General features: G+C 46.2%; 2 protein-coding genes and 1 long non-coding RNA gene across 7 annotated transcripts; all 3 read right to left on the bottom strand.

The window, feature by feature from the left end:
* Nucleotides 1-34,155: 34,155 nt before the first annotated feature.
* Nucleotides 34,156-86,784, bottom strand: LOC112896988 (synaptotagmin-5-like). Of its 5 annotated transcripts, none has more exons than XM_025965142.1 (13): nt 86,524-86,784; nt 76,134-76,238; nt 75,999-76,049; nt 75,755-75,875; nt 70,554-70,675; nt 67,471-67,572; nt 67,308-67,382; nt 67,094-67,173; nt 66,864-67,014; nt 66,567-66,797; nt 35,167-35,439; nt 34,978-35,091; nt 34,156-34,407 (listed from the first exon to the last, which is right to left on the bottom strand). In XM_025965142.1, exons 1-13 carry the CDS (start codon nt 86,626-86,628, stop codon nt 34,249-34,251), a joined length of 1,689 nt encoding a protein of 562 aa, XP_025820927.1. In that variant the 5' UTR covers nt 86,629-86,784; the 3' UTR covers nt 34,156-34,248. The 5 variants fall into 5 exon arrangements, 3 of the variants coding, with proteins under 3 accessions (XP_025820927.1, XP_025820924.1, XP_025820925.1); XM_025965139.1 differs by lacking the exon at nt 86,524-86,784 and adding an exon at nt 80,212-80,250; XM_025965140.1 differs by lacking the exon at nt 86,524-86,784 and adding an exon at nt 80,215-80,234.
* A 2,459-nt stretch (nt 86,785-89,243) lies between these two features.
* On the bottom strand, nt 89,244-91,897 carry LOC112897254. Its single transcript, XR_003229625.1, has 2 exons — nt 91,406-91,897; nt 89,244-89,983 (listed from the first exon to the last, which is right to left on the bottom strand). It is a non-coding gene; the product is annotated as an uncharacterized LOC112897254 (long non-coding RNA).
* A 40,645-nt stretch (nt 91,898-132,542) lies between these two features.
* Nucleotides 132,543-137,162, bottom strand: LOC112897450 (pentatricopeptide repeat-containing protein At4g19440, chloroplastic-like). Its single transcript, XM_025965742.1, has 4 exons — nt 134,283-137,162; nt 133,855-133,954; nt 133,132-133,360; nt 132,543-133,011 (listed from the first exon to the last, which is right to left on the bottom strand). The coding sequence occupies exon 1, from the start codon at nt 136,968-136,970 to the stop codon at nt 134,568-134,570; it is 2,403 nt and encodes an 800-aa protein (XP_025821527.1). The 5' UTR covers nt 136,971-137,162; the 3' UTR covers nt 132,543-133,011; nt 133,132-133,360; nt 133,855-133,954; nt 134,283-134,567.
* Between the last annotated feature and the right edge of the window lie 6,603 nt (nt 137,163-143,765).

Genomic DNA, 143,765 nt, shown 5'->3' with positions numbered 1-143,765 from the left:
CTCTCGAGAGCCAACCCCGAATACGACCCAATCGCTGCTTATGAGTCCGTGCTCCCCTGCATTGGGACACAGAGGAGTGGGACTTCCGTTATCATCAGAGGATGATGAAGTCTCTGACTGATGGCGAGATCTCGCACTCCTCCTCGAGCCGAGATGGAGGAAGATGAAGACGACACGTCTTGGGGGGAGGACCTTTCTTCCTCGGAGGAAAGAGCCGATTCCTTCTCCTCCGAAGAAGATCCGATGGCAGGTACCTTCCTTCTTGGCAGGTCATCGGACATTCTTCCGACAGCAGCACAGGAGCCGAAGGCGACGATAGCTTCACCAGCAACGATGGCGGGGACGACGACGACAGCGGCAGCGACACCGACGACAGTGGCTCAAGCATTGCTCCGTCGCCCAAGCGCCGCAAGACTTCCGGATGTACTGGTGGTAGACTGTAGTGTCCCACTAGGCCATCTTTGGAGCAGTTAACTCCTCTTTTGTATTTGCTATCTCGCTGTGAATAAAGTCTACTTTTGTACCAGCAATTCTTTTTGTGCGTAATTGTCTATTTGAGAGCCGATGGCAACGCATTGGCTTCAGAGTAATCGGTCCGGATTTGAAATAGCCCTTCAATTTACTTTACCCTTCCGCTGGCCTTCCTCCTGACACAAATCTCCAAGGAACCTGGGATCCAGATCAACTCCGATCCCCTTTTCTCACAAACCCTAGCCGCAAGGTCCTTCCGGTCCTTGAGACACATATCCGATCTTGCGCCGCCAAACCAAATCCGCCCTCCAAGATCCCGATTCCAAAATCCCCGATGGCGGAGTCCTCGCGCACCGCCGCCGATGTCTTTGGTCTGAAGGTGAACTCCGACCCCCATTAATTTTAACATAGCATCTGCAAGTTTTACTGCACGGTTAATTAATTCCTCCTTCGGCAATCTTGTTTTTTCTTGGGGCTTTTTCAGGCTTCCGATATCTTCTTGCCACACCCTTCTTCCCCCAATTCTTTCTGCCTTGGGCCTCGTTCCTATGAGAAACCCATAGATTTGATCTCTTGTGAAGCCAATCGGATCCCCTTTGTGAGTCAGGATATAGACCTAGAATCTTGGTCGGATAGCCTCCGCGCTTGGCCAAATCCACCTGAAAACTGGATAGTTTGGTACAACAGAGTAGCGAGCGCTTACCAGCCCTTATGGGAATCCATCGGGATAGCCGATGCTCTGTCTCTGTCTCTCTCCCCCCTTGAAAAAGACGAGAACCTTCTGAAGACCATCGGCTATTTCTGGTCTGACGCCTTGAATTGTTTTCTCTTCGGACACAGCCCATTAGCACCAACATTGCTAGATGTTATGATGATTACCGGCTTGGACATATCATCAACCTGCCCCTCTGCTTACAGCCTCCCTGTGGTCCCTTATAAACTGTCATCCAAAACCGAGTGCACTAACTGGAGCACATACCTGAGCCAACACCAGAAAAGCAAGGGCCCTGTATCGGAGAAGGAGCACACAGCCTTTCTGAACCTATGGCTCGAACATTTCCTCTTCTGTGGCCCTTCCCTCGCTCCAACCAAAAACTACCTCTCCTTGGCTTATGAGCTGGCAAGGGGTCAATCTGTTGGCCTTGGTAGGCTATTTCTCGGGAACTTTACAGATATCTCCATTTGATGACTTCTAGCCTTCTTTCTCAGAAGAAAATCAGGACCGGTGGCCCATGGTGGTTTATCCAGTTGTGGGCTCGTCTTTATTTCCAAAGTTCTGACCCTGATTTTTCCTTCCTTAGTCGGCAATTCCTTCCCTGATCTGAGTGGGAGACAGATTAGGTGTACTAGTTTCGGGCAGGCCTTGTATAGTCTCCCTGGCGGGAAACTGAACCCTCTAGATGCTTCCCGATGGTTCCGGATCTTCTACAAAGGCCTTGACAACCCAAACTTCCTTCCTTATGCCGATTCCGAGCTCTTTGAGAACCCGGCTACCTTCCGACTGGCCGACATTGCCTATGATGCCGACACCAGGCGCCTTTACTCTATCATGGTTCGGCCCTGTCTCCTCCCAGTTGGCATGAGCACCTCCAACCGGATCCTCAAGCCTGGTTATGAGTTTTACTAGCCGGTCGTAGCAGCCCGGCAGTTCGGTCTTGCGCAGGTGCCTCCCCACTTCCTTCTTCACCTGTTGACATCAAGCAGGGTGGACCTTCCTGACGCCTTAACCACCCAGAGGTGCTACAGTCTGTTCACAGACCTTCCCTTGTCTGTTCCCACCAATCTTTCCTTTACTTCTTCGGCCGTCGACTTTGAGGGATGGTGGTCGATGTGGAAAACTCACGTTTTCCGAAGAGCTCTGGGCCCGATGCTGCAGCAAATCCATCCCGAGTATGATGTCCCAGCTGGAGAGGTACCGCCTTTGATTGGTATTTCCTCTTTTAACCTTTACTGGACCCCTTTCTGACCCCATTTTCTGCTTCTGCAGCAAGAAGACGGCCCAGAGCCGATGAACGATGATGGATCGCCCTTCTGTTTTCTGGCGATTGCTCCTGTGGTTCTCTTCGGTAAGAATGCGCCCCCTCCCTCAAAAAGCGTGATGCAGATTCAGCCGAGCACTGCTAAGCTGACCCCCAAGCGAAAACGGCTTTTGGAAACTGTTGCCCCCGTGCTCGTGCCAAAACGAGGAAAATTCTGGTCAGAAAGGTCCGGAGAGAAACCACACCGTCTTCTCCTGTTCCGTCATCTCCAGTCATCGCCCAGGTTTGGCCCCTCCTTTCGCTTTGCAATCGGGCCTTTGTTCATGTCCCCTTTAACGGCACTCTCTTTTCTTGCAGCCTGCCGTTGTAGAAGTCTCCAGCGGGGAGGAGCCCCCATGCCAGAAAGGTTCATCTTAAGAGGCGCCAGAGGACGTGAATGCGCCTATCAAGGCCCTGATTGCTCTTCGTGATCCGGGCGCAACAACCTTGGAGGATCCTTCTGCGTCAGCTGTTATCCCATCTGCCTCACGAAGCCCGCAGGCGCCGATCGTGACTCCATCCTCCGCTGGCCCCTGTTTGGAAGGACCCTCTACCGCTTCGGCTACTGCCAATCCCCCTGCACGAGAAGTACGTCCCGCGAAGCCGATTGCCATCTCATCGGCCATCCCTCTCACGGAGCCGACTGTTGCCCCGTCGGCTGTTGCCTCTTCTTCTGAGGGCGCGGTTCAAGCGGCCTCTGCTGCTATCGTTCGTCCTTCGGAAAGGGTGCACCCCCGGGAGCCGATCGTCCCTTCGTTGGCCATCGCTACTTCCTTCTCAGGACAGGTATGACCTTCCCTTTTCCTTTGCAATTGCTTTGGTCTTCTCCTGCAATACCTCGCTCACCCTCTTTCCCCTAGAACCTATATCTTTCAGAACTCCTTGCGTTTGATCCTGCCACGATTGGGTCGACCATATTGGAAGCCGATGACTCTTCCTCGGGTCTGTCCAGCACCGCCGATCGGCTCCTCCGCGTGAAGGAGCTTCTGTTGGGTCCGATCTCCGCGCTGATTCAAGACTCCAGTGCAGTTAAAAAGATCCTTGACGAGGTCAGTTCCCAGCTCCCGGTGAGTCTCCAGGCCAAGCTCTTGCCGGCCGGATACCTTTCTTCCTTCCAAGCAAAAGTGGTAGAAGCTCGCCGTAGGATCGAGACTCGGCGTTCCCAATCACTCTTAAGGACCATCATCGCTGAGATGTGTCAGTCGATCAACAAGAAGAAGGCCGCACTCGACGCGAAGGTTGACACATCCGCTTCTGCCCATCGGCTTCGGCTTTTAGAGAAAGAACTGGAAGACCTTGAAGCCAAAGTCCGGGCCACCAAGCAGCGCATCCAGGAGGAGAAGGATCTCATTGCAGGTTCTGAGCAGGAGGCAGAAGCTTTGACTTCAGAGCTGAAGGCGGACTTGGCCGAGCTGAGCAACTTGAGCAAACAAGTAGTGCCGGGGGCGAACGAAGATGATGAAGCGGTACTTGCTGAGGTCGACCGTATCCGTCTAGATGCTATCGCTGCTATAGACGCCTTTCTTCAATAGTCCTGTTTAGGGTAAACTTTGTATCTTTATGTAGTGAACCCATGTAGTGAACCTAAAGTCGATGGTGGCACATCGGCTGTTCGATAATTTGTGATGCTTTGACTGCCATAAGCAAAAGCTTCTAAAGTCGATGGCAACGCATCGGCTGTTCTAATCCTTTCTATTATTGTACTGGCCGATCAGCGCTTATCGGCCCTTTTCCCGTTTTCCTGTCTTGCCAATGCTAACGTCGTCGACTCAACTTTCACCCCCTTCTTAACCTGTTGGTTGCATCGGCTTCTTGCCTGATGGGTGCCATCGGCTTTACTGTTCGTCGGCCCACATACTTGGGAAATATTTCTTTAGGTGTTGGCCGTTGACCGCTACCGGAAACTTGACGCCGTCCAATTCTTCAAGCATGTATGCGTTCCCGGGTAGAACCTGGTCAACCCTGTACGGTCCATGCCAATTTGGGGACCACTTGCCATAGGTTGCATCTTTGGTTCCCAACGGTAATACCGCTTCCCAAACCAAGTCTCCTACCTGGAATTCCTTTGGTTTGACCTTTTTATTATATGCACGGGCTACTTTAGCCTTATTCTCCTTAATCTTCTCTAGTGACCATAGCCTGAGTTCCGTGAGGTCCTCCACATTATCACTCATCAGAGTAGCGTACTCTTCAGCGGATAAATCATTCTGGAACTCTATGCGTCTGGATCCAGCTGTAACCTCCCACGGTAACACGGCTTCCTGTCCATAGACCAAATGGTAAGGGGAAGTTTTTGTCGCCCCGTGACAAGATATGCGGTATGCCCATAATGCTTCCGACAAGACTTCGTGCCAGCGTCTGGGATATTCGTCGATCTTCCTCTTAATCAATTTAATAAGGCTCTGGTTGGATGCTTCGGCTTGCCCATTCGCCTGGGCGTAATAAGGGGATGACCTAATCAGCTTGATACCCATATCGGTAGCAAACTTCTTGAACTCTTCTGAAATAAAGACCGAGCCACCATCTGTCGTTATAGTCTGTGGAATCCCGAATCTGTGAATAACGTGTTCTTTGACGAACTGAATCACATCTTTGGATGCTACTGACTTCATTGGGACAGCTTCTACCCATTTGGTAAAATAATCTGTGATAGCTAAAATGAACTGATGACCCTTGCTAGACGGAGGATTGATTTTGCCGATCATATCCATGCCCCAGCCTCTGAACGGCCACGGCTTAACAATGGGATTCATTACTGACGCTGGCACTATCTGGATTTTTCCGAATCTCTGGCATGCCTGACACCCTTTATAATACTTAAAACAATCTTCAAGCATAGTGGGCCAGTAGTATCCTGTCCGTCTGATTAGCCACTTCATCTTGTGCGCTGACTGATGAGTCCCGCACGTTCCTTCGTGAACTTCATGCAGGAGCCGATTGGACTCGGTCGGCCCTAGACATTTGAGCAGCAGCCCCTCCAAGGTTCTGTAAAACATATCATCTCCTATCAGGACGTACCTCATGGCTTTATACCGTATCTTCCTGGGTGCCCCCCGAGCCGAATCCTTCAAGTAGTTGAAGATATCGGCTCTCCAATCTCCCTGGTCCAGGAAGTATACCTGATGTCTGGGCCCATCGGCTTTGTATCCTGAAGCCAGCTGCGCGAGATCATTGGCCTCTGCATTCTGAGCTCTAGGTATCCAATAAAAATTTATATACCTGAACTGGGCTATCAGTTCCTGGCATTGCACCCATAATGGGAATAATAACTCACTTTCACACCTGTAGTCCTCGGTGAGTTGGGAAATTACCAATTTGGAGTCTCCGAAGACTTCTACAGCTTCGGCTCCAGCTTCCAGAAGCAATTCCATGCCTTTACGCACCGCCTCATACTCTGCAAGGTTATTAGTACAAGTGGCCGGTAACCTAATCGAGAAAGAGTATGTTGCCCCCCGAGGTGATACCAGCAGGATGCCGATTCCACATCCATCTCCACAGACGGATCCATCGAAATACATGGCCCAGGCTCGTACGGAAAGCGTTGCTATGTTGGTATTAACTCTCTCAGCAATAAGATCAGCCAGTGCTTGCCCTTTAACTGCCTTCGCGGGTTGATATCGGATGTCGAATTCTGATAATGCAAACATCCATTTGCCCAATCGGCCTTTCAACACAGGAGCCGATAGCATATGCTTTATAACATCCGATTTGCAGATGATGATTACCTCAGCCGATAGCAGGATGTGACGAAGCTTGGTGCATGTAAAAAACAAACAAAGGCAAAGTTTTTCCATGTCAGAGTACCTCGTCTCGGCGTCCAACATCCTTCTGCTGAGATAAAATACCACCCGTTCCTTGTCGTCGTATAACTGCACTATCACCGAAGCGATAGAGGTGTCACCGACCGATAAATATATGTAAAATGGCCTGTCTTGTCGTGGTGGCACCAACACAGGTGGTCTCGACAAATAGTCTTTGATTTCTTCGAATGCCCGTTGTTGTTCTGCCCCCCAGCGGAACTCTTCACTGGTTTTGATTTTTACCAGTTCCATGAAGGGTTCAATTCGCCCAGATAGGTTAGAGATAAACCTCCTGACAAAGTTAATTTTGCCAATAAGTTGTTGGAGTTCCTTCTTGTTAGTGGGCGGCACCATAGTACGCACGGCCTCCTGACTTTTTAGGCCGATCTCTATTCCTCTTTCATGGACCAAGAAACCCAAGAACTGCCCAGCTGTTACACCAAAAGCGCATTTTTTCGGATTCATCCTGAGCCCGAATCTTCTGGTTCGTTCCAAAACTTGCCGTAGATCGTCTAGGTGCCCTTCGACCGATGCTGACTTGACCACGACATCATCGATGTAGATCTCTACCAGATTGCCGATTAGGTCATGGAAGATGTGGTTCATGGCACGCTGATACGTTGCTCCGGCATTTTTCAATCCGAAGGTCATAACCACGTACTCGAGCAGCCCCACCGCTCCGGGTACTCTGAACGCCGTTTTGTGTATGTCTTCAGGGGCCATGAAAATCTGATTGTACCCAGCATTACCATCCATAAAGCTCAAAATCTTGTGGCCGGCAGCCGCATTGATTAATATTTATGCAACAGGCATCGGATATTCATCCTTCGGAGTGGCCCTATTAAGATCTCTGAAGTCCACACAAACCCGCCACCGGCCATCTTTCTTTTGCACGGGTACGACACTTGAAATCCACTCAGCATATCTGCAAGCCCTGATAAATCCGGCTTCTATCATTTTCTCTATTTCCTTTTTTACTTCGATCAAGACATCGGCTTTCATCTGACGTATCCGCTGTTGGAACGGTCGAAATCCACTTTTGAGAGGGAGCCGATGCTCCACTATGCTCCTATCGAGCCCAGGCATTTCCGTATAATCCCAGGCGAAGCAATCGGCATATTCTTTCAATAGGGTTATCATCGGCTCTCGAAATGACGGATGCAATTTCTTACTAATGAACGTTGGCCGCGACTTATCCCCGGGACCAATATCGATCTCTTCAAGTTCGTCAGCCGATGTGAAGCCATATCCTAACTTCCCGTCCTCTGTTAGATCAATGCTGCAAATAGGAAAAGAAGATAACGAAACGATCTCCAGCCGATCGGTGGTATTGGCCGATACACATATTTCACTACTTTCCAAATGTTTAAGAAAAGAATCAGGCCGGCTGTCAAAGCTGGCCATCTCACAACAGCTACGTAAAGCGCCTATCAAAAATTCACTTTTTGGAGGCCGATTGCGCGAATCGGCCTCAATGGGTACATTATTGTGACTTCCTTCATACAACTCCTCTACTCTGTAAGGCCAGTGGATAAGACCAGCCTTACTCCGTTTTTTGTAGCCTCGATGCGGTCACACCCTTCTAAGCTTATCCCTGAAATCGGTTCTTGGTCCTCCGCATCCCAGATGCTCATGGCAGCATGCGAAATCTCGATTGAGTCGTCTGCCTGGACTACCTCTACTTCGTCTCCATCCCACTGGATCAAGCATTGATGCATTGTTGAGGGTATACAGTAGTTGGTGTGAATCCAGTCCCTGCCGAGTAGGATGTTATAGGTGCTTTTGCTGTTGACGACGAAGAAGGAAGTCGGGACGGTCTTGCTCCCGACGGTGAGATCTACACTGAGGACACCCTGAGCTTCTGAAGTCTGCCCATTAAAGTCACTTAACGTGACATTAGTCTTGATCAAATCCCCGGTGGATCGCCCCAATCGGCGCAGAACTGAATATGGCATAATATTGACCGCCGCTCCCGTATCCACCAGCATTTTATTAACGGGCTGACCATTGATATACCCTTTGAGATATAATGCCTTCAAGTGCTTGTAATTCTTGGCTTGCGGCTTCTCGAATATCACCGGCCGTGGTCCCAGATCAAGCTGGGCTACGGATGGCTCCTCGTAAGCCTGAGCGTGGAATTCTGCAGGAAGCACAAAAACCATGTGTGCGTCAGCCGATACCCTCTTATCGGCTTTTGTCGGCTTGGGCCGCCATTCTTTCCTCGAAGCGCGCGGCTTCTTTTCCTGCTCATAATGAACTTGTTCTGCCAGATCCGGTCGCGCTTTTCTCAATGTTTCGATGTATTTGGCCTCGGCCTCCTCCAAGCTCCGTAGCCTTTGAACCCGACGCTTCTGTGAACGATTTAGTCCATCCGGGCACCACCGTGGGCGATGATACCTATCCCCCTCTTCATCTTCCCCTCATGGTAATTGAACCCGCCGTTGTTGAGTTGGCGCAGGTCCTAATCTCCCAAAAACTGATTCCCTTGCCTCTGTCTTCATAGGTGCACATTCTGGGCAGTCCCTAACAGTAGGCAATCGGCTCATACCGGAATCCCAACAGTACCTGAAGAATGGGCAGTACCAATGATCACGAGCATCCTCATGCTTCTTCAAACGCTTTCCGGTGCGATGCTCATATTCTTCGTCTTCAAATTCCCGCTGGAGGCGCTGCTGGTACTGATACTCATATTTCCTGAGAAGGTCAGAGGAAGTTGGACGTTGATTCCTTACATACCTTACTCGTTCTTCCGTGACATATTCTTTTTCCTCTTTTTGGGGCCGATTGCTGGAACCAGCCTTCACATTTTTGGCCTGATGTCGCGATGCTACCCCTGCCATGTTGAAGCCGAGCGCGAAGTTCAACTGCCGCCTTGCAGACCGATCATTTTGTTCTACCATGTTTACACCAGGAAAAGGCTGAGTATCTACCTTCATGGTGGTCTTCCCCAAGATCAATCGGCCCTGTTCAATAGCCGATTGTATTTGCCGACGGAGTTCCTTGCAGTCACTCGTGCCATGGGTAAAGGAATCATGCCACTTACAATATAATCTCCCTTTTAACTCCTGTGCCGAGGGAAGCTTATGTCCCTCTGGAAACTTCAACTGTTTTTCTTTCAGTAATAAGTCGAAAATTTGTTCGACCTTACTCACGTCAAAGTCAAACCCTTTTGCCGGACCAGTTTGCTTCAGCCATTTACAAGGCACGGGATTTGCACCACGAGCCCACTCAGCAACCGATACCTCCAGTTCCTCTTCGGAATCATCGGCTTCTTCCGTTTCGGCTACTGCCACTTGACGCTTAAATTTGTCTTGATATAACTCAGGATGGCGCTGCTCATACGTCGATAGTTTCTGTACCAGATGCGCCAAAGAGGTGAATTCCAGTTGAAAAGCCAGATCCCTGATCGGCTTTAATAATCCTACTGATGCTAATTCGACAGCTTCTTTTTCTAAGATCCGTGTTGAATAACACCTATTCTTCATCTCCCTGAAGCGTTGGATGAATTCTGCCACGGTTTCCCCACGCTTCTGTCGGAGCTGCGCCAGATCGGCAATTCCTGCTTCCGCAGCTTCTGTGTGATACTGAATATGGAATTGTTCTTCCAGCTGCTTCCAGGTAAGGATGGAGTTGGGACCTAACGAAGTATACCATCCGAAAGCCGGTCCCGTAAGCGATTTGCGAGAAGAACCTTACTCGCAGCGGATCTGATACAGAAATCATGCCCAATTGTGCTAAGTATCGGCTCACATGCTCGATAGAGCTAGATCCTTCTGCCCCACTGAATTTAGTAAACTCGGGGAGCCGATACTTGGGTGGTAATGGGATTAAATCATAGTCTCCTGGATACGGCTTAGTATAGCCGATCGCTCTCCTTTTTGGTAACATGCCGAACTGATCCCTTAGGATATTGCTGATTTGTTCCGCTGTCTGTAACCCAGGGGCCGAGTGCATACTGTCATGACTCGGCCCGGTAGCATAAGTTGCTAGCCACGCTTGTTTATCTGCGTCAGCTCCGGAAGTCCCTCCAACTGTCTTCTGTACAGGATGTACCGGATTATTACTGTCCGGTATATACATACATACATAACCATGTGGGATCTCCTTAGGTGGCTCGCTGAAAAACTGGTGATCCATGGGATCACCACCTTCTTTATAAACTACATAAGCTGGAGCACCATGGGATTCTGCAGCTGCAAGTGTATATGGTAGTGGTGGTCTGGTTTGGAACGGCAATTCTCCTCTATGACTTCCCAAGGTAGGTCCAGTTGGGGAATGTTGATGCTTCATAATCTCCTTGACCACACGCAGAGCCACACGCTCAAAAGCATTGACCAAACTTTCCGAATGTCGGTACAATGAATGAGCCACCGCATAGTTCACTTCCTGCCGCAGCGCTCTAGTACGATCTTCAGACGGAATGGATAAATCCACCCCATCAAGGGCACCTTCAGGTGAAAATCCCTTCCACCTGACACCATGGTTGCGAGTCCTTTCGAAAGAACCGATGAGATCGGCTTCAAACTGAGTCTTGATTTCGTCGTACCTCTGCTTGTGTTCAGCAGAGAGCTCGTCGTAAGTGATCGGATCTTCCCTTGCCATCTTGTTGATCACCGGTAGCGGAGTCGACGAAGACGACGAGGTCGATGAAGATGATGCCGATGACGATGACGAAGTCGATGAAGAATGTCCCACTGGGCGTGCCAGAATGTGTTGTCGATCGAAACCCACCGGCGAGCAGCGACAGGCAACACGAGGAGCCGGGAGGCTTCCGGGACGGCTGGTGGGCCCCGGTTCCTCGGTCAACGGCCCAGCGATCTGGCGCACACCCTGGCTTGGAGTTGCTAGGCGTGCCACCTGATCCTGTACCTGATCAGGAAGGTGTGATTTGTGAAGTTCCTGTAAGCACAGACACTTGTAAAAATTAGTCCGAGCCGTGATCGGCTCATCACTCCTCCCCGGTATCGGCCATAAGGGGCCGATTGCATCATTACCGGATCGGATCTTTGGGTCAGACAACGTATGTATATAATAATGGGATAAAAACTTGCTTTAAAAAATATTAATCTAATCCAATCTACGACAGCTAAGCCCTCACTACACAATCGGAACGTCCTACACGTGATTGAGCCTAACGAATACGCAAAACATCAGAACCAATACCCAAACAGAGACCCTAAGAACAGCTAAAGAGCCGACTCCTTAAGGAACCCTCTACGCAGACTAAGATCCGATACTAACGTATTGCCGGAACTTTCAACTCGTTTGCAAGGCCTAATCATGCACATATCGAGCTAAATCCCTAACAAGTAGGAACTAGCCATAACAGGTTGGATCTATCAATAAAAATAAAGCAAGACGCGATCATTGCATCCATGAACGGGTGCAATGATCGCGAAACACGCAAGAACAATGAACAGAGCAAGATCATGATATAAGAATAACATTACTCTATGCGCGCTATGATAACTAATGCTACTCGCCATCTACAAGGCTTCAGAACGAGCAACATATAAAGCAACAAGCAAGAGCAATGCGCCCCCGATCACGCGAAGCGTGATCAGGGGGCAACATGGCACTTACCCGATGAAGAACCCTGGAACAGGGGAGGCGATGCGCCGTGAGTTGTTGATGAATGAATCTCTCTTCTTGTTTATTCATGGTACATATTTATAGTCCGTAGACTTGTTCTCCTTAACTAACCCTAACCAAACACGACACGAATCCTAACTGCCTAAGCCTGAATTTACACGGCTTTACTGGCCCCAGACACCCGTACGGGACCCAATCTGTAATCCTACCATCACCTTTCCCTAGGCCCATTTTGCTCCTTGGCCCACTTTTGGCCCGTCCAGAATATGGCGATAACAGCGAGGTACCTTGTTTTGATCCTGAGTTAGGTGGTTTATTGGGACTTTACTCAACAGACCACGGGGTTACACCGTTTGAACTGCAGTTGAGTTCTTACTGCCTTCCGAGAAAGGATCAGCACACTTGAGCCGGTGTAATTCAGGTTGGTTCTCCCACAAGAGGATTCATATAAGTGTTGATGGTCTTGCTGCACGGCTGGACGCGGTGGAGGCTCATTTTCCTCACCATGCTCCACCCCCCATCGTCCCTGTTGACGGCGGCCTTGCCCACAACGACACAGAGGACGAGTTCGATGACGACAAGGTTGATGCAAAGTAGCGCCGTCGTCTTCTACATCATCATCAAGGTATGGGAGGTAATGGTAGACGCTGTCCTCATGCTCCTGTGCAGGATAATGATCCTTATGCTAAGATTAAATTTTCTATTCCACCGTTTTATGGATCTTATGATGCTAAGATTTACTTGGATTGGGAGATGATGGTAGAACAGAAATTTAGCTCCCATCTTGTTCCTGAGCATCATAGAGTTAGACAAGCCACTAGTGAGTTTAAAGATTTTGCAATCATTTGGTGGAATGAACTTGTCAATGCACGTAATGCCCCACAGACATGGACTGCGTTAAAAGAAGAGATGCGCGCTAGGTTTGTTCCTCCATCATATAGACGTGATCTTTGTAAGAAATTACAACGCTTTGATCAGGGTGACATATATGTCCAAGAGTACTACCAAGAGTTGCATAAGGGTATGCTTCGTTGTGGGGTAGTTGAGGATCAGGAAGACCAGATTGTTAAGTTTTATGGGGGCTTGCGGCGTTAGATCCAGGACATAGTTGATTATAAGGAATATCATTCTATACAACGTTTGTTTCAACTTGCTATGTTTGCAGAAAAACAACTGCAGGGTCACCAACAGCAGTGGTGGAACAACACCTTCACGCCATGGCAGCTTCCGGCGCCAGCCAAAGTGGCACCCTCCTTGAGCGTACGTGCGGACACACCTTCCTCCACCGGTGTTGTACACAGCACCGCACCTTCAACATCAAAGGAACATGACAGCAGCAAGTCTCAGTCGCCTCCTAGTGTTGCAGCAAAGGCTAACAGCTCCACTGGTCGCACATCCGACATCAAGTGCCACCGCTGCTAGGGGTTTGGCCATATGCAGTGAGATTGCCCTAGCAAACGGACCATCATTGCTACTACTGACGGTGGGTATGTTAGTGCTTCTGATATTGAAGATAAAAATATTATTGCAGCTAACATTTCAGGTTCCAATGATGGTGCTGAGGAGGTTCTTGGTACATCTGCGACCAACAACTATAGGACCTTAATTGTGCACCGAGCTTTGAGTGCCATGGTGGGAGAGGATGACAAACGCCAACATCACAACCTTTTCAACATGTTTCTTGTCATCAAGGACTACCATGTGCATACGATCATTGACGGAGGTAGCTGCAACAATTTGGTGAATGTTGAGGTGGTCAAGAAGCTTTGCTTGACCACGCGGGAGCATCCACATCCTTATCACATTCAATGGTTTAACAACAATGGTAAGGTAAAGGTAACAAAAACAGCAAGGATACATTTTTCAATTGGATCTTACCATGACTTTGCTGATTTTGATGTGGTGCCTATGGATGCTTGCTCTCTTTTGTTGGGACGTCCTTGGAAGTTTGATACTGATGCTATTCACTATGGTAGATCTAATAAGTATACTCTCATGCATAAGAGCAAGAAAATTGTGTTGCTGCCAATGACTCCCACTGAAATTGTGCAATTTGAGAATGAGAAAAAGAATAGTGCTAAACAAAAGGGTGTTTTCAATTCTGAAAATCAGCAACCTATTAAGTTAAACAATCCTATTTTGTTTGCAACTAAATCTAATCTTGATGAGTTATCTGCCTCTGCTGGACCTTGCTATGCTTTAGTGTGCAAACATGCTTTATATTCCATTGAGGTCGCGTCCATTGCTTTGCCACCTGCTGTTGCTAACCTTTTGCAGGAGTATATGGATGTCTTCCCAACGGAGCTACCCCCCGGATTACCTCCTGTGCGAGGCATTGAGCACAAGATTGATTTGATTCCAGGGGTGAGCTTGCCAAACCGTGCCGCCTACAGGACCAACCCCGATGAGACTTAGGAAATTCAGCGACAAGTCCAAGACCTTCTAGACCGCGGGTACATTCATGAGAGCCTTAGTCCTTGTTCTGTTCTGGTTCTTTTGGTTCCTAAGAAAGATGGCACTTGGCACATGTGTGTTGATTGTCGAGCCATCAATAAAATTACCATTCGATATCGCTATCCTATTCCTCATTTGGATGACATGCTTGATGAGCTGATTGGTTCTGTTATTTTCTCCAAGATTGATTTAAGTAGTGGATATCATTAGATTCATATGGCTTTAGGGGATGAATGGAAAACTGCCTTTAAAACTAAGTTCGGTCTATATGAATGGTTAGTGATGCTTTTTGGTTTAACTAATGCACCCAGCACGTTCATGAGATTGATGAACGAGGTTTTACGTGCTTTCATTGGTAAATTTATGGTGGTTTATTTTGATGATATCCTTATTTACAGCAAGTCCTATGATGCACATCTTGAACATTTGCGTGCTGTTTTTAATGTCTTGCGCGATGCACGTTTATTTGGTAACTTGAGAAGTGCACCTTTTGCACCGATCGTGTGTCTTTTCTTGGTTATGTTGTTACATCGCAGGGCATTGAGGTGGATGAGGCAAAGATTGTTGCCATCACAAGCTGGCCACTTCCGACTACGGTCACGCAGGTTTGAAGTTTTCTTGGTCTTGCAGGTTTTTACCAGCGTTTCGTGCGGTATTTTAGCACCATTGCAGCACCTCTCCACGGGTTGACAAAGAATGGAGTGCCATTTCAATGGGGACCAGCACAACAACAAGCTTTTGATGCTCTCAAATCGAAGCTCACACAAGCGCCATTGCTGCAACTTCCTAATTTTGAGAAGACCTTCGAGCTTGAGTGCGATGCAAGCGGGATTGGCATTGGAGGAGTGCTCATACAAGGAGGTAAACCTGTTGCTTTCTTTAGTGAAAAATTGCATGGTCCTTCGCTGAATTATTCTACATATGACAAAGAACTTTATGCTTTAGTGCAAGTCTTACAAACTTGGCAACATTCCCTATGGTCTAAAGAATTTGTCATACATTTGGATCATGAATCTTTGAAGTACCTTAAAGGGCAAGCTAATCTGAACAAACACAATGCTAAATGGATTGAGTTCATAGAGTCATTTCCTTACATCATTAAACATAAGAAAGGGAAAGACAATGTGATTGTCGATGCTTTATCTAGACATTTGTGACATTCAGGTAATTAGAAAGACAGACACTAGGTTTTAGTGTGAAAAATGAATGTTTGCTATGGTGTATGTGTATAGCATAAAGGAATGGGGGTATAATTGTAATTCTCTAAAGTATAGATCCTTAAGTATTAATTGGGTAAAATGGGAGATAGCATCAAAACCTAGGAAAAATATGACACTAGGTGTCAAACTTATAACACCATAGGAAAGAAAATGCAAAAGAAAGGTTAAATCCTAAGAAAAATAGATCTTTAAGTGATAGCAGGGGCCTAGATGTAATTAATGCAAAAATATGGGTCCTCTTATGCAAAATTAGTGAAGTATAAGAGTAACTTTCAGAGTTTACTTAAGGGCTAAAATGTAACAATACAAGTCATCATGACATTCCATGAAAACTTGCAAACATATCCAAAATTACTTCAAATCCACCTTGGTAAGGACAAAAGAATTCAAATTCTACCTTTACTCAAAAATTTAATATGTAAAGCTATAAACTTTGGATTTTTGAACTTGAACCTTAAAGCAATAGTGTAGAGTTTGAAAAACTCTACAACTTTCATGTTGGGCATTTCCTCATTAGATCTTTACATCAGTGGGAAATTTTAGTTTACCGAGAGGTCCCTGAAATTCTTGGAATTCACCAACAGGTCCCCGGACCCCTCCCCTCTCTTCTTCTTCCCCGAGCACGTGCCCTGCTCTGTTTCCTCTCCTGCCGCCGGCAGTGCTTCGCCTCTGGCCACCGCTCTGCCGCCGCCGCCGCGCCACCTCCTGCTGGAGCGACCTCCACGCGTCCATCTCTCCCTGCCCCAGCCCTGTTCCTCTCCCCTGCTGCCCTCACCCACGCGTGCCACGAATTCCCAAACCGCCCGCCGGCCGCCACGCCCTTGCCGTCGTTGCCAGCTCCTGCTGGTACCCTCAGCACCCCTCCCGGCCTTAACACACACTTCACGGCAGCCCAGTAATCTTGTTTACTCGCTACCGTTCTTCTTTCTGCAGCATTTCCTTTCCCTGAGCTCGATTCCTCACCGGACCTCCACCGCCCCCACTGCCCACCGTTGACAGCCGCCGCTGCCATCGCTCCGTTCCAATCCAGTGCTCCCACAACACCGCAGTGACCCACTGGTGCTCTACAGCCCATCCAATTTCACCATCCCGCATTCAAGCTTCGTCTTCCACAGCGCCGGCTAGCTTGAGTTCCGCCGCCGCTCGGCCTCATCGTCGACACAGCGCTACAGAGCCCCCCAGCCTCCATTAGGAGTACCAGCAGCACCACATCGTCCGGCAGAAGCTTCCCAGCAGTTCCTTCACCACCCTCCGGCATCCCAGCTACCGGAACGACCTCGCCGCCATCACTCCCTTCGCTGGTGAGCCTCTGTCTTCGTCGGACTCTATCCTGTGACCCTTCTCGACCCCAATCGATCCCACCTCTAGGTTTGCCACATCGCCCTGAAGCTCCTCGACTACTTCCTTACCGCCCCCGACCGCCGGAGCACCCTTCCCGCCGTTCATCTCCACCGCCAGCCGCACTGTCCCCGTCGAGCCATCGCTACAGCTCACCCTAACCCGATCCCGACCACCCCCAGATGCGCAAGACCTCAGTGATGCTTCCCCACCCCTCCACCCTCGCCGCCGGCGATCGCTGTTGCCGGATTTAGCCAGTCAACCATCGCGCCCCCTCTCTGACCCTAGCCAAGGACCACGGGTAGGAAGAATCAAAAGCCCGAGGGGCTGTCTGCAAAGAGTGTGACTCATAGGAATAGTGCCCTAAGGACCCCCTTGTGTAATTTTATTTGCAGACTTTGAAATTCCATATCTATTCAAGAAAAAAACATAAAAATGCAAACTAAAATTTGTTGGAATCCTCATTTTAAGGTCTACAACTTTCCTTATAGGATGAATTTCAGTTCCTGAATAGTTTGTGCTTTAATTTAAATGCTAAGTTTAGTTAGTTGTAGGCTAAAGAAATGTATAGTAAATAGTAGAAAAATGATAAAAATATGAAACCAATTGTGTTAATCTTGTTTTGACATATAGTACTTAGGAAAAATAATTAACCTACTATTTGTATAATATTTTCTTAATATGTGAGTTTAATTATGAATAATGCCTAGTTAACCTTGTATATTTAATATCTATGGATTTAAATGCTCAAAAATCATGAAAATATTTTAAGGTACTATTCTTAAATAGTGTAACCTGTCACTAAATTCTCACCCTAAGATCAGGTGTAAAACACCAAGAAAAATAAAACTTGCAATGATAATGTATTGCTCTTTTCTAAATAAAATAAGTCCATAATTAAATAATGACCTAGGGTTAATATAAGTAATTAGCAAGCAAATAGATAAAGTTATTAATAATTAGTTTAAATATTTGAAACCAACTCAACCTGTTACCTCATACCATTAGTTAAATATTTAGGGTAATCAACCCTGTTACTTAATGTAACTAGGTAAAATAGTTAATACCCGATAAATGACTGCCCAGTAGAAAGATAAATGATATGTGTAAAAAGTAAATCATACTTTCGTTGGATTGCAACTTTACCGTGAAGTAAAATAACAGAATATGCATTCCTTAACTTATAACTTTGCATAGCATGTAGACTCGACTACTCTCGCCGACGGTGACTACGAAGTAATCCCGGAACAAGGAGCGGAATCAGCTGAAGACCCCGGGAACGCTGTCGAAGGTCTAACTGCAGCTCCGAACCAAAGTTTGGGAAACTCTGACACTCCTGCCCCCAACCCCACTCAAGAAGGCAAGCTCCGGACATAACCCCTACTTTATTTACACTGCAACCTATATTATTTATATCTATCTATGCATTACGTTCACAGGATTTATATGAGAAACCCTAATTACATTTTCCTAAGAACCAATGTATTGAACACTAGCATTTGAGTCCGAATAGCTGCTCTGCTAATAGGACCGGTAGAAGTTGGGTGATTTCCTGTCACTCGCGCGATATAGGAATTGTAATGTTTATATTCCTGTAATCACTATAAGCATGACGGACGGGAATTATGTGAGGTATCATGGTTGAGGTGATACCCCGGCTGTGTTGATGAATTTGATAAGGTCGCAGTGTGTGGTAGCGGTGGTTAAGCGTTTGAAAGTACTAGCCACATGCCGCGAAATATGGTAAGCGGTAAGCCTAGTAACCAATCGGCCCGAGAAGTGGACATACCTCACACCACTCGTATTTTGGTTTTTCCTGTTACTCGATTCGACGTGTGGGAATACGTGTTGTAGGGCAACCAGGAGTACGGTCGTGTAGTCGCTCTACAGACGTACATCCTGCACATTGGATGTGCGTATGGTCCTGCAGTCGCTTGTGGTGGCTCTGATCCACGAGTCGGAATGAAAGGCAAACGGTTGCTTCGGAACAATCGTTGAATGTTCCAAGCGTGTGAGTTAGGTTTACCCTTGCAAGGCTGAAATTCGATTCAGGAATCGTTCGTTTCTCGCGGAGATTGAGACTGCTTGATCCCTTTACCACATAGAGTAAAAAGAGTAACTTTATCGTTATGAAAGATGATGATTGGCTAAAGATTATACCATGCTTGAATAGCTATAGGTGCTTATCTAGAATGGATAATCACATAGAACTTGAAAGCTAAAAGTTGAAATTAAGGACCTACTCTTTGTTGCTTTTCAGCTGAAAACTCAAACCAAAACCCAAAAAGCCTTCATAAGTCTAGTTACATGGCTAAGTATACCATGAACGAGTAAGCCTTGCTGAGTATTAGAATACTCAGTTTTGCCTTGTGAATTTTTACTCAGGTAATCCCCCGGACGACCCTGCTCTGCCTATGCCATGGTCTTACCCGCTGCCTGATGGTTGGTCCGTGGAGTGGGACCCGCCCCCGGCCAACGCAGATCCCTCCGAGTGATATCATGCCAGGGCTAGCTTGATATCTGAACTGATGATGTGTACAGTGCTCGTGCTTTAAACTCCGCTGCAAGACTTGAAACTTTAAACGGTTTTGTAATAATTTCCATTAGTTAGTAACTGATGTTACTTTTAAAATACTCATGTATTGTATCTGCCGGTGATGTAAAAATGTGATGGCATTTGTATCTCTGGACTCGCCTTCGTGCGAGGTACCTTGTTTGATCCTGTATTCGGTGATTTATCGGGACGTTACCCGACAGGCCAAGGGATTATACCGTTTGAAGCACGTTGGAGCCCTCAAGAATGGACTCGCGTACTTGAACCGGTGTAATTCAGGTTGGTTCTGCCACAGCTGGTATCAGAGCTAACAAGTGTACACTGGAGATATGAAGTGTCTTAAAAATACTTTTGGTATAAAATTTGACCAACAGAGAATTTTGCAAAACTACGATGGGTTCGTTAAGGCTTGTGCTTTGTGCTTAGTACGTAAAGCCCTAGGGTGATATTTAAGGGAATTAGAGGTGGCTATAGTATATATATAACTCTAACTTCCAGCATTACTTTTCTGTCGAAACTTAAATTTATGTATAACCCAACTTTACATTTTGTAACGACATCTTCGATAATGAGGTAAGAAGGTAAGGATCCTCAGCTAACTGGGGAGTTAGCCTTCCCGTCGGAGATGCGAACCGAACGTTGTTTCTCAAGCAGTGGCCTACTTGAGATGCTGCCAATATATCAACTTAGGTTGGTTATATTGGGAGTAAATGGTTCGGCGTAGGGTATGGCGATCGCTGTTCATACCCCCGCATTTTGCAGTATCCCCGTGAATACGTTGTTTTGATAACGTATGCTAACGTTGTCTATACGGCAGTAATGGTACAGATGCTGTTTCTATAGTGAACAGTAATGATTGGGAACACTTTCATGACATGCTGGCATGAAAGGTTCATTGGATATATATTGTGATTTCCTACAGGTACACTAACCACGATCACGAAATTAGGACGGATAGGACTTATCGACTAGTTATTAGTGAGAGACGTACGTATTATGCCACTAAAACTAACCCCGTAAGTCCAAAGATATTCGGCAATTGTTTTGGTTGTGAGGTCGAATAGTACGTGCATGCATAATTCATTAACAAACAAAAAAGGAGTGCTTAATTTTGTTGCTTTTCTAAGGATAGGTAACATGTTAATTATCCTTAGCATAGTTTCAATAGAATCTTTTAGTCGAATACCTTAAGTATCTATCTGATTTTCAGCCTTGGCTGTCATAGAATCAATTGTCTCTTTCTATTTACCTTGTGAGTTCTCAGCAGGGTAAATATATCTCACCATTTGCATTCTTGTCGCAGATGGCCGCTCCTTCGAATGTCTATTGGGATCATGAAGGGCACCTTCACACTAATGCCTTGCATTGGGAAGGTTTTCCTCGTCTTCTATGGGAATCCTTAAGTCTGTTCCATTACACCGAGCCTCCTCAATATGACGGGGTGGAGTATCGAGAAGAAGGTGTTCCTCGATGCCGAGTTAGGATGATGATCCCTCAACATCCTTTCCGCTCCCAGTGGCATCCTATAGAAGTTGATGTGGTGGGGTATCGTCTTGTTGATACCATTGAGACTGCTGCTCTGGAGGCTATCAATATCTTCTGCAACCAGCATCCAATGGAGGTTGCTGCATATCCCATTGGTTTTTGTTCCCTGCTATAGACTCCAGTGATCCGGAATGGAACTTTCGGATAGACCATCTCGGTCACATGTTGGGAGATCTGGCTGAAGAAACAGTCCGCCGTGTCACCAGGTTCATGAATGTTCAGCATCATTATCAGATTTTGCTGCTTCGTGGCATGGGTCAGTTGACTAATGTGGCTCAAAATCACTATCGGAATGCTGACCGTCAAGTCACTCAGATAGTGGAACTTCCAGCCTTGGTGACTCAGAAGGATGAGATCATCGCAGCACGGGATGAGACCATCCTTCATCGAGAAGATCAGATCAACGAGAGTGATGCTATCATCACTCAGCGCAATACAATCATTGAGTTCCTCCAGGAACAAATTCATGATCTGATCCTTGAAGTGGACGATGCCCAAGCTCACATTGAAGAACTGCAGCAGCAACCGGTACCTCCCGTTGCACCCCTAGTACCTGGAGGTGGAGAAGAAGATCCGGAAGAAATTGAGGGAGTCTCCGATCTTGACTCCGAGCATGGAGATCCGGAGCCCAATCCTCAGCCAGATTACTCTTCATCTGGCAGTCAGTCTTCTGTAGGCAATTTCGACGATTTCTAGTTGTCAAATCGTCGACTCTCTGGATGTAACTTGTAAAAAGTGTAATAACTTAGGTAGTAAGTAGCTTGCTTAGATCTTGTGCCATTTGATGTAATATAGATGGCCTATGTATAGATCCTTAGAATGGGTGATGTTAAGGACAAGCAGAATCCGTGATGTAATATAAGCCTTGTGTTCTATCATCTTGTCCAATATCTTTATTTTCTGAAATGAGATGATTGAATGGAGTATATGCATTGCTTATCCGAGTGGTGTACCTTCTGAAATTGGGAGTAAAGCTATGTGGTTAATAATGGATATCTCCTTTGTTTCAGATGGTTGGAGCCACGCACGGAACCCCGGAAGGCTTCCGGGCAGATCAAGCTAGCGGGTCTCAACAACCGCTACCGCCACCTCCAAATCTAGCCGAGGTTATGGCTCGGCAGACCGAACTTCTCAATCTGTTGGTACAAGCACAGCAGAACTAATAGCACCAACAATCAAGAGGAGGTCATGATGAACCTTAGGTGGCAACTTACCAGGATTTCTTCAGTACCCAGCCCCCGCTGTTCAGTAAAGTGGAGGAGCCCCTTGATGCTGATGCTTGGCTTCGCACCATAGAATCCAAGTTCGCTCTTCTTACGATTCCATGTGCGGACTCTAGCAAGGCTCAATTCGCTGCCCAACAACTACGCGGAGCTGCTCGTATCTGGTGGGATAACTACTGTGCCATGCAAGCTGATGGCCACGTTATCTCCTGGGAAGAATTCCGGAATGCTTTCCGAGCACACCATATACCTGAAGGACTAATGGAGCGGAAACTGAATGAGTTCTTGGCACTTACCCAAGGCACCCGCACCGTACTACAATATGCACAGGCTTTTAATCACCTGTGTCAGTACGCGGGCTATCACGCGGATAGTGACACCAAGAAGCAGGACCGCTTCCGTCAGGGCTTGAGCACTAAGCTCAAAGAACGTCTGAACCTTATAAAGGCAAATGCTTTCAGCGAGCTGGTTAACATGGCCTTGACTCAGGAGGATTGTATCACGGCACACCGTGCTAAAAAGAAGTGCAGGATTTCCACTGGACCTGCGAGCGTAACCAGAACAAGGGCAAGAGGCCGATAATGCAAGTCCAGCAAGGGCGAATTAACTTCACCACCCTTGCAGAACTTCCGGATGGAGCTCCCATCATGTCGGGTACATTCTCTATTCACCACAAATCATTTGTTATGTTATTTGATTCAGGGGCAACTCATAGTTTTATTAGTAACAACTATGGTACCCGAATAGGACTTGATCTTTGCCCTACCCAGGGGTCATATATGATTTCTACCCCCGGAGGAAAGATCACTTCCAACCAAATGGTTAGAAGTGTGCCAATTCAGTTAGGTAGCAAAGAAATCAAAACTGATTTGGCGTTGCTAAATTTAGAGGGTATTGATGTGATACTTGGGACAAATTGGATGACTGAACATAGAGTACTACTAGACATCTCTTCCTGAGTTATCGAGTTTGATTCACCATATCATGGAGCCACTACCCTCTATCTGCCTCAGCAAGAGTATCTTCACTCTTGTACTTACGCTATCACAGATATCAAAGTAAAAGATATTCTTGTAGTCTATGAGTACCCCGATGTCTTTCCAGATGACTTACCTAGAATGCCACCAGACAGAGACATTGAGTTTATTATCGAACTTCAACCTGGCACCGCTCCTATTTCAAAGAAGCCGTATCGCATGCCTCCAAATGAATTGGCTGAACTGAAAATCCAACTTCAAGATCTTCTTGACAAGGGTTTCATACGTCCTAGTGCTTCACCTTGGGGTTGTCCTGCTCTCTTTGTAAAGAAGAAGGACAATAGCCTAAGGTTATGTGTCGATTATCGTCCACTCAATGCGGTCACTATCAAAAATAAGTACCCTCTTCCCCGCATTGACATATTATTCGATCAACTAGCTGGAGCTAAGGTCTTTTCTAAGATTGACTTACGCTCTGGTTATCATCAGATCAAAATCAAGCCTTGTGACATTCCAAAAATGGCTTTCTCGACCGGATATGGACTATATGAATATCTGGTTATGTCATTTGGGCTTACTAACGCGCTGGCATATTTCATGTATCTCATGAATTCAGTCTTTATGCCGGAACTCGACAAATTCGTCGTGGTCTTCATCGACGATATTCTAATATATTCCAAAACTAGAGAAGACCATGCTAATCATATACGTGTCGTTCTTCAACGGCTACGTGATCATCGCCTTTACGCCAAATTTTCAAAATGTGAATTTTGGCTAGATATTGTGAAATTTTTGGGACATACTATCTCTAGTAGAGGCATATCGGTTGATCCAACCAAAGTCCAGGAAGTTATGGACTGGAAGTCTCCGACTTCAGTTCATCAAATCCGAAATTTCCTTGGATTGGCGGGATACTATCGCCGATTCATTTCAGACTTCTCCAAGATAGCCAAACCCATGACTGAGCTACTTAAGAAAGAAGTTAAATTCCGATGGGACGATAAGTGTGATGAAGCGTTCCACACCTTGAGAAAACTTCTAACAACCGCTCCAGTGCTAGCTCAGCCAGATAACACCCAGCCTTTTGATGTCTATTGTGATGCCTCTGGAACTGGCCTTGGTTGTGTTCTGATGCAAAATAACCGGGTCATTGCTTATGCATCCCGAGCACTCCGAAATCACGAGCAAAACTACCCAACCCATGATCTTGAATTGGCAGCAGTTATTCATGCTCTCAAAATCTGGCGACATCATCTTATGGGTGCTAAGTGTAACATCTACACTGACATAAGAGCCTCAAATATATTTTTACCCAAGCTGACCTGAATATGAGGCAAAGGCGTTGGTTAGAACTGATCAAAGACTACGATCTTGAGGTACACTATCATCCTGGCAAAGCCAATGTGGTTGCGGATGCACTTAGCCGCAAGGCACATTGTCATTGCTTATCCATAGCAACTTTCGATGACACTCTCTGCAATTAGATGAGAAAACTCAATCTAGAGATCATCCCTCAAGGTAGTCTAAATCTATTATCTATCGAGTCTACTCTTCAAGATAGGATCATCATGTCGCAATTACATGTTGAAGGTATTAAAATTATCAAATCAAAACTATCTTAGGGAGAAGCCAAATATAAGTGTTTCCACACAGATCATCAAGGAGTTTTATGGTTCAACAATCGTATTATTGTACCCAAAGATCATCAACTTTGTAAACAAATCCTTGATGAAGCACATCTATCTAAATTCTCTATTCATCCTGGTAGTACCAAAATGTACCAAGATCTTCGACAAAGATTTTGGTGGACCCGAATGAAAAGAGAAATAGCTAAATATGTATCCTAGTGTGATACATGCCAGAGGGTCAAAGCCAGTCATCTAAAAGCATCTGGTACACTCCAACCACTACCCATTCCGTCATGGAAATGGGAAGACATTAGTATGGATTTCATTGTCGGTCTTCCTAACACGTCCCAAAAACATGACTCCATATGGGTAATTATTGATAGACTTACTAAAACGGCTCATTTTCTTCCTGTGCATACCACTTATTCTGCTAAGAAGTATGCCGAAGTCTATCTTGACCAAATTGTTCGGTTGCATGGTGTCCCTAAGACCATCATTTTTGATCGAGGGGCCTAATTTGTTGCACGCTTTTGGGAACAATTACAGTCTGCTCCTGGAACCAAGCAAAGTGCATGTAGTCAAACCCACCAAGTATGAAGCCGCTATCTTATAAAATTGTCAAGACTTGTAGTTGTTGAATGCTTACGTTGTCTGTTCCGCAGTCCTTCTGCTTCTCCTCCTGACCCCAAGCGCCAAAAGGTGGTCGGGGACCCCAAGAAACTGTTGGGACGGACCCGTCGACTACATCTGCAGGAGTTGTAACCATTGATGTGTCTAGCACCTCGCCATCGGCTGGTGTGACCCCGCCACCGGCAATGAGTACCGTGGTTATAATGGGCTATCCTGAAATTCCACTCAGGATCACTGGAATCTATTGCAGGAAATAAGCTAATAGGATGCTCGGCAACTTTCATGGGATGCTGGTTGCAGAAAATGTGGATGGCCTCCAGAGCTGCAGTCTCGATGGTGTCGATGAGATGATAACCAACCACATCGACCTCGATCGGTTGCCACTTAGAACGAAAAGGGTGCTGAGGAATAGTCATCTTGACTCTGCACCAGGGAACACCCTCCTCTCTATACTCCACTCCATCATACTGGGGAGGCTCGGTGTAGAAGAATAGACTAAGTGATTCCCATAAAAGACGGGGAAAACCCTCCCAGTGCAAGGCATTGGTATGGAGATGCATTGCATGATCCCAAAAGATTTTTGAAGGAGCCGCCATCTGAAACAAGAATTCAGATGGTGAGATTTAGAAGAATACTGAAAACCCAACTAAGACTACCACAAGAATCCTAGTGAAACCACACTAATATAGACAACACTCTATTTGTCCTTAAAAGAACAACACATTTAATGCACTCATTTTAATTATGGTTGGATTATGCATGCACGTACTATTCGACCTCACAACCAAAACAATTGCCGAATATCTTCGAACTTACGTGGTTAATTTCGGTGGCATAACACATACGTCTCTCACTAATAACTAGTCGATAAATCCTATCCATCTTAACCTCTTAATCATGGTTAGTGTACCTGCAGAAAACCGCATTTATATAACATGAACCTTTCATGGCAGCACGACATGAAAGCGTTCCCAAACAGTACTGTTCACTATAGAAACAGTATCCGTACAATTTCCGCCGTATGGACGACGTTAGCATACGTTACATCTATAACATATTCACGGGGGTACCGTATAAAACGGGGGTATGAACAGCGATCGCCATACCCTGTGCCAAACCATATACTCCCAATATATTCAACCTAAGTTGATATATTGGCAGCATCTCAAGTAGGCCATTGCTTGAGAAACAGCGTTTGGTTTGCATCACTGACGGGAAGGCCAATCTCCCTTAGTTGGCTGAGGATCCTTACCTTCTTAACTTATCATCGAATGTGTCGTTACAGAAAGTAAAGTTGGGTTGTGCATGAATTTAAGTTTTGACAGAAAGTAGTGCTGCAAGTTAGAACTGACTATACATATATATATAGTAGCAGCCACCTGATTACTCCCATATAATTCCCTAGGGCTTTACGACTTAAGCACCAACCTTAACGAATCCAACGCACTTTGCAACTTCTTTTGTTAAGCAAATTTTATTCCGAAAATATTTTTAAGAGTTGCTGCTATTGTAAGATTAAACCTACAGCTCTGATACCAGCTGTGGCAGAACTGCCTGAATTATTCCGGCTCAAGTGTACTAGTCATAGCTATCCAGGCGATACTAACTCAACGCACTTCAGACGGAACAAACCATTGGTCTGTCGGGTCTCCGCCCAATACAACCACGGTTCAACGAGATCGAAGCAAGTTTACCTCGCACGAAGGTGAGTTTACAATCACACAACAGCTCACCAACTTTAAATCCACAACATATTAAACATTATTACAAACCGTTTCAAACTTAAGGTAAACTTATACAAACATTGTTTAAAACGATAAGCTAAATAGCTTGTCCAGGTTCACAGCGGAAGGAAATTCACACACGACTACACACATCGCGAGGGTTGACACCAGGTTCAGCCCAAAGCATGGTGTCATTCTGGAGGGTCACTGCCAGCCGGGGACGGATCCCACTCCACGGACCAGCCAAACGGAACAGAAGTTGGCCATGCGGAACTATCCATGGGGTTCTCAAAGGTCATACCTGAAAAATAGACTAGCAAGACTGAGTATACTAATACTCAGCAAGATTTAAGCGAGATTGGGTATACTTAGCCCATAACAAGACCATGAGGGATTGTGAGGCTCTGATTTTCTTTTTGCTGAAAAGCAACAAAGAGTATATTCTGACTTTCATGTTTTAGCTTTCAGATTCTAGTTCATTACCATTCTAAGTAAGCACCTATGCTATACAAGCAAGGTGGAGATTAGCATTCATCAAGATTATTCCAACAATAGTTACTGTTCTTACTCTATGTGGCAGAAGGAATAAGCAGTCTCAATCTCCGCGAGAAACGGATGATTCTGAATCGAATTTCCAAACCTTGCAAGACAAACCTAACTCACACACTTGGAACATCCAACGATAGTTCCGAAGCAACCGTTTGCCTTTCATTCCGACTCGTGGAACAGGGCCACCACAAGCGACTGTAGGACCATACACACACCAATTGTGCAGGACATACGTCTGTAGCGCGACTACATGACCGTACTCCTGTCCGCTGCGCGGAATGTACTTCCGCACGTCGGTGCATGAGAAAAACCAAATTACTAGTGGTGGGAGGTATGTCCACTCCTCGGGCCGATTGGTTACTAGGCTTACCGCTTTACCATATTTCGCAGCATGTGGCTAGTACTTTCAAACGCTTAGCCACCACTACCACATACTGCGACCTTATCAACTTTTATCAACACAGATGGGGTAATCTTCCGAGTCATGATACTGCACATGACCCTGTCCGTTATCCTTATAGTGATTGCATAATAGTAAACATTCAACTCCTATATCACGCGAGTGACAGGAAATCACCCGACTTCTGCCGGTCCTATTAGCAAAGCATCTATCTGATAAGGACTCAGGCATAATACATAGGTTCCTAGTCTCAATGCATCTAGGGCTTCATTTCAACTCCTAGACTTAATACAAGATATAATATATACATATAGGATTGCATAAATGTAGTAATTTGAAATACTGGGTTATGCACCGGGGCTTGCCTTCTTGAGCGGGTCTGGGGGCAGGAGTATCAAAGATTTCCGAACTTTGGTTTGGAGCTTCAGTTAGAGTCTCGACGATGTTTACTAGGTCTTCAAAAAAGCCTTGCTCAGTTTCCGGGACTAGCTCGTAGTCTCCGTCGTCGAGTGTCGTTGACTCTACAAGATATGCAATGATTTAAATTAGATGGTTCTCGAGATAAGAGTTTTATTTCATGATAAAGTTACAATCCAATAGATTAATACACATAAATCCATAAAGCAAGAGGTTTAAATATAAACTTATTATTGGTATCCTAATTCAATTATCCTAATTAGTTGAATTAATTGAATTAGGTTAACAAGTTTGATTTTTTAATTTGAAATTCACAAAGGCTATGGTCTTGAATTTTTGTGGATAATCTTATTCCTAGTGGATAAGCTTATTATGAATTTTTCATAATTTTCTGAAAATAGACACTAGGGTATTTGAATTTAGATCAAATGTTAGGTTTAAATTCAAATCTTAGGTAAAAAAGTGCTATAAATTCTTGAAAAATTATTTATGAACTAACTATCAACATATCAACATATGATAAAATATCTAAGCATGAAAAGCTTAGGAACATGTTTGAATAAATTCAAATCCTTTCAAGCTTGATTTGTACAAAATTAAAGTAGCTGAAGCTAGGTTGCAATACTGATGCTGAAATTTTTACACAAGCTTGTATTCACCTTAAACAGACTACACACCAAAAATCACAAGAAAAAGAGCTAGCATGCAAAAGTTATGCACAAGATACTCTTTTGTTAAAGTTTAACATAAATCAAAAAGTATTTAGTTTCAAACCAGACTCTATTAACAAAAGTTGTAGAATTAGACTTCTAGATTCCAACAAAACTGGTTTGGCAATTTTTGAATTTTTCTACAAATTTCTATGGATTTTCAAAGTTGGCTAATTTAAATTAGAGAGGGGTACTCATTTTCTACAGATAGGCCCCTGGAAAGATTTGAATCGTTACAAATAGACCCTTGGTCGGGTTTTACAGAGGGGGCAGATCGACGGCGACCAAATCCAGCGAGGGGGCTCATCGGCGGTGAGGGGCAAGTGAGGGGAAATGTTCAGGGACTCACGGCGGTCTCGGGGGTGGCCGGTGTTGAGGAAGAGAAGGGCTAGGGCGGCTTAATCGACGGCGAACAGGGGCGGCGGCGGAGCTCCGAGGGGTGTCGTCTGCGTTCTGGTGGCTAGGTGCCGGAGGGCAGTGAAGAAGCTGCTGGGAAGCTTCTACGGGATGATGTGGTGCTACTAGTGCCCTTGGCTGGGGCTGAGGGGTGGTGTAGCGTCGGGTCGACGGCGAGGCCGAACGCGGCGGAGCTTGAGCTTGCCGGTGCTGTGGGGGACAATGCTCGGGTGCGGAAAAACGAAATTGGATGGGTCAGTGAGCTGCAGGGAGTCGCAGCGGTGCTCTAGGAGCACTGGATCGCGGGTGGGAGGCGGCGTGGGTGGCTGACGACGGCGGCCAGAGGCTGCGGCGGAGGTCCGGCGAGGTGTGGTGCTCGGGAGAGGAAATGGCAGTGGAAATGCAGACGCGTGAAAGCAAGAGGGAATGCGTGGGAAGCTCCAGGATGTGCTCGGGGTCCAGAAGAAGGCGTGGTCGCGCGGGAGCAGGAGCTGGCAAGCCGGCGAGAGTCGTGGTGGCTCGGGCGGCGGTGGTGCGACGTGGAGAGGCAGGAGCAGGCCAGCGCGAGGCCGGGAAGGCGGCGGGCAAGACGCAGGAGGGCACGTGGCACGACTTAGAGCGGCGCGAGGGCGGCCGGTGCGCGGCACATGGCCGGCGAGGGCGGCGGGGCGTCGGGCAGAGAAAACAGAGAGCCGAGGGCTGGAGGTAGATGAAGGAGGATCTATTTGCAATTTCCCAAAAGTGCAGGGAATTCACTATAAAGCCTAGATAACTTTTGAACCATAGCTCAAATGAAAATATGCTCAAAAGCAAAAGTGTAGGGTTTAGCAAGATCTACAACTTTGCTTTAAGGTTTAGTTACAAAAGAGCTAAGGATTTGAAACTAACATAAAACTTAGCAAAGTTTTAAACTTTAATTAAATCCTATTTAAAATCTACACCACACTTGCATCCTTTGGGTAGTTTCACCTATATTTGCGGTTTAAAAGCAAGTTCTTGACTTTTGCAAAACAACCTTCATATGTTTTGATTTTACCTCCCATTCTCACCCATTTAACACTAAAGGACCTACATTTTTCAGAATTACATAAATATCCTTTTTCCTTTTGCATTCAAATTTGAACACACATACACAAGATTAAACATGCACACTTTATACTAGAATCTAGTGTATTTATAATCCTAAATACCTGAATGTCACATCTATCTTATTATATCACACTTTTCAACATCTTAGGCAACATCCTCCTAAATTAATGATCCCACAAGCATTAAGTATTGGTTAAGGAATAAAACTTATGCTTGCCAACATGTGAGATGCGGAGTTATGATCAAGTTAATTTGTTCCATATGGTTATTTTTTGCAAGGAAAAAAGGCTTCATCAAAAGATACGAACATTATGAAATAACCTCAAGTGGGGGGAGAGAAGTGCAAACCAGCATTGATGACTTGCTTGAGCTTTTCCCTTGGTACCTAGAGTTGTGTTCACTTGTGGAGCCATGGAAGCACCTTGTTCTTCGGATTATGTCCTCCCCCACGCTCAGATTTTGCGACACTTGGTGTCAAAAATTGAGCGCCTGAGGTAGTAGTCCCCTTTGATCTTTCCTCATCAAAGCATGCAAGGGGGTCCTTAATCCAATTGTTTCAGCTCTTCGTTTATTTAAGTCTCAACCGGAAAGGTTAATACCAAAAATACCCGAAAGGAGCAAGTCCTAGAATTATATCCTGAAGCTCTTTTTAATTTATTGAAGAGCAAAGATTTTTTTCATTTTTTTTAAATTTGGATAGAATTGAAAAAGGGAAAAAGAAAGAAGTAAGAAAACTGAATAAAAATACGGGTTACCTCCTAGCAGTGCTTGTTTATGGTCAAAAGTTCGACCTTGGGAGCCTCTTTTTGACGTTGCTGCTAGTTTGGTGTTGTGGATCCCTCCATCACCAATCTTTAGATTAAGCTCATGATATCTAGTTGAAAGATTTGCACAACAAACCATGACAAGATTTGTAATATTTATGATAGACAAAGCCATCCACAACCATCCTTTTGAAATTTTTCTGATAGAGGGGCAAGAGATGGCTAGAATCATTGTGTGTGCTAATGACGGGAAGAGATGGAGTCTCCTCGAAGAAGCATGGATCTTGTGGCTCTTCCAAGATGAAATTTCCATGCTCGTCATTGTCTTCGTACCCGACATGGAGTTTGCTGCCTCAAGAGTATCCATAGAGCAGACATTTTCAAGATCATGCTCTAGCCTATAGTATTCATGAGGTGTATCATAATCTATGCCTTTGATATGAAAATCCTTGAATTGTTCCGGGTCAAGAAGAAGAGATTTTTCCTCGGAATCAAAAAATGGATCAAGGCATTGATATGATTCTTGGAGTTTCGATTAACTTGGAGAGATAGGAGCTTTGAACTCCTCCTCAGAAAACTCAAACTCGTCCTCCGAGAATTGGAACTCCATGTTGTGGAATGATGAATCCGCCTTTACTAGATTAGTGTCGGATAGGGCTGGAAACGAGCCGAGCCGAGCCAGGCTCGGCTCGGCTCGCCTTGGCTCGGTCATCCAGCGAGCCGAGCCTGGCTCAGCTCGGTAATTTCACGAGCTGGTGGAAGAGGCTCGGCTCGGCTCGTTATCGGCTCGCGAGCCGGCTCGAGCCAGCTCACGAGCCACAACTGGTTATTGCATTACAGATCAAGTTTTGAAGAAAACAGCAAAGTTTCAATAAGAAGCATTCATAACAGCAACTCAGCAAGGTTTTAACAGGACCACAGCAAGATTCTCTTAGTTACAGCAAGAAAAAAATGCATAAAGAGCATCATAAACAGCTACACGCAGGCTTTCATTGGTTTGGCCTCAGCTCGCGAGCCGGCTCGCGAGCCGGAGCGAGCCGGCTCGGCTCGGCTCGGCGTTTTAGCGAGCCGAGAAAAGAGGCTCGGCTCGGCTCGTTCTAAGCTCGCGAGCCGCCCCGAGCCGAGCCGAGCCGCTCCGAGCCCGAGCCGAGCTTCGAGCCGCGAGCTTTTTTTCCAGCCCTAGTGTCGGACAAGGATTCTTCCTCGGGATCGGGAGTCACTACCTCAGAATCTCTATAAGCATCACTTTCTTCCCTTAGTAATGATGAGAAATCACCATCCACTATCGATTCGTCATCATCAAACATGGACAAGAAGAAAGGTTGACGATCTTTGCTAAAGGACTTAGGATCCTAAAAATATTTTTCAATTTTATTCCAAAAATTCATTTAAATCTTTACATATAGCATAACAAATAAAAAAAGTGAAACTTCTACACTATGGTTATTGTGAACTTTAGATAAAAAATATGTCAAGTATATTTCAGTGTATACAAAGGTTAGGATTGTTGAAACCTCAAAGTATGACTTGAATTGTATTGTATGAAATATAGTCATAGGCATATGTAGGTTCATAATAATTTTTTGATAATTAAATGACCTTAAATAAAAAAGTTATCAACTACAAAGTTTTAGATCTAGTCATTCTCTACAATTTTGATATAAAGTTTGACTTCATCCGAGATTATATGAAAAAGTTATGATTTTTTGCGTGGAACCATTTAGGGGCAGGTCATGCCATCACCTACCCCTAAAAATATATTTTTAGGGGCAGGTGACGCCATCACCCACCCTAGAAATGCCATCTTTTCCAGGGAAAGGTGGTGGTGTCACCCGCACCTAGAAATACTATTTTTAGCTGCGGGTGATGCCATGACCTGCCCTTAAAAATGATGCCCATTTGTAGGGGTGGGTGATGCTGTAACTCGCCCCTAAAAATACTTTTCGAGGGGCGGGTTAGATGCTACAATACCGAGCTCTATTTATAGGAGCGGGTTACCTTTCGATCCGCCCATAGAGAAAATGGAGCTTGCTACAAATCGATTTTGTAGTAGTGGTATCTGAGCTGTTTTCTTAGCCCAAGCTACTATTGTACAGCTCTAGTATAGAGTTTAGTACCTGGACGCATGCATACAGTCACACTCACACTCACACACCCATGCACATAGCACACTCCTGTAGAAATATTATTGAGACACCGAGGCTCTACAAGGTAAAACTAGGTCTCCTTTCCTAACAGCTAGAAGTATTGCATTATCTCATCTAGAAGTACATACATGTCCCTATGAATGCGACCAACTATAGGACTTGAGGACCTCCCAGTGTTACAGCAGAGAAGATAATGCAAGACTCAGTTCATCAACACCACATTCAACACCTGAGTATTTGCTAAGGATCACTCTGCATAAATGAACATGTGACACCACATTCAACACATGAGTGTTTGCTAAGGATCACTCGACATAAATGAACATGTGACACCACATTCAACAACTAAGTATTTGCTAAGGATCACTCTACATAAATGAACATGTGTTGGATCTGTATTTCTAAAATGTAACAAACCTACCTTTTTTCATATATCACGGGTTTTCATGCATTTCCATCGCAAAGGAGAAACTTTAGAAGGTTGATCTTTTTATTCTGTTTCATCATGTCGCTCCAGGAAGTGTGGATTTGTGTACAGGAAGGTAAGGCATACTAGAGGATGAGATATTTATCTTCCTTTCCGTTTAAGGTACATTTAGGTTTCACTGATCTCGGTCCTGATCACGGTAGATTGGCTGTGCCGTCCACTTGAAGTGCAAGTTTAGCCTTCCAGATTTGGCACCTTGCAAGATGAAGGTATCCTGGAACTCACCTTCTAGTAAAACTCTTGTGAGTGTCAAGATGCACCTCCCTATGTAACCCTACAACATAAATTGGTAACATTAGCACATGACAATTACAAGATCAAGCAGCAAGTTCGAAGTTCGAAGTACAAAGAGCAATTATATTCCATCCAAGTAAAGGTAAGTCAGAAATTTCAGATTCAACGATACTATGAGAACCACGGAGTTCAGTTGAACACAGCAAATTAATGAGAAATCAGCAGAAGTAATAGATCCTGTACTAGTCTAATTGGTCACTCTATCTGAAAAAAATATAAAGGTCACTTGGCCATTTGTTGCATATTTGAAAGAATGCTTGAAGGATCAAACAAGGAAGAAAAAGTAAACTAGGTTAACAAGAGAGCTACACATTATAAAAATACATAAACAACAATGAAGATATAAAAATATTCTCTCCTATAGTGTTTCTCTGACTTGGAAAACCAGAATATTTATCTACTCTAGAATACTAAAAACAACACGCTTAAACATATATAAAATAAAGATGAACACGAGGAAATAAGTAGAAATATATCAAACCATAAAGAATATAATCAAGGTAGAGAGTTCAAATGATATAAACAATATGGAAGAAGAGATCGAATGTACCTTTCCAAATGTATCATGGTCCCATATTTCCACCATGAGCAAATCATGCAGTGCATCTTCTACCACAAAATCAAATGTTTGGTTCCATATTGGATTTAGCGTGTCTGTCACAACCTGCAACGATATTACACTGTGTCAGGGTAGTTAAATATGGCCAAACAGAACTCTCAGATTGCGAAAAATAATAACCCTTGTCTTCTTTTTGGTTTCTCCCTTCTTTAAGTACATGACGACAAATGGGTCAGCCTTGCCACCAATGTCCATTGGTGGCAGGTCCTCTGCAGATATAACCGTTACCGAAAGGACTCCTCTCATAATAATATTTTTCCTTTGGTTAACATCATATCCATTAGATTCAGTCTTGAGAACTTTCTCCAAAGAAGTCAGTTGAATCTGATTGGCAAAAGGATTGGAAACCCCTTCATGCTTCGCGTAAGGGTAGTAGAGAAGCTCCAGGTGAACCTGAGGAATAAGGAAACAAAGCAAAATCATTAGCTTCCCAGCCAGAAAAAATTTGAGAACACCACTATTACATTTTATCTAAGCTTATTCAAAGTTCAATAATTATATAAAACAAAGAAAGAGCATATATATTACTGAAGCTGTCACACATGGGATCTCAGGTGGGGCTGTATCTATATATACAGCTTAGACAGGTAGGCATTGCATGTGGTGTAGCTGGCATAGGCACCAGGGATGTTAAGAGAACTTTTTTTACAATTTTTACAGGATTGACATACATTTCGTTAGCTACATAGTTAGGTTCTATTTATCTTCAATTTGTCACAACTATATCCAACAATGTTGCTTCATCCCATGATCTCAGAACAGTATGGCCCAAGTTAGTCTGAGTATTTTAGCATACGGCACTGTAATCTTTGTCATGTTAGAGAAAAAACATTGAAATTTTAAGGGCTAGTTGCACTTGTTAGTGTGCTGGGAGCCTGGGACTATTAATATGAATTGGCCTCGACTCATGGCCGGACTGCTTTTGGCATTTTGATGGACTTGTTCACTTGGTTATTTAGGCCCCTAAACGATTAAAATGCATGTCTTTCCCCAAAACACCATACTGTATCTGCCTATTTTAGCATGTCGCTCGAGGCTTGAAATATTCCAGATGATAAAGGTTAGGTCGATGGTTGTGGTGTGGTATCAAGTTCTGGTGCTAGGTGGACTCCACAGATGGAGCTCCACACTAATGTGCAATAGGTGAGATAGCAGGAAGAACTAGCTAGTCACACTCCACCTAGAGGCTCTGACTGCTTGTTTTTGGTTCTTGCTTGCCTTCAAATAGATGATAGTGCCATGAATATATAGCCAGAAACCCATAAGGTAACTGAAGCAACCATAATAAGATACTTATCCTAACTACCCAACTAATGCATACATGCATGCTGCCAACTCCCTTGATCAGCTACCCTAAGGATACTTCGGTTGTCCTTACTGGGAGGCACGCCATCCTCCTTCAGGGGCTATACTGCCCAGCCACCCCTTGACGAAAGCTCGCTCTTGAGCTGTCATACTCAAACCTGGATGCGACATCTCTTAAGCACGAATGGTAGGCTGCTGAAGAAAATTGAGTAGTCTGATGCTGGTGAAGATACCAGCACCCATTAGCCACCATAATATGGTTGAGGTTGTCAAGCAGACAACGGCGACCATAGGTGAGCTCCTCTGATGGCAAAGTGAAGCAACAACCTGGAGTAGTATGAGTCGGACTTTCTGCTTGGTTGAGGCCATCTCTGCAAGAGAGTATGGAAGAATTTGCTGACCTACAAAACTGCAGAAGTAGCTCTGCAGGATTCCTTGGGCTTGTACTGAGGAAAATAGGTCAGGTGGGCATGCATGAAGTTTGCAGACAAGAGCCAGAAGCGATGGAACGATGCCAGCCCAATGAAAACGGCGGGACAGGCAACTAGAGCTATTTCTGTAGTGTTGTGTGGCCTAGCAGATCAGGGCCCCAGAGTTTCTTATCTTGCTCCACTAGCTCTCACGTACGCAACAGGTGGCAGCAGCGTAGTCCCTGATGCTGGAGTGATGACAAGCAGTGGTGTTGGTGTGGGTGCAATCGGTGCAGTGGCCAGCGCCGTGACAGTTGGTGGTGCTAACACAGATGAGTGTGGCAGCAACATCAGAGGTGAAGACATTGTCGCTATTGCTGGGAAGGATGTCATAGGTGCTGCTGGTGCAGTCACGCATGTCGAGGCTAAAGATGTAGGTGCGGCCGATGTTGTCTTCATGGTCAGTGCCAATGCTGCAGACCAATGCAGCAATGACATTAAAAGTGAAGATATTAGATATTGCCACCAGTGCTATTGGCGAGGCCACCCGTGGAGAAGATGCAGCGGGCATAAAGGCTGCTGGTAGACACAACGCCATCATTTTTGTAGGCCATATCGGTTGCCAACGCCACCATCTCCTACCAAAGCCCTTCACTGTGGAAAAGACAACATCCAACTTGGCCATGGCTGCCTTGGCAACGGCTGAGGAGACGAACCACCCATTGCAATAAATAAAGATGTCTATTGCTGGATGAGATGCGATCATTGTGGAAGGGAAAAAGAAAATCCTTACTCGTGGCTATTGTGGCGAACAGGGGTTGAGATGGACCCAATCTAGGCGCAAAGAAAAAAAATGATGATGACAATGGTCATAGGATCAAATGGCTTTGACCCATGAATACCCAATGACATGGATTGGGTTAGGGTAGATGAGATAGCTGGAAGATCTGTTTAGTCTCCCTCACTTTGGAGATCTGAGGCTCTTATTACTTTGTATTTTTCTTCTAGCTTACTTTAAAACAGATGATAGTGCCATGCATATATAGCCAGAAACCTACGAGAGATCTCAAGCAACTAACCAGCTAATAATAGCATACTTATCCTTACTACCTAACTAATCCAGAAATGCATGCTGTCAACTCCCTTGATCAGCAAGCCCTTGGATACTATAATTTGTTAAGTGTGTCAAAGCCCATATAATAGAGGTCCACATGGCCCACGAGGTTATCTATAGATTGTTATCTCCTCCAATGGAGAGATTACCTTGTCAAATCCGCAAGGTCCGTAACATGGAACCAGAGCAAGAATTGAGGCTCGCATTAGGGCTAATCTAATCCCTAATCGACCTAGAAACCATTTTTTTATATGACGGGCACCCTTCGCACGCATGGGCCATCGGCCCATCATTGCTTGTTGTGGGATGCTGCTCTGCCCACCCATCGTAGGACTGTTATATGGATAGCTTAGCCCAATACGATTGGACCGTTTTGGGCCGCCGGGCATCATGTTACACTAGGCCTAGAGGCTTTGTGCACTTCTAAGGGATTGATCATAGACAAGGTAATCCCACGACAGTCATATTTTTATAAAATATTATAGGGTTCTCTTGCCTATATATAGGTGCTTGTACAATAATCATGGAATCAATCAATTGTTATGCGCAATAGTCTCGCTTCCATGGTATCAAGCGACTGGCCATCGGTGCCCCTCCCCTGCGCGAGTATTCCTCATGCTGCGTCCACCCGATGGCCAGCTCTCCACTGCTCTCTCCAACTACCGCCACCAAGGACAAGCACACCACTGATTACACCAAATGCCTTGACAACAAGTGCACAAAGTAGGAGACTCACACCCACACATCCTAGGAGAAACACGCTACCACCCTTACCAGCACCGCCAAGGTCAAGCGTGAGACCGCTAGTGCCCTCAAGGCACGCGATGTCGTAGATGCGCGCGAGCTGCCTTGAATCACTTGCCTCGGACCATGCTACAGGTGCCCTAGAGGAGGAGGGCGACGATGCCGGGTCCCACATCCTCAATGCCAATCGGTCCTCGATCCATGATGCCATGATGCTCCATGAAGCTGCTTCCATCCTCAACCTCCATGCCTAGATCGTTACCGTGAAGAATACTCATTTTTTTCGTGTCGCTTCTCCTTAACATCAAAACTAGCAACTACACCCTCTAGTATTAGGCCTTCATCCACATGATGGGGAAGTACTCACTACAGGATCACATCCCATCGTACGGGCCTGCTCCCAACACCCCTGATTGGACCCGCATGGAGTTCATCGTCCGACCATGGCTCCTTGTCACCATCTTCGGTGACCTGGTCAGTCTGTGTTGGAGTGTGGCGCCACACACGAGCATCCTAGCTTGCCATCGAAACCTAATTCCTTGGCAACAGGGAAACTCGTGCCAAATTCCTCAACGCCAAATTTAGCAACTTCCACCAGGGGATCTCACTGTCACCGAGTAGTGTCAACTCTTCAAGGCAATGGTAGACTCCCTCGGTGAACTCGATGAGCCTGTCATAGGCCGCACTCTTATGCTCAATGTGATCCATACCCTCAACGAAACGTACACCTCAATTGGCATCCAACTAAAATGTGGGTGCACATTTCTTACCTTCCTTGAGATTCGCAATGACTTACTACTTGGAGAACTTGCCTAGCAAACAGGTCGCTCGCGCCAACTACAGCCCTCATCGTCTCTACTGCAAACTTATCATCCTCATGGGCTTCTTCTACTGTGTTGTAGACTTCCTCTCCGCCACAACAGCCACCACAATTTGTGGGCTCCGAGGGTGGGGGCGCAAAATGCAACAAGCATGGCAATAGGGGTGGTTGCTGCTTTGGATGATCGTCCTCAGGCCAGCAGCAGCTCCGATAGAACCGGTGCACTAAAGACAAGAAGCTCCGGGTTGGGATCTATTAGCCCAGTGCCTCTCGCTAGCAGACCCTGGACCAACTATAACCCTGTGGGTCGGCTACATTGACATGTGGCCTCGCCCACCTCCCCCGCTACCGACAGTTTGCCCTGCTGTCCTAGTGCAGGACTAGCAGGTGCTGCTGGCGCAGCAGTCGAAGGTCCTTCTCTCCCATGCAGAGTCAGTGATCCGAGCAGCCGCTGATCCTCTAAAGTATGGCTGCCAGCTAACTGTACTGGGACAAACAATCCCTAGCATCTTCGTTCAGCACGATGACTTTGCTACAGCCTCAGCTGAACAAGTGGTACTTCGACTATGGTGCCACCTCTTACATGACCTCTGATACCGGTATTCTTTCTCACACTTTTATCCCATGGTATCCTATTCCTTCCTACATTTCTTTGGTAACGATTCTTTACTCCGTGTTTACGTCCACTGGCACAACAAATCTCCCATAGCCTCTTCATCTTAATAATATCCTAGTTTCATATAGTCTTATTATGAATCTCATATATGTATGCCAGTTTACTACTAACAACAATTGTTCCATTGAAGTTGGTTATTCTATGAAGGATCTACAATCTCAGAACATGATCATTGATTGCAATAGCTCCGGCTCGCTATACCATCTTTACCTTCCACCCACCTTGCCGAGTACCCTCCTCGTCGCTTCATCCTCATCTTAAAAGGGTAAAGCTGAGCGTATCAAGCATTCCATTAACAATGTCATTCACTCTCGCTTTTATTTCAGGCCAGCATGCCCCCGTCTTATTGGGTCGAGGTACGACACACCACCACTTCACTCATTAACATTTAACCCACAAAGATGCTATAATTCAGATCACCACACTTCACTATATCATGCTCTGTCGTCGTACAATCATCTACGTATTTTGGTTGTAAATGTTATCCTAATCTGTTAGCCACTTTCGACCAATTGCTTTCCCCTCGCTCTACCTTGTACGACTTTCTTGGTTATTCCCCTGATCACAAAGGATACCGTTGCATTGGCACCTTCTCCAACAAAGTCATCATCTATCGGCACGTCGTCTTTGATGAATACACTTTTCCTTTTGCTGAGCAAAAACTCCACGTGGCTGCAGATTTTGATTTCCTTGAGGATCTAACTAACATTGTGCCTGATCCCATTGGACCGACATGCCTCTCTCCTTGCAGGTACTCCCCGCTCCTAGCACTACCCATCCAGAGGCCGTTCTGGAGCCGGCCGCACATCTCTTGCCATATGCGGCTGGACCTTCGTCCGCTTCTAATGCAGTACTACATACGGGACTAGCGGCATGGCCGACTTCTGCTGCTACACGGCCACGTGCAGCCTGGGCGGTCTTGATGCCTGGTACGACGCAGGTGCCCACCGCACCGCTCGTGTCTCACCAAGACATGGCGCCACCGAAGCGCATGCCGTCCTTTCCGGGGTCGAGTTCGCCTCCCCCGGTCATGCATTGCCTCGGCACCTCTTTATTAGCACTGCCTAGCAAGGATTTTTTTGGTTCATCCACACGTGTTGCCTACCCCGCACAGCAGCTATTGCGCCGGCTAGGCCACCAACGTTGCCCCGGGGTGCCGTTCCGCGTTCAACCTGTATCCTATGTCTACGAGTGCTAACTATGGATTCCAGCAACCGGCATTGTCCCACACCGCGTCACTGTCTTGGGTGCCAAAATTCTTCCATAGCACCCTTGCCGATAACAACTGGCGGACTGTTGCGGAAGCGAATCATGCAGCCCTGCTGCAGAACCACACCTGGGATCTCGTCTCCAGCAGTCCATTAGGAGACAATAGTGCGTGGTAGATCACGTGTAATAGGTTTACTCCATTAGGAGACAGGAAGGTTTTTGTACACCTCAACAAACAATCACCTAGACAAATAATAGAGAAACTACCAGAACCAAATACTCAGACTGGAACTACAACATAGTCCAAGCCCAGCTCTAGAGCCTTTTGGATCCAAGCAAGCACCAGATACTGAACTCCTTAATGAAAAAGTGTTTGGCGCTCACGAGTGGAGAGGCGCCATACAAGACACATTTGCTCCTATGTATCCATAATGTCCAAGACTCTAATATCACCACATTAGTTCTTGCAAGAAATCAGAAACATTAGAGTTTCCTGCAAAGGACCTTGGTTGGTACTCGGGGATTTCAACCTCATGACAAGTACTGAGGACAAGAACAATGGCAATATTAACAGGGCAATTTTGGGGAGGTTCCATGGACTGATCAATGATTTGGAATTGAGAGACTTGCCTCTGCATGGTCGGAAATTCACATGGAACCAACAAGATGCGCCGGCTTGTTAAATTGGACAGAGCGCTTTGCGCGTCCGAATGGGAACACCTCTTTCCTAATTGCCTCCTAAAAGTAACGCCACAGATGGGTTGGATCAGTGTCCACTCCTGTTAGGGCCGAATGATGTTCAGCCTAGTAAAGCTAGGTTTCACTTCGAGGCATTTTGGACCAAGCTTGAGGGTTTCCAGGAAGCAGTTGAATCCTTTTGATACACTGGAAATAAATTCAGAGCCGCGGTCAGAGGTCTCCAGAGTTGGAGTCAGAAAACTATTTGTCATGTTAACACTCAATTGGGGCTAGCCAGAGAAATTTTGCATCTATGGGAAATAGCTCAAGAAATGCTCCTATATTGGGATATCCAGGTGCTTCCAAGGACAAATCTCCTCAGCCTTATTCGTCCAAAACCATCTCTTTTGTTAAGCCTAGTCCATAACAAGAAAATTAGGAATACCAAGGCCTCCAAGATCATATTGCAGTGCCATCTCTTCCCAGGCAACCAAACAACAACGCCCATTAGCTTCTTTTCTCCTTTCGCACAAAAAGGCTCTTCTTATTTTGTCGATTGCCTTGATCACCCATTCAGGTACGTTTATAGCAATAAGCAAATAAACAAGGATGGAAGTTAATACAAAGCGAGCCATAATCGCCCAACATTGCAAGTTCATAAATGAAGCTTTCTATCCTGGAAGTTGATCTGCAATTTTTCAATTCTCAGTTATAGATCATATTTGCACAGCTTCTTGTTGAAGATCGGCATTAGCAATCCCATGTAAGAGCAAGGAAAATCAGATCTTGGACACAGAAGAGTCTCCTCAGTAACCTAGAAATTGGATTCTCCACAGCTAGATGGGATCACACATCTTTAGTGTCGTGTACCCAACAGCCATTGGCACCTCAACCAATGTGAACCCCATGGCAGGAGGAATATGGCTGGGGTGAGCACACTAGGCCGAGATAAAACGCTGAATGTTCCAAGCAATCAGAATCTCCTGGTTCATCCTCCAGAACCAGCGGTAACAATCTAATAGCAGCTCGGTAGTGCGCAACTCCCAGGAGTACGCCGGAATTCTTATAGATCAATGTTCATAAAGAATGCTAGTGTCGAGTGGCGGCATGCGCCTACCAAGACTGGTGTTTCAAAAGCATTCTGAACATGGTGGGACAGTTTGAGACGTAGGCATCGATGTGTTGGAACGTGTAGGGAAAACTTTACCATGAGCAGGGCACACTGGCTCATTATGCCTCGTGTTCAGGCAGCGGAAGCGACAGGTTTGGTAACAACATTGCGTCGTGCAGTGAGATATTGAGAAGCAGTTGAAATATTTACCCTGCAAATCCTCTGGGATCCTCCAAATAAGCCATCATGTTTTCAGCTTGGCATTTCTTCGTCACTCATGAAAATCCATCAGCACCTACCACCCATGTGCATCTGGACAAGGCCGCACCCTCAGGGCTCGGTATACCTCAAAGCAGATGGCTGGGCGATGGCTAGTTGCCGACCTGGCCTGCATCGCCCCATAGGGGCAGGCTGTGCCCAAAATGCAGAGCGTGCCGAACTGTTCTCTATCCGTGTAATGCTGGATAGCACCACATCCACATAGGAAGCCGAGCCGTCGCGCACAAAACATGCAACTCGTCGGAGCCGATAGAGGAGGGGCTTGCGTCATTTCAACATTGCATCTTCATCCTACCTGCCGGGCAGAATAGCCTAGCATTGGGCGAAAGGAGAGGAGAGAACAAGGTGGACAACAATTTAGGGGGGAAGAGAGGATGGTGTCCGCAAGGGCCGGAGTGCACGCTGGCATGGGGCGATGGCGAGGTTGAGCGCCAAGAGCAAGGGAGGGAGCGAGCAAGGGAGGGAGCGGAAGGGTCGGGAGCCATCTTCCTCTTGCTTCTTTTCTTGTGGGGTAGCGACCCATGCCTCATCCCTACATCATGTGTCCCTCTGTCTTACAAATTCACTATTTTACAGCCCACAACAATTCCATTATGACCACAAGACATCAAGCACTGCATCTGGCTACCAGAAGTACTGCTCAATCTATCCAGCAAACCAACAAAACTCGCGGCTACAAGTCTCGGCGCCTTTGACGACTCGAGTTGGTTATGAAAGCGATCTAGGGTTCCTCATCCTGCTCCCTCTTCTATTGATCGCATTCGATTCTCATCCGAGAAACCAGTGCTTTTGTTCGGTCTCCACATCCCAGTTCCTCCCATGTCCACCAAATCCCTGCGAACACAGCCCAAAACCACCATGCTAGCCAAAACCCTAGTTTCGCTTCGGAGGTGTTCTTGGTGGGGAGTATGGAGGGCGTGGAAGGCATGATGAGGAAGATGCAGCTAACAAAGGCGGAGAAGAAGGGGATTCAGATCGGCGGGAGGAATCAGGGGAAGGGGAAACTGGAGGAGGCGCAAGCGATTGGAAAATTGCTTTCGGACAAACTAGTCTCGATAGATGTCATGGAGGCAGCGCTGGCGCGGGTGTGGTGCCTGATCCGGGGGATGGATGTCAAGGTGCTGGGAGAAAATCACTTTCTCTTTACCTTCCACCAATCTTCAGGTAAAACAAAAGCCCTCGAGGAGGGGCCTTAGATGCTGTCACATGATCTGATGGTAGTGGCTGATTTTGATGGGTCAAAAACTTTGGAGGAGATTGAATTCACATCAATTCCAATCTAGGTTCGGGTCATGAAATTGCCTCTAGGGATGATGATGGATAGGGAGACAGTGATGATCCTGGGTGAGGAGATTGGTAGTTACATGGATGCGGATCTAGGGGATAATCACTCGGATGCAGGGTGTATCCTGAGGGTGAAAATAAGACTAAACATCACATAACCGCTCATGCGTGGGATTATGGTGAGCAGTGGTTGAAAAGATCGCTGGTGCCCTTTGATGTATGAGTTCTTGCCAGACTTTTGCTATGTGTGTGGTATTATTTGTCACACGGACAAGATATGTGCAACAAAGCTACCAAAGGGGGAAGTATCGTAGTTTGATAAGAAGTTGAGCTATATTCCATAGAAAATGAGAGGAGATAGGAGTTTTGGTGGAAGAGGATCGGATACAAGAGGTCCGTGGAGACCAAGCTTTCACAATGAAGGGGGCAGTAGATGGACCAACTTGGAGGAAGATTAGTCATAGCAATGAAGGGAGAGGAAGGGGAAGAGTGGAGGAAGAGAAGGTAACCAGCCCAATAAAGATTGCAGGGACGGCCTAGTTGGCCGCCTGTAACATTCCATGTTTGCACTTAGAGTGTTTAAATAGCAAAAATCGTGAATTTCAAAAACTTTTTGTGAATTATCTTGGTTTGAAATTGTTGTTGGATTTTACTTGATTGGATTTTCAAATTTGCTACTTCAACTGTGTGGGATTTGAATTTGAATAGACCAATCAAATTCAAATCCAAAAATCTATTCTCTTAAACACACCATGGGCCACCAGCTAGCACCGGCCCACCTCCCTTTTCCTTTCTTCCCGCGGAACACGGCCCCCGCAGGCCACGGCCCAACCCACCGACACCAGCTCACGCGCGACCCTTCACCTTCCCTTCCACCCGGGGCAGCTGACAGGCGGGACCCACTCGTCAGCTTTCCCTTCTTCCTCCGCTCGCTCCCTCTCCCGGCTCGCTCCATCCGCATCGCCGCTCGCCCCCGCCTCGCGACAACGGGCCATAACCGCCGCGCCCCTTCCTTTCCCCTTTCCTCTTTTGCCTGCGCTCCAGCCTCCCCTTCCGTCACCGGCCGGACCCGCTCACCCTGCTCCGCAACAGGGAGCCCTAACCGCCCACGCGCGCCCTCCTTTTTCCCCATGCCCCGGCCGCACGTGCCGCAAACCCTAATCTCGCGCCGCAACCGCCGGATGCGCGCCGCGTGGCCGTGGCATGGACGCCGGGCATCACCGCCGTCGGCGTCCGAGCCCGCACCACAAGCCCTAGGGCCGCCCCTTAAGAACCCCCACGGCCGTCGCCTGAAACCCTAGCCACCCGTGCCCTTCTTCCCTTCCGCCATCGCCACACCAGGAGAAGAGAGAGGAGAGAAGGAGGAGCAGAAGCCGCGCGAGGAGGAGGACGACGCGACGCCCCGGAGCTTCACCAGGCCAGCGCCCCGTACTATGACCCCGACACCGCCGCTCACCCTGCACGGCCCCGACCCGCCTGCACCAGCCCGCCACCGCGCCGAGAACCCTGCCAGTGAGCCCTCGGTGAGCGCCGCCGCCGCCCTCTCCCTTTTTTCCCCTGCTGCAAGCGAGGTGCCCTGCACCGCCGATGAGCCGTTTGTAGTAGACCCCTAGTACCCTACCCTTGTCGTGTGCAGGAGCCCGGTGTGCCGCCTAGCGAGCCGCAGCCGCCGTCGCCTTACGCCGCCGCGTCATGTCGCGGGCCCGGGATGCCGGTGCCCCGCGCACGGCACGGCCACGCCGCGCGCGTGCACACCTGCGCCTTGAGGCCGAGCCCTGCCCAGCCTTGCCGCGCCGCCATCAGGCCGGCCACGCCCCAGCCTCGCCATGCCCCCGCCACGGCCTCGCCGTGCGCGGCAACCCCGCGTCGCGGCCGCAACATCACGTTCGCGTCGCGGCCAACCCTTTGGGGTTTTTCCCCGAGCTCCTTGCGTGCGCCTGTGCGCACACACCCACGGCTTCCACACACGCACACACACACCGTTGCCTACCGCACCGGATCTGGCAGCCGCACCAGATCCGGTGTGAGATCGACACACGGGCCTGCCTGTCGGGGGAAGCGGAAGGCGCTGCCCCCTAGGCCCGCTCTGTCAGGGAGAGAGGGGGAGAAGAGAGTAGACCTTGGGCCGGCCTGTTCGGCCGAGCCGGCCCACTATGCTTAGCCAGGCCGTAAGCCTGGGCTGGCCTGCTGAGCCGCAAGCTGAGCCGACCCAAGAAGCCTAAGCCGAGCTTAGTTGGGCCTCGAGCCGGCCCATTACCTATTTTGGCCCAAAAACCGAGCCGACCCCTTTTTCCTTTCCTTTTCCTTTCCCAGCCTGACAGCGGGGTCCCACCTGTTAGCCTCGAGGTGAGGCTGACCTGTTGGACCTGTTGACCCCTTGACCCCTTGACACTTGACCGTTGACCGGTTAATGTTGACCGGTCAACGCTGACGTCATCAGGGCCCACTGCTGACGTCACCAAGCCCTGACCCCACCGGTGACGTCATGCTGACGTTAGCATGCCATGTGGCACGCTTTGGTGCTGCCACGTGTCACTGCTGACTAATTTTCTTTTCTAAAATCCTTTTATTAATTTTATAAATATGTTTATCCTTAGAAAATTCATAATAAATCGACCGGGCCTCCGAAAATTATGAAACTAGTTCCATAATTCCTCTAAAATCATAAACCACCTGTTAGAGTAGGTTTTGTGGTGATTTGGATCTTATTTGAAGAGTTTTGTGCATTTTTGCACTTTGGTCCCTACCCTTACTCATATTTACGAATAGGACCCGACTACGAGGAGTTGACCGACGGCCAGGACTACCCAGAAGCCCAGGAGGACTTCAAAGAGATGCTAGGTTCACACCCATCTACGATCTGAATACCCATTAGGCATTGCTTGATTAGATATGCTATCGCTATGTGTGTAATTTATATCAAGATGAACCTGCATAGCCTATTTTATGTACCCATACTCCTTGCAATCCTATCACACTTGTTTATTATAAGAAATGCCTTGTCAATCCTTGAATGTGTATGTGTGGGAATGGATGGATAGTCTTGGCGTGTGTGAAGTTATGCTATTCAGGAGTTGGTGTTTAGGGCTTTAGCCAGGAGTGGGCAAACCTAACTCGATCGTGGATCGAGGGCTTGGGGTGTGTATCTTGGCACACCCTACGGAGTACCTATGGTGGGTACAACTTTTTGGTTATGAGGTTAAGGTGTTGGAGGCACCCGTCAAGGGTGCAGTCGCGGACCACCGTCGTGAGACGCTTTCGAACGAAGATGCCCGCTTCGGCAGTTAAGGATCGAGTGAGAGTAACTATGACTTGTGGGAATTTGTTAAGCGTGCACACCACTTACCCATTATGAGGGTGGGCCCGATCCGGGGTTAGCAAGCGCGGTACCAAGCCGGTGGGAGGATCGAGTATCAGTGCAGGGGAAGGAGGTGCTAACCTCATGTTCCCCGAGACACATGGGAGGCTTCACAGTCCCGGGGCGACCTCTTGTGGGTGGGTGCGCCCAAGACCCGGGAAAGCCGGATGGTATCGTGGCTCCTAGTTCCGTTTCAGTAGACCGGTGTTTCGTCTATTAGTCGGCTGATCTCCGGCTAGTGTCGATTCAAGTGGGTCCAGGTGTACAACCCCTGCAGGGTGTAAACTATACGTATAGCCGCATCCTCGGTCATGGACATCCCTACTCCTCTGTTGCTCTTATTAGTTAGTGTTACTCATGACTTCTACCTCCCTCTAGAATAACTTCCTGCCAGGGGGCAGTTGAGATGCGAGGAGAGGGAGTTCTCGCATCGACTTGGTGGTTTGGAAGGTGTGCATTCACCGGGAGTCCGGAATGCCGGAAGGGCCGGAGTCGAGGATGGAAGAAGATGTGTATACTTATATATATATATTGCATGCATAGAAAACCCTAGCTTTACCTCTTGAACTTTGTTATACCCTTAGTATAGTCCACAACAAAGCTTGCATACGGATGGTGACGTGAACCTATCCCATACCTTGGGGATAGCCTGGTAGAATGTAAGATCCGATTCGGAGTTCGACCCCAACGATGACGGATGGTACGACTGAAGCCCGTGCTACGCTCAAGTCGCCTGTGGAGGAGGGTCCTGGAGATGAAGGACGGCCCGAAGACTAGCTACCGCTTTATGATTTCTTCCTGAACCGCTCTAGCCGAGAGGCTTGTAATAAATTCCGTACTACAAATCCTATGGATTTATGTAATAATTAAATCCATGTTTGATCTTAAGCAGAGTATGACTGTGATATTATGTCTGGAATGAGTTCTGTATGTGATAGCACTTGATCCAGGGACTATCACAATGATACAAGGAGTCAGATTCCTCGATTTGGAAATCTGGTTCGTTTCAGTTGGTATCAGAGCCATACTTGACCGTAGCACGAGCCTTAGATTTGGTCGGCAGACCTAGGGAAGTCTATACGATTCTATCCACTTACGATAATACCTTGGACTATCTTCGTCGATACCTTGACTCAGTTTTCCCTCCACTCTTGAGTTATTCTCTTACTTACGCTGACTCAGTCCTCACATTCCTACGCAGGATAGCAGCCACGATGACGACCACGATGGAGAGTGTGAGCCACGACATCAAGCTTTACGCGCAGTACCACCAGAGGGGTGTCCTCAAGTGGTTTGAGCGCGTGGTGGAGCACATCGGCATCAACCTGACCTGCGTCAAGCTCTCGCTGAAGACAACCTCCGCCCACCCATACCACTCCAAGACCGCCACACTCATCATCATGCCAGACCCCGCAGTACCCGACTTCGAGGGTAAGATGGTCTACACCTCTGGCGTACTCACCGAGACAGCCGTCCAGTCAGCAGCTCGGAAGATGACGATGGAGCTACTCGCCCAGTACTGGCAGACCAAGTTTGTGGACTCCTCTTTCTGCTTGTTACCTCAGGCAGTCCTGCCTAATGAGGATCCCGAGGCCGTCTACTTGGAGATGTACACTACCTCGGTTCAGGAGACCGGAGGGGACCAGCCCATGGTCCACACCACCAGGCCCTACCTTTACGACCTGGACCACCTGATGGTGAACCTTTCCCTAGAGAGCGAGCAGCTCCACCAGGGATTCTACGAGTGTGAGGCACATCGACATTCTAGAGCACGAGATTCAGGGATGGAACCGGATCTACACCGCAGCCCGGGTAGAGGCCCGCAGCAACCGGGTGTACTACGTGGAGTCGAACATGAGGCATGAGGCCGAAGCCCAGCTGAGGATGACCGCCAAAGCAAAGCTACTCTGGCAACAAGACCTACGGAGGGCAGAACCAAGGAGGAGGCAGCTACCACCTCCAGCAGCCGGCATCGAGGACCAACAGTGGCTCGACGTCGTTTGTTTGCTTCACTTGCAACAAACCGGGCCATAAGTCCTATGAGTGCCCCGAGAAGAAGATCCCTACTCCAGCTCACGCGCCTGGCTTTGTCGGCAGGCCCGCTCAAGCTCCGCGCTCCGCAGACCGTGGCCGCCTCACCCACCTGACTGAGGAGGAGGCCCGGGATGCTCCCGACATCGTGACAGGTGAGTACCTTATCAATGGCTCTAAGGCCTTGGTTTTATTTGACTCAGGAGCCACTTGCTCCTACATCTCTTCGAAGTGTGTTGCACAAAAATCCCTTCCGATGACCCCGAGAAGCCATCCCATCATCACTAGCTCTCCATTGGGAGATCATAGGTGCACACTAGCTTGTAAGGGGGTGAGAATCATGATTCAGGGACTGTCGTTCATAGCTGACTTGACAGTGTTGCCATCAGAGGGGAGAGATGTCATTTTGGGGATGGATTGGTTGACCGCACACAAGGGCGTCATATCTTGCTCGCCTAGGTTAGTGACACTGGAACACCCTAGTGGGAGGAAGATCGAGGTAGAACCGTTGAAGTCCCGAGATGTACCCCAGGTGTACAATTTGAACAACTTGGGAGAGAGAACACTAGAAGATGTGCCAATGGTCTGTGAGTATCCAGATGTGTTTCCCGAGGAGTTGCCGGGGCTACCACCAGACAGGGATGTCGAGTTCATAATCGACCTTGTGCCAGGAATGGCACCGATCGCGAAGCGACCCTACTGCATGTCCATAGAAGAGCTCACCGAGTTGAAGAAATAGATGAAGGACCTGCTAGATAAACAGTACATCAGGCCTAGTGCATCGCCATGGGGATCATTCGTGTTGTTCGTGAGAAAGAAGGATGGAACCATGAGGTTATGCATCGACTATCGATCGCTAAACGTCGTGACCATCAAGAACAAGTATCCGTTACCCAGAATCGATGATCTGCTTGACCAGTTGAGAAAGGCCAGATTCTTCAGCAAGATTGATCTGAGATCCGGGTACCATCAGATGAAGATCCGGGAGTGTGACATCCCGAAGACAGCCTTCGTGACCAGATATGGCCAGTACGAGTTCACCGTGGTATCCTTCGGACTAACCAATGCTCCCGCCTACTTTATGAACATGATGAACAAGGTGTTCATGGAAGAGTTGGACAAGTTCATCATAGTCTTCATCAACGACATCTTGATCTATTCCGAGTCCACCGAAGAACATGCTGAGCACCTAAGGGTGGTGCTTGAGAGGTTGAGGCAGAACCAGCTGTATGCCAAGTTCAGTGCGAGTTCTGGCTTGAGAAGGTTGCTTTCCTAGGCCATATGTTGACTGCAGATGGTGTTGCCATAGATCCCGAGAAGATCGAAGCAGTGTCAGAGTGGCAGCAGCCAAAGAATGTTGCCGATATCCGGAGCTTTTTGGGTTTAGCAGGATATTACCGACGATTCATTGAGAATTTCTCCAAGATTGCCAAGCCTATGACCGAGCTACTCAAGAACAACGTACCGTTCGTTTGGTCACCCAAGTGTGAAGCCAGCTTTCAAGAGCTCAAATCCCGACTCACTACTACCCCAGTCCTCACTCTCCCGGACATCTGGAAGGACTTCGTTGTCTACTGCAATGCTTCTCGTCAAGGCCTCGGTTGTGTGCTGATGCAAGATGGCAAAGTTGTTGCGTATGCCTCTTGGTAGTTGAGGAAGCACAAGGAAAACTACCCTACCCATGACCTTGAACTCGCAGCCATGGTACACACCTTGAAGATTTGGAGGCATAACCTAATTGGCAACAAGTGCGATATCTATACCGACCACAAGAGCCTGAAGTATTTCTTCACTCAGACAGAGCTGAATATGAGGTAGAGGAGATGGCTAGAGCTGATCAAAGACTACGACCTGAACATTCAGTGCCATCCCGGCAAGGCTAACGTCATAGCAGACGCTTTGAGCAGAAAGCACCATTGCAACAATCTGATGGTTCGTGACGAGCAACCCGAACTGTGCAATGAACTCGAAAGGCTAAAGTTAGAAATAGTGGAGCAAGGGCACCTGAACACATTGACAGTTAAGTACAATCCGGAGAATCAAATTAGGCAAACTCAACAACAATGCCCAAAACTCCAGAAGCTCAAGCGAGCAATGCGGGACAGAAAAACAACTGACTACAGGGTCGACAACCAAGGGACATTATGGCTGAAAGATCGCATATGTGTACCCCAGGATCAAGGGATCCGTACAGAGATACTAGATGAAGCGCATAACTCCAAGTACGCCATACACCCAGGGTGCACGAAGATGTACCAAGACCTGAAGGACCGTTTCTGGTGGAACGACATGAGAACGGACATAGATGAATTCATGGCTAAATGTGACATTTGTAGAAGGATTAAGGTTGAACATCAGCGCCCTGCCGGTCTGCTGAAACCACTAGATATTCCCGTATGGAAGTGAGATGACATTTGTATGGACTTCATAACAGGATTGCCCCGGACTCAGAAGGGCAATGACTTCATTTGGGTAATCGTTGATCGCTTGACCAAAGTGGGCACACTTCATCCCCGTCAAAACCACCTACACCGTGAGTCGACTGTTAGAACTGTACATAGAGAACATTCTGAAACTCCACGGGGCACCAAGAAGCATAGTATCAGATTGAGGCCCTCAATTCACCGCAAAATTTTGGCAGAGTTTGCACAAGTCCCTAGGGACTCAGCTAGATTACAGCACCGCCTTTCACCCCCAAACCGATGGCCAGACTGAGAGAGTGAACCAAATACTCGAGGATTTGCTGAGGGCATGTGTGTTAGCCTACGGAAGCGATTGGGAAAAGAGTTTGTCCTATGCGGAATTCACATACAACAACAGCCATCAGGCCAGTTTGCAAATGTCACCCTTCGAGGCACTTTATGGCAGAAAATGCAGAACACCGCTGATGTGGTCAGAAACCAGAGAGAGATCGTATTTTGGTCCTGACTCTATCGTTGAAGCTGAAGAGAATGTTGCCAAGGTTAGGGAAAACCTGAAGATAGCACAGAGTAGACAAAAGAGCTATGCTGATAAGAGAAGGAGAGACCTTTCGTTTGAAGTCGGAGATCACATGTACCTGAAGGTGTCACCGTTCCGAGGTACCAAGAGGTTCCATGTTAATGGGAAGCTAGCTCCGAGGTTTGTTGGACCGTACCCGATCATCCAAAGGATCGGTGAATTGGCATACAAGCTGAAGCTAGCAGAAGAACATGCTGGGATACATCCAGTTTTCCACGTTTCTCAGCTACGCAAATGCTTGCGGGTGCCAGAAGAGACAATACCTCCAGAGGCAGTGGACTTGCAAGAAACACTTGAGTATGTGGAGTATCCCGTGAAGATACTGGCTCAGGTAGATAAAGAGACCAGGAGGACCTCCATCCCCTACTGCAAGGTTCTTTGGAGTAATCACACAGAACGGGAAGCCACTTGGGAAAAAGAGTCCGATCTAAAAGAGAAGTACCCACACCTTTTCAAGGACTAGGTAAACCTCTAATCTCGGGGACGAGATTCTTGTGAGGGGGGAGTCTGTAACATTCCATGTTTGCACTTAGAGTGTTTAAATAGCAAAATCATGAATTTCAAAAACTTTTTACGAATTATCTTGGTTTAAAATTGTTTTTGGATTTTACTTCATTGGATTTTCAAACTTGCTGCTTCAACTGTGTGGGATTTGAATTTGAATAGACCAATCAAATTCAAATCCAAAAATCTATTCTCTTAAACACACCATGGGCCACCAGCTAGCACCGGCCCACCTCCCTTTTCCTTTCTTCCTGCGGAACTCGGCCCCCACAGGCCACGGCCCAGCCCACCGACACCAGCTCACGCGCGACCCTTCACCTTCCCTTCCACCCGAGGCAGCTGACAGGCGGGACCCACCCGTTAGCTTTCCCTTCTTCCTCCGCTCGCTCCCTCTCCCGGCTCGCTCCAACCGCGTCGCCGCTCGCCCCCGCCTCGCGACAACGGGCCGTAACCGCCGCGCCCCTTCCTTTCCCCTTTCATCTTTCGCCTGCGCTCCAGCCTCTGCTTCCATCACCGGCCGGACCCGCTCGCCCCGCTCCGCGATAGGGAGCACTAACCGCCCGCGCACCCTCCTTTTTCCCCCACGCCCCAGCCGCCCATGCCGCAAACCCTAATCCCACGCCGCAAACCCTAATCCCACGCCGCAGCCGCCGGATGCACGCCACGTGGCCGTGGCACGGACGCCGGGCATCGCTGCCCTCAGCGTCCGGGCCTGCGCCACAAGCCCTAGGGCTGCCCCATAAGAACCCCCACGGCCGCCACCTGAAACCCTAGCCACCCATGCCCTTCTTCCCTTCCGCCGTCGCCGCACCAGGAGAAGAGAGAGGAGAGAAGGAGGAGCAGAAGCCGCGCGAGGAGGAGGACGACACCATGCCCCGGAGCTTGACCAGGCCGGCGCCCCGTACGATGACCCCGATGCCGCCGCTCACCCTGCATGGCCCCGACCCGCCTGCACTAGCCCACCACCACGCCGAGAACCCCGCCAGCGAGCCCTCGGTGAGTGCCGCCGCCGCCCTCTCCCTTCTTTCCCCTGCTGCCGGCGAGGTGCCCTGCACCGCCGATGTGCCGTCCGTAGTAGACCCCTAGTACCCTACCCTTGTCTTGTGCAGGAGCCCGTCACGCCGCCTAGCAAGCCGCAGCCACCGTCGCCTTCCACCGCCGTGTTGTGTCGCGGGCCTGGGATGCCGGTGCCCCGCGCACGGCACGGCGACGCCGCCGCCCTGGAAAGCCAGGACCCGCGCGCGTGCACACCTGCGCCTTGAGGCCGAGCCCTGCCCAGTCTTGCCGCGCTGCTGTCAGGCCGGCCACGCCCCAGCCTCACCATGCCCCGCCATGGCCTCGCCGTGCGCGGCAACCTCGCGACATGGCCGCAATGTCGCGTTCGCTTCGCGGCCAACCCTTTGGGGTTTTTCCCCGAGCACCTTGTGCGCGCCTATGCGCACACACCCACGGCTTCCACACACGCACACGCACACCCTTGCCTACCGTACCGGATCTGGCAGCCGCACCAGATCCGGTGTGAGACCGACACGCGGGCCCCGCCTGTCGGGGGAAGAGGAAGGCGCTGTCCCCTGGGCCCTCTCTGTCAAGGAGAGACGGGGAGAAGAGAGTAGACCGTGGGCCGGCCTGTTAGGCCGAGCTGGCCCACTATGCATAGCCAGGCCGTAAGCCCGGGCCGGCCTGCTGAGCCGTAGGCCGAGCCGACCCAAGAAGCCTAAGCCGAGCCTAGTTGGGCCTCGAGCCGGCCCATCACCTCTTTTGGCCCAAAAACCGAGCCGACCCCTTTTTCCTTTCCTTTTCTTTTCCTGGCCTGACAGTGGGGTCCCACCTGTCATCCTCGGGGTGAGGCTGACCTCTTGGACCCGTTGACCCCTTGACCCCTTGACCGGTCAATGTTGATCGGTCAACGCTAACGTCAGCAGGGCCCACTACTGACGTCAGCAGGCCTTGACCCCACTGGTGACGTCATGCTAGCGACAGCATGCCACGTGGCATGCTCTGGTGCTGCCACGTGTCACGGGTGACTAATTTTCTTTTCCAAAATCTTTTTATTAATTTTAGAAATAGGTTTATCCTTAGAAAATTCATAATAAATCGACCGGACCTCTGAAAATTATGAAACTAGTTCCATAATTCCACTAAAATCATAAACCACCAGTTACAGTAGGTTTTGTGGTGATTTGGATCTTATTTGAAGAGTTTTGTGCATTTTTGCACTTTGGTCACTACTCTTACTCGAATTTACGAGTAGGACCCGACTACGAGGAGTTGACCGACGGCCAGGACTACACGGAAGCCTAGGAGACTTCGAAGAGAAGCCAGGTTCACGCCCATCTACGATTTGAATACCCATTAGGCATTGCTTGATTAGATATGCTATTGCTATGTGTGTAATTTATATCAAGATGAACCTGCATAGCCTATTTTATGTACCCATACTCCTTGCAATCCTATCACACTTGTTTATTATATGAAATGCCTTGTCAATCCTTGAATGTGTATGTGTGGGAATGGATGGATAGTCTTGGCGTGTGTGAAGTTATGCTATTCAGGAGTTGGTGTTTAGGGCTTTAGCCGGGAGTGGGCAAACCTAACTCGATCGTGGATCGAGGCTTGGGGTGTGTATCTTGGCACACCCTACGGAGTACCTGTGGCGGGTACAACTTTTTGGTTATGAGGTTAAGGTGTTGGAGGCACCCGTCAAGGGTGCAGTCGCGGACCACCGTGGTGGAGATGCTTTCGGACGAAGATGCCCGCTTCGGTAGTTAAGGACCGAGTGAGAGTAACTATGACTTGTGGGAATTTGTTAAGCGTGCACACCACTTACCCATTATGAGGGTGGGCTCAGTCCGGGGTTAGCAAGCGCGGTACCAAGCCGGTGGGAGGATCGAGTATTAGTGTAGGGGAAGGAGGTGCTAACCTCATGTTCCCCGAGACGCATGGGAGGCTTCACAATCCCGGGGTGACCTCTTGTGGGAGGGTGCGCCCAAGACCCGGGAAAGCCGGATGGTGTCGTGGTTCCTAGTTCCGTTTCAGTAGACGGGTGTAAACTATACGTATAGCCGCGTCCTCGATCATGGATCCCTACTCCTCTGTTGCTCTTATTAGTTAGTGTTACTCATGACTTCTACCTCCCTCTAGAATAACTTCCTACCAAGGGGCAGTTGAAATGCGAGGAGAGGGAGTTCTCGCATCGACTTGGTGGTTTGGAAGGTGTGCGTTGACCGGGAGTCCGGAATGCCGGAAAGGCTCGAGTCAAGGATGGAAGAAGATGTATATACTTATATATACATATATATATATATTTTGCATGCATAGGAAACCCCAGCTTTACCTCTTGAACTTTGTTATACCCTTAGTATAGTCCACAACAAAGCTTGCATACGAATGGTGATATGAACCTATCCCATACCTTGGGGATAGCCTGGTACGATGTAGGATCCGATCCAGAGTTCAACCCCAACGATGACGGATGGTACGACTGAAACCCGTGCTACGCTCGAGTCGCCTGTGGAGGAGGGTCCTGGAGATGAAGGATGGCCCGAAGACTAGCTACCGCTTTACGATTTCTTCCTGAACCGCTCTAGCCGAGAGGCTTGTAATAAATTCCGTACTACAAATCCTATGGATTTATGTAATAATTAAACCCATGTTTGATCTTAAGCAGAGTATGACTATGATATTATGTCTGGAATGAGTTCTGTATGTGATAGCACTTGATCCAGGGACTATCACAATGATACAGGGAGTCGGATTCCTCGATTTGGGAATCCGGTTCGTTTCACCGGTAGTGCGAAGAAGGTGTTGACTTGGGAGGAAAAAGGGGAAAACCTGTTGGAAGCAGTGAGGAAGGAGTGAAGGACGGGGAGAAAAAGAAAAAAGGGGATGCGGATGAAGCCCTAGTGTTGTGCCCGCAGGGATTTGAAACCCAAGCGATGGATGTGAAGAGTACCATACAAGGCATGCACGTCAATTGGGCTTATGCATCGACACTGCACTTAACAGAAAATGTGAATGAAGTGGGGGCAAAAGGGGAGATGAGGGTCTTTTTTAAGAGGATTCAAGGACACATGAAAAATCCGATAATGGCCAGGAAAAGCTGGGAAGGGTGGAAAACAAGTGGAGCTTGGAGAGGAAGGAGGAGGGGAATTGTAGGAAGCCAAAGCACAGCGGGGAAGATATTTCTGAACCTGTAACACCCAGTTAAAAAAAGAAAAAAAAGGTCAGAACCCATCTCCATCTCTCTCTTTCTATCTCTCCCCTCTTTCCAAGCCAGCCCAAGCTCTCTTCACCTCCCTCACTCTTTTCTCCCTCCTGCGCTCATCCCAAACCCCTGCTGGGCCCAGCTTTCCCTAGCCCGATCCGCCACCCTCCTCTCTCTCACTCCGGTCACCTACAGGTGAACCCCACTTGTCATCCCCCACCTCCAGCCGGTTCCCTCGCCCGGCCGTTGCCGCGCCCGCGCGCCCCTCCTTCCTTTACTCTGCCTTAAAGGCTCACGATGAACCCCTGCCATCACCCCACCTTGCGCCTCCTCCTCTACCGCCGGAAACTACCACCGCCATCATGGCCATGATGGCCGGCCACCACCAACACCGCCCCTTCCCCTGCCGGCTACTCCGCTCCCTCCCTTGGCCTATGAAAGCACCTAAGCCCCGCCGTGCTCCCACTCTCCCCTCTCGCTCTCCCTCACGCTCGCCTATGCCGTCATCGTTCTAGAGCACCATCGTTGTCGATCTCCTTCATCATCGCTCTTCCTCGACGACAAGCCACCGCTGAAACTTCGCGTGGTGGTAGGCATCGTCGCCAACCCTTCCTCCCTCTCTCTTGCGCCGTCTCGCCGCTGCGATTGCTCACCGGAGCAACCAAGCTGCACGCCGCTGTGGCTCGCAACTCTCTGGCCTCTGCACCACCGTTCTGAGCCCCTCATCAACTTCACCATGCTCCCTTCTCTCTTCTTGGCTTTTCCCCGTGCAAAACCGAGTCCCGGAGCACCAGATTCGGTGAACTCCGGTAACCCCGCTGCTGTGCGCCGCCACTCGCTGCCGTCACCTCACTCGAGCCGCCAGCCGCCTCCCAAGCCGCCTAGCCGAGCCACACACGAGCCGCCCCAGCCGCTTCACGCCATCAGATCTAGACCATAGTCTAGATTCGATTCAACTCGAGTCAGCTCCCTCTCTTACCGGTCAACCCTCAGCCTTTTGCAAAAGAGCCCCTCTATTTCTTAGATATCCAGCCGCCGTCCTGCTCAGTTCAAATATGTTTGCGAATAGGTCATTTTCTTTCTATTTTAGCCCCTGAGTTTTTCTAGAATAGAACCTGCTGCCCATCCCTCTCTATTTTCTAGTCTAAACCCTAGGTTTTTAGTTTAATTAGGTTTTAGACCCTGGTTTCTTCAGACCTAGCCCCTGGAAGTTCAAATCTCTTGCAAATAAGCCTCTTGAATGTTGTTGAAGCCATATCTTCTTCGTTTCGACTCCAATTTCATCGATTCTTGCGCTCACACGATCCTTGTAGCATGCTCTATAACTTTATCACCTTATCTTTATCTATTTATACTATTTTCTGTTCTGTTTCTTATTTTACGTATGCTTTTTCTTGTGTGATCATGTAGATGACGTGACTTTCGAGGAAGCACAAGAGCAGTAGTACGAGGAAGAGAACCAGCAATTTGGCGTGGAAGGCAAGTAGTATTTCTCCCCCCACATGCTCTGTTTTGTCCCAATAATAGCATGATAATTCACTTTACTTTATTCGTCAAATTGCATAACTTGACGGGATACCTAACTAAGGATTTACCTAGTCTTTTCACCCAAACCTTGAACACCAGGTTTAATCTTTTATTGGATAGAAATGCTTAGTTGCTTAACTTTAGGAATGGTGTTACCATAATATTTTGAGAATATTAATTATGGCTTTATTTGTTATACCTGGATAATTACAAGATCACTTTGTTTAAATGGAATATGGAGAGCCACCCAAGAAAATCGTACAACCACAATGTCATGTGACTCTAACCTTAGCTGATTAATTAGGCATGTGGTTAGCTGATAGCCTTACCGAAAGGGCAAGAAGGGGATCGGTGTAGGGGTATAGCGCGGTCCTTTTGGGGTAGTAGCCTTTGCTAAGGTACTGACCACTAGGGAGGGTTGTGGTCCACGCCGCTACTGAAACTCTAGCGGGCTATTTAGTTTTCTACGTATCTTTGTAAAGACTTCATAGTGAACCCCTCGCCACTCACCTCGGAAGTGTTTAAGGGCTTTGCAAACCCGGGCGACTCAGGGGAACATGAATTTTGGTGAAAGTGTACAACCTCTACAGAGTGTTTAAACTGATATATCAATCGTGCTCACGGTTACGAGTGACTTTGACCCTCACACGATAATCAAACTTAAATAATAAATTAATTCGTGGTTCCTTAGCTTTGTTATAATGCCGTTGTTCCTTTTTGCTTAAATGGGTTGGTATAAACTTATATTTAGATAAATAGGTGCTTGCTAATAAAATATGATCAACTAAAAATGCTAACCGCTATAAGCCCTTCAGCCTTTCCTTGATGGCCTTGCATCTTTCCCCCACGTGTTGAGTACCAACCATAAGAGTACTCAACCTTGCCTAACTGCTATTCAGAAGAGAATGTGGAAGTGGAACACTACAGCAACTTCGAGGAGTTCTAGGCATGCGTTCACCTGTCAATGGTTTGTGGAAGAAGTTTTGTTGCAGATCTCGTTTAGAATTTTGGTGAAACGCTTAAGACCTTCGTGTCTATTTTATTCGGAGTGTATTGATGTTATTTACTTTTTTATTTACCTTTCGAATATTGTCTTTTGATATATTCACTTATGACGTCTATCGTACGTAACTTGATTCTAGCATATATATGAGATGCATTCGGTTTTGCTTTCAAAATCAGGTGTGACAGAACCTAAGAAAGCGAGGCTGACGGATCAGCCTTGCAAGGATCAATGAAGCTAGTGGCTTGGAACTGCCGGGGGATGGGAAACCGATCGTCAGTTTGTGGACTTCTGGGGATGCAGAAGTTGGAGGGCGCGGATATTCTTTTCTTGTCATAGACAAAATTAGACGGGAGAAGAATGCAAAGGTTCCGGTTGATGCTCGGGCTTCCCTAACATGCTCGTGCAGAATTGTGAAGGGAGGGGGATTGCTGTGTTGTGGAGGAGGGGGGTTGATGTTAGTCTCCGGCATATGTCGAAGTATTAAATTTATATGGATGTAGCTGAATCAGATGGGTCAACGTGGCGATTCTCTGGCATCTATGGTGAATCCCATGATGACAAAAAGCACAAGACGTGGGAAGCTATGCGGGATTTGAATGGCCAGCATGGAGGTGGGCCGTGGCTGTGTGCGGGGGATTTCAACGAAGTTCTGTTCGCACATGAGAAGCGGGGGGAGATTGAAGGAGCAGGCTTGCATGGATTGGTTCAGAGTGGCATTGGAGAATTGTAACCTGAACGATCTCCGTTTTGAGGGGATTGCTATACGTGGCGGAACCGATTACATCCGGGACTGCAACCGATTACATCCGGGAGCGGTTGGACCGGGCAGTGGCGAATGATGAATGGAGGGGAAAATTCCCAGCAATGCGGGTGATAAATGGTGACCCACAACACTCAGATCACCAGACCGTTATCATACTGACGGAGTCGGAGCAACAGACAAGACGAGGGAGAGGAGGAATTTTTGGTTCGAGGCAAGCTGGTTGGGACAGGAGAATTGTAGAAATATGGAGCAGGTGTGGAAGGAGTCGTGGGAGAGGGAGATGGATCTGTGGTGGCCGCGCTGAAATCGGTAGCAGGAGGTTTAGAAATTGGAGCACTAATGTTTTGGGTGATCTGGAAAAGAGAATGAAGAAACTTAAGAAGGAGTTAGAGGGGTGCAGAAGGAGTTTGATAAGCCAGGGGCAAGTAGCTCAGGAGGCGATTCTCAGGTATAGGCTGGAGAGGGTGGAAGAACAAATTGATGTGTATTGGAAGCAAAGGGCTCATGTGAGATGGTTGCAAGAGGGAGATCGGAACACTGCTTTCTTCCATGCAGCTTGTTCGGAGAGGAGAAGGATGAATAGAATTGGGAGGTTAAAGAAGGAGGATGGAAGCTGAGTGGAGGGAAAAGAAGAGAAGAGAGGTTTTATAACTGATTATTTTTCTTCTCTTTTCAGGGCAGGTGCGCAAGGTAACACTCAGTAGGTCCTTAATACTGTTGAGGCAAAGGTTACTAGCGCGATGAATGAACTTCTCCTGGCGCCTTTCACAAGGGAGGAGTAGAAATTAGCTCTGGATGCTATTGGAGATCTCAAGGCACCGGGGCCAGACGGGATGCCTGCGCTGTTCTACAAAAAGTTCTGGTTGACAGTGGGGGACAAAGTTGTGGAGGTACTGCGGGTTCTTGATGGGGAAGAAATGCCAGCGGAGTGGAATGCCACTACTATTGTCTTGATCCCAAAAGTGCAGAAGCCGGAAAGTGTGAAAGAGCTACGTCCAAAAAGCCTGTGCAATGTGATTTATAAGTTGGTGCCTAAGGTCCTTGCTAACAGATTGAAGGTGGTGCTTCCAGATGTTATTTCTGATGCGCAAAGTGCCTTCGTCCCCGGTATAGACTGATCTCCGATAATATTCTGATAGCATATGAACTGACACATTATATGAGAGGGAACAGAAGGGGGAATACAAGTTATGCAGCTGTAAAACTCGACATGAGCAAGGCATACGATAGAGTGGAGTGGGGTTTCTTGCAACAGATGATGCAGAAATTGGGCTTCAATCATAGATGGGTGCAACTGATAATGACCTATGTAACAACGGTCACTTATAAAGTGTGGGTGAATGGGGAACTGTCTGAAATCTTTATTTTGGAGCGTGGTCTTCGGTAAGGAGACCCTTTGTCTCCCTATCTTTTTCTGCTGTGTGCAGAAGCTTTCTCTGGCTTGCTGAAGAGAGCTGAGGAGGAGGGCTAGATTGGTGGCGTGAAAATCTGCCATGGTGCACCAAGTGTTTCACATCTGCTGTTTGCCGATGATTCTTTAATTGCCTTTCGTGCAAACGGGGAGGAAGCACAGAACTTACAGAGTATACTCTCCGTGTATGAACTTTGTTCTGAGCAGATGATCAACAAGGGCAAGACTGTTGTCATGTTTAGTGGTAATGCTAGCCAGGGAAGCAAACAGGAGGTGATGCAGGCTCCAAATATTCCTAGAGAGACAACAAACGAGAGATATTTGGGGTTACCAGTTTTTATTGGTAAATCAAAGAAGAAGGCGTTTGAATACTTGAAAGACCGGATTTGGAAAAGGATACAAGGGTGGAAGGAGAAAACTTTGTCAAATGCTGGGAAAGAGGTGTTAATCAAAGCAGTTGCTCAAGGTATTCCAACTTATGCCATGGGCTGCTTCGAGATAACAAAAGAGCTATGCGATGATATCAGTGCCATGATTTGTCAATACTGGTGGAGTAGCCAGGATAAAGAGAAGAAGATGCATTGGATCAAATGGGAGAAATTGATGAGGCCGAAGTGTGAGGGAAGGTTGGGTTTCAAAAACATGCACTCTTTCAACTTGGCCATGCTAGCAAAACAGGGTTGGCGCCTTGTCCAAAATAAAGAATCGCTATGTGCATAGGTTTTAAGAGAAAAATACTTCCTGGGGGTGATGTTCTGAAAGCTGTTCCAAAATCTGGGATGTCATACTCCTGGAGAAGCATTCTCAAAGGCATTGACGTGTTGAAAAAAGGAATAATTTGGAGAGTGGGAAATGGCGAGTCTATTAGAATCTGGCAGGATCCGTGGATCCCAAAACAATGGACGAGGCTACCGGTGTTGCCAAGGGGAAGAAATTTGGTTCAAAAAGTGGAGGTTTTGATCAGTCCGGTGACTGGGGGGTGGGATGCACAACTTGTGGAGCAGACTTTCAGTGAAGAAGATGCGAGGCTGATCCTAGCATTACCAATACACACAGAGCTAGATGATTGCGTAGCTTGGCACTACGACAGGAAAGGAATTTTCTCAGTGAAATCGGCCTACAAAGTGCTTATGGAGGTGAAGAGAAGACACTCAGTAAGAGGTGTTCAGGAAAGCTCAGCTAGAGGTAATATGCAGGCAGAACATTGGAAGGGGCTGTGGGCTTTGAAATGTCCAGGAAAAGTCAGTCATTTCCTTTGGCGTTTGGCCCATAACAGCTTGGCAGTTCACATGAATCTGAAGAGCAGGGGTATGGAGCTGGATAGTAGATGTGTCATGTGCAACAGACTGGACGAGGACGGGGCTCATCTGTTTCTAAAGTGCAAGAATGTGAAGAAACTATGGAGGAAGATAGGATTGGAGGAAATCCGGGTGAGGCTGGTACAAACCCATTCAGTTGAGGAACTAATTTGCATGCTGTTGGAGATGGAGCAGAAGCAAAAGATGAGAGTGTGCATCCTGCTGTATCATTGGTGGAGAGAAAGAAACAATGTGAGGGAAGGGAGAGAGGGAGGAGCATGATTGAACTGGGCCTCTCGGTCCAACCTTATGCTGAGGAACTTCTGAAGGAACAGCATGAACAGGTGAACAAGAGCCAGAGGAGGGAAGAAGGATGGAACCGGCCAAATGATGGTGTTTTGAAGATAAATGTGGATGGCGCATTCAAACCTGACACTGGCCAGGGCGGGTGGGGAGCTGTTATCAGAAATTCAGGAGGTGTGGTGGTGAGAGCAAGCGCTGGTAATATAAGGCATGCGATGGATGCTTTCCACGCAGAGCTGTTGGCAGCCAGGGAGGGAGTTCGAATGGCTGTTGAGGCGGGAATGGGGCGAGTGACCCTGGAAATAGACTCCATGCTGGTGAAGCTTGCTATGCAGAATGACAGCTTCAGGCTATCTGCTCTAGGAAGAATTGTGTGGTAGATCAAGACGGTGGCAGCGTCCAGCTTCATTTCCGTTTCCTTTAATAATTGTTACCGGTCTTGTAATCGTGTCGCGCATGAATTACCAGCGCTTGGTTGTAATAGCTCAGCTGGTACCAACCTCTTTTGGGAGGGTGTACCGCCTGGCGTTGTGGAACTGGTGGCCGGTGATCTTACCGTGCCGACGGTCTAATGGAATGAAATAATTCTGCTCAAAAAAAAGGAAGTACTGCTCATAATTTTGTTGCCTGCTTAGGCCCAACCGCAAGAGAGAGAATCAGATAGAAAAAAGACAGAAAGGACGAAATGAGAGACTTATATTTTCTCTTTTTATGATGAAATATCCAATGATCTGGCAAGTTTAGAGAGCCAAAAAAATAACTTGCAAATTTAGAGAGGCAAGTGCTAAAAATGTACAATTTTAGCGAGTTACAATGCAATCTGTTATAAGAATTAAGCAAGCAAATAATTATTTAAACATATGAATGCTTAAAACCGGTTACTTCATCTTTTTAACCTTTACTTCATCTTTTTAACCTTGACTACAATTATGATTTTTGAGTTAGTCCACAAGCTGAAGGCAATCAATGCCCATTTCATTAATTACCATTCCGGTGAGTTTATGCATAAAATATTTGGCCGCTGTCCAACGGAAACCTCAAGAGGCACCACTGCCTAGCGAAGTTCTATGGCGAGACAATAATATTAAGGAGATAGAGGGGTCAAGAGAACTTGACCTAGGATAAGACAATAAAAAGGGGCATAAAGAGTGGAATGTACCTAGAGATTTTGTCCTTAGATAGGAGAGCTTGGAAATCAACTATCCACGTACGTGAAGCATGAATAGTCTTTTCACTAAAAATGCCATGCCAATTGGATTGGGCCTGTTATTGGGCTGAAATATTTTCTTTAGCTTAGCCCACCACCCAAATTTTTTTGTCGGTGGGAGATAAAGCTAGGATAAAGTTCGGTAGTGTGGTCTGGTTTTGGATATCATAAATATCAACCATTTTGAACTCCATTTACTATTAACTAGTTCAAAAATTTGTGGAATAGATGACAACGGACCGCCATAGCAATTACCATCTGAAATTGCAAAGTTTCGATTCTGATCAGAATCCTTATGAACGCATACCATCAATTGAAGGTGTATACAACATCGAACACATGTACGAAGTGTCAACTAAAGGATGTCATTTTTTATTTTTAATCTAGCTCAAAATGCCTAAGTGACCAAACTGTTTTGAGAATACATGACATGATAACACTTAGCCCAGTTTGAAGATGGCCTCGTAACAAAATATTCTCTCAATTCCAACTTATAAGCTATTTTGATTTTTTAGATACATAGTTTTTTTACTATGTGTATAGACATAACATCGATCTAGATCCACAGCAAAAGTTATTTATCTTGAAAAGCCAAAACGACCAATAATTTGCAACAAAGGGAGTAGTAAGAAAGCTGGCAGTAGCCTCAACAATATCAGCTATGATCTGTTTGCCCATCTAACAAGTTTTCAGGATAAGTGGCTAGTCAAAATATTGTTTGGCTGGATTTAGGAATACTTTCATCATTTCTCCAGTTTTAAAATGGAAAAGTGATAGTAGGAGCAGTGTCTTTTCTGCCTAACTAGTTATATACCTAATGATTATGTACGGCCATATGCGTGCACGCACCACCGCCGCCAGTGTGCTCGAAAGCTATAGAAAGTCCGCTGGTTGGTCAGGTGGTGAGGCGTCGCGTGTTTGGCTGCCCACAAGCCATAGCCTCCGTCCTACCCACTGCTTAGCATGCCCTCAATGGCACCATGTGAAGCTACTCCATGGCGAGTTATACGATCAGATAATAGTGATTTATATTCCCTGGACATTTAAATGGCTTTGGCTAAGCTTTGGGCTCATTTCCTCGTGATCTAAAGTAGGAACAGTGTGTCACTGAGTCTGATTTCTGGCTTTGGATTGCAATACTACACAGAGGTCCTAAAAATTTGCGCATCCCACCCCTCAACGACCCCACCCCACACCACACCCCTCAAATGTTCATCACTCACATATTAGTAACCTATATGAAAACAAGGAAAAAACATGCTAACTGCATCAACTGACCTGACCACGAGGTTTTTTGTCCCATTGAATTTCCAAATCCTTCACAAGATCTAACCATAAATCCTTCACTTTTCCTGGTTGTAGATCAGCTAAGTCTACTCGAGCACAACCAATGATCTCTGATGGTTGGAGCCCTTCATCATCATAAACTTTTACAGTCAGGTGTTGTGTAGACATGTCCTCCACTACAAATTCATAGTGCTCATTCCAGATGGGGTTCAAATCATTGTTCTGCAGAAGAATAAAGTCAGGATGCCCCATTCATCTACCTTAAATAAGACAAAGTGATCCACTTACAATTGTTTTGCTGTTCTTTGTTTTCTCACCCAATGGACGTATGTATAGCACAGCAAAAGGGTCCGACTTTCCCACAAGATCCTTGTTCTTGAGGTCCCTAGCTTCCACAAGTTTTACTTCTAATACCCCAACAGGTTTCAGCTCCAGGTCACTGAAAGAATGAACATACACTGAATGATCCGATCGATGACAAGCATACATACTACCAGATAAATTGTGATGTGAATTACCTATAATCTCCAGGTATAATGGGAACAATTATGCGATTTGGCCATGTCAGTGTATCCTCGATAGTATCACGTATGGTCCCCTGAATTGTTCATCAAATGTAATTGGCCGTGTTAGCGTATCCTTTAGTGTCATGTATTGTCCTTTGAATTGTTCAACAATGTAATGTGCAGAATTATATGCTAAAACCACAGCTGATGATGTATTAAAAAAAACCTCAATTGCATCAGAGATCCCTGGAATAGCTGTCATTTCACCGCCAATAACCTTGAGGGTAAATTCCACCTTGCTCTGCAGTTAGACTAATGCCAATCATACAATATACTAGCATCATTTCTAGGATTTTAAAGATCACTACAGCTGAAAGAAATTGCGGCACCTTCTCCCTTAAAGAACAACAAACAGCTCCAAAACAAGGGAAATCAGCCACCAGAGGTTTGAATACGAGCCGAAGTACTCCTGTGAATCCAATATTTTTCACCTAAACAAAGAAAAGTTCACAGACATATACTTGATACACTATATAATTAAACCATAATCAAAAACTATTTTTCTACACGACATCAAGCATATACCAACTGCGGCATCTCAGACAATTTTGACAAGATTTTTCCTTCAATGATCCTCAAATGGACAACAAATGTAATATGCAGATCAATTACAACAACAATAGCAATAATAATGACAACAAAGCCTTTTATTCCCAAGCATGTAGGGGTGTAGAGATGAAACCGAACAAGAGACACAAAGAAAAGAAAACACTATTTCTGATCAATTAGAGCACCAAATATGTTTTTAGTTCTTCAAATCACATCAGCATGAGTACAACTATTTCGTTCTTTTTTCTCATGAACTAAATACCATTGCATTAAGAAGAAATGAGTTTGTTACCAAAGACTTTACTGTTCGGTTTTACATTTGCACCTGTTAAATAAATAATTACCTCTACCTGTAATCAGCTAGCTTCTACTGGCTTAAAGGGCCACCAAGCCTTTGGCAGGACCGTGGCAGAAATAAGCACAACACGTAAAACTGTAAGCAACATAAAGGTGTGGTGAAGTTTGTATAGTCGCACAGATAATTTTGCCCTTGGCTGAAAAGCTCATCATAGACAATTTAGCCCTAGGTCAAAAATTCCTCAAATTTACACCTCATCACCATGGATTCACTAAAATATGAAACAAAGAGCACATAATTTTGAATAGAATTGGTGATATAAAAAATGCATTTTGTAATTTGTACCTCTTAATGCCTGCATCACTACATGGTGCTTCGCTTATATCTACCGTCACCGCAAACCTTGGCCATCTGCCGCATGTGCAGCTGCAGGCCTTGCTACGCAGCACGCGTGCAAATCTATCTCACATTGAATCCTTCACCAGTTGTCCATGGCCATGTCTCGCTGGGATGGTGAATCGATACTAGTCTGAATTCTGAATTTCTGATGGAACCCTATCCTAGATTGAGCCGTACGGCCGGCGGCCGGCATTCAGGGCCACAGTTTGGTCCTAGGCTAGGCCAAGCAGGCCAGCAGCAATGACATGGGCGGCCTACGAAACTAGGAAACAAAATAACAGTTCGTTGCTTTCTTTTTCCTGCATCTCTTCCACTCGCATGCAGCTCGGGCAGATGCATTCATGGCGGCTGGCTTGAAGCCACAGCCAGGACTGGATAGTTAGATGAAAAATCAGGGTATGGCGAGCGCACCTCGCCATACCGGGTCCTCCGCCCCTGTTTGGAACCGTGTTGGGGGCTCTTTTGGCGTAGAAAAGCAGAAAAACCCCACCGAACAGGCTGCGTCCACCGCGCATCACTGGAAATGAAGGGGGTTTAAACTGGTGCTGCCCAAAAACGCGAATGCGGCTCTGATGCTAATTCTCGCTTCTCCCTGCTGCACGTCTGGTGAACGCTGTTCCAAATAGGGCCAAAGTAAGGTGCAAGGACAGTGGTTCTGCTCGGCGGAGCAGATTGTTGACTTGTAACAATCTGGCTCGTACATTGTTACAATCCGGGGGTGAGAAGCTGCTTGTTTGTTTCAGCTTGCCAATTGTAAAAGACATCCACAATCCCAAGCTATTTTGCAAAATCTTGTTGAAAGCAATACTATCAAGAAGGGAAAAGGGAGACATGAACAATAGAACGACAAAAGATAAGGAAGGCACCTCCGGGAAGAGAATTAGGAGAGTTAGGGAAGATCTGCTTCATGTGTCAGGATGTTTCCTTGTCTGACATAATTCACGGGATCAATGATGGGATCTATACAAGAGCCCACGCAACTTTCACAATTAAGCAAGAAAATATTTTTTTATTGTCCACTTAAATTCGTTCATCCATTAGCAATCCTCTAATTTTCTTCCATCCACCCTAGTTAACTTCTAATAGCGAACTTCTAATAGCGATCAAGGCACCAGGACTACTATCACACTTTCGGAAACTACCTAGTCATCCGTGCAACCAACCTGGACACAAGGGTAGGAGAATAGTAGGGGCAAAGAAGGGTTGCCAAGCCAAAGCTAGTCAGGGTCTTGTGGGATGGTTGATGTATTGGACGGAAAACATATAATCACCAGCAAGAGGATGATTTGGTGGCAAAGACATGACATGGATAGGGCATCGTTTAACACTTGGCAGGCTAACCAGGTGGTCGTGTGGTTCTGATGATCTTGCAGCATTAAATTTAGCAGGGGCTCGAGGAGTTGCTCATCTCCTCGCCCTAGCTCCTACCTCCTAATTTTCTCAATCTAGTGGTCTGGTCCTGCTTTGTTTCCTTAGAAAGACATACAGTTGTTTCCTTAGAAAGACATACAGTTTTTAGTGTGTTTCAGGGCGTGCTACAGACCCTCAAACCTTGTAGCTTTTTTGTATTGGGGGGTCTTACCTCCCCTTTTTCTTCTACTTAATATATTGATGCGCAGTTCTCTTGCGCATTTAAGAAAAGAAGTATTAAATTTAACCTGTCAAAGTGGTACTATTTTGTTTATCATGGGATATTTTGATGGCAAAGACAGTTTCTCCTACAAATGATGTTATGTTTTAGCATTTAAGAACTTTTTACCTATGATTAAGGACGTCATTACAAAATAAATTATCATAGCGAATTACTTCCGATAGCAAACATACTTGTGTAATTTTTATGTCACAGATGAAATATTTTTAGAATTATTTGTAATCAAAAGAAAGATTATAGTTAGGATGCCAAAAAAACTAACATTGTAGGGTATCACTGTGAGTACATATGATCAAACATATATCACCATATATCATGTGAAGTAATCATAGAGAATGATATCGTTGAAGTAGACTCTATAGAAGTGGATAAAGAGCAAGTGAAGTCAATCATAGTACATAGACATAAATATAAATTTGTAATAAGTGAAGGGAAACAATAGTAAACATCCAAAAAAAAGACCATTACAATACACCTTAGTATATTTCAATTCATGCTATAACTGCAGTAAATACCTGTACAGGAAGAGAAATTCCAAGTGTCGTTTGGATGTCAAGTACTATATTGGGATTGCCATCCCATTGCAACTCGAGTTCCATGGTGATGGCAGAATCATCACTCTCCAAGATTTCAACTCCTGAAAAAAAAATCATCTGTCACTAATCGGAAAAGAAAAATGAGGATTCTCTCCGCCTGCATAAAATGGCAATACAAAGTACAGAAAAATATACAGACCGACTAGTAGAACAAATTATCTAACACAACCAGCCCGTCAGTGGGATCACAGAAAAAACATGTAGGATACAACAGTAACTCTCATGTATTGTTAATTTAGGGAAAACTAGGGGTGCCAATTGGTGACAAAGAGGTGTATAGGTACGTCAATGGCGGCTACACATGCCATTAGGACCCACATTCATGCAAAATGTACATGTCCTTATGCATAATTTACTTCAGTTTTTACTAAAAAATAAAGACAAAAAATTGAAAATCAACACATGATATAATCAAGTAATTCAGCAAAGATCAATCTAAGAGCATGCATTTTATATTTTCCTTTGCCACTTAAAACAAAAATAAGTATTTGAAATCAGGGAGAGCAATGAGTGTAGACAAATGTTGGTGCCAACTATATTTTGATCAATGTCTCCTATCCCCTGCAACAAACAACTGATTTCAGTAATTATCTCAAGAATATTCTCTTGCAAGATCAAATTTTTCGCAATTGTATTTCCCCGAGAGGTTATTTCATAAAAGATAGTAAAGATGATTTTAATATAAGGAGTCTAGACTAATTACTAAGTGTATTACTTTTCATTAATTGCTTCCTCTATTTCCTTCTTCCATAAAGGAAGCTATTTGCACAGGTTCATGTGCAGGTAAACTCAGATATGTGGCGATGTGATGGAAGTCGTGGCATGGCCGAAGAGCTAGGGGAGTGGAAGAAAGTAGGGTAAAACCAGTATTAGTATCACCACATGGAGAGACAGAAAGAGATGGCAAACATCACAAGCCCTTAGGGTTTGGTGACCTTTCATATGTATAGTCGGACACGAGATGGAGTACAAGTCAAGTCAGATACAACAACTATACATTACTAATATATACAAAATAATACTTGGCCTCTTACTGGTTGCAACTTCACCAAGAGTGGGGGAGGGACGTCCCCAACTCTAAGCTTCGTAGGGTATTTGTTAAGTGGAATGGACAATGAGTTCCCCAACTGTTTATTGAGATTATCTAAGATTAACTTTATAAAAAATAGATCTAGTGTGAGAAGTAAATCAGGAGAAGCTACTTTTTTCAGCTCCCAAATTCTTAGTTTATTTCAGAAAATCACTCCACAGAATTGGTATAGAATCACTTCTCTCAAAAAATATTTGGCAGAGCTTCTCCGGGATTCAGCCTAGAAGCTGTTCTGAGAGCTCTGCCAAACAGGACCTAATCATTGTCCCCATTATCTTAGGGCTAGCCGATCTACTGCCTGGTAAAGGCAGGTTCAACTTTGAATCCTTTTGGCTTCGACTTGAGGGATTTCAGGAGATGGTCCCTGAAGCTTGGAACTCAGTTGTGGTGCGGTTCTCTCTACAGGAAACTTTATCTTTGAAGCTTAAGGCTCTTACCAGAGCCCTACAGAGTTGGAATCAGAAGAAAATTGGTCACATCAAAACATAGCTCGCCCTAGCCAAGGAAATTATCTACATGTTCAAGATTGTGCAAGATAATTGGCTATTATCTAACAGTGAGTTGTGGCTGCTGCGTGCTTTTAAGAAACACTCACTTGCTTTGAGTTCCCTGCAATGAACGATGGCTCGAGTCAGATCAAGGATTGGATGGCTAAAGGATGGAGATGGTAACACCACCCACTTTCAAACTCAAGCACACCATAGGAAGAAAAAAGTTATATCAATGTTAATTTCAGAAGACCAGGTGCTCACTAGCCACGAGGACAAACCTAGTGAAATTTTCATGTTCTATGACAAACTCCTGGGCACTGCTGAACAGAAAGATATCTCTATCAACTTGGACAATTTGGAGCTTAACCAACATGATCTATCTAATCTCGAGTTGCCCTTCAGTGAGAAGGAGGTGTGGAACACTATCAAACACCTACCCTGTGACAAGGCACCGGGACCAAATGGCTTTACTTGTCGCTTCTATAAGATGTGCTGGACTATCATCAAGCCAGATGTGATGGCAGCCCTTGCAGCAGTACAATGTGGAAATTTCAGGAATTTGCATCTTCTCAACACAGCCCTTCCAACTCTCTTACCCAAGAAAGAGGACATTGTACTGGTCAAGGACTTTCGCCCTATCAGCCTCATTCACAGCTTAGCCAAACTAGTTACTAAACTAATAGCTAACCGGCTGGCAAGCAAGCTCAGTGGAATGGTGTCCGCTAATCAGAGTGCATTTGTTAAGGGCCGCTGTATTCATGACAACGAAATAGTCCAACAGACAGCCAAATTTCCTCATCACCAGAAGCATCCTCGGATCCTTTTGAAGCTTGACATATGTAAGGCCTTTGACTCCGTATCTTGGCCCTTTGTGTTGGAGATCCTACGAAGAAGGGGTTTTGGCCCTAGATGTCGGGATTTAATTAGCAAAATTCTTGGTTCATGATCTACTCGGGTACTCCTTAATGGCATCCCACGAGAGGTACTATTTCATCAATGTGGGTTAAAGCAAGGTGATCCCCTATCACCTATGCTCTTTATCTTGGTCATGGACTTGTTAAACTGCATGGTTGAGAAAGCCAATAGTGAGGGGCTAATACATCTGCTGGCTACGAGGAACATCCATCACCGAGTATCTTCTTATGCGGACGATGTGGTTATGTTTCTTCGCCCGGTTGCCACAGTCTTGCTTGTGGTTGAAGATTTGTTGCAGCTATTTGCGCTTGGGTACTGGCCTAAAGACAAATATACAGAACAATAGTGTATTGCCCATTCAGTACTCTGAGAATGATTTGATAGTAGTGCAAGCTCATCTCCCTTGTGAGATTCAGGAATTTCCTTGCAAATATCTAGGGATCCCTCTCTCCATCAGAAAATTGACCCGAGTACAATGCCAACCACTCATTGATAGAATTGCAGAGAAACTCCAAGGGTGGAAGGTAGATATATTGAACCAGGCGGGAAGGGCCACACTAGATCAACATGTTCTCACAGCTATGATGATTATGTTGCTACTGCCATGGACCTTTCCCCTTGGTGTTCAAGGCCATTGACAAAATCCGTCAAAATTTTCTATGGCGGGGGGTAGGAAAGAAGCTAACGGATGGCATTGCTTGATAGCATGGCCTAAGGTCAATAGGCTTAAGGAGCTTGGAGGTCTTGGTATTTTGAACCTGCAGCGCTTCAGTTGGGCTCTCAGAGTTAGATGGCTATGGCTAGGCAAAACAAAACCAGAGAGGCCATGGAGTGCTCTCCCAGCTCCAGTTCATACCTGTGCCAAGTCTCTTTTTGCTACTGCTATTCAATCAGAAGTTGGTAATGGAGCAAACACAAAATTTTGGACAGACAAATGGTTAAATGGATGTTCCATCAAGGTGCTGGTTCCTCTACTCTTCGCTTGTGTTCCCAAAAGGAGAGCCAGCAAGCGAAATGTCCAGGAAGCCTTGACCAACAACAGTGGCTTGAGGACATCTAGAGCCATTACTCAGTCGCAATTCTCTCTGAGTACTTGGACATTTGGGACTTGGTACGGGAGGTCAATTGGATGTTGAGGATGTTCATAAATGGTGCTTAGAGGCTTCAGGTTAGTTCACTACCAAATCAGCTGATGAGGCGTTCTTCAATGGGTCCATTTATTTTGAGCCGAGCAATCCGATATTGGGGACTTGGGCTCCAAGGAAATGCAAGTTTTTCCTGTGGCTAGTTGCCCATAATCGTTGTTGGACAGCAGACAGCCTTGCACGCCGGGGGCCTTTTCCATCCAGAACATTGTCCTCTTTGTGAGCCTGAAGAGGATAATCAATCACCTTCTCTCGGTGTGTGTATTTGCCTGGCAGTTTTGGCATCGGATATGAAGTTGTTTTGGATTTCATGATATCACGCCTCAATCCAACAGTGCTGATTTCTATTTGTGGTGGCAGCAGGCATGTCACAGAATGAGCATTGGTGCACGCGCGTGCTTACAACTTGGTCATGCTAGGAGCATGGACCATTTGCAAGGCGAGGAATGATGCTGTGTTCAATGGGGCTAGGGTCGATAGAGCCCTCCTGAGTGTGCGAGAGGAGGCTGAACTCTGGATGCTTGCAGGTGCCAAAGGGCTGAGTACAGTGGTCGCTATCGCGCTCCCTGACTAGGAGTTGGAATGATAGCCCAGTTGGTCATGATGTTAGCTGGTTATTGGTGCAAATGTAATTCTATAAATCCCCAGTGAATGGGGGTTGGTGGTGTGTTTTTGGGTGCATATGTGTTGTATGGCTGTTTTGGCCTAACTCTTCCTCTCTTAATGTAATGATATGCAGCATATTTGAGAAAAAAAATACTTAGCCTAACTGATTGATACTATACCATCTCCAGGTTTGATTGACAAACAATACCCGGTGCCTAGCCATCGAACTAATTCCTTTGCAGATTGGTGGAGGAAGTCAGCAAGGAAAGTACAAAAGCAACACAGAAAAGGCCTTCAACTCTCTTGTCATTCTTGGAGCATGGATCCTTTGGAAGCACAGAAACTCTTGTGTGTTTGATGGATCTGCTCCAAGCATCTAGACTGCTCTACAAGTCTTCAAAGATGAATCTCACTTGTGGCTAGTAGGGGGAGCTAAGGGCCTTGCTAGTCTGGGGCTAGGAAGGGTTACCTAGGTGTGTTTTAGTGTGGTCTTTTGCTCCTAGGTCAGGTCCTTTCTATACTGGTCAATCATCACGCTGATACAAGGTGGTGACATGGATTTTGTAATTAGATCATTCTCTTCTTAATACAATGATACACAGCTCTCCTGCGTATTCGAGAAAAAACAAACAATAACTGATCTATGCCAATGTATATTTACTATTGATTAAGAAAATAGAGGTCAGTCTATCTGCTTTAGTTTAGTGCTTACAGTTAAAAAAATAATTACAGAGTATAGAACAAAGAACATAATTTGTACAATAGTACATATAAGAAAGCTCCACAATAGTACTAAAAATGAAGGCCACTGATAAAAATTTAAATAAATAATGAAAAAAATCCAAAGTTCTGCGAAGACCAAAGAGGCCATACCAATAAACTGAGGGGCAACGGTACCAAGTGTCAACTTTGAGAAATGTAGGGAGGCCAAAATGAATGACTTGTACTGCTCAAAAACAGGCTCCACAGAAGTTTTTATCAGTTCTGATGCAGCCTACAAAAACCACATTTGTCTTCATTATTACGTCCATAATCGATAACCAAATTCATCAGGTGTAAAAGAATTCAGTTAACATCAAGTGTGTGGAATACTGAAAGATCCTGTAAATGTTGGTACCTCATTGACAAATGGCCAGATTTTTACAAACTCCTGATTCAGCCATTTCAGCTGTACAAAATAAAAACCAAGAGTATCAATATCTTTAGTATTCAAGAACATAAAGGTCTGCGGCAAGAATAAGCAAAAACTCAACTTCTGCTTTTGTGTGAATGAAACCCATGATGGATAGAACTCAGGTGGGATGAGTTTCCTCAGATCTTGTACAATCAACTTTGAGAAAGATGCAACTATAGCAGCCTGTGGAAATAAATTAAATCAGATACAAAAAATAGATAGCAGGTTCTACAACATGTAAGTGGATGCCTTTAGTAGCATTTTCTAGGAAGATGCCTCTGTAAAGAAACAACCATTATTCTAGGTTTCTAATATAAAATTCCTACATCATTAGTATTAACTGAGTAGTAGCAATGGGTAAAAAGTCCTAAAAGGTAAATAATAATTAATAACATTGATTGCATGGCTGAAAAACGCAGCCATTTGAGGCATTGCGCGGCACATAATGTAAAAACTTAATGTAGCGGTGGAAAAGAAAATATAGGCACGAGGATTTAGCAAGAGTAAATTAATAGTAATATTAAAAAAATATGTAAAGGTAACATAAAATGGCTGGTAGACATAGCATGATTTGTGTCACTAACTTTGTAGTTGTAGGTGTCAAAAAATTCAAGGCAAGAATGAAGCCACTAAGAAAGAGGCATCTGAAGCTTTTTTTTTTCTTTTAGACCGGCAATAAAAGATCCATCTAAAACAGATCTATCACACAATAACAGACATAAGTCACATCTCAACATTCAGATGTCCCCAAGCTTCAATATATATCCTTTCTAAAAAAACTTTGATATATATAGAAAAGGTGGGTATTACGCAGTGGTAGAGCAACTCTACTTGTGGAATGGAGGTCACAGCTTGAATTAGCCTCCTTACGAACCCGGACCCCACTTTGTGTGGGAGCTTTCGGCACTAGATACACAATTTTTTCTGTTATATTTTCTATGCTCGTGCGTTGTTATGGGTACATCCTCCTTAAGGTAATCCACGCTTGCCTTCGTCTTTCACCTTCCTCAACTCGATGGGTACTTCCTCCTTGATAGTGTAATCCATGCTTGCATGCCTATGTCTAAGTCAGCTTGCTATTTACAAGAGTAAGATAAGGCGACCTCAGTTACATGTCAGAGGAGACTTCAATCCCAACACGAGCTCTATCCGCTTTCAGTTCCGCATTCCATGAGAAGTATAATGAACCAAAATCAACGATGGACCAAGAAATTGATCCGCACTTTAGAAATAGATAGAGATATAATCAATGAACATATGCAGCATGGAGGTATATTTCATGATCAATCCTTTACAAAATCTCATATTGCAGACAATAAATGATTGGACTCATTCTCTAGCCAGATGGCTCTCGTCTCCTCCACTCCGATCTCCCCCCCACCCCCAACCCGCGTCCCGGCGCCTCCCTCACCACCAGCCCCATGCCAGCATCCACTCCGGGCCCGGCGGCCACCCCCAAGGTCGCGATTGCCTGCCGGTCAGCAGCCCTCTCTCCCCTAGTGCAAGGTGTTTCTCCCTTTAGAACGGTTCCTTCCACCCCTTTCCACGCCATCGCTGGCCATTCCAAGGCTCAGAGGTGGAGTGTCGATTCCCCTCCCTCCAGGAAGTCTGTTGCAGCGCTCCTCCGTCGTTCATGGAGGTCCTCCTCTCGGGCGTTCATCTGGCGACGGCCTCGCAAGAGTCTGTTGTTGCACACAAGATGGCCTCGGTTGTTGCCGGTGACATCTCTGCACGAGCGACGCCCCGTATTGTTCTACTGGAAGAGGTGTGCAGCCACATGAAGGTGGCGCGGGCTCCCGATGCTGATGGCTGGTCGAAGATGGAAAGTTGTCGTGAGCGCCAAGAGCGTAGGCGTCAATTGCATCGTCCCTGTCGACCAATCCCAGCGGACCTCCGGGTGAAATGCTTCAACTGTTTCTCGCTTGACCACTGCGCAGCGGTCGAAGACATGCTGCTTCCGCTGCGGTGCCTTAGGGTATCGCTCCTCCGACTGTTTGTAGCAAGCCGATGGCTCGCGCTCCGTTGTGGCCCAACCCCAACGTCTGGTGTGGCAGCCAAAGTCTTCTCTGGCCAGAAATGATGCTCCTCCGGTGATCTTGGCGCCCCACAAGGACGTGCCGGGGGGCTCACATGGCCGGAAGCGGCGGTGCAGGACGAGGAAGAAAGGCAAGATGACTGGTCCCCTGGATTTCCGTGGTGATGGTGATGGTAGTCCTATCCCTACGGTGTCCAGCGGGGATGATCGCACAGACTTCGAGGCTGCTTATTCTCACCCTCGCTGAATCCTTGATCATTCGACCTCCATCTCACAGAGGGAAGACAGTCTGGCCCGTGCTTTAGTCATCACCGTGCTCAATGGCAGTTCTGCTTCCATCCTGGACAACATTGCTAGTTGATTTGAGATCGAGGTTTCATCGATGTCCCTGCAGTGTTTTGGGGATGCGAGGTTCCTCTTGATCTTGCTGAACATAGAGCTGGTGGAGAGGGTGTACAATGGCAGATGAGCCTTCATCTCCATGTCTCTCCAGCTTAATGTCATGTGTTGGACGCACTTCCTGAATTCCACGGTGGCATCCTTGCCATCTCCTGTCGAGGTGGACATCAACAGCATCCCAGCCCACGCTTGGGAACTGGCAATGGCGGAGCTAATCCTTAGTGATCAATGCTGGATTGGCGGTGTTCATCCTGGTACCACTGATCGTCATGACGTGTTCAAGGTGGTGGCCTGGTATTCGTGCCCCTCCCGCATCCCACTGGAGTTGGACCTTGAGATTGTGGAGCCGCCAATGGAGGATGAGGACCCTCACCCTGCAAAGCATACGCTGGTCTATCCGGTTACATTGTCGGTCACCCCTGTTGGTCTGCTGTTGAGGCCGGCGGACCCCCCGTCCCCACCTTCGGTCAACGAGGAGTGACGGCATCTTCGGCAGTGCTCGGGCTCCCCTCCGACTGTTCCAGCACCGTTGGGCGCTCCTCGGGCTCCAGTGCATGAGCGGCTGGAGCCGCAGCCTGGGGCTGATGGCCACGTGGAGCCACGAGATTCCATTTCCCCTCCTCGGAGGCCCCCCTGTGTGCTGCTTCGGCTTCTGTCAACAACATTCATGGCTAGGGGCCATCCCATCTCCCGAAGGGATCTCCCCACCGTCCTCTTCGAGGGAGGAGGGATGCGTGAGCCCTGTCTGTGAGGCGGCTTCGCCGCATGATTGCTTGCCCAATGAGGTGGCCAGGTGCGTTGCCGACGCATCTGCCTAGGCGACCAGTCGTTGCGTGCTCGAGGTCCTTCCAGAAAAGGTGTGGCTTGAGGGTGAATGCCCTGTCGGGTTGACTGAAGGTGAAGATGGCCCGGTTGGCCTTATGGGCTGGACTGCCAGTGGCGCGGCTTGAGGTTGAGGGCCCTGTTGGGCCGACAGAAGGCGAAGGTCGGCTGGTAGGCTCTACGGGCGAAGTAGATGTTGGGGCCATGTTTCTTGATGACCAGGCAGAGGACCACCGGTTCAGCTGTGGGCCAACAACACATGCACCTAGGGGGAGAGACCGGTGCGTGGTCTCCTACGTTGGAAACAATGTGGGCTAACTCTAATTCTAATTATGCGGATATGCCTCTCACTAGAAAACCTATACATGTTCTGAAAGTTAGTTTGCTGTGAAACTTCCGCTTTAAGATTCGTGCAGGACGGAGAACGAATGACTAAGATTCCTGCGGCCGGGAGAGAGGAGTGGACTGCTTCAACTGCGGGGTGACACGTGTCGCGACAGGGTTGGTCGAACGGGTGGGGGTTTAATTGATTTGCTACCTTCAAATGCATTTTTCTCTTAATCCGTGAGTCCGTTTACAATTCTGTTTGAAGCATCGTGTTGTTTAGAATTAATGCAACAAAATAAAGTCCCATATGTATATATCTTTTAATTTTCTAGAAATCAACATTTAGAATATATGCATTCAACATTTTTTATATACAGCTTCAACATCTCAACATAAAATGTTTAATTAGTTTATTGGAATTGTTGAACTAAGTGTAAATGATTGTTGAATCTTGTATATTAAAATATTGAACTTTTTAATATAATATTCCACATATAGTAGGTCACAAGATATGTAGAAAAAAAATTATTGGTATAGATTAAAAAATAAATAAAAAAGAGATAGCATACTTACCACCTTCGCTACGCTGTGCTGTCCGTGCGTGGGCTGCTGCCCGCTCTCGCTCCTTGCTCTGCTGAGGTGTCAGTTTGCACGTGGGCTGATGGTGGAGCAGGTGGGCCATCGTGGGCCGTGCGACATATCGCTTAACCATCTTCCCTAAGACATATAGGGATGCCCGCCTCTCACATCATTGCCGTCCGCCATCGGCAGCCGTCGCCCTCCCCGTCGCCCCCTAGCCTCTGTTCCCAAGTTTTCCGAGAGTGTATTCAAGGCGGCGCAGGAATCCCATGGATTCGGAACCACCGCTGCAGAAGGGGAATGATGGTGGAGATCGAGCACATTGCCCTGACACCACCCAGCAAGCGCTCCTGTTTCATGGCGAAAATCTCCAAGAAGACATCCAGGATCCTCCCTACCCCGCAAACCAACAGGATCCGCCAGCGTGGCCGCACCCCAGGGGCTCCTCCGCGACGCAGTCGCCGACTCGCTGGAGTTGAGCCTGAGGCGGTGGAGACCGCATCCTCAACCCGACGTAAGAAGGAGGTGATGCGCGCGCTGGACATCCTGGGTGAAACAGAAGGAATCAGCCAGGAGGCGCTTGACAGATACAGTAAGTTGTTCGCTCAGTCCTCCTCGCTGATCAACCCCCACGCTCAAGCTTTAGCTGCTTTATTTGGCTGGGGGATTCCTGACGAGGAAGTGTTGGAGCAAGAATTGGTGTCCTGAATTTGCTGCTCGTTGTGGTTCTGGTCGATCTGAATAAATTTGCTTATCAATGAATCCATCCAATATATTATGCTGGAATCTGCGGGGGCTCAACTCCAAAGCGTGTCAAGACTCTGTACGTACTCTGGTTAACTCTTCAAAGGTGGATGTAGTCTGATTTCAAGAAACCAAGATGGCCGGGATTTCTCGTGGAATAATTCTGGCTATACTCGGCTCAGATTTTTCTCATTCTGTTGAGTTGCCTCCGGATGGCGCCAGTGGAGGGATTTTTATCGCTTGGAAGCATAGTCTTGGTACTGCAGCTGCGGTTCGGGTTGATAATCATTGCATCTCGGTCCAGTTTCATCCAGCCAATGGTCAAGACTGGTGGTTTACCGGCGTGTATGGACCTCAAGGTGATGCTAACAAGCTGATGTTCCTGCAAGAATTGAGGGATGTGCGAGCTGCATGTCAGGGTCCTTGGTTAGTGATGGGGGATTATAATCTGATTGTCAAGGCAGAAGACAAAAACAACGACAACCTGAATAGGGCTACGATGGGCAGGTTCTGTCACCTAATCAATGATCTCGGTCTTCATGATGTGCCCATGCGTGGCCGAAAGTTTACTTGGTCGAACCAGCAGGATTCACCAACATTGGTTAGGCTGGGCAGAGTCATATGCTCCACAGATTGGGATAAAGTTTTTCCAAACAATCTGTTGCAAAGTTCCGCCACGGTCGGCTCTGATCACTGTCCTCTCCTTTTCAGCCAAAATGCTGTCAAGCAAGGAAAGGCCAGATTTCATTTTGAAGCTTTCTGGACCAAGCTTGAGGTTTTTCAGGAGGCAGTGGCAGCAGCCTGGTCTTCTGTCCCATCATCTGCATGTCCTTTCGACACCCTGGTCAGAAAATTCAGAGCCACAGTTAGGGGCCTTCAGAGTTGGAGCCACAAGAAAGTCGGTCATGTAAACTCTCAGCTTGGACTAGCCAGAGAGGTCCTCCATCAACTTGAAATTGCCCAGGATAATCGAAGTCTGTCCAATCAGGAATTATGGCTGTGAAATCAACTTAAGAGGCACTCACTGGCTCTGTCATCCCTACAGCGCACGATTGCTCGCAGTCGCTCCCGCATTTGTTGGCTGTCCGAAGGGGACGCCAACACTTCTTTGTTCCACATGCATGCTAGGCACCGCAAGCGGAAGAACTTCATATGCAAACTCACCTCGGATGATGGGCAAGTACTCACTAGTCATGAAGAGAAGGAGCAGAATATTTTTTATTTCTATAATAGTCTCCTGGGGGAAGCTCCGGACCATGATGTAACCATTAACCTGGAGGCATTGGCCATTCCGCACCATGATCTGTCGGAGCTGGAGGCTCCATTTTCTGAGGAAGTCTGGAGGACAATTTGCTCGCTCCCTTCTGACAAAGCCCCAGGGCCGAATGGGTTTACTGGAAACTTATATAAGGCATGCTGGCCTGTAATCAAAGTGGAAATGATGGCAGCAGTTTCGGCTATTTGGAGTAGAAAATTTGGCAACTTCGAGCAGCTAAACTCAGCTTATATCACACTCCTGCCAAAGAAAGATGATGCCATGAATATAAGAGATTTCAGACCTATCAGCCTGGTTCAATCCTTTGCCAAGCTCATTACAAAAATTCTAGCTAACTGATTGGCTGCACGGCTTAATGAGCTAGTCTCTCCTGTTCAAACTGCATTTATCAAAGGTCAATTTCTACAGGAAAGTTTTATGTTGGTACAGCAAACGGCTCGCTACCTTCACCAGCAAAAGCAAGCTAGGATTCTGCTGAAACTTGATATAACAAAGGCCTTCGACTCAGTTTCATCGCCTTTCTTGTTGGAAGTTATGAGAAAATTGGGTTTTGGGCAGATTTGGTGTGACATTATCAGTGGTCTTCTTACTTCTTCCACTCAAGTGATCCTCAATGGTAATCTGGGAGAAAAAATTGAATATCAAAGGGGTTTGAGGCAAGGTGACCCGCTGTCGCCAATGCTATTTATTTTAGTCATGGACGTTCTGGGTTTCATGATAAACAAAGCTGTGGAGGAGGATCTGCTACAGCCGTTGGCAATGCGCATCGGATTTCTATTTATGCAGATGATGTGGTCATTTTTTTGAGGCCTTCTGCTGGTGACATCGACATCATATTAGAACTGCTATACTTGTTTGGAAGTGCTAGTGGGTTAAAAACAAATGTTCAGAAGAGTAGCGTGCTACCCATTCAATGTAAAGAGGAGGACAGACAAACAATACAAGCACATCTTCCCTGTCAGCTGCTGGAATTCCCTTGCAAATATCTTGGAGTGCCCTTATCTCTCCATAAGCTGACTAAGGCCCAAATCCAACCAATAATAGACAAAGTAGCAGATCAACTCCCTGGATGGAAGGCTGATCTGTTAACAAGGGCAGGGAGGAAAGTGCTAGTTTAATTTGTGCTCACATCCATGCTAATCTATTTAGCTATGGCCATGGATCTCCCACCATGGGCTCTCAAAGCCATTGATAAGATTAGGAGAGGCTTCCTTTGGAAAGGTAGAAAAGATGTGAATGGAGGGCTTGGCCCAAGGTGACTCGACCACCGGAATTGTGGGGGGGGGGGGGGGGGGGGGGGGTGGGCTTGGTATATCACAGTTGCAGCAATTAGGATGGGCTCTCCGAATGAGGTGGCTTTGGTTACAGAAAACTGAACCAGAGAAGCCATGGGCCTTTTTCCCCATCCAAGTGCATCCTTCGGTCAGAGCTTTTTTCTCAGTGCCCATAATCTCAGAAGTTGGCAATGGCATGAATACTCTCTTTTGGACCGACAGATGGCTTCATGGACATAGCCTTGAAAAGCTTGTGCCACATCTATTCGGTTCAGTTTCAGGTCGAGCAAAGAAAAGAACAGTTCATGAAGCCCTTACTGATATGAGATGGGTAGCTGACATAAGAGGATTTCTTACCGTGGCTGTCTTGACTGAGTATCTTGATCTATGGGAAATATTAGCCGAGGTGGTGCTGCAGCCAGAAGTTGAGGATTTTCACATTTGGCAATTCGCACCAACAGGGAAATATTCAGCTAAGTCAGCATATGAGGCAATGTTCATTGGTGCCATTCAGTTTAAACCTTGGGAGAGGATCTGGAAGAGTTGGGCGCCTGGTAAGTGTAAATTCTTCATGTGGTTCATTGCACATAACAAATGTTGGACGGCTGATAGGCTTGCTAAGAGAGGATAACCGCACCCTGAACATTTGTCCATTGTGTGATCAAGAGGACGAGACAATCAATCACCTGCTACTATCTTGTGTCTTCTCGCGCCAGATATGGTTCAGTGTTATGCAACGACTAGGTCTGCAAGTTTTAACTCCACAACCTGGTGATCACTCCTTCGAGGACTGGTGGGATCAGGTGAGCAGAAGGGGGGCTGACCAAGCAAAAAAGGGCCTAAATTCAGTTGTAATCTTGGTGGCTTGGTCTCTCTGGAATCACAGGAATCGTTGTGTTTTTAATGATCTGCAGCCTAGTCTGAATGGGCTTCTCTCTACCATTAGAGATGAACTGCATTTGTGGGAATCTGGGGCTCGAGGAATTACTCATCTCCTTGCCCTGCAGCCTAACGGTTAGCCTGATAGGTCTCCTTGGTCATGGGTTGAATTCTTTAAAAAAGGGTAATATAGTGTGTGTGTGGGTGGGTTTGGTTTTTTCTCCCATGGAAAGAACCTTTGTACTTCTTTCTTCTTAATATATTGATACGCAGCTCTCCTGCGTGTTCAAGAAAAAAAAAATCTCATATTGCCAATTCAAGCAATCTTACAGATACTAATGGCATATAGTCAAGTATAAGATACATATGGAATTGTAAGGAGTATACGTTGATTCTAGCATTTCTGATGCTGGTTATGGATGACTCCAAGAAAGCACAAACTGAATTTTTGAGTTAGTACAAAATATAATTTACTAAGTATTATTTTCTTAGGACATGTAGTATTGGGAATCCAAGATCTCATGACAGGTATTTTGTATAGTCGCGGAAGGTAAAATGATTTTATGATTTCCAGACAACCTTAGACACACAAAAAAAATGACACCCTAGTAAAAGCAGGTCCATGTCTCTCTCTCTAAAATAAGAATATAAAAATAGCTCCATTTATAGCAATATACAATTAGCCATCAGCAGCGAGCGCAGCTGCACCTTCCTTTGAGATCCCAATGTAGCCCCACATAGTCTTCAAAGCATCCTCTCATACATGTTTCTCAAGAAAAAATGAAGTTAAGTTCTTTATTTTACATTGGGCATTAGTTTTCCTAAACTTCAGTGTGTAAACACTATCATCATTCAAATATGACAAATCTGAAGCATGTCTACATGGACATCTAATATCCTGTTATTAGCACAACAGACTACTTGACATACACAATTTCAGTTTCCATGCCAAACAACGTTACAACCACTAATTATCACATTAAGAAAGAGAATATCCAAGAGGAAATGTGCACACTTGTTTGAAAAGAGAGCAGGGGCCATGGAAAATTGTGGGATCATGAAACCTTTCAGGTAACACTGAAATCAGATAAATTTTTTGGGTGCTCAAAGAACACAAAACTCCAGAATTTACCCATGAAAACACTGGGGCTGTAAGCTGTCTACTAAGTTTAAAAGAACATTGCAGTTTTACATTAGATTACAGTTCGAATATTAATGTTATTCGTTTTCTTCACTTTTAATTTTGTTAACCAAAATTGTAAGGTTTAGTACTAATTTTCTCCATACTTTAAAAATTTTCAGTGGTGAACAAAAATCTTAATGTAGTCTAATTTTTTTTCCATCAGAAGGATATTTCAAAATCCTTGCGGGGATAGGCCATGGAGGTATCCTGCCAGTTGTGGTGTCCCATAAATTACTACTCTATCAAGTGTTGTTTTATACCATGTGGGTCGTATCACGTAACACTTGATACAGGTCATTCGAATAAACAGACAAACAAAAGAAGCTACAGCCCTGCATGGAAAAACACAATCCATTTGTTTGTTTGTTTCATTGTTTTCGTGCATGCAAGCAAACCAAGCATATGACCACGGAGAAAAGGAGATAAAAAACTCCAAACAAAATAGCATCATATTAACCATGCTTACATTCTAACTGAAGTGCAATTAATCACAACATAAGGGTCAGAATCATGTAGAGCTGAAAAGCCAATCAGCATCATTATCCCACGGGGCAGTACAAGAGGATAACAAAGACCAATCGACCTCTCTCAAAGAGTAGCTGATTGCCTGATTCCCCTATGCCCACGAATTTCATGAAAGATACCCCAATTGTGAACGACAAGCCTAGCAATTACAAACACATACAGATGCAGCAGAGAAACTTTCACACTGCATACCCAGAACCTCAACGCCTCCTCAATTCCAAAATTCTTGCTACCTAGCAAGCACACCTGATTAAACTCCAAGATCAGCTGTGGCCTATGCTCAAAGCTAAATAGCTCCTCACATAGGAACCTGAGCAAATCGAGGAACCACATCAATCACCGACATCCACAAAATCGATAACCAAACTGGCGCTTGCAATACGAATTGGAGAATGAGGGAGAGGAATTGCATCGTTGACTCGTACCAGCTCGCGGCGCTGCTCCGCGCGGGTGTTCTCGATGCGCACGAACGCCATCGCCACGGCCACTCCCACAACCAGGCCCAAGAAGGCACCGAATAGAAAAGCCATGGCACAAGCGCCACCCTCTTAGGCGGGACGGAGAAGATGGCCTCCGGGGGAGGGGGGTTTCGCTTGTGCGGATGTGGGGAGAGATTAGAAGGTGAGTGACTAGAGAGGAGCGCAAGAGGTGGTAACCTTCTGGTGGAGATAAGAGGTGGTTTATACATTACCAGAGGCTACAAATTTGCCACTTGTCGCATGAAGATCGAGTAATATGAGGAGATGAGTCATAAATAATGGAGTAATGATGCATAATGAGGTCAATTTAAAATGAAGAAATTGAGCGGATCTATACATAAATGTATAAGTACGTAAGAATACGACATATTATATATTGATAGCATTACCCACATGCCAAAGCGTTTCACCCACGTGCCAAAGTCTTTGAAACTAAAAAAATTAGAAATCTCAGTCGAACATCCAAATTAAATTTTAATTACACCAATAAAATTGCACCAATAGATGTCTTACGACAAGATTTTTTAAAACAAGACCATGCACTATATTTTAAGTTATATTTTTTTAAAAAATTAAATGCTAAATAATCATTTTATAATAACGAACAAATACTTGAATAACTAGAAAAAAAAAGTGTATCGCATGAACAATACAATTAAGCGTCACGAAGAAATAATAACTACAAACAAAAACATTCAGCATCACCACAAACAAACTATTATATCTATGGGCAAAAGAGGGCTCTCCAACTAAGTTGATTACGTGCTCCGTATTTCCCACAGGCGATGAGGAGGGTGAATTCTGAGGCGATCCCGCTCCTGACCAAGATCCGTCGTGCCGGCGAGATCTTGGCCTGCTCCGCCGCCAGCGACCACCATCGACGTCCTTGCTCCGTTGGCAACGCTCCAGTTTGCCGGTGGCCACCGCAAATCACCGCTTAGCGCTTTTGCGCCGGTGACCATCTCAAACCCTGCTTCCCGTGGGGTTTCTAGCGCCGCTTAGGAACCTCTCTAGTTTTGGGATCGTCTGTTTGTGCGCGGCTGATCCATTGCTGTGTCACGCTCTGTTTTTTCTCTACGTTGCAGGCCTGAGATCAATAGCGCCGATGGGTGGAGCTGGAGGAAAAGGCACGGAGCATCATGTCCGGGCCCTGATGGAAAAGCTGAACCTGACTGCCGAAGAGGAGGAGATGGCAGCCTTCAGTGATGAAGAAGATGATGGGGGAGGCGTTGGTAGAACCGGCACTGATCGGAAAGGTTCTTTCGCCGGCTGTTGGCGTTCCTTGACCTATGGGAATAATTTTACGAGCGTATGAAATATTATTGTAGCATTTCACCCAGAATTATTCCAGAGTATTGTATTTTTTATAGGAAGCAGTTGACGGGTCCTGGATCATACTCATCTAAATGTCATCAACTATTCCACACAAATGATATGGAAAGAAAGGAAAGATAACGGCACACATCCTCACCATAAGGATAGCGATAGCCAGGAGCTAAATGAGACGAGAGCACGGTTCCTATGATAGGTCATTCTCATGCCAAGATACAGAAAATGTAGGCTAAGGTAGCATTGCTCGAGAGGTATAGTAGCGGCGAGGAAGACGGCTAGCTATAGAACCTAAATGCTGTGGGAATGTAAACTAGCATCACCTTTCATTTACTTCGACGGCTGGAAGAAGAATGACTTCGGAAAGATGTGAGAGGGGAGTCCAACGGCAACATGCTATTACTGTTATAAAAGCATCCAAACATGGTGGATTACAAAGGACGGATAGGGCTATCACCGCATACCACCTACCACACCGTTACACGGCAATCTAGTTACTTACTCCTACCGTGATTTTCAGTAGATAGCACTCGCAAATAGGTAGAATTTGCTACCTACACCGACAAGGGATCCCGTGAAAGAAAGGGAAGCTAGAGAACAACCCAGCAACTTAGCTCTACAACTATTCCGATACTAATCTAAGCACTGCGGAATGATACTTGACGTGGTAGAAATGCATAAAGACCACTATATTAAATAGGCAAAGTCTTACAAGAAAGTGAAGATACAATGTAACTCATACCTAGGAAAGTGAAGATAATACAATGTAACTCATACCTAGACTTCTGAAGACGACTCTGAACACTACAACACATATGGCTTTCTATGACATTTCACTTAACACATATGGCTTTCAATGACATTTCACTTATGTCACAAATAGTTTTAAATGTCACAAATAGTTTTTTCGTTACGGTTTGTAATCCGTGACGCTTGCGTGACAAAAATCCGTTCGTCACCTATACCTTGTAATAAAAGGTATTCCGTGATGAAATCAAATTTTTTCGTCATGACGGTTCTTCTATCGTCACTAATTATGCTCATTTTTTATCATTATTGATATAAAAAATGTTTTCTATCATTATTGATTAAAAAATCACAAAACCTTAGATGTGAATGATTATCAGTGACACGGATTGGCAAAACATGTCACTATTGAGTGACTCAGTGACACATTTTCCAAATCCGCGTACGTGTTTTTCCAATCCGCATCTCTAATGACAGTCATTAGTGACATGTTTTGGGGAAACCACGTCACTAATGCCTAATGTTCAGTGACGGTCCTCGCAAAACCGCGTCTCTGATGATGAAAACAAAAACAAAAAAATTAAAATAGGGGAGAACAAATAGGTCACGTGTTCACAGTTCATCCTCTGTTCATGCAAATATTCATACACATACATACGCACATGCAAAAGTTGCACAAGGCAAGCAGTCAAGCAATACGATTTATCCTCGTTCATACGTACATGTGTATATGTAAAAGTTGCACCAGGCAAGCAATCAAGCAAAGAGGTTACTCTGCTTCATATCTCCAGATTGGATACATGAAAGCTTAGTCTCTTTTTCAGACATTGTACTGCAGCAACAAAAGAATTCGTGATGAATGAATGGACTTAGTTGTTCAGTAGAAAAACACTAAATATGGAAAAGGACTGCTGGACGTGTAATGATTTAAATCTGAGATAAGAACATATATGCTAAGTTCTCTTCCAAACAGAAACGCTACTGCTAGAGACCAGGCATATGATCAATTTAATTAGTAGCTCGTTTTATATCTCATCAATTTTGGGCCAGTAACACACATGATGGGTAAAATAATAACAAAGGAGCATCTATCAAGATCGGTGTGCAACTTTAGATAGCAGTTTTACAGTATATAAGATCAAACGATTTTCAGTGAACTACCATTTACTGAACAACAAGAGCAGGGCATCGACAGGAGTGTTGAACCACAAGAGCAGGCCAATGATAGTAGTTTTGGAGCACTTATCTGTGATCTTGAGGCCATCAATTTGCGCCAGGGATCGACGGTGCAGCCAGCGGCCCCATGACCCAAACCCTAGACCATGACACCCTGCAGCAGCAAGGAGAAGATAGAGAAGTTAAGAGAAGCACCCCAGGATTGATGACCCCTGAAAGGTTCTAACATAACTCTAAATGCTTTAGACCTACAACCTACAGAGTACAGATCAGTTATGGACCAGCCACTAGGTTAAACCACTGAGTACATAGCAGAGCTTGCAATCTAGGTAATACATGACTGTATCTATCATATCTTGAGCTGTATAGAAGTTCAAATTATTTAAAAAACACATGTACTAGAGAAGCTTCAATACACCTTAATGTTATATGCATTTGGTGCCAAAAAGGCAATTATATTTTTCCATGGTCCAGAAATGTTCAAATTCATGGCTCACTCAAGAAGGAAGCATACTTTCGTGCATTAAACATTCAGAGCTGACATACACAGTTGATAAACATTCAGAACAACTAGAATTATACCTTGTCAACTCAAGCGCTTGCCCATGACCAATTCAACATGTCAGCCTACTGCTTATAGAATGTTGAAGGACACAAAGCTTAACCAAGCTGTGGCAAGCCAACTAACCTAACAAGTTGCAGGATAAATAGACGACATAACAAACAAATCACAGTAACTGAATAGAGCATTGGAGAATCTAAAAATGAAGTTAACTCTTTCACTTAGGCTAGAAAAGTAGAAGGCTTTGTAAGGTAGCAAGTAATCAGTGCACTACGAATCACATATATACATGCATGGCAAACGTCATTAGGAAATTTAAATTGCCTTCGCGCGTACAATTTTTTATGTGGTCCTGTTTGGTTTTAGATACAAATTCAAATTGATTTTTTTAAATGTAGAGGGGATGGACAGATTAAAAGAAATCAGCAGTTACTAGTGATTTATTAATATATTACAAGAGATGACAATGCATTGCATGTACATAGATATATCTTGTGCAGTTGTGCTAGGACGGATAAATCACCTTTACTTATTCTTTTGGGAGCACATGTCAGGTAAATAGAAATCTCACGAACAACAAATGAATATGAAATCAGCAAAAATGTCAATTTAGATCTGCTAAGGTTAATGGAATACTTAAAACTGATAAGGGGAAAAATTCAAAGGCAGGAGAAGGATTTCAAAAGCACATGTCATTTATCAAAGTAAAAAAGATCATATGATGAATCTGGACTTCCAAGGTTCATATGCCAAGGTTCAGGTGTGTCCCATTGCATTAGTAGTAGGCAGCCAGCTTAAATTGCAGGTATATACAAAAAATATATCTAATCAGTGAAAGTTAAATTATCTGCCTCTAGAAGCCGCACAACAAATACATGGTTAGCAGGTAAGAAACTGGACAGATCAAGTACAAACAAGAACAAGCAGATCGTGCACTAACAGATCATGAACAAGCTGTACTACTACAAGTAAGAAGTTTCTAATAAGGTAGAAGTGCAGCAGTAGAGATGGTACCTCGCTATGGTTGCCCACAGGATTGGACGGCGACGGGACAAGGGTCGTGACACGGTGTGGACCGAGTAGTCAATGGCTCGCCGGCCGACCGGCGTCAACGGCTTGCCCCTTGCCAGCACCTCCGTGTAGATGAGAACGGAGTGGCGAGAGGCCTCTGAGTCATCTACCCCTCACGTCGAAGACCCGATGGCGGAGGAGAAGAGCAGGAAGGGAACCTGGCGGAAGCGGAGGGAAAAGGCGAGGGGATCCGGGGGTGGCAAAGGGGACGGGCGGGGAGAGAACCCGGTGGCGCGGAGGGGATGGGCGGGGAGGGGACCGGCGGCGGTGGAGGGGACAGGCAGGGAGGGGCCTCAGCGGCGGAGGGGACTCGGCAACGGAGAAGGAGAAGGACGGGGAGGGGACTCGGCGGCGGAGGGGACAGGCGGGGAGGGGATCCGGCGGCGGAGGGGAAGGGTGGAGAGAGGATTTGGTGGCGGCGGAGTGGAAGGCTATGGTTCGGGGCTGCAGGTTATAGAACCCGCCGGGTCCTAATTTTGGTTTAAAAATATACATTATCTAAACAAGTCAAAATCCCAAGGCTAACCTGGTGGTAGTAAAGCCTTAAATCCATAAATTTTAGTATTGTTTGGTTTAAAAAGTTGGCATAACTCAAATCGGCGACATCAGCTTGCCTATATTTTGGCTGTTTGTGACAATTTTCTCTTATGGTACTTGTATCTTGGCAGTAAACCAATTAATGGTCAAAATTTTAGCTATCACATTTTGGCACTCAACCAATTACTATTCTTGCCCATATTTTGGCAAACAAATTTGGCATGCTAATATTTTGATCTGCCCATAATTTGGTAGGGCAAATTTTGAAACCCAACCAATCAGGCTCTTAAGTTTTGCTCTCTTTCAAAAAGGTCACGGTTCTAGTTTGCTGTCCCCATATTATTCTTTCAATTTTGCCGGGTGCAAGCACGGCTGGGGTGAATTGAAAAGGAGTCAATCCAAGCCCATGTACCAAAGAACTCTAGGCCGAAAAAAATAAATGGAAGAGAAAAAAAGTCCGATGGGACCTACTCCCTCCATTTGAAATTACAATTCGTTTTAAATTTTTAGAATAATATTCATCACATATTACCTTTATGATAAAATAATATTCGTCGTAATATAGCACTAGAATAATTTATGACGATTTCTATTTAGTTTTAATGACGCGCACCTTCTTTTTGTCACTAAGTTCTAGTGCTCTATATAGAACGTTGTAAAACAGAATGCCATAAGACGAATAGCTCCAATATTACAAGGTAATCGTCACAGAAGGTCATATGTGTTGTAGTGGGAACCGAAGAGAGCTTCTGACCCTAACTCCCGAACTAACCTTTAAATTACAAGGGAAGCGCCGCCCAGATGGGCGCCTCCCCAAGTGGGAGAGAAGTAGTGAAGAAAGGTATAAGAGAGAATGAGGGAGAGGGATCCTATTTTTTCGTTTTCCCCACCCGAGCATCGTCCCCCACAGCACCGGCGAGCTCAAGCTCTGCCGCCGTTCGGCCTCACCGTCGACCCGACGCTAAACTACCCCTTAGCCCCAGCCAAGGGCACCAGCAGCACCACATCATCCCGTAGAAGCTTCCCAGCAGCTTCTTCACCGCCCTCTTGCACCTAGCCACCGGAACGCAGACGACACCTCTCGGAGCTCCGCCGCCGCCCCTGTTCCCCGTCAATTAAGCCGCCCTAGCCCTTCTCTTCCTCAACACTGGCCACCCCCGAGACCGTCGTGAGTCCCTGAACATTTCCCCTCACTTGCCCCTCGCCGCCGATGAGCCCCCTCACCGGATTTGGTCGCCATCGATCTGCCCCCTCTGTAAAACCCGACCAAGGGTCTATTTGTAACTATTCAAATCTTTCCAAGGGCCTATCTGTAGGAAATCAGTACCCCTCTCTAATTTAAATCAGCCAACTTTGAAAATCTATAGGAATTTGTAGAAAAATCCAAAAATTGCCAAACTAGTTTTGTTGGAATCCAAAAGTCTAATTCTACAACTTTTGTTAATAGAGTCTGGTTTGAAACTAAATACTTTTTTATTTATGTTAAACTTTAACAAAAGGGTATCTTGTGCATAACTTTTGCATGCTAGCTCTTTTTCCTATGATTTTTGGTGTGTAGTCTGTTTAAGGTGAATACAAGATTGTGTAAAAATTTCAGCATCAGTATTGCATCCTAGCTTCAGCTACTTTAATTTTGTGCAAATCAAGCTTGAAAGGATTTGAATTTATTCAAACATGTTCCTAAGCTTTTCATGCTTAGATATTTTTACCATATGTTGATAGTTAGTTCATAAATAATTTTTCAAGAATTTATAGCACTGTTTTACCTATGATAGTTAGTTCATAAATAATTTTTCAAGAATTGATAGCACTGTTTTACCTAAGATTTGAATTTAAACCTAACATTTGAACTAAATTCAAATACCCTAGTGTCTATTTTCAGAAAATTATGAAAAATTCATAGTAAGCTTATCCACTAGGAATAAGCTTATCCACAAAAATTCAAGACCATAGCCTTTATGAATTTCAAATTAAAAAATCAAACTTGTTAACCTAATTCAATTAATTCAACTAATTAGGATAATTGAATTAGGATACCAATAATAAGTTTATATTTAAACCTCTTGCTTTATGAATTTATGTGTATTAATCTATTGGATTGCAACTTTATCGTGAAATAAAACTCTTAACTCAAGAACCATCTAATTCAAATCATTGCATATCATGTAGAGTCAACGACACTCGACGACGAAGACTACGAGCTAGTCCCGGAAACTGAGTAAGGGTTTTCTGAAGACCCAGTAAACATCGTCGAGACTCTAACTGAATCTCCGAACTAAAGTTCGGAAATCTTTGACACTCCTGCCCCCAGCCCCGCTCAAGAAGTCAAGCCCCGGTGCATAACCCAGTATTTCAAATTACTACATTTATGCAACCCTATATGTATATATTATATCTTGCATTAAGTCTAGGAGTTGAAATGGAATCCTAGATGCATTGAGACTAGGAACCTATGTATTATGCCTGAGTCCTTATCGGATAGATGCTTTGCTAATAGGACCGGTAGAAGTCGGGTGATTTCCTGTCACTCGTGCGATATAGGAGTTGAATGTTTACTATTCTGCAATCACTGTAAGGATAATGGATGGGGTCATGTGCAGTATCATGACTCGGAAGATTACCCCGTCTGTGTTGATAAAAGTTGATAAGGTCGCAGTGTGTGGTAGTGGTGGCTAAGCGTTTGAAAGTACTAGCCACATGCGCGCGAAATATGGTAAAGCGGTAAGCCTAGTAACCAATTAGCCCGAGGAGTGGACATACCTCCCACCACTCGTAATTTGGTTTTTCTCACGCACCGACGTGCGGGAGTACGTTCCGCGCAGCGGACAGGAGTACGGTCATGTAGTCGCGCTACAGACGTATGTCCTGCACAATTGGTGTGCGTATGGTCCCACAGTCGCTTGTGGTGGCCCTGTTCCACGAGTCGGAATGAAAGGCAAACGGTTGCTTCGGAACTATCGTTGGATGTTCCAAGCGTGTGAGTTAGATTTGCCTTGCAAGGTTTGGAAATTCGATTCAGAATCGTCCGTTTCTCGCGGAGATTGAGACTGCTTATTCCTTCTGCCACATAGAGTAAGAACAGTAACTATTGTTGGAATAATCTTGATGAATGCTAATCTCCACCTTGCTTGTATAGCATAGGTGCTTACTTAGAATGGTAATGAACTAGAATCTGAAAGCTAAAACATAAAAGTCAGAACATACTCTTTGTTGCTTTTCAGCAAAAAGAAAATCAGAGCCTCACAATCCCTCATGGTCTTGTTATGGGCTAAGTATACCCAATCTCGCTTAAGTCTTGCTGAGTATTAGTATACTCAGTCTTGCTAGTCTATTTTTCAGGTATAACCTTTGAGAACCCCATGGATAGTTCCGCATGGCCAACTTCTGTTCCGTTTGGCTGGTCCGTGGAGTGGGATCCGTCCCCGGCCGGCAGTGACCCTCCGGAATGACACCATGCTTCGGGCTGAACCTGGTGTCAACCCTCGCGACGTGTGTAGTCGTGTGTGAATTTTCTTCCGCTGTGAACCTGGACAAGCTGTTTAGCTTGTCGGTTTAAACAATGTTTGTATAAGTTTACCTTAAGTTTGAAATGGTTTGTAATAATATTTAATATGTTGTGGATTATGTGGCAGAACCAACCTGAATTATACCGGCTCAAGTACGCGAGTCCACTCCAAAGGGCTCCAACGTGCTTCAAACGGTATAATCCCTTGGCCTGTCGGGTAACGTCCCGATAAACCACCGATACACAGGATCAAATAAGGTTACCTCACACGAAGGTGAGTCCAGAGATACAATCATATTTTACATCATAGGGAAATACATCACAATAGTTTCCAAAAGTAGTACGAAGTTTCAAACTCAGAGAAAACATTACAAACTGTTAAAGGTATGGTTTTTAGCAGCGGAAAAATGTACGCGATGATTACAGCACATCGTCAAGACGGATGTCATGCTAAGCCCAGGCATGACATCACTCGGTATCACCAATGTTGGTCGGGGACGGATCCCATTTCACGGACCAACCTTCTGAAAGAGCATAGGGCCAAGGCAAGGGAAGAGTAGGGTCTTCAAAGACTTTACCTGAAAAATATAAAACTAGCAAGGCTGAGTATACTAATACTCAGCAAGGCTTACCCGGGATTGGGTATACTTTAGCCCATAACTAGACTTATGAAGGCTTATAATGGTTCTGGGTTTAGTTTCAGCTGAAAAGCAACTAAGAGTGGATCCTTAATTTCAACTTTTAGTTTTCAGATTCTAAGTGATTATTCATTCTAGATGAGCACCTATAGCTATTCAATCAATGTAGAATCTTTGGTCAAACATCATCTTTGATAATCATATGATTGCTCTTATTACTCAATGTGGAAAAGGGGATAAGCAGTCTCATTCATCGTGAGAGGCGGGCGATTCCTGAATCGAGATTCAACCTTGCAAGGTAAACCTAACTCACACGCTTGGAACACCACAGGGTCGTTCCGAAGCAACCGTTTACCTTTCATTCCGACTCGTGGATCAGAGCCACCACAAGCGACTGTAGGACCATACGCACTTCCAAAGTGCAGGATGTACGTCTGTAGCGCGACTACAAAACCCGTACTCCTGGTTGCCCTTGCAACACGTATTCCTACACGTCGAATCAAGTAACCAGAAGAAGCAAAATACGAGTGGTGGGAGGTATGTCCACTCCTCGGGCCGATTGGCTACTAGGCTTACCGCTTACCATATTTCGCGGCATGTGGTTAGTACTTTCAAACACTTAACCCGCACTTCCACACGCTGCGACCTTAACAGATTCAACAACACAGATGGGGTATCACCTCAACCATGATACCTCACAAAACTCCCGTCCGTCATCCTTATAGTGATAACAGGAATGTAAACATTACAACTCCTATATCGCACGAGTGACAGGAAATCACCCGACTTCTACCGGCCCTATTAGCATAGCAGCTAGTCGGACTCAAGTGCTAGTATCCATCATATTGGTTCCTAGGAGAATGCAACTAGGGCTTCAAGCAATACTTAAGAACTTAATGCATAGAATACGTAATAGATATAGATTGCTGAAAGGACCTCAAGATGCCTAGAGGGGGGGTGAATAGGCTAATCTGCAACTTAAAAACACTTCGAGCACGGTTAGTAACACAGGTGTCCGGATATTCCGGATATATGTCCGGATACTCCGGATATAGTATCCGGAGTTTCCGGATATAATGTCCGGACTATCCGGGTATGAGAGAAAGTGCTACTAATCACAGATAAAGATGCTGTAAATTGAATCCAGTAAATTTAGAGGAACTAGTGGTACCTCTGAGGTGTTTCTCACCAGTTGTCTTACTCCTGAGACTTATACAATGATAGATCGACCTCAAACCCTAAAAGGTTAGTCTCACAAGCAAACAAATACAAATGTATACTAAAATTGCGATAGACACAGAATTTGTTTCCCGAAGTTCACTCCCAAAGGAGCTACGTCTCCGTTGAGGAAGAATTCAAGAGACGGTGCTCAAGAACTCCTATGCTCCTCTCCCAAGGGTGAGACCAACGCTCAAACCCTAGGGTCACTTACTATGAATTCCTCGGAGAGGAATGAAGATTACAAACCAGCTGTGATGCTCACAAATCAATCACGCAATCACAAGCGACGCCTAGCCGTCTAGGAGCTTGAAGCTCCAAGAGTAATAAACTAGAATCCACGGGCTAGACTTGGATTGATGTGCTCAAGAGATGAAATCAAGGCTTACTTGCACAATCTTAGCTCTTGCAACAATCTCACTTCAAACCCCAACGAAAATCACTCAAGAATGGAGCAAATGGGGAGTGAGAGGGCTCTCTTTTGTTTTCTGCAGTTCTGGTCGAAAATGAGCAAGAGAGAGAGAGAGTGAGAGGGGGTATGGGGGTATTTATACCCCCTCTCCCAGAAACTAGCCGTTGGGAGAGCGGTACCCGGAAACTCCGGGTATATGTCCGGATACTCCGGACATACGGGTCCGGAGACTCCGGACCAAACTTGGTTTGCAGACCGGAAACAGTAACCCGGACACTCCGGGTATACGTCCGGATACTCCGGACATTCTGTCCGGACATTCCGGACTGTGACCCGGACACTCCGGGTTAGACACAGAATTTCACATTTAAGTCCCCTTTTGAGTGTTGAGATGGTTTCTTGTAATTTTTGTGGGTTCTCTTGAACACAACTACCATGTCTACACTAGTGGATCACAGTTCCCCTTGATAGTACGGCGTTCCTATACTCAATTTTAAAAATAAAATCTAGTCTTTAAGAACACTTGAGGATGCCGCTTTTCATATCCTTGTTGAGGGTTCACGCTTCTCTAAAAGCTTTGCTTAGTCACCATTAGCACCTGCACACAAGCTTAATAACACGATTAAATATATATGTGCTTTGTCATATATTACCAAAACCCACTTAGGGGCCTAGATTTCTTTCAATCTCCCCCTTTTTGGTGATTGATGACAACCCACATGTATCTCATTTGATAACCATAAAAATGTAATCTTAAGCATGTAAAGAGCTCCCCCTTAATGTATGCCATGAATTTGAATTTCAAATTGACTTCTCTAAAGTCAAGATTGGCATATTAGAAAAAAGATATGGAAACTCTTTATACATTCTACAGTGGGGTGAGCATGTGTGTGCTGAAAAATGTGTGATGCAAATGTCATGTCATATAATCAAGAAACACTAGTGTTTGAGCAAGATAAACCCGGAGACTCCGGATTTCAATCCGGAGACTCCGGACCATGTGTCCGGAGTATCCGGAATTACATCCGGAGTATCCGGACCATCAGGTCAGAAACACAGAAAAATAACATTGCATCATAATCAAATTAAGATCACACTATCAGCTCATCCTTAAAAACAAACTACAAACTAGTAAACCACAGAGTAGCACACATTACAAAGTTCCTCACACCACATAGTCCTTACATGAGAATTGTTCAAAAGAAACGCATAAAGTTGATACAAAGCCCAAATGAGTACATAAATGACATTTTCACTCCCCCTTTGTCATCAAGTGCCAAAAAGGAAATGAAAAATGGCAAGAAGGTCAACTACTCATGATCATCTTGAGCATCCTCATCGGAGGTGTCCTCATCCTCATCCGAATCGGGGATTTTGCGGTAGTTTGGAGGTGCTTCTTCCTCGGTCTCTTCCTCTTCATCAAATATCTCTTGGCCACGAGGAGGAGAGCGACGGGATCGTGTAGGAGCACGTGTGCGCTGACGTGGGCGAGGTAGAGGAGCATGAGCAGCAGCAGTGGCGGCCTCATCCACAGCATCCCATTCGGCAAATGGGTCATCAAACTCGGGCAACTCATGGTATGGATCCGCCGGAAGCCCCAAGTGACTCTTAATCTCAATGATGTCACGGCGGTTTTCATTTATCTCGTGAGTTGCAGTCTTGCACATGCAGAATATGCTCTTGAGAGCCCTCTTAATAAAAGAATCATGATGACCACGGCGAGAAGAAGATGGACCCGAATAAGACGGTGCAGGATCAAATCTTGGGTTCCTTGTGGCACCGGCATGAAGAGGAGGGGCGTGCGGTGCATCACCGGATCGAGGACGAAGGTGTAGGGCACCATGCTTTCAATCCTTGGTAAAGGTGACCTTGGTAACCCTCTCAATCATATACATGATGTAAGGAGCAGATGGTAGAAACTTTTGTGGATCATTCATCATCCTTCTTAACTCATTCCAAATAAAGTCCATAATAGAAAAGAGTCGCCCACCGGGCATGACACGGGCAAGGAGATTGCAAGCAAAGTACCTAAGAGCAGTGGCATCACCATCCTTGGCATCAATGGTGGCACGAAAGAATTGGTTCATGGTGTAGTAGAATGGTTGGAGAGTGCTTGCATTGCTGGCCTCCGCTAGAATAGGGTTGTAGAAAAGAGCCGGTAATTGACTTGGTTTCAACTGATGTTCCACATGAATGGGATCTCTCTTCTCATCCTCTGAGCCAAGTCCAAGAAGTCTAGAGAATGTCATGTAATCAACTCCGTACTTCACTCCCTCGGTAGTCCAAAAGAAAGCAACTTGCCTTGCATCATAATATAGAGAGGAGTGAAACTGAGCAAGAATCTCCTCATTCCAATCATACCGAAAACCCATGATGTCATAAAGACCAAATTCCTTGCACTTTGCAATAGCTTGATTGAAGAATGGGTCATTCATCCTCTCAAAATATTCCCAATCAACATACTTGCAAGGAACAATGGGAGCTTTGCCCTTGCGCATGACAACGGAGGAGTAAAAGTCTTGATGCAACTGACACCAAAATCTTCTTTCCAAATTTTCAGCCTTCTCATACTTGTAAACATCCTCCTTGCATGCATCCGTAAGAGCCACAGTCTGCTTGAAATAGTTCCGTCCCATGGAAACAGTAAATTCTGTGAGAATTTGAGGACGGTGAAGCTTTGGGCACCTAGGATATTGGCGTTGATCTTGTGGATATTCAACTTGAAGACGAGGAGGAGTGCGAGGGCAGATATCCCAAGCAATTCCCTGTCTTGATGGATTTGCCCGAGAAGGAGGAGGCACTGTGAAGCGTCCCCCCATCAGGGAAGACTTAAAAGTGTCACTTTATCAGTACCAGGAGGCTGATAACACTTTTATTACATCAGATGGTACATCACCGTACAACTCTTCGCGGTAATGGGCAGTGAAACGCCACTATCGCGAGGATTACAACAAAAACCCATACTACTACACTAACTACGAACAGGGGATCATCAGAGTCTTGCGCCATGCGGAGCTCCAACGGTGACCTCACCCACGGGCAAGACTGGGTGCAGGACGGAACCCTACTCGTCGTTCTCGGGGATGTAGTCGGGATCCTCCACTGTAAAGTAAGAACGGGGTGAGTACAAACGTACTCAGCAAGTCCAATCACACCCACGGGGGGGGTTATAACAAAATTAGATGCACAGGATAATCCAAGGATAAAGTTACGGTTCTTTTGCGGAAACACAATTATATGCGAGGGTACGTTTTAAAAGCATTTTTTTTCAAAACAAGTTTTCAAGTGGCTAAGAACACACGATGTCGATCCTCACGGATCCAAGTTTCAAGCCACTACCGGACTCCCCGTCCGTTGTAGCACACGGCACCGTTGCCGGATACTTTCCAAACAACTCACACGGGTTCACCCCTTCCCAGAGAGAAACACTAGTTATGTGACCACACCGTAACTTGCCCAGTACCGTGGGCACGGCTATTCGAATAGATTTTTAACTCTGCAGAGGTGTGCAACTTTACCCACAGGTGGGGTACCACAGCACGAACACCTGAGTGCCGGTGCAGATCCCATCGAAGCCCTTACCCACCGTAGCTAGACCTGACTAGCCACCACGGGATCTATCAAGGGGTCATTCGACCTAACACCGAGGTTTAACCGGGGCATAAGTCACACAGAGCTTATCCCGCCTCCTTGATCACCCGTTGCTCCCAGCTCTCCTGATGGCTATCAGACTAACTAGTGGGGTTAGGCCAAGCCGTTGCCCATACAACGGTCAAGTGGTTCGCACTACGAGAAGCTAGGTGAGATGTCACATCAACTCGGTCCTTAGGGGTGACAAGATGGACATCTCCCATCCACGCTCGACCACACAGGTACGAGCACACCAACGGCAATTCACACAGAAATGCCATCCATCTCATCTAACTCGCTTTTCAAAACCACATTTTATCCCTTCCCACACACACGCATTTTCTTTATAAATCAGGCAGTCAAAGTATGGTTACTTCAAACAAGGGTGGCTATCCTACCGGGTTTCCAGCACGCAAAACAATGCAATTTTATAAAACAGGCCATTGGGTTGTGTTTATAAAAACTAGGACAAAAATATGCATCAAGGGCGGAATTGAACTTGCCATCGTCAAACCCTTGCGGAAAGTCCTGATCGGAGCACTGCCCTTCGGGTTCGGGGTCGCAGTACTGGTCCTCAGTCGCTTGGTCGCGGTCGGGAACCTCGTCGTTCACTCCGTGTCCTACGACGCAAACAAACAGACACACAATCAAGCGAAAGAACTAAAAGCTTTTACCGATAGGCTTGAATCGGAAATAATTTGGTTACGGAGTTAGGGGCAATATCTTTGGGTGGTTTCTTAATGGCATAGCTAAAACTATGCTAGAAGCGGAGTGGTAAAGTTTCGGGTCAATCGGAGGTCGTTTCGCACATAAAATGACGAGCTGAAGGTGGTTTCAGGGCTCAAACGGGGGTCCAGGGGCTTATTCGTAACTATCAGAAAAGAGTAGGGATCTATTTGCGAATCTTAAAAATATTCTAGGCATGCTAAAAGGTTGTCAAGTATATCTAGATGTATGCATTGGAGGGTTTAAATTGAAATACAAAACAGGCGAGGTTTCATTTGTAAAACGGGAACGGATAAGGGTACTCTTAGGGGGGTTTTCTTTGGAAAATGGAAAAACAGCAGGGGGTTTTGGGCAAACTTGCCCTCCTTCTTCTTCCTCCCGTTGACAGAAACAGGGGAGGGAAGGGGGGGTCGGGCGCCGGCCAAATCCCGGCGTCCGGGGCTCGGGGCGGCACGGGGCTGAGGGGGAAAAGGGGAAGGGGGAGGAGGGGGGCTAATCCCCGGCCTCACCTCGGGCTGAGGTGGGGCGAGGAGGCGCGGCGACGGAGGCCGGCGGGTGGCGGCAGTGCGGCACGGGCGGGCTGCAACGGGAGCGCGGGGAGGGGCAGGAGGCGGCGGTGGGAGGTGTGGGGAGGCGAGGGGCTGCGCGAGGGCCTTCTTATAGGCGGAGTGGAGCATCAAGGAGGCGGGGCCGGTGGGGAGCGAGGCGCGGGCGGCCAGCGGGCGGTGCGGGCGCCATTAATGGCGCTCGGCCGCTTGCGGCCGTCGCGATGCGGCACGGCGGTGGACGCGGGATGCTAGCGGCGGGCGGCGCGTCGGGGCGGTAGTGGCGGGCGGCAGGCGACGCGGCGGGCGGCGCGACGTCGCGGCCGTCCTGACGGCGAGCGGCGCGGCGGTCGGTGCGGCACGCGGGGCACGCGCGGGCGCGCGCGTGGGCACGGGTGGGCGTGTGCGTCGCGAGGCTGGCAGGGTGTGTGCGCGGCAAGGCTGGGCAGGGCGCGTGCGCGGCGCCCAGGGCCGGCGCACGGCCGTGCGGTGGGCGGGAGCAGGGGAAAAACAGGAAGGAAGGGAGGAGGAAGAAAAGGGAGGGAAGGGAAAAAGAAAGAAAGGAAAAGGAGAGAAAAGGAAAAAGGGAAAAGAAATAAAGGGAAAGAAAGAAAAGAAAAGAGAGAGGGAGAAGGGCCGGCGCCGGTCGCGGCGGTGACCGCGGCCGGTCGGCCACGCGGGGAGACGCGCGGTGCGAGGGAAACGGCGAGGGGAAAAGAAAAACGCGTCGGCGCCAATCGCGGCCGCAGTCGCGGCCGATCGGCCACGCGCGCGGGATTCGCGTGCTGCGAGAAATGACTTGCGCCGGCGCTATTCGCGGCGGTGACCGCGCGCGGACGGCAGGCTTCCGAGCGGTGCGGGATGGGATGGCGATACGGTCAGGGGTTAGGGCTATGGTCTGGCGACGAGTGGTCTTTAATCGAAACGTTCTAACGCGTGATTTGATTTTGGTAAATCTTAGGGCGTCACAAACCTACCCCACTTAAATGAATCTCGTCCCCGAGATTCGGCTGGCCCCTAAATAGATGGGGAAACTCCTTCTTTAGCGCTTCTTCGCGTTCCCAAGTCGCTTCCTCCACCCCATGTCTGCTCCATTGAACTCTGCATATTCGTACCTCGGAGTTTCTCGTTCTCCTAGTGACGGTGTCCAGGATTCTGACCGGCACTTCTTGATATCGCAGATCCGGTTGCAGGTCTATTGTTTCTACCGGCACGTGTTCTCCTTCGGGTACTCTCAAACATCTCCTTAATTGCGAGACGTGAAACACTGGATGTATATCTGACATTCCTTCCGGTAACTCCAGTCGGTATGCCACTGCTCCTACCTTCTTTAGAACCCGATACGGCCCAATGTATCGAGGGGCTAATTTTCCTTGTACCTGAAATCTTCGTGTCCCTCGAATGGGTGAGACTTTGAGATAGACAAAATCTCCCGGATTGAAGCTTATCTCCCGCCTCTTCTTGTCTGCATAGCTCTTTTGCCGGGACTGGGCTGCTTTTAATTTCTCGCGGATTTCCGCCACTTTCTCTTCCGCTTCTTTTATGAGCGCGGGTCCTACTAGCGCACGTTCTCCGACTTCCGACCACATTAAGGGAGTTTTGCACTTTCTTCCGTAGAGGGCTTCGAATGGCGACATACCCAGGCTGGCTTGGTAGCCATTATTGTACGAGAATTCCGCATAGGGCAGACTCTGTTCCCAATCATTCCCATAGGTTAGTACACATGCTCTCAGCATATCTTCCATTATCTGGTTCACCCTCTCGGTTTGACCATCCGTCTGTGGGTGGTATGCGGAGCTAAAATCTAACTTAGTGCCCATGGCTTTATGTAGACTTTTCCAGAACCTAGATGTAAATTGGGTACCTCTATCCGAGACGATTCTGCTGGGCACTCCATGTAACTTCACTATATTTTCCACGTAAAGTTTTGCCAGCTTTTCTCCGCCATAAGTGGTCCTTACGGGTATGAAATGTGCCGATTTAGTGAGTCGATCCACAATTACCCATATGGAATCGTGTCCCTTTTGCGTTCGGGGCAGTCCTACTACAAAGTCCATCCCTATCTCATCCCACTTCCACACCGGAATATGTAGGGGTTGCAGTAATCCTGCCGGCTTTTGATGCTCGGCCTTTATCCTTTGACAAGTGTCACAATGGGCCACGAATCTTGCAATATCCGCTTTCATTCCATTCCACCAGTATTTTTGCCTTATGTCCATATACATTTTAGTGGATCCTGGGTGGATGGAATAAGCTGAGTTATGGGCTTCGTCCATAATTATCTGCCGGGAGTCTCCATTCTGGGGTACACAAATCCTATCCTCGTACCATAATGTTCCCTTATTGTCTACTCTGAAGCCCGGTGCTTTGTTTTCTCCAGTTTGTTTGCGAATTTTTACTAACTCTTGATCCGAGCTTTGGGCTTCTCTAATCTTATCCTCTAAGGTTGATTGGATGCTTAACACATGACTGGAACCTCGAGGAACAATGTGCACATTTAATCGCGCCATTTCCTCGCGCAGGTTGTCATCCTCGGGCCCATAGGATTTCCGGCTTAAGGCGTCGGCTACCACGTTCGCCTTTCCGGGGTGATACTGAATTTCCAAATTGTAGTCCTTGACCAACTCCAACCATCTTCTTTGCCTTAAATTTAAATCCGGCTGGGTAAAGATATACTTCAGACTCTTGTGGTCGGTGTAAACCTCACACTTATTTCCAATTAGGTAGTGTCTCCAAATCTTAAGGGCATGCACTACGGCTGCTAGTTCCAAATCATGGGTCGGATAGTTCTGCTCATGAGTCCTGAGTTGGCGGGAGGCATATGCAACGACTTTCCCGTCTTGCATCAGTACGCACCCTAATCCTTGTCGGGATGCGTCACAATAGATGACAAAGTCCCGATGAATGTCCGGTAGGGTCAGCACTGGGGCGGTTGTCAGTCTTCGCTTCAGTTCTTGAAAACTCCTCTCACAGGATTCTGTCCAAGCAAACTTTTTCTCTTTCTTAAGAAGTTCCGTCATAGGTCGGGCTAACTTGGAGAATCCCTCAATAAATCTCCGATAGTACCCGGCTAACCCAAGGAAGCTCCTGATTTCACTGACGTTAGTTGGTCGCTGCCAATTGGAAACAGCTTCGACCTTCTCTGGGTCCACGGCTACGCCTTCCGCAGTCAGAATGTGACCAAGAAAAGCTACCCTCTCCAGCCAGAAGTCGCACTTGCTGAACTTGGCATATAACCTATGTGCCCTCAGCTTTTCCAATACTACCCGCAAATGTTGCTCATGTTCCTGAATACTCTTAGAGTAGATAAGTATGTCGTCGATAAAGACTACGACAAACTTATCCAGCTCGTCCATAAACACTTTGTTCATGAGGTTCATAAAATAGGCTGGGGCATTGGTTAGTCCGAAGGACATTACGGTGAACTCAAACTGCCCATATCGGGTGACAAAAGCTGTCTTAGGGATGTCACTTTCCCTAATCTTGAGCTGAAAATATCCTGACCTTAGATCGATCTTGGAGAAGTACTTGGCTCCTTTTAGCTGATCGAAAAGGTCATCAATCCTAGGGAGGGGGTATTTATTCTTAATGGTAACTTCATTCAGTGCCCGGTAATCTACACACATCCTCATACTCCTATCTTTCTTTTTGACAAACAGAACTGGGGCTCCCTAAGGCGACGAGCTTGGTCTGATGAAACCAATCCGTTGCAGTTCTTCTAGTTGCTTTTTTAATTCTGTCAATTCAGAGGCTGCCATCCTATAGGGTCTCTTGGCTATCGGAGAGGTTCCGGGAATAAGGTCTATGACGAATTCTATATCCCTGTCCGGCGGCATACCGGGAAGCTCTTCAGGAAATACATCTGGGTATTCGTTTACTACCGGGACTCCTTCTAAGGGCTTGGCTTCCATGCCAAATACCATTGGGTCATATTTACTATCCCGGGTACGGCAGATCACTTGTACTCCTTCGTGGTTGGTTAGGTGTACCACTTTATCAGTGCAGCCTATGAGACCATTGTGTCGGCTTAACCAATCCATCCCAAGGATCACGTCTATTCCCCCAGGCTTAAGTACTACCAAATCTGCTAGAAAGTCTACCCCACTTAAATTGATCTTTACCCGTGGACAACCTAATTGACAATTGATGTCGCCTCCAGGCGTCCGGGTTAATAGGGGTGTCTTTAGTAGTACTGTAGGTATTTTGTGTTTCTCCACATAGCTCGAGGATATAAACGAGTGCGATGCTCCAGAATCAAATAATACTGTCGCCAGAGCTGAGTTGACTAAGTACTCACCGAGCACTACGCCCTGAGCTTCCTGAGCCTCCTGCGCGTCGATGTGATTGACGCGGGCTCGTCCAAACGATTGCTGCTTCACCTGCTGGCCGCTGTCGTTGTTGCGGACGGGCACTCGGTTGGCACCGGTCAGGGCTGGTCTGGGCCCATTCACTGTGTTGGAGAAGGTCGACGTTGCCGGCTTATTCTTGGCGTAGGGGCAATTGGCGATGAAGTGCCCTGTCTCTCGGCAGTTGAAACAAGCCCTAACATTGTTGTTGTCGGGGGTGGCCTGACTTGCATTGCTTTGCGGGGCCCTCGAGGTATTCTGGCTTCTAGGCGGGGCCTGTGATCCTGTCACCTGGGACTGAGTTCTATACTGCATTGGGGCCTGAGATCTTGGTGCAGTGTAGTTGGAGTTCCTCGGCTTTTGGAAGCGGTCCTGCTGGCGAGCCTTACTTTCCAAGAATTTGCGTTTATTGTCCTTTCTTTCTTCGGCCTTGGCCCTTTCTGTGAGGATGGCCTTGTTCATCAGGGTGTTGAAGTCTGGATAGATCTGGGGAGTAAGCAAGGTTCGGAGCTCTGGGCTTAATCCCTTCTTGAACATGTCTTGCTTTTTGTCGTCGTCGTTTACTTCTTCCGGCGCATATCGGGCCAATTCTATAAACCGGTGGGTGTATTCTTCCACCGTCATGCTCCCTTGTTGTAGTGCACGGAATTCATCCGCCTTGCGCTTCATGGTGGCCGAAGGGATGTGGTAGCGGCGGAACTCCCTTACAAATTCTCCCCAGGTGATGGTAGAGGCGTCTTCGGCTGCAGCACAATAGTTTTCCCACCAGGATAATGCCGTTCCGGTGAGCTGGTGGGCCGCCAGAAGGACTTTATCCCGGTCCTGGCATTCGAATGGTTCGAGCTTCCTCTGAATTACTCGCAACCAGTCGTCAGCATCCAACGGGTTGCAGGATCCGGCGAAGGTTGGTGGCTTGGTCCTTAGAAAGGCCGTCAGCTTGTCGTTCATATTCTGCCCTCGCGGCTGCCGGTTAATGAGGGCGTTTGCCAGAGTCTCCAGTATGAGGGTCTGATTATGGATGATTTGTGCCAGGTCTCTGAGGGGTGGGGATGGTGGTAGTTGTTCTCCTTCTTGACTTCCCCCTCGGTTCTGGCTTACTTCTTGCTCTCCTTGGGGAAGATCTTGTTCAACGGGGTGTGCTCCGACACTAGCGGCTACGGGGTTCCGGCCACGGGAGGCCCTCGCGACGTTCCGGGGGGTCACCTGTTGATTGGGTAAATCGGGGTTACGATTTTGGTGATGTTTAAGTTGTTTAATTCGTATATATAAGGCAGAATCTACCTTCTGCCGGTATCTATATAAATAAGCAGCACACAACACACCAGCACACGTCATCACAAGCAACAAGCACCAACTATTTTATTAAGCAGGGAGGGTACAACTTAGGGGTACGGCTAAGTCTCGTGCTACTCGGCCAGGGTTTTGCAAAAGGGCACGTCTTAAACAGAAAGGCTGGGAAAGGCATCACTGGGATGGCGTCGGTCACTCTACTTGCGTGGTGTGTCTTCTTCCGGGGCGGACAGGGTGAGAGGTTCTCGCTCGCCGTCCACTGGGTTCCCATCGGTCAGGGGCTGCATTGCAGCATCCCCTTCGTCGGCGGCAGCAGAGCTTTCAGGGTTCTCGGGTGGGGTTCGTGCGCTCCCGAAGAGTGATCCCCACCCTATGACGGGTGTCCCGAGTAGAACGTGGTCTTCCCCTATCGCCGGGACTGGTGTTCCACTTTGGGTCCAATCTTGCATACGCCGGTCTCGGGCCTGCCTGAGGCTCTCTTGGGCAACCGCTTCGCTACTGACCGCGGCCGCGGCTCTCGCCTCGGCATGGGCGGCTCGGATCTGCTGTATCCTCACCGCGAGTTCTGCTTGCTCGGCTCGGTGAGTCTGCTCCCTCAGAAGGTTGGCTTGCTCGTCAAAGAGTTGGTCCAGGGCGGCTAGGTACGTAGCCACTTGGTACAGGGGGCCTTCTTCGTGGCGACGTCGCTCCAGGTTTCTCATGCGTGCTTCCCAGACTGGGGTTCTGATGGCCGGCGGGAAGAACTTCGCTGGTGTAGGGGCGAGGTGTTCTTCAAAAATCCGGCACGAGTAGCGGAGTGCTTTTCTGATGGCCAAGGGGTAGGTGTCTTGGTGTCTAAACCCTGTGGCGGTCGCGCGCCAGGGCTGGATGTCGGGGTAGCGGTTGCTCCTGGCGATGACCAGGATCACCCTGCAGCGGAGGGTACCATGGTGCTCGTACTCTCGGCTGTAGTACCTTGGGCGCTCCGTAACGCCAAGGTCTTCGAGGGTGTTGATCAAGAGGCTGGGGAATCCAGGTGCAGCTTGGCAATCGCCCTGGGTCCATCCTTCCTCAGCCATCTGAAACAGAAACAGGGTGAACAATCTGGTATAGGTGCAACGGGAGTAGATGATATTTATTATTACAACAAGGGTGGTACAACTTTCATGGATACGTGGTCATTCGGGTAGGGTTTTTGCTAGGGGTGCTAATCCTATCATGGAGATTCTTCCTCGGTCCTGATAGAGCGCTTCTTTATTGGAAGGAACCGATCCATCTCGTTTTCGGTCTGAGTACCCTTGTCCCAATGGGTTTCCATGGGTTCTTCTTCTTCTTCTTCGATCCATCCACCTATTCCGTTGCGGGTCTCGTATTCTTGCATCTGGGCTTGGAGGGCGGCTAAGGAATACTCGGCGCTTGCGGCTCTTGTCCGTTGTTCCTCCAGCTCCTGGGTTAACTTTTCAACTCCATGGATTAATTTCTTCAATTGTGCCGCCTGCTCGTTGCAGAGCGCATCTAAGCCCGTAAGGTAAATAGACAGGTGGGAGACCGTATCTTCTAGATCTTCTTCTTCTCGTCCAAGTCCCCTCATTCGGGCAATCCAAGTGCGCCCTCTTCCCTCAGCGGGTGGGAAAAATCCCATAGGAGTCCGCTGAAGGTGGTGCCTGTAGAGCACACGCAGTCGTCGCAAGGCTTTTCGAGCGGCCTTTCGATAGGTGTCGAGGAAGCGGAAACCAGTGGTGGAGATGAACCAAGGGTCCACATCAGGGTAGCGGGGGCTTTTCTCCACAAAAACCATTACGTCGCACCGAAGGGTGCCACCGGAGATGTATTCTCGGTAGGCGTACTCCGGCGTTTCCATAACCCCAACGCGTTCCAGGCTGAGCAACAATAACTTAGGAAGGCCAGGCTCTGCGTAGCAGACTCCGTTGACCCATCCATTGTCAGCCATCTGGAACAGGGTAAAAACCAGTGGTGAGTGTTTGTGTGAGAAAAGAGCTAAGCCAGCGCAAATCCTAGGGCTTAAAAAGGGTTTCGCTCCTAGGGTCACATCCTACGGCCAGCCTACGGCTCTGATACCACCTGAAGCGTCCCCCCATCAGGGAAGACTTAAAAGTGTCACTTTATCAGTACCAGGAGGCTGATAACACTTTTATTACATCAGATGGTACATCACCGTACAACTCTTCGCGGTAATGGGCAGTGAAACGCCACTATCGCGAGGATTACAACAAAAACCCATACTACTACACTAACTACGAACAGGGGATCATCAGAGTCTTGCGCCATGCGGAGCTCCAACGGTGACCTCACCCACGGGCAAGACTGGGTGCAGGACGGAACCCTACTCGTCGTTCTCGGGGATGTAGTCGGGATCCTCCACTGTAAAGTAAGAACGGGGTGAGTACAAACGTACTCAGCAAGTCCAATCACACCCACGGGGGGGGTTATAACAAAATTAGATGCACAGGATAATCCAAGGATAAAGTTACGGTTCTTTTGCGGAAACACAATTATATGCGAGGGTACGTTTTAAAAGCATTTTTTTTCAAAACAAGTTTTCAAGTGGCTAAGAACACACGATGTCGATCCTCACGGATCCAAGTTTCAAGCCACTACCGGACTCCCCGTCCGTTGTAGCACACGGCACCGTTGCCGGATACTTTCCAAACAACTCACACGGGTTCACCCCTTCCCAGAGAGAAACACTAGTTATGTGACCACACCGTAACTTGCCCAGTACCGTGGGCACGGCTATTCGAATAGATTTTTAACTCTGCAGAGGTGTGCAACTTTACCCACAGGTGGGGTACCACAGCACGAACACCTGAGTGCCGGTGCAGATCCCATCGAAGCCCTTACCCACCGTAGCTAGACCTGACTAGCCACCACGGGATCTATCAAGGGGTCATTCGACCTAACACCGAGGTTTAACCGGGGCATAAGTCACACAGAGCTTATCCCGCCTCCTTGATCACCCGTTGCTCCCAGCTCTCCTGATGGCTATCAGACTAACTAGTGGGGTTAGGCCAAGCCGTTGCCCATACAACGGTCAAGTGGTTCGCACTACGAGAAGCTAGGTGAGATGTCACATCAACTCGGTCCTTAGGGGTGACAAGATGGACATCTCCCATCCACGCTCGACCACACAGGTACGAGCACACCAACGGCAATTCACACAGAAATGCCATCCATCTCATCTAACTCGCTTTTCAAAACCACATTTTATCCCTTCCCACACACACGCATTTTCTTTATAAATCAGGCAGTCAAAGTATGGTTACTTCAAACAAGGGTGGCTATCCTACCGGGTTTCCAGCACGCAAAACAATGCAATTTTATAAAACAGGCCATTGGGTTGTGTTTATAAAAACTAGGACAAAAATATGCATCAAGGGCGGAATTGAACTTGCCATCGTCAAACCCTTGCGGAAAGTCCTGATCGGAGCACTGCCCTTCGGGTTCGGGGTCGCAGTACTGGTCCTCAGTCGCTTGGTCGCGGTCGGGAACCTCGTCGTTCACTCCGTGTCCTACGACGCAAACAAACAGACACACAATCAAGCGAAAGAACTAAAAGCTTTTACCGATAGGCTTGAATCGGAAATAATTTGGTTATGGAGTTAGGGGCAATATCTTTGGGTGGTTTCTTAATGGCATAGCTAAAACTATGCTAGAAGCGGAGTGGTAAAGTTTCGGGTCAATCGGAGGTCGTTTCGCACATAAAATGACGAGCTGAAGGTGGTTTCAGGGCTCAAACGGGGGTCCAGGGGCTTATTCGTAACTATCAGAAAAGAGTAGGGATCTATTTGCGAATCTTAAAAATATTCTAGGCATGCTAAAAGGTTGTCAAGTATATCTAGATGTATGCATTGGAGGGTTTAAATTGAAATACAAAACAGGCGAGGTTTCATTTGTAAAACGGGAACGGATAAGGGTACTCTTAGGGGGGGTTTTCTTTGGAAAATGGAAAAACAGCAGGGGGTTTTGGGCAAACTTGCCCTCCTTCTTCTTCCTCCCGTTGACAGAAACAGGGGAGGGAAGGGGGGGTCGGGCGCCGGCCAAATCCCGGCGTCCGGGGCTCGGGGCGGCACGGGGCTGAGGGGGAAAAGGGGAAGGGGGAGGAGGGGGGCTAATCCCCGGCCTCACCTCGGGCTGAGGTGGGGCGAGGAGGCGCGGCGACGGAGGCCGGCGGGTGGCGGCAGTGCGGCACGGGCGGGCTGCAACGGGAGCGCGGGGAGGGGCAGGAGGCGGCGGTGGGAGGTGTGGGGAGGCGAGGGGCTGCGCGAGGGCCTTCTTATAGGCGGAGTGGAGCATCAAGGAGGCGGGGCCGGTGGGGAGCGAGGCGCGGGCGGCCAGCGGGCGGTGCGGGCGCCATTAATGGCGCTCGGCCGCTTGCGGCCGTCGCGATGCGGCACGGCGGTGGACGCGGGATGCTAGCGGCGGGCGGCGCGTCGGGGCGGTAGTGGCGGGCGGCAGGCGACGCGGCGGGCGGCGCGACGTCGCGGCCGTCCTGACGGCGAGCAGCGCGGCGGTCGGTGCGGCACGCGGGGCACGCGCGGGCGCGCGCGTGGGCACGGGTGGGCGTGTGCGTCGCGAGGCTGGCAGGGTGTGTGCGCGGCAAGGCTGGGTAGGGCGCGTGCGCGGCGCCCAGGGCCGGCGCACGGCCGTGCGGTGGGCGGGAGCAGGGGAAAAACAGGAAGGAAGGGAGGAGGAAGAAAAGGGAGGGAAGGGAAAAAGAAAGAAAGGAAAAGGAGAGAAAAGGAAAAAGGGAAAAGAAATAAAGGGAAAGAAAGAAAAGAAAAGAGAGAGGGAGAAGGGCCGGCGCCGGTCGCGGCGGTGACCGCGGCCGGTCGGCCACGCGGGGAGACGCGCGGTGCGAGGGAAACGGCGAGGGGAAAAGAAAAACGCGTCGGCGCCAATCGCGGCCGCAGTCGCGGCCGATCGGCCACGCGCGCGCGGGATTCGCGTGCTGCGAGAAATGACTTGCGCCGGCGCTATTCGCGGCGGTGACCGCGCGCGGACGGCAGGCTTCCGAGCGGTGCGGGATGGGATGGCGATACGGTCAGGGGTTAGGGCTATGGTCTGGCGACGAGTGGTCTTTAATCGAAACGTTCTAACGCGTGATTTGATTTTGGTAAATCTTAGGGCGTCACACACTGCCATGCTTGGCATCATGTATGGAGCTTGACGAGGTGGACGGGCTTGTGAGCTGCTTCCTGCAGGCTCTTTGCCCGGACGGTGACGAGGACGAAGTTCTCTTGGAGGAGGACTAGGAGGTGAAACTTCCTCCTCTTGGATTTGAGGATCATGACGGCGTTTTTGCCGTCTCTGACCAGAAGAAGCATGAGCACGCTCACGTCCCATAGCCTGGACATAGGATATATCGATTAGGAGCAATCTAGAGACAATAGAAACTAGACTTGAAGGCTGAAACTCTGAGTATTCGGAGAGTCCGGATATATGTCCGGATACTCCGGACCATCCGGAGTATCCGGACGGTACATCCGGAGTCTCCGGGCATTGACGTATGAACCCTACTTTCATGAAATCTAGAGATTTGACCATGGGATATGAATGAAATTTGGGGCACAAGCTGCTGCACATGAGGAAAGATAATTCCCCAAAGGATATCTAGTTTTGACCACTACATTGAGAGATCGGGCGATTTGAAGTTTGAATACCTTAATGAAGAGGAAAGCGCGGGAAACTCCAAATCCAACGCGTTCTCCGGAGATTCCGGACGAGAGAAAGCACTCCCTTCAACGATTCGCAAATCTCACGGGAAAATGTGGTGGAAATCGCCCCTTGGGCGAGTGGGAGGCAGTGGAGAGGAAGAGAGTCGCGGTGGAGGTAAAAAAAAGAGATAGAACCGTTTTGACCGACCCCCCCCCCCCCCCCCCGCGGTATATATAAGATGGTTTTACCATCCGGAGTATCCGGACGTATGTCCGGAGTATCCGGATGTGTCCGGAGTATCCGGATGTGGGGCCGGAGTATCCGGCTCCCTCTAAAACTGTGATGGATTCTAATGAGAATAGGATTGAATTTTGATATAAGAGATCTAGTGATGTGAGAGGCTTACTTAACTTGAGACTAGCCAGCAATCAACAATGGAAACAATAGTCTCAAGCAAGTAAGAAAAGATTCAAATTATTTTGAAAGTCACACTCCTACCAATTCTAGTAGATTTTTCAAAACAATTTCTCTATAGCACTCAAACATGTGCATGATCTCAAACTAAGTTACGAGAATCCAAAATATTTAGCTCACTCCTCAAGATACAAAACCTTTGCTAATCAAGTGGTTTAGTGAAGATATCGGCTTGTTGTTTATCGGTGCTCACATGACTTAAAACGATATCTCCTTTGGCTTCATGGTCTCTCAAGAAATGGTGCCTTATGTCAATATGTTTGGTTCTTGAGTGATTAACGGGGTTGTTAGCTAGCTTGATTGCACTCTCGTTGTCACACAAGAGTGGAATCTTGCTAAACTTACAACCAAAGTCTCTCAAGGTGGATTTCATCCATAGTAATTGTGCACAACAAGCACCTGCAGCAACATATTCGGCTTCGGCAGTGGATAAGGCAACGGAATTTTGTTTCTTGGAACTCCAAGATACAAGGGACCGGCCAAGGAATTGACAAGTCCCCGATGTACTCTTCCTATCTACCTTGCAATCAGCATAATCCGAATCGGAGTAGCCAAGTAGATTGAAAGTGGAGCCCTTGGGATACCACAAGCCAAGGTACGGAGTGAGAACTAAATATCGTAGAATTCTCTTAACAGTCATAAGATGACATTCCTTAGGATTAGCTTGAAATCTTGCACACGTGCACACACTAAGCATGATATCGGGCCTAGATGCACAAAGGTAAAGAAGGGATCCAATCATGGAGCAATATAGATTAGTAGAACCAAATATAATGTCATCGATATATATTTGGCACACAAAAATTTCTTTGTCAACTTTGCGAGTGAAAAGAGTAGGATCGGCTTTGCCTATCTCAAAGCCTTTCCTTAAGAGAAAATCCTTAAGGCATTCATACCATGCTCTAGGAGCTTGCTTAAGCCCATAGAGCGCCTTATGGAGCTTGTAGACGTGATTAGGTAGCTTGGGATCTTCAAAACCCGGTGGTTGCTCAACATATACCAATTCGGAGATTGGTCCATTAAGAAAAGCACTCTTCACATCCATTTGGTATAGCTTGAAATCATGGTGAGTTGCAAAGGCAAGCAAGATACGAATTGACTCAAGCCTAGCTACGAATGCATAAGTCTCACCAAAATCCAAACCTTCGATTTGTGTGAAGCCTTGAGCAACCAACCTTGCATTGTTTCTTGTTACCACGCCATGTTCGTCTTGTTTGTTTCGAAAGACCCACTTTGTTCCAATGACATTTTGCTTGGGTCTTTCTACCAAGGACCAGACTTCATTCCGTGTGAAGTTGTTCAATTCTTCTTGCATGGCCATCACCCAATCCGGATCATCCAGAGCTTCTTCAACCTTAAGTGGTTCCAAAGAAGAAACAAACGAGTAATGTTCACAAAAGGTTGCTAAACAAGAACAAGTAGTTACCCCTTTGGTTATGCTTCCAAGAATATTATCCACGGGATGATCCTTTTGAATAATTTGATGAATTCTTGGATGAGGAGCTTGAGCTTCATGTTGTATAGGCTCGACTTCTTGTTCAGCCTGAGGTTGATGTTGATGTGGAGATGACGGTTCATCTTCTGTAACCCAGATACTCCGGTCCTGTGTCCGGATACTCCGGACAGTGGATCCGGAGTCTCCGGACATATTACCGGAGTTTTCGGGTTGCGCCGCGGAAGTTGATGTAGATGACCCTTTGAACATCAACACATCATCATCGTCTTGATCCTCTTGTTCTTGTGGCTTTATTTCACCAGTGGCTAGCTTCTTGATCGACTTGTTTGGTGATTCTCCCATGCCTACAATATCATCAACTTGCTCTTCTTGAGAGCCATTAGATTCATCAAATGTCACGTCACACACAACTTCAACACAACCGGAGGTTCTATTGAAGACACGATATCCATGAGCATTTGAGGCATAACCAAGAAGAAAACCTTCATCAACTTTAGATGCAAATTTAGAGTTCTTGGGCTTCTTGTTGAGAATGAAGCACTTACTTCCAAAAACTCTAAAATATGACACGTTTGGCTTTTTACCAAGTAGAAGCTCGTAGGCCGTCTTGTTCAAGATCTTGTGAAGATAAAGACGGTTGATCGCGTGGCATGCCATGTTGATTGCTTCCGCCCAAAATTGATCCGAAACCTTGTATTCATCAAGCATTGTCCTTGCGGCTTCAATGAGAGTTCTATTTTTCCTTTCAACAATTCCATTTTGTTGTGGAGTATATGGAACGGAGAACTCATGCCCAATGCCCTCTTCTTCTAAGAATTCTTCAATGTTGGTGTTCTTGAATTCGGTGCCATTGTCACTTCTCACTTTCTTGATCTTGGTCTCGAATTCATTTTGAACTCTTTTTGCAAATTTCTTGAATGTCTCTTGCACTACACTTTTGTCATGCAAAAAGAATACCCAAGTGAAACGAGAATAATCATCAACAATGACAAGTCCGTATTTGTTACCACCAATGCTTATATAAGCCACCGGACCAAAGAGATCCATGTGTAGTAGTTCAAATGGCTTGACGGTGGTGATGATGCTTTTTGACGGATGTGGAGCACCAACTTGCTTTCCGGCTTGACAAGCACTACAAATACGATCTTTCTCAAAAGAAACATTTGTTAGTCCTAGAATGTGATCCCCTTTTAGGAGCTTCTTGAGATTTCTCATCCCAACATGAGCTAGTCGGCGATGCCATAACCAACCCAAGCTAGACTTTGCCACCAAGCATGTATCAAGTTGAGCCTTTTCTTGTGAAAAATTCACTAGATAGAGCTTTCCCTTGAGTACACCCTTGAAGGCAACGGAGCCATCGCTTCTCCTAATAACGGTCACACCTTCGTTAGTGAATAAACAATTGAAACCCGATGCACAAAGTTGTGATATGGATAACAAATTATACCCAAGAGATTCGACTAAGAGAACTTTTGAAAGAGAAAATTTTGAGTTTAGATCAATGTTACCGGTACCGAGCACTTTTCCCTTTTGATTTCTGGCAAAAGTAATGTAGTGATCATCATTTGATTCTTTCAAACTCTCAAATATGCTTCCTTCTCCGGTCATATGATTTGTGCATCCGCTATCAATCACCCATGTTGATCCACCGGAGAAGTATTCCTACAAAACAAGATTATTCCTTTCTTTTAGGTACCCAACAATACGTGGGTCCTTGAGTGTTAGTCAAAAGCACTTTGAGTACCCACACATGGCTTTTCACCTTAGTGTTCCATGAGCGGTGACCCACAAATCTAGCAACCACTTTACCATGGTGGTTCCTAGTTAAAACATAATCCGCATAAAATGACTTTTGAGATAATGTCTTTTGTGTCTTGGGTGCTTGGAATTTGTCTTGCTTCAAAGAGGATGAAATAATTTTGGCACCTTCATCACACGTTGTGCCTCTCTTGATAAACTTGATTTGACTTAACCCTTGTTTCTCACTACTTCTCCTATGGATGGGAGTTGTCATGTTCACTAGGCCTCCTCTTGCCCCTAAGGCGGCTTTCTTGTTATTCTTGACATAGGGAATGGTTTGAGAAGTGCCATCTTCATTCTTTCCTAGTCCCTTACCTTTCTCAAATCCATATTTGCTTAAGTATCTTGAACCAAACCCCTTGGTATGCTTCTCAAACTCACCTACCCTAGGTGAGGGATTTGTCTTGAGTACTTCCTTGTGAGATGGTGCCTCTTCTTGCACTAATTTGGTGAGTCTACTAATCTCTTTCTTCATAGCTTGCACTTCGGCATGTTTAGTCACACAAGTTTGAATATCAACATTAAAGCATCGTGCACAACCATTACTAGTTGATGGACTAGATGACTTTGATGCCTTACAAGTGTTAGAGGAACTTACTAAGAGAGTGCTAACTTTAACTTCAAGTGCCGTGTTCATGACTTGCAAGCTTGTTAAGCTTTCTTGAAGTTTATCATTGTCTCTCTTTAAGTTAGTATGAGTGTCTTCAACTAAAAGAAGTTCTTTAGTTAAGTCATCCACTTTCCTCTTTTCACTAGTAAATGACTCTTCTACCTCAAGAAGCATGTTATCCTTGACTTTTAGAGATTCTCCAAGCCTCTTGTTTTCCTTCCTTTCATAGGTAAGGTGCTTTTCAAGAGTTTCGGATTTTTCTCTCTCAAGCCTAAACAATTCCTCTTGTGATTCAAGAGTCTCATCTAGATCATCTAGTTTCATTATTAATTTCATTATTCTAGTTGCCGCACTCTTGCCATATTGTTTAATAAGACTAGCAACTTCATCATCATCATCTATTTCATCATCCGATGAGTTCGGAGATATTACCTTTGAGTTCTTTGCCATCAAGCATGTAATTGGATCTTGATCTTCATCATCGGTGAGATCTTCAAACAAGTTTGGTTGATGTGAAGATAAAGTCTTGAATGCCATGGTTGCAATATCTTCATTGTCGGAGTTGCTTTCTTCATTTGAATCCCATTCTTGACCAAGATGAGCTTCACCAACATGCTTTTTATATCTTGGCTTGTCCCTCTTGGATGAACTCTCCTTAGCATTCTTGTTCTTCTTCTTTTCTTCCGGACAGTCCGCAATGAAATGCCCGATTTTCTTGCAACCAAAGCATGGCTTGCTTGATCTTCTTCTTGATTCATTCTTGTTCTTGCCGAAGCTTCAAAAGTTGCCCTTCCTTAGAACTCTTCTAAAGTTCTTGATGAAAAAGGCCATTTGCTCATCATCAAGCTCATCATCTTCACTATCACTAGAGTCTTCAATCTTTGAGGGTTGGGTTGCCTTTTCTTTGCCTTTGAACTTAGCTTGAAGAGCCAACCCATTATTCTTTGCAGCTTGCTCTTGTAGATCGGCCAAATCTTGATTTATTTTGACTCTCTTCAATTGATCATGATGAGCCTCAATTCTTCCAAGAACATTCTCGGCGGTGAAATGCTTGAAACCCCTTTCCACTCTTATCAAACTAGGTAATGTGACATCCCTAGCCATGTAGACGGTTAAGTGCTTATCCACTATCTCACGATCACCCCATTTATCTCCACCAAGAGACTTGATTTGATTGGTGATCTTTTTCATGCGGTTATACATCTCCTTAACGGTTTCATCTTTCTTCATGGAGAATAGACTTAGTTCATCTTCCAAAGTCTTGATTCTTGATTCTCGGACTTTTCTTGACCCTTGATGATTTACTTGGAGTGTGTCCCAAGCATCCTTGGCGGTAGAAGAATCTTCAATTTTGTCAAACTCTTCCGGACTCACGGAAGAGTGAAGGATGTTCAATGCTTGATAATTTCTTTGTAAGACATATGCTTGAACGGGTGTTGTGGCTTCTCCATCTTCCGGGATCTCACACCCAACTTCAATGATTTTCCAAAGATCCTTGTGAATTGCACTCAAATAACCAAACATTTTGGTCTTCCATTGATTATACCCCGTTCCATCAAAATAAGGGGGCTTTCCCATGTGAATTGAAGCATTGTGATCACTAGGAATTTGAAATGTATAGTCATGACCAACTTGGTGATAGTCGGCTCTTTTCTTCACCTTTGAAGAGCTTGAAGATCTTCTCTTGTAGTCATTGTCCGAGTCATCACTTGACTCGATTATAACTTTAGTGCTTGATTTCTCTTTCTTTCTTTGCAATTTCTTCTTCTTCCTCCAAGCCTTCCATTCTTGAAATGACAACTCATCGTCGGTTGTTTCCAAATCTTCTTCCTCTTCTTGTAGCCTGTTCTTTTTCTTATCTTCTGATTTTTCAAATGACTTCTCCTTCTGGACCTTAACCATTGGATCGGCTTGACCCTTGGATGAAGCGTCACTCGACATCTTGACTCTCCAAGCGGTTAAGCTTCAAATATGGAGAACCTGGGCTCTGATACCAATTGAAAGGACCTCAAGATGCCTAGAGGGGGGTGAATAGGCTAATCTGCAACTTAAAAACACTTCGAGCACGGTTAGTAACACAGGTGTCCGGATATTCCGGATATATGTCCGGATACTCCGGATATAGTATCCGGAGTTTCCGGATATAATGTCCGGACTATCCGGGTATGAGAGAAAGTGCTACTAATCACAGATAAAGATGCTGTAAATTGAATCCAGTAAATTTAGAGGAACTAGTGGTACCTCTGAGGTGTTTCTCACCAGTTGTCTTACTCCTGAGACTTATACAATGATAGATCGACCTCAAACCCTAAAAGGTTAGTCTCACAAGCAAACAAATACAAATGTATACTAAAATTGCGATAGACACAGAATTTGTTTCCCGAAGTTCACTCCCAAAGGAGCTACGTCTCCGTTGAGGAAGAATTCAAGAGACGGTGCTCAAGAACTCCTATGCTCCTCTCCCAAGGGTGAGACCAACGCTCAAACCCTAGGGTCACTTACTATGAATTCCTCGGAGAGGAATGAAGATTACAAACCAGCTGTGATGCTCACAAATCAATCACGCAATCACAAGCGACGCCTAGCCGTCTAGGAGCTTGGAGCTCCAAGAGTAATAAACTAGAATCCACGGGCTAGACTTGGATTGATGTGCTCAAGAGATGAAATCAAGGCTTACTTGCACAATCTTAGCTCTTGCAACAATCTCACTTCAAACCCCAACGAAAATCACTCAAGAATGGAGCAAATGGGGAGTGAGAGGGCTCTCTTTTGTTTTCTGCAGTTCTGGTCGAAAATGAGCAAGAGAGAGAGAGAGTGAGAGGGGGTATGGGGGTATTTATACCCCCTCTCCCAGAAACTAGCCGTTGGGAGAGCGGTACCCGGAAACTCCGGGTATATGTCCGGATACTCCGGACATACGGGTCCGGAGACTCCGGACCAAACTTGGTTTGCAGACCGGAAACAGTAACCCAGACACTCCGGGTATACGTCCGGATACTCCGGACATTCTGTCCGGACATTCCGGACTGTGACCCGGACACTCCGGGTTAGACACAGAATTTCACATTTAAGTCCCCTTTTGAGTGTTGAGATGGTTTCTTGTAATTTTTGTGGGTTCTCTTGAGCATAACTACCATGTCTACACTAGTGGATCACAGTTCCCCTTGATAGTACGGCGTTCCTATACTCAATTTTAAAAATAAAATCTAGTCTTTAAGAACACTTGAGGATGCCGCTTTTCATATCCTTGTTGAGGGTTCACGCTTCTCTAAAAGCTTTGCTTAGTCACCATTAGCACCTGCACACAAGCTTAATAACATGATTAAATATACATGTGCTTTGTCATATATCACCAAAACCCACTTAGGGGCCTAGATTTCTTTCAATTGCAGTGTAATTAAAATAGTGGGTTATGTTCGGGGCTTGCCTTTACTGGTGGGACTGAAGTCAGAAATGTCAATATCTTCCGAACTTTGGTTCGGGGCTTCAGATAATCCTTTGGTGACGTTCATTTGGTCTTCAGGAAAATCCTCCGCCGACTCTGGGGAAATCTCGTAGATACCGTTGCTGAAGTAGTCGTGTCTACATGTAATGCAACATTACACTCAAGGTGTGCACATAAAACTATCTTATTTCACAATACAGTTGCAATTCAGCACTCATTTAACATACTATTCATATAACAAACACAAAGATCGGAAACTAACTTTGGTGGAGCTTTAGGAGGATAACTAATTAGAATCGGCTACTCGTTGAACATTACAATAGAGCCGATTGGAACAACAGGGGTTTAGCCGATGGAAAGGTGCATCGGTTTCCTAATTGATCGATGAAAGCATCGATTACCTTAGCAGAGGGATGATTCCTAAAGCAGTTGTCTTAACTGAGATGTGCTTAAGTGTTATTCTAGGTAACTAGGTATGGTTATATCGACTCGATTACGTCAGCACAACAATTGAGTGACATATAGCCGAATGGAGTGTGGTTGAGGATACATGACCGATAGATGTAGATAGCCGATCTTTCAGTCGATAAATCGACTGATAGAAGTATGTGGATAAGGAAGCGGAAACTAAGGATCGATCGGCCGTGTTTGACCGATACGGAAAAGCAACCAAAATCGGCTTGGGTCGGCCGATGGCAAAAACCCTAAGATTGTGTGTGTCTCTTCGATACATCGACTCTGTGTAGTCGATGTAGGACAGAACAACATACTTGTATCGACAGTAGTCGATACTAGAAAGGTAACAATCGTATCAGCTAACCAGCCGATAGTAGAAGCATATCACAAGAAATGTATCGGCTGACAGCTGTTACGTAGAAATATTCTAAACTCAAAGGGAACAGATGCTTAGTGGCTGATCTGATAGCCGATACTAAAGTATAGCTGCAGAGAGGTATTGGCTATGTAGCAGATACACACGGATTAATAGGGATCTTTATACGAAGAGAACCCTAAGGAAACGACAATCAAGACAAGGACAAAGTCTTGAAGGCAGAGATATGAGCACTCGGGTGACAGGATTAACTAACTGTCACACATCTCCATTTAAAACATATATCCTATAATTATTTCCCAGCTATATCACATGCATACAATATAAAGCACAATAAAACATTCATTCCCTAATATTTGACCTAAACCACGCATCAAAGATCTCAACTCAAGATCATGACATAAAGCTTGTAGAGTTTGACTTAGGGTTTCAAACAAAACTGATTTTACATTTTTATGAACTTCCTACGAAAATCTATGAAATGTAGAAGTTCATCGATTTGAATTACGGAAAGCTTTGGAAATTTTTACAAAGAACACCCTAGAATTTTCTAAAACATCGTAATCAAGTCCCTGGTCGGGGAAAACAGATAACAGGAAGATAACGATGATATTTCGGTAAAGAAATCACCGGTATTAAGGAGATTCAGTGAATTAGGGTAAACCTTGGTTGTGGAGAATAGCAGACGGAAAGTGAATTCCCGTGGCGAACAAGATTGGCGATGAGAAGAGCTCGATGAGAGGGTTCACGAGCTTTCTTGAGGTGTCAAGGTCTTGCTCGGATGATCGACGGGAGATAGGAGTTGCTGGGTGTCGTGGACTCCTGGGACGAGACGACAGAGCCGGGTTGGTTCGCTATGCCAAATCCTCCGCGAACCTCAAGGTCCTCTTGCTCACGGGTTAAGCCTTCACTGCCCATGCGCGTGTGCCGCTGAGACATGGTCGGCACACCCGCGCAGTTGCTCCTTTCGAATTCGCCACACTATAACCGTCGCCTTTGCTTCGCCATCTTTCCTTCCGGCTCGTTGCCCCTCGTGCATCTTACGAGCGAGCGAGCTCACGTCCTCGATACAGCCACTCTTGCATCACCAGAGATCTCCGTGGCGTAGTTAGGGCCGATGTCACCGTGTACCAGTATCTCGCACCGAAACCCTCCACCATAACTCCTCCTGCGCGTGCCGTTGCTCGGCACGTCGTACTCCAGCGTTGCCTGCTCATGCCCATGGGTCCGCTCTGCTCCGGCCGCCCAACATCTGCACACACCGCCGACGGTTGTGCCCCGGGCTCACCCAACCTGCACGCTGCAGCTCTCGCGTTGCCGGCCCGTTCTAGCACCTGTGCCGCGCCCCGTTCTGCCGCGCATGCGTTGCTCCACCCGCGCGCTTAGGCCATTTCGCGCGCTACTGCTTGCTCCGGCTGCTCGCCTCCGCGCGAGTGCGGGTCCCGCACCTACCGCGCTCGCGCGCGTCTCGTACGCCTGGCCTGCCTCTGCATCCGAGCCAGCGCGCTCTGCTCCACTCCTGCACAGCCGGCCCCACTCTAACGCCTGCCCCCCAGCGTGCCCACCAGCACTACGTCAAGCCCCCCCTTCCTGCGCTCACTCGGGCCGCCCGCAGAGCTGCTCGCGCACGCCGGTTCCACGCTGCCGCCTGCTGCCGCGTGCTCCCGCCGCCTGCACCTGACCGAGCTTCACGCGCCCGAGCCACTCTCCGCCTGCGCGCCACTGGCTCGGGCGCCCGCCGCGCGTGCTCGCCTGGGCCCGCCAGTTCACGCGGCTTGAGCCTCTCTGCGCTCCACACGCCGCTGGCCCGTGCCAGCGCACCGAGCCGCCCCGCGCCAGCCGCGCCCGCTCTGGCCCCGCCCACGCGCCGCGCGCCTGGGGCCGCTCGCTCAGCCTCCGCCCGCCACGAGCCTCCGCTCCCGCGCGCTGCAACCGCCTGCCGCGCGTCCGCTTGAGCCGCTGCCACCCTCGAGCCCGCGCGCGCTGCGCCCGAGCCAAGCCGCCTCCGTGCCCTGCGCCAGTGCCCGTGGAGGGGAGATAGAGGGAGGGAACCGGTGGAGATAAGGATGGGGTCTGAGAAAGGGGATGCCGCCGGTGGGAAGAAGATAAGCGCCAGGGGCAGGAATAAAACAGAGAGAGAAGAACAGAGGAGAAGAAGGAGGGGTGGAATTCCCCAAGGACTTATGCGCAATTTCAAAAAATCATAGGGACCTTTCTGTAAAGCAAAATTTCACATCAATCCAAAACCCTAATGAGGAAATGCCCAAAATGAAAGTTGGAGAGTTTTCCAAACTCTACAACATTGCTTTAGGGCTCAAGTTCAAAAACTCAAATCTTATATTTTTACACGTGAATCTTTGAACAAATATCGGATTTGAATTGCTTTTGTCCTGGAAATGTAATTTATAAAATTTCAGGACCTAAATGCAAGCATTTATGACATGTCATAATGACGGGATAGACTCGTCATAATGATTGGATAGACATGTCATGATGACTTGCATCTTTTACACTTTAGTCCTAAGTAATTTTGAAAGTTACTTTTGTAAATCTAATACTTGCGTAGAAGGACTTGTACTTTTATAAAATCACATAAACACCCTTATTTTTACCACTTTACCCAAAATTTTTACACAATCTAACACTTGCATTTCTAATGCAACTTTTAGATAAATATATATATTTTTATGGGGAATAAAATAAGAAAAACATGTTTACAAAACCACCTTTCACTTGTTTTGAAATTACCCTAATCCAAATACATTTTACAAGAACAACCCTAGGTTTTTCTGTAATTACAAAAATACCCTTTTTTCTTGCACTTTAAATTTTTCAAAAGCTTCACATAAACACACATAAGCTTTATACAAACAAACACATATTTCACACTAATAAAATATATGCCTAGCATTACGAGTACACGAAATGTCACAGATTAAAAGTTGGTGAGCTGTTGTGTGATTGTAAACTTGCCTTCGTGCGAGGTAAACCTGCTTCGATCCTGTTGAACCGTGGTTGTATCGGGCGGAGACCCGACAGACCAATGGGTTGTTCCGTCTGAAGTGCGTTGAGTTAGTATCGCCTGGATAGCGATGACTAGCGCACTTGAGCCGGAATAATTCAGGCGGTTCTGCCACACATGTCTAGAGGCTCGGGTTGGTGAGACGGAGGCCGGAGAGGGGCGCACGGTCGTGGAGCTTCGGCGAGGAAACGCGCGCGCGGAAAGGCGGGGAAGAGGGGGAAATTAGGCCGGCGAGGACCCTTACCCCACAGCGGAACTCCGGCGGCGGCTCGCGGCGATAGAGGAGCGGCAAGGCGATGGCGTCGGGCGACCGAGGTGCGGCGGCGGGCTAGCGCGGCTAGGGTTTCCGAGGCGAGGGCGGCGGCTGCGGGTTGAGGAGATCAAGGGCGCGGCGGTAGCTTTATAGGGGCGGCCAAGGAGCCTCGACGTGCGGGTCCGGGGCGCCACCTGGGCGGAGGCGGCGTCGTTGCGCGACCGGACTCGGGTCGAGCCCGAGTCTGGCTCAAGGTCAGGGACGGTCTCGATGGGCGGGGCCCACCTGGCGGTGAGGGGGGAGAGGGGAGCGAACTGGGCTGCTGGGCTGGGAGAGGGAGAGGCGAAGCGGCTAGTTGGGTTGGGCCGCGCGGTGGAAAAAAAAGGGGCTGCTGGGCCGGGCCTTGTGGGAGGAAGGGGAGAGAAGGGGAAAAAGAAAGAGAGAGAGTGGGCCAACTGGGCCGTGGGGAGAAGAAAAAGAAAGGGGAGGAAGAGAAGGAAATGGGCCGGGCCAAAAGAGAAAGAGGAGAAAAAGAAAATTCAAATGCATTTAAATTTGAATTTGAAATTTAAATTCAAATGGAAGACAAGCAATAGAACAGTGCAATGCGGCATGAAATGACCAAGACCTATATTTCCTTATATTTTTTTATGGTTAAGTAAATTACTGTTAATTCACGGTAAATGCTCTAAAATCAAAATAGTTCGAATAAAAACCTTATGGATCGTAAAAAGAATCTAGCAAAATTTATTTAGATTTCTAATTTGAAAATTAGGTTGTTACAATCTATTTTCCATATATTTCTTTTTGTGGCTAATTAAATTACTTTTAATTCACGATTAATGTTCTAAATTCAAAATAAATTAAGTAAAACCTTAACGAGCTTGCAATAAACCTAGCAAAATTAGTTTAGGCCCCTAAATCGAAAATTAGGGTGTTACAGGTCGTACAAAAGGACCGCACATCTTGATCTTGGAGTATGACTTGTTTAGTCCATGGATCCACTCTTTGTCTTTGCAAGATATGAAATACAGGTATGCATCATCTCTTCCATAATTTAGGGCCTACAAAAGCTTTAGATATGAGGAGGCAAGAAATGCCCCGGTGAGGATCTATGCACATTGAGCGATCCGAGAGATTCATTCGAGGAATTTGAACTTTGATTTCAAAACTCAAAAGAAAACCTCCTGATGAATTGTTGAATGAAGGAGAGGTAAATCTTGCTCTATCAACCGTTCTAACTCTCAACAGCTCAAGACGAGAAGCCAAGTAGCCCCACATATGACCAAGGTAATAAAAGCAAGGTACTTATGCCAATTTACTCAGCCTCATGGAGAATATCTTAGCTCCAAGACACACCATGACGGCAGGTAATAGCTAATAGCAATTTTCTGATCAACAGCCTATGTCCTACTTTGCTTGGGACAAGCAAAAGATAGCTTGGGGGATCCTGTTCACGCTCGTTAAATGCCAATTTCGACCGTCAATTTGATCAAAAAATTAGGAGAACTAGCATTTCATGGACGCATTTTATCCAAAATAATGTCAAAACCATATGTCCCTTGGAAAATAGAGCTATGTAGGGACTTGAGCAGAAATGAAGGAGAAACACACCCTTGAATACAAGGAGCGAATCACCAATGACTCAGCTCGCACCACATCAACATCACATGGATCAAAGGGCCCACAAACACATGCCATCGACTTAGGACAGCGCCTGGGCATGCACAACTGACCAAGGGGCCCACCTGCCAGCACCTTGCCAAATGTGGTGGTCAGAGGCGGTGCCCCTGGTTCGGTCGAACAAAGGGTGGGCCCGTTCACCTCCTCCTTCCACATGGTGCCTCCTGATCACTCCTCAATGGTGGTTGTGCATAAGTGCAGCTGAATTACCGACTGAAACCGCCTTAACCAAGGTTATAAATACAAGGGGAAGGGGCTCCAAATAGAGACACACTTCAAGTTGCTGATTCTCAAGTTTCTCTCTTGATTTAGTACATAGGCTAGTGGAGTTTAGGCTGATGTAGGTCTTCTTCGGTTTCCCAGGCTTACTAGAGTGTTTAGTATGGCTTTCGCTCTTACTTCTCTATGTAATTCTTGGATATTCTTAATAGAGCATTCTAGATTTATATACTCGCATAGTTTAGATTCTACCGTTCATGTCTATATGTGTATGTGTATAATATAAGTCGTATATCTAGATAGGAGTACATAAGTCCTGAGAAGATTCTTTTCTTCCTTTCTCCCTACCTATCTCTTTTGCAATGAGCTTGAGTAACTTGTGTGTTACACTACCTCCATATCCATATATTATGCCTACCCTGTTTGTCCAATTGAATATCCAATCAAGAAATGATCATCAACTTATCTATTCTATAACCGCCACCTTCCCTGCGGAAATATAAATACGACACCTGAGATTACTCATAGGTAAAATGCTACAACGGTATTCCATGCACTTGCGGATTTATCTATAACGTAAGAAATACCAACATAAGAGTGAATTCAGGTCTTATGGAAAATGACACGGGAAAAGCTCACAACATGAGCAATTATCAGGTCTGAAAATAAATTTCCATAAGAGTGAATTCTTCTATTATGGGGAAGATATATTTGGATGTAATCTGGGAACCTTTCCAATTCGGTATCTGGGTATCCCTATTCACTATAGGAAACATTAAGTGCTGATTGGCTAAAGGTAGAGAAGCGCTTTGGGAAGTGACTCAGTAGTTAGAAATGCAAGAATTTGTCTACAGGTGGAAGGATAATACAAATTAATTCAGTTCTTAGTAATCTGCCTATATATATGATGTCTTTCTTTGCGATTCCGAAAGGTGTCATCAAAAAGTTAGATTACTTCAGGTCTCAATTCTTTTGTTAGTCTGATGACCCTAAGAAAGAATATACCATTTGGATAAATGGGATATCCTGTGCCAACCCAAAGAACAAGGGTGACTAGGGATCCTAATCTAGATATTAAAAATATGCTCTTGCTTAGTAAATGGTTATATTGTTATTGACCACAGATGGCACTTGGCAACAGCTTCTTCGGAATAAATATCTTGGTACAAAACTACTGGTGAATGCACAATGGAAAAGTGCGATTCCCATTTTTGGGAAAGCCTCATGAAGGTTAAACGAGATTTTCTCCATTTTGGAACATTTATCATTAACAAGAGATCCCACGTAAGATTCTGGGAAGACAAGTGGCTAGGGAACAAAAGACTACAAGACCAGTACCCTGGATTGTACAGTATTGCTCGTCAAAAATAAGATATTGTAGCAGTACCCACCCACCAAACATCTCCTTTCGTCGAAATCTTATTGGCAGTAATCCAGTAATGTGGAATAATTTACTCCCACGTAGTGCTAATATTGCACTAAGTCGGGTCTAAGATGAATTCTAATGGAACTTACAACAGAATGGAGTTTTCTTAGTGACATCCCATTACCTGGCATTGATCCATAGTGAAGCCCAAACAATGATCCGACGAATCTGGAAATTAAAAGTTGCACTAAAGATAAGAATCTTCCTTTGGTTTCTTCGTAGGGGAGTAATCCTTACTAAAGATAATTTAGTTAAAAGAAATCGGCAAGGGAGTAAACTTTGTTGTTTCTATCACCACCATGAGACAATTCAACATCTATTCTTTGATTGTCGATTAAGTCGTTTGGTATGGGCAGTCATACATACGGCTTTCGGTCTTCCAAAGCCTTGCAGTGTAAGACATATATTGGGTTGGTGGCTGATGGGGTTATTGATAAATTTAAATCCCTTGTGTTACATGGAGCAGCGGCTACGTGTTTGTCCCTGTGGTGGACTTGCAATGCTTTTATATTTGAAAATAACCAAACTTTCTTTTTGCATGTTATTACTAACACAGAAGTTCCACAGGTTTGTTACATCCTCCCAGAAACGGATGATAGCCGAGAGAGGGAACTGCTACCCTAAAAGAAGCAAAACCCAACAGAGCCCGGAAAGCACGACCAGCGCGGTACCAGAAATTTCTACAACCAAACCGAGACCAGGCAACACTACTACGTCTAGGAGAAAATCATCAGGTCCCAGCAAAAGTTTCCGTGATGCTGGCGATTCCACCATTCTTCAGTTCCTCATCTGGCAGCGATTCCTGCTCCACCGTAGCTGCTGGCAGCGTCCTCACAGGGGGGCTTGACTGCTGCACCACGATCTTGTACGCCGTGTTCAGCAACACCTTGACTGCATCCACCAGCAGGATGCCGAAGAACTTTTCATCAAAAGCAAGTTTTATTTTTGGCCTTCCCAGATGGCCCAGCGCACAGCTGATTGCCCATCTGGTAGCGATGCATTTAGCTATCCAAGCTTTGTACTAAGCAATTTTTTTGATTATTAGCACCAAAGCACAGTTCTATTATCGCCCATACCACTTTGGCAATGAGGCACCCAAAAACTAATTGATCAAAAGATTCAGTTTGTTCAAAGAAATAGCAAGTAGGGTCACTAGGCCATTTCCTTCTCACGATGCTATCATAGGCTCAAATCGCTCCATTTTCCATCAGCCAAAGAAAGATCTAATCTTGCAAGGATCTTAGCTTTCCATTAGATTTTTTATAGTTGTCACCTGAGTCATTTTGAGTCAGGTGGCCATCGACAGATTTCAAAGTGAATTTGCTATTCTTGCTCTACTTTCATGATATGATGTCCCTAGAGTTATTCAGATTGAAAGAGGCAGCTTTCTGTAGCACACTAACCCATTGTTCAGTATATTCAATAATCTGTCAATTGAAAAGTTCAGTATATTCAATACTCTGTCATCACCATTCACAAGGATCACCTCACTTTTTGCAAAGTTAATTTTTAACCCTGGCATCATTTCAGCTATAACAGTAGTTTCATGTTTCTAGCTACATCTGTCATCTTTCAAGCACAGTATGAAAGCATAAGACATATGGGAACATGGCTAAGATTCTATAATTAGCAAAACATTGGCATGTTTAGAGTCCATGAAGTGAAGCGTTATAATATTCCAATATAATTTACTTAATAAAATTTTTAAACCAGCTAGAAGTTTTGCATTATTATATAATGAAAATCACCAGCTTTTCTTGTTTTCTGCTGTCGTACAGTCGTGGAGAATATCATTGAAGAATGAAGTACAAAGCCAAAAAATGTTCCCTCTCTGCAACTTTCCTAAAAATAAAAGCATTGTGAAACTTCATAGCATGCATGTACTTTTATCAGGTTGCCCAACCAATCACTGAACAGGAATTGCACAAGGAAAAAACAAAGTACAGCGTCTGTCCCAAAATATTGCTACGTTTAGGTTTGTCTTGAGTCAAACATTTTTAACTTTGACTATGAATTGCAAAAAAAATCATAAAGACTGACGACATAAAAATGATATTAACAAATTCATCGTGAAACCAACTATCATAACATGTAACTTTTGCTATTTGAAGTAAATTATTTTTAGAGATATTTATTGGTCAAAAATAGAAATGTTTGACTTAGGGCTAACCTCAACGTAGATTCTAGGTTGAAGGGACTACTAGATATTAGAACCAGATTTAGCTAAATACAAAATATAACTTGCAAACAGCACCCCTTTCTTTCAAAAGGTCATTAATGTCAAGATAAAATAAGCTTGCATGAATTGTGATAACTGGGACCATATAAAAGAACTGACGATTCCATGCTTTAAGTCTATTGCGAGGTTCCAACATCAATTTTTGTGATGGTAAACTTTGCATTACTTCAATGGCCTCAACCCATGATCCCAAGGCTATATGGACAGTAAATCATTGGATCAAAATTCTTAATAAATTCTTATACTATACAAGATGTTAGAAACTTTACAACAACAAAAAAATGAATTACCTTAAGGAAGGGATCCCTGTTCTTCATCTTAACCTGAGCTCACACTTTGATCTAGTTGATGGCCTGTACAAATAAACACCATTTTTTCCAAACAAATCCACAGAGTATACTCCCTCCAGTCACAAAGTAACGTTCTGGGTCACATGCAGTCACTATGTTTAAACTTTGATCATCCATCCAATTAAACTTTTGAAAATTATATAGCTAGATTTGTCTTGAAAAGTATTTTAATTGTATTACGACTTTGTTATACATAGCAAATATTTTGTGCACTAGAATTAGTGGTCAAATTGACGTATCAGTGACACATAAATGACACTCTTTCATGATTACAGAGAGCATATTGAAGAAAGTAAAGTTTCTGGTTAAGAACGTTTGCGAAGGGTATTACATACACCCAGTTCCCGATTTTGTCACAACTAACTTTCAGTTTGTAAGTGTGGTATATATTCCAGTTCCAACCTTTTCTTTAGTTCATCATCAACTATTTCACAACATTTCCGTGTGACATACTAAGCCTGACATGGACATATTGTTGGTTAAGCATCTTGGATAAAAAATAGAAACACCAAAATGCTGCAATCAGCACTGCACAAGCAAGAACCAAATAAACTTCTCCAACATCAAAGTGCCACACACTAACCCTAATTCTCAACATTCTAAGTTCTTACTACGACATTGTACTGATATGCAACTCTACAATTTACCGACCAGAAAGACTAACTATAAGCTGTGATGCTACCATGCTGAAGATGGTCAGCCAACATGGCCTACAAAAATTACAACATTGGATGGTCAATATAAGAGTGAAGGTAGAAAGAATTCTGGATTTGGAGAGATTTAATTATTTCTTCTTGATGCATAATGAATGAATAACTGGATACATCTTGTCCCTTTTATAGGGATTGTTTGACTTTACCTCTAAGAAACACATTCTATCTCTACTTATCTTCATATCGAATCTCTATAAAGAAGTAAACTCGACTAACAAGGAAACCATCGTTATCCCTAGCTGTCAACTGAAACTAATTTGGCAGGACAACAGACAAAAAAATCGGTTGCTAAAGTAGCACATGAATAGTCACATCGTACTACAGTGCCAACCAGTGCTGCCCACACCAAGGCTCAGATTGGTTGAGGTTGGAGGATTAGATGTTGACAGGAGTAGTTGCTACTTAACCGTGGTCCCTGCAGTGAAAGTTAATATCACAATAATTCTAATGGCTTTATGCCAGCTGAACTATCTCTTTGCTATGGCTTCTTCACAGGCAATCTTTAGTAATCCGTTAGGGTATTTCCTGCATGAATTTGAATAAGATTGGTGTTACTTAATTACCTATAGTAAGCAATTGGAACATAGTTACTTCATGATTGAACAATTAAAATTTAAAATATGTTGATGTCCTATCAAAACTTACAGTTACAGAAATCTTTAAGAAGATTTGCAGTCCACCAGAACTAAGATGCTCCCAAATATCAACAGAAGCAAATACCAGAAATCGGACACTTGGTTTCAGTAGCAAACATGAACTGATGTTTCTGCAGCTCAGCTAAGAGCTGGCCTCTTTAATGCTACCATAACAAGTGGCCCATGCTGTACTCCAAGTTCACGAATTAAATATATTATAGATCGACCAATCTCAAAACCTGATAATGCACACAATAAATATATATTAGCTTTCTTTTTACTTGTCATCACTGTGCTATTATAAGCATCATAAGTTTTCCTCAAACAACGGATTACCAAAAGATATATGCTAATGAGACAACAGCAAGTTCATTTGTTCTCCAAAGGCATATCAAGTTGCTGGTAACAAGACGATGCACATGAACAGGTAGTAAACCCGATATGCTATGCAAAGTTTGAAAATGAGAATGGCTGCACAATAGGAAAATAAAAATAGCAGAACAAGTTTGTACCAGTCAAGTGAAAGGAGCTTTCATGTAAGTATGGCAAACAAGTGCAACAGTCCTATAAATGCTGTTACTTTAATCAGTACAGGTTGAATAGATAATAAGAATCATGTTAGCTGTTTATACAGATGAGAGTATAAGACTACAGACATAGTGCAGAGCAATGAAAATGGAATACAGTTGCTTTTTTAACAGTAGTCTTATATGGAACGAAACAACTCCCTTACGTTTTGATCACCTGCACCTAGCATTTTTATTGAATTGTCATCCTTTCATGGATCAACTGTACACTGGTCTCTGTTATTGTTTTGGTCCACCAATGTTGTCCTGTATAAATGGGTCCCAATAAGCAAACTAGATAAAATACTGTTAAGACTGAATGCTTGTTTTACTTCTACCCTTGTCAGGCACAAAAGGATTTCCCCCGACAAAAAAATATTTCAATATTTTCTCAAGCTACACCAATAAAACAATTACTTACCAAGAAAAGATTTAGCATGTTTAAGTTACTCACTAGCATGAACAACAAACATGACAAGCTTATTCAGCAGAAAGATAGTTTGTCTTTCATAAAACCAAAATTTATTAATTCAGGGTTGATCTAGATAAGAAATATATAAACAAATAAATAATTAAAAGATAAGAGTGTACATACCAAATAAACCTAAAGTGCATTTTGTGGCTGCCCTTGGATGGCTCTCCAGTATGGTGGTTGGCCATGCATACTACCACTTTTAAACCTATACAACCTACTGCATCTGTTGGACTGTCCTCGACGGTAAAAGGTTGACAACCATGAGTAGCGTGTTTGATAGATGCACAAGCCATACAACCAAAGGCAAGGTGGTAGCCCACATATTCTCCCAAGTTCCTCCTATTTCATGCTTGGACAACACGTGTCTCAAAAATCAGTCATGCCCAATGGAACCTTGGTTACACATCATTCAGCACTGGAAGTGGCTTCTTTTTGGCACCAAAGTGTAGTTCTTCCGTTAACCAATGGATTGTATGAACAATAATCCTGTTTCAAAACTCTTGAGGGCATTTCAGCAGGCATTTCTATTGCCTTATCCAATGAATCCGTCTCACAAAACCCTGAAATTATTGTATTGTAGGAAACACTATCAGGAACAATGCCTGAGCTCACCATCTCATCAAAAAGCTTGGACGCTTCTTCACTATTGCCAGATTTGCAATAGGCAAACATCAGAGTGGTATAAGTCAACTTATTTGGTGGTATATCCCTTGAACTCATCTCCCTAAAGTAGATAAGAGCTTCATCAATTTTTCCTATTTTGCATAAACCTTGAATCATAATTGTATAGCCAATTACTCCAAGCTCAATGTTCTTTACAATACATTGTGCAAAAATGGCCTTGGCCTTTTCAACAAGACCAGAATGACACATCCAATGCATAAGACTGCCATATGTTACAGCAGTTGGTTGTATGCCATTAGATTTCATAGTGCCAAGAACACCAATTGCATCAGAAATATTACCATTCCTACAGTGACCACCAATAAGAGCATTATATATTACCACATTTGGTTTTAACCCAACTTTCACCAATTCATTCAAATATTCCTTTGCCTTCTGAATATCTTTTGCTTTACAATAACCATCTATTATGGTGCCATATGTCACAATATCTGGCTTAAGGCCCTCACTTTTCATTTGATCCAACAGGTGAAGGGCCTCTTCCATTTTACCCAAATTGCAATAAGCGCATAGGAAAGTATTAAACGTGAAAAGATCAGGCTTAAACCCTCTTTTGATCATGTCATCACGAAGTTGTATCGCTTCCTCCATTTTACTGTCTTTGCAGCAACCTTGAATCATTATGTTATATGTGATGCAATCCAATTCAACCCCGTTTTCCACCATGGCCCTTAGAACCTTAGTGGCTTCTTCCATGTTATTTCCTTCACAAAGCCCATGAATCAACGCATTGGATGTTGCAATATTGATACCTAAACCTTTTTCCAGCATTTTGAACCAAATTTCAGCCGCTTCTAAGTGTTTCCCTCTTTTGCAAAGCTCCTGGGTACAAGCTGTCAGCAAAGCATCATTTGGTTTCATAAATCTGGCAACCATTTCTCTTATAAGCCTTAGCACCGAGTCCAATCTTCCAGTTCTTTGAAGAAGCCATGCGACCACAGTATTGAACAAGCCACAATGAACTGTCATCCCAGACAACAACATCTCATCCAATATCTGCTCAGCACGCTCCATCTCCCCTTCCTTGCATAGAGCTTTTGCAATCAAGTTGAAAGTCACTGCTGTAGGCTTCATCCCCTTTGAGACCATTTCATCAAACAGCCTAAGCGCCTCCGAGCAATGCCCTTTCCTACAATGCCAACCAATTAGCTCATTGTAAATAACCTCATTGGGGGTGATCCCAAAACCTTCCATCTCCTGTAACACTGCTCCAACCTCCCCAAACCGGTCACCCCTTGCAAGACCATTGATCAGGATGCCAAACGTGACCACGCTTGGCCTCACCCTGCCTTCGACCATCCTCCCCTTCAACTGAAAGGCCTCCTCCACCCTCCCGCTCTTGCACAGTGCATCCATTAGCACATTGTAAGTCACCACAGTTGGCTGCAGCCCAGCTCGCCGCAACTCCGCAAGCATCACAAAAGCGGCATCAACCTCTCCAGCCCTGCAGAGTGCCTTTATCATCGCCGTGTACGTGTACTCATCAGGGGCGACAGTCTTGCCATCCCGCATTTCGTCGAACACCAGGCTGGCAGCGTCAAGTTGGCCAGCACAGCCCAAGGCTTCGACAAGAATATTGCAGGTCTTGATGGAGGGCGGGGCGCCACGCGTGGAGAGCACGCGGAAGGCGTCGGTGGCACGTAACAGGGATCCGGGGGCGGGCGAGTTGAGGCAGGCGTGGACGAGGAGGTCCGAGGTGGCAGTGCAGGCGACGTCGGCCACAGCCGCCGCGGCCATGGGGAGAGGGTGGAAGCGGATGAGGCGCGACAGGAGGCGGCGCGCGGAGGGGAGCGCGGCGCGATCGGCGACGAGCGAGGGGAGGAGGAGCGCCGAGACGCGAGGGGTGAGGAGGTCCTCGCCTGTACGGGAGGCACATGCAGGGGAGTCGGAGAGGACATGTTGGACGAGGCGTAGGGCGAAGGCGGCGGGGAGCGGCGCCGGGAGGGACGAGAGGGCGGAGGCGAGGCTGCGGCTGCCGAGGCGGCGGAGCATAACGGCGAGCTCTCGCTTCGCATCGGGCGAGGGCGCCGCGGCGAGCGCGCCGGTGAGCTCTGCGGCGGCGTCGCCGGCGGATGAGAGGTGGCGGCGGCGGAGTTGGGGGGGAAGGCGCGGTGGTGGTTTCATGGTGTGATGCGGACGGTGGGCGGCGACGGCCCAGAGAAATTAAGGGGGGATCCAATGGAGGGTAATGATTGCGCGCACGGGAAGACGGACGGAGCAGATTGGATCGGGGACCGGACGGGCGGTAGGCTGGGAAGAGGGCCGCGTCGGAAGCTCGTGAGGTCGCGGGGACTTAAGACGGATCCGAAATTTTTGTTTTTTTTTCTTTGCGAGGAGACGGGTCCGAACTTCCGTAGTTAGGTTTACGCTTGCGCATCGAGAATAGAAAAGGCATAGCTTGATTAAAAGCTTGATCTTTGGCTATTTTGCAAAAAAGCTCTCCAATTTTTTAAAAATCATAACTAAACCCAGCTCGTCCGGCCACGTTCGTATAATTTCCACTTAGAACCTCAAACTAATATTTATTTTGACACAAGGAAGGCAAAGTTTGATAATGCTATCGTGTTTTAACCCTGCACTTTTACATTAACCCCTTCCCGCAGCTCCGAACCGTAACACCCTCTCCCCTCCCTGTCCTGCTCCCCGCCGCCACCCTCTCTCTCCCTCTCTGCTCTCTGCCTCCCTGCCGCCGCCTCCCCTTCCATTCTCCCTCTCCGCATGCCTCCGCTGCCCATCCCGCCGTCGCTCCTCTTAATGAGGACATCACCACCAACGATACATCCACACCTACACCAGCATCTACTTCGCCAACACCACTTGGTCCTATCACTCGCGCTCGTACTCGTCGACTTACCCATCAAGTAAGTTCATACTTAACCTCAGATTCATTATATTTAGACAATAGAGACACGTGCACTCTTATTTTACTCAGGAATAATGGAGTGGATAAAAAGGGGAGAGGCATCGTGTAGACTGGATTCGGACTGCAGGATAGACATGACTTGTGACGGCCGCCACGACTTCATCCGGACTCCATTTTGGGCATTCAAGTACTTCCTGGAAAGTTTATCAAATCTAATTTCCAACGGATCCGGAATCACCTCCGTATCTATTCGGAGTCAACCGCAATCGTCGATTTACTACAGAGTTCTTTTCAGCCCACGGTGCTGCGTCACCCTATTTTGGCCTAATGGGGCGTGTATTAAGTTGAGTCTAATTCGGACGCGTCCTAGGGTTGCGATACGATCCCAGCACCCTTGTGGTCATTCTCCCATTTCCTTATACCCCTTAACCGCCGCCAAGAACACTAGAGGGTTTTTGTTAGATGCAAGCTTAGCTTTTGCTACTTCCTTATAGGCGCGCGTGCTAAACCAGCCGCCCGTCTATTTGTTTTCGAAACCCCACCATATTTGAGATTCAGTTTGAAACCTTCAATTACATCTCGTATTTTTAGTACTTTTTCTACTTGTTCTTGCTAGTTCTTCGATTGCTTGCAGGATGAGTGCCCTTGTGGCCGGGGTGTCGCGCTCCACAAGATCGCGGCAGCCATAGGAGGTGGTGTATCGATTGCTAAGGCGCAGTGTCCGTGGAAGGCTGTAGTCGGGCCATGAACGTCGTCTCCTCCATCAATCGAGTTATCCCACGCCTCTCCTCGAAAGATCAGAAACCAACCCTAGCGGGTTCACATCACCTCCTGCTCTCCGCCGCCGTCGCCCCTCTCCCTAACCCCGCCTCCTCCTCTCTCTCTATACCTCGGCTACGCCTCCTCTCTCTCTCTCTCTCTCTCTCTCTCTCTCTCTCTCTCTCTCTCTCTCTCTCTCCCACGCCTTCTTCCCAGCAGCGCCCCTCCCCATCACTCACCCCTCCGCGCCTCATGGGCCGGCGTGGATCCGGCGGGCCGATAGTTGCTACGCCGCACACGCAAGTAGGAGCAGTAGCAGCGGGGGTCCCGCGTGGGCGCAGGAGCAGAGCGGCCCCACAAACGCAAGAGCAGAGGTCGTGCGGCGTGGTCGTGCAGCAGCAGCGCAGCATAGGCTAGGAGGCGGGTGCGACGCAGGTGTATAGGAGGAGGACCAGCGGCACAACGCGGATCAGGTAGCTGACAAGCGTCGAGGTCCATCTCCGGCACCTTGATAGAACCCGCTAGGGTATGTTCCCGATTTTCGATAGGAGCTGGGGATAACTCGATTTGGTGGTGGATTCGATGTTGGCTGCCGACTACAACCCCTACAAGGCTGCGCCTTAGCAACACGTACACCGTCTCCGATTGTGATGTTCTTGCTGTGCCAAGAACACCTTTGAACCTGCTAGTAACCGAGAACAAGCAACAACAAGATGAACAAGCAAATAACTCACGAAAATCAAGCCAAAGGCTGAAACTGAATCATGAGTTGGGGTCTTGAATCAAGCAAACGGGTGGTCTAATCGACATACGCGCTCACCAGGAAGTAGCTGAAGCTAAACTTACAATAAAACAAAACCCAACCTTCTCCTGGCTGCTGGAGCGTGTATTTATACATGGGAGATAGCCATGAGGCGTGGGAGGGTGGAAACCCTAACATAGAATGGCCCCCTAGTGGGCTTCACTTGATATAAGGCTATCAGCCCAAGACTGGAGGTCTGAATTTCTCTCTATAGTTTCTGGGCGACTCTGATGGAATCTGACAGTGTTTCTTATTCCATCTGAAAGTAGGCTTCAAGGGCTTTTATTTACCTTTATATCCCTACTTTTTGTGGCAAAAGTGTTTGTGGTAACTTGCTCATTTGTATTTCTTTGTTCATAGAATCTGTTTTTGAGGTTCCCCTAAAAAAGAAAAAAAGAAAATAAAAAAGAAGAAGAGCAAAAAAAAGGAAAGAAAAGAAAGGGGCCGATTTATTGCGTTTGCTTTTCCCTTCTATTCTAGGTGGTGCTTTGTGACTTCCTTTGTGTCTAGGCTTGCGTCTCTAGCACAGTCTAGGCTAGGACCAGCATAGAACCACTGTTGAACGATTATTCAGCTTGTTTTTTGACTAACGTGATGCTAGTACTTCCTTGTTCCAGCCCACCTGCAGCTCCACATATTCAACTATAGCTATACAAGTCTTATTGCTGCAGCACCGATACACTTCATTCCATGGTTGTGGACTTGTTGGTTGCCATCCCCTCCTAGCAGCAAGGTAAGAATTGGTAAGAGTTTTTGCAACAGGTTGAGAGTGAGCGCCTTGCAGTAGCTATTAGTTGTAGAAATTTTACTATTTCACTTGTTTTCTTGTTGTCCTTATTTTTCTCACCATGGCAGGCTCTAAGGAGAAGGATCATAGCTTACAGCAGTATTCATGTACTAGGGGAATCATACGACATTTTGAAAGGCAAGTGAAGCTGCACATAGAGGGACTTGATAATGATATGCAGGTGACAAATGACAAGATTGGACAATTGGAGGCCACTAATATTGCCACTAACACCAAGCTTACGGGACTGGAGACAACGGTCGGCAATATTGACAAGAGTCTCGCTGCTCTTTTGCGGCGTTTTGATGAGCTCCATGCGAAGACCAACAAGCAGCGTGATGATTGGGAGGATGAATATATTGCTGATACTGAACAAGATGAACGAGACGCTCGCCATCGCTGACGGCTACATACTAATCATAGAGGTATGGGTGGTTTTCGCCGATGTGAGGTACACAACAATGATAATGCTTTCAGCAAGATTAAATTTAAGATACCTTCTTTTGATGGTACATATGATCCTGATGCATACATTACTTGGAAAATTGCTATTGATCAAAAGTTTGCATGCCATGATTTTTCTAAGAATGCACGTGTTAGGGCTGCTACTAGTGAGTTCACTGATTTTGCTTCTATTTGGTGGATAGAACATAGCAAGAAAAATACTGATAACATGCCACAAACTTAGGATGCTTTGAAACGGGTCATGCAGGATAGATTTGGTCCTTCTTATTATGCACGTGATCTGTTACATAAGTTACAACAATTGAGACAGGCACTAAAAGTATAGAGAATATTATCAAGAATTGCAAATGGGTATGCTACGTTGTAATTTAATGGAGGGTGAGGAACCTGCTATGGCTAGATTTTTGGGAGCGTTAAATCGAGAAATTCAGGATATTCTTGCTTATTATACTAATGTAACCTGTTTGTTTTATCTTGCTTGTAAAGCTGAAAGGGAAGTGCAGGGACGATGTGCTAGTATCAGACCTAATGTTTCTGCAGGTAAATCTACATCATGGCAGCCACGAATGAATACTTCTATAGGCGGACGTGCACCTACACTAACTCCTTCACCGAGTCGTGCAGCAGCACCTTTTCCATCCAGCGACAAGCCACGTACTTCTCCCACCACTTCAGCAACTAAGACTGTCGAGAAGCCAGCCGCTAGTGCTTCCTCGGTTGCATCCACGGGTAGAACAAGAGATGTCCAGTATCATCGTTGCAAGAGCTTTGGGCACGTGTAGCGTGACTGTCCTAGCAAGTGTGTTTTGGTGGTCAAAAATGATGGTCCGTATTCCTCCGCTAGTGATTTTTATGAAGATACACTTGCTTTGTTTGCTGCTGATCATGCAGGTGACAAGGGAACACCAGAAGAGCATATTGATGCAGGTGACATTGAATACTACGAGTGTCTCATTGTGCAGTGTGTGCTTTGTGCACAAACCAAGTGTGTCATTAAAGAGCGTTCCTGTCGTATGATTTTTGATGGAGGTAGCTGCAACAATTTGGCTAGCAGCGATATGATGGAGAAGCTTGCACTCAGCACCAAATCACACCCACATCCGTATCACATTCAATGGCTAAACAATAGTGGTAAGGTAAAGGTAATGAGGCTGGTGCGCATTAATTTTGCAATCGGATCATATCATGATGTTGTTGAATGTGATGTTGTGCCTATGCAAGCTTGTCATATTCTGCTAGGTAGACCTTGGCAATTTGATACGGGTTGTGTGCATCATGGTAGATCAAATCAGTTTTCGCTCTTGCACCATGATAAGAAAATTGTGTTGCTTCCTATGACTCCTGAAGCTATTGTGCATGATGATATTGTTAGAGCTGCTAAAGCTAAAAGAGAGAACAATAAAATTGTCAAGTCGGTTGCTAATAAGAAAGATGAGATAAGATTGAAAGGAATTTGCTTGCTTGCTACTAAATCTGATATTAATGAATTGAGTGATGCCACTTCTGTTGCCTATACTTTGGTGTGCAAAGATGATTTGATTTCCATTCACGATATGCAGCACTCTTTGCACCCTGCTATTGCTAATATTTTGTAGGAGTATTCTGGTGTGTTTTCAAGTGAAATACCAGCGGGGCTGCCACCAATACGAGGGATTGAGCACCAAATTGATCTAATTCTAGATGCATTTTTGTCCAACCGTGCGCCGTACAGGACCAATCGTTGCCCAACCGTGCATCATTGCCCAAACGAAAGAGATTCAGCGATAAGTGCAAGAACTACTCCACAAAGGTTATGTACATGAGTCCCTTAGTCCTTGTGCTGTTTTGGTTATTTTAGTGCCCAAGAAAGATGGAACATGGCGTATGCGCGTTCATTGTAGAGCTATGAATAATATTACAATTCGATATCAACATCCTATTCCACATTTGGATCATATGCTTGATGAATTAGTGGTGCTGTTGTGTTTACCAAAGTTGATTGCGTAGTGGGTACCACCAGATTCGTATGAAATTGGCAGATGAATGGAAAACTGCTTTCAAAACTAAGTTCGGGCTATATGAGTGGCTAGTCATGCCTTTTGGGTTAACTAATGCACCTAGTACTTTTATGAGATTAATGAACGAGGTTCTGCGTGCTTTCGTTGGAAAATTTATTGTTGTCTAATTTGATGATATATTGATTTACAACAAATTCATGGAGGAACATTTTGATCATTTACATGCTATTTTTAATGCTTTATGCGATGCACATTTATTTGGTAATCTTGAGAAGTGCACATTTTGCACAGATCGAGTATCTTTTCTTGGCTATATCGTTACTCCATAGGGAATTGAAGTTGATCAAGATAAGGTGAAAGCTATTTAGGGATGGCCTGTACCAAAGACCATCACACAGGTGCGGAGTTTTCTAGGAGTTGCTTGGTTCTGTCATTGCTTTGTGAAGGATTTCAGCACTATTGCTGCACCATTGAATGCACTTACGAAGAAGGGTTGCCTTTTGCTTGGGGCACCACATAAGAGAATGCGTTCACCATGTTGAAAGATAAGTTGACACATGCACCTCTCCTCCAACTTTAAGATTTTAATAAGACCTTTGAGCTTGAATGTGATGCTAGTGGGATTGGTTTGGGTGGTGTTTTGTTACACGATGGTAAACCTATTGCATATTTTAGTGAGAAATTGAGCGGACATGTTCTGAATTATTCTACTTATGATAAGGAATTGTGTGCTCTTGTGCGCACATTAGAATCATGGTAGCATTATTTGTGGTCCAAAGAGTTTGTTATACATTCAGATCATGAGTCTTTGAAGCATATTCGTAGTCAAGGAAAACTGAACCATAGACATGCTAAGTGGGTTGAATTTATTGAATCTTTTCCTTATGTCATCAAACACAAGAAAGGGAAAGAGAATATTATTGTTGATGCTTTGTCTAGGCGATATACTTTGTTGACACAATTTGATTGCAAGATTTTTGGTTTGGACATAATTAAAACACAATATATAAATTATGCTGATTTCAAGGATGTCTTGCTGCATTATAAGGATGGAAAAGCATGGAACAAATTCGTCGTTAGTGATGGGTTTGTGTTTAGAGCTAACAAGCTATGCATTCTAACTAGCTCCGTTCATTTGGTGTAGTTATAGGAAGCGCATGGAGGTGGCTTGATGGGGCATTTTGGAGCAAAGAAGACAGAGGATGTACTTGCTGGTCATTTCTTTTGGCCAAAGATGAGAAGAGAT

The sequence above is a fragment of the Panicum hallii genome, chromosome 6 (assembly GCF_002211085.1).
Source record: "Panicum hallii strain FIL2 chromosome 6, PHallii_v3.1, whole genome shotgun sequence".
Lineage (NCBI taxonomy): Eukaryota > Viridiplantae > Streptophyta > Magnoliopsida > Poales > Poaceae > Panicum > Panicum hallii.
This window is presented reverse-complemented; position numbering and strand designations above follow the sequence as displayed.

What these genes read in the sequence shown, in the direction of transcription:
- LOC112896988 (XM_025965142.1), bottom strand. Translation starts at nt 86,628, where the DNA reads ATGGCTTTTCTATTCGGTGCCTTCTTGGGCCTGGTTGTGGGAGTGGCC. An exon ending in GAATTTCTCTTCCTGTACAG is followed by an intron (nt 67,573 to 70,553) that starts GTATTTACTGCA and finishes TTCTTTGTTTAG; the next exon opens with GTGAAAAATATTGGATTCAC. An exon ending in AAACCAAAAAGAAGACAAGG is followed by an intron (nt 35,092 to 35,166) that starts GTTATTATTTTT and finishes ATATCGTTGCAG; the next exon opens with GTTGTGACAGACACGCTAAA.
- LOC112897450 (XM_025965742.1), bottom strand. Translation starts at nt 136,970, where the DNA reads ATGAAACCACCACCGCGCCTTCCCCCCCAACTCCGCCGCCGCCACCTC.